General features: G+C 42.5%; 3 protein-coding genes across 3 annotated transcripts; all 3 read right to left on the reverse strand.

Moving 5' to 3' along the window:
• Positions 1-20,853: 20,853 nt before the first annotated feature.
• gad2 (glutamate decarboxylase 2) lies at positions 20,854-34,942 on the reverse strand. Its single transcript, XM_064941643.1, has 16 exons — positions 34,371-34,942; positions 33,899-33,961; positions 33,585-33,740; positions 32,911-33,144; positions 31,877-31,967; positions 30,939-31,051; positions 30,310-30,425; positions 29,507-29,586; positions 29,336-29,390; positions 28,976-29,092; positions 28,092-28,156; positions 27,926-28,004; positions 27,473-27,622; positions 26,546-26,653; positions 25,405-25,494; positions 20,854-21,975 (listed from the first exon to the last, which is right to left on the reverse strand). Exons 1-16 carry the CDS (start codon positions 34,447-34,449, stop codon positions 21,802-21,804), a joined length of 1,770 nt encoding a protein of 589 aa, XP_064797715.1. The 5' UTR covers positions 34,450-34,942; the 3' UTR covers positions 20,854-21,801.
• A 6,214-nt stretch (positions 34,943-41,156) lies between these two features.
• Positions 41,157-78,342, reverse strand: myo3a (myosin IIIA). The gene is made up of 27 exons (XM_064941021.1): positions 78,338-78,342; positions 77,604-77,669; positions 77,091-77,246; positions 72,642-72,741; positions 70,156-70,272; positions 68,901-69,005; positions 68,689-68,772; positions 68,314-68,516; positions 65,714-65,812; positions 65,471-65,585; positions 64,127-64,253; positions 62,986-63,196; positions 62,604-62,751; positions 59,697-59,846; positions 58,735-58,864; positions 57,650-57,744; positions 54,839-54,922; positions 54,297-54,502; positions 54,041-54,152; positions 53,765-53,927; positions 53,293-53,416; positions 51,302-52,508; positions 51,039-51,183; positions 48,035-48,126; positions 46,227-46,267; positions 41,802-41,981; positions 41,157-41,274 (listed from the first exon to the last, which is right to left on the reverse strand). The coding sequence occupies exons 1-27, from the start codon at positions 78,340-78,342 to the stop codon at positions 41,157-41,159; spliced, it is 4,383 nt and encodes a 1,460-aa protein (XP_064797093.1).
• Positions 78,343-81,888: 3,546 nt separating this feature from the next.
• LOC135518548 (myosin-IIIa-like) lies at positions 81,889-107,552 on the reverse strand. Its single transcript, XM_064943717.1, has 6 exons — positions 107,385-107,552; positions 102,817-102,951; positions 89,108-89,212; positions 88,922-89,021; positions 83,805-83,881; positions 81,889-82,011 (listed from the first exon to the last, which is right to left on the reverse strand). The coding sequence occupies exons 1-6, from the start codon at positions 107,550-107,552 to the stop codon at positions 81,889-81,891; spliced, it is 708 nt and encodes a 235-aa protein (XP_064799789.1).
• Between the last annotated feature and the right edge of the window lie 14,344 nt (positions 107,553-121,896).

Genomic DNA, 121,896 nt, shown 5'->3' on the forward strand with positions numbered 1-121,896 from the left:
GTTGATAACCTTTGATCACACATGAGCTAATGTTGGTGGGTAGTGTAAGTGTATTGCCAAATGTGTGAATAGTGTAATTTACAGTACTGAGCCATATTCAAAGGGCAATTTTGAAAAATGTATCTTGCATTTTTGTTTTGCTATTGGATTAACTGGTTGTTAAAACAACTAAATTGAAGATGTTGTGTTTTGGTGATTGAATCAATGTTCTCATGCTATTTCACAGTGATCTTATATTTTGGATCAATGTGTTGAAAGATGTCTCCAAATAAAATGAATGCCCAATAAAAGGCTTTGAATGTAAGACTTGCTGCGTTACACGTGGTACCAGTTTGCAGTTTTTCTACGAAGAGTTTAGATAATTCACAGCTTTTATTGCTTTGGCGAAAATGGCACCAAAGTGATAAACTGTAACTGGCATTTTCGGCTACATATTTGGTTTATGCAGAACCAGTGTTTGGACTGGAGGGTTTTCCTCTTCTTTGAATAATCACATTGAGGATTACAGTGTTAGTGCTTTATAGGCCATGAGATGTGGGCCACATGTGGAGGGTCATGGCTGACACTAAACCGATACACTGTTGATAAACGGCCCAGCCAAGGGAATCTACAACATGAGAAGACATGTGCTTTGCGAGAGGAATCTTTATGTGGAGGAGGAAGTTGAATGTGACTTATTGTATTGGGACAGGGCAACCATGTCATAACAACTGTCAGACCAGAGCCTAGAGATGTTGCCGTAAATGTAGAGCAGGAAACTGGCTTTGAAGCTCTAGAATGGGAATCAATCAACTCCTGACCTAATTTCTGCTATCAAGGCCACTGGAAAACAATGCCCAGGTCTGTGTGGGTAGCCAAACATCACCCGAACAGACTTCGGCAACTGATGAGACTTGCTGTAGTGTGGAACGAGTTAAATAAGTGGGCTACTACCACCATGTCACATTCAAGATATCACCCATCTCATTGGAGAGAACTGCAGGCCTGAGCCAGCTAATAATGTGGTCTCCAAATGTTTAGCATACATTATAAATAACACTTAGGGAACAGATCAGGACTTTTGTCATTAAGTAAACAAATATGGTAAGACCCTATCTTAATGTGGGCCAGAAGTCTGTTCGAGACACAAATGGCGCCAGTTCCCTTGCATCAATGTTCCGTCTATCTCCGCGAGCAACTCTCGTCCTGAAAAGGAGAGGATAGTGGAGGTAAACCATTTTTATTTAACCTTCATTTAACTAGGAAAGCCAATTAAGAACAAATTCTTATTTACAATGACGGCCTACCCCGGCCAAACCCTTACCAGGATGACGCTGGTTCAATTGTGTGCCGCCCAAGGGACTCCCAATGACATCCGGTTGTCATTCAACCTGGAATCGAGCCAGGGTCTGTAGTGGTAGCACTGAGATGCAATGCCTTAGACCGATTAGCCACTTGGGAACCCCCATCTGGAAACCTTTTACAGAGTTTTGGAAGTGAGGATCTGCTTACAGTAAATTTCACTTTCATCTGATGTTCAACCAACTTTAAAGGAGGCTTTCATAAAACAATCCTCAGCTAAATAACTGTAAGCATACAACACACCAAAATGACCCGAAAGATGAAAAGCATGCACGGTACCAAACAAATAAACCATGTGTGACACAGGGCTTATTTTTCATGCTACGAGTGGAAATGGAATTGATATAATGCTCTCTCCAGGTTTGGGAAACTTGTGAGGAAGCAGTGCCACCTAGAGATTAGATGGAGCCACTGACGTCGTGCTTCTGAGAACAATGTCCTCCCTCATACGCTAGTGATGTTGTTCGCACCCTAGGGAATGTAGCTTTAGGACTTGGTTCAATCCTTATCGTGGAAGCCCTGCTTTATAGTGCGATTGAAATGTAAAGGTAATGTTCCTGCGTTGGCGGAGACTGCATTCACAGTACCTTGGGTTACAGCAGGAATCAGTCACTATGGTATTGTTGCTCTGTATAACCCCATACACTAATATCTAATTCGACAATAATGCATATTTAAAGCAAATGCAGCATAAACAGAATATTACAAAACTTCCAATTCAGACACAAATGGCCCTATGAAATTAATTTGTTTCATAGTTCATCCCAAGGGCGTAACTTTGTATTGCATATTGTGGGGTGGGGTTCCGGGTCAGTGGGTTCCAGGGTCAATACCCTTCTAGGGGTCCAAATGAAATATTACTTTAAACAGGTTGGTTTAACTATCAGTTCAAAAAGTAACCACGCTATGAGAAAGTTAGTTCTGAGGTGTGGGGTGCGTTCAGTTCGATTTAACGTTTGCTACGTTGCATAATGGGTTGTAATGAAATGACACGTTTCCACAAAATGTTCAACGTTCTTAAACAAACTTTGAGGTAACCTACGTTTGCTCCATTCGGCGATGGAGGGGAGGGGGGTGTGTGGCTTGAAGCAAAGAGTGACATATTTGAAGGGCAGTGATGCATTTTGAGCCCATAACCCAACACCTCCCCGTTTTTCAACTGGTCATTCAGAACAGCGCTGTTTCTGTTTAATTGAACATTGTATCATGTTTATTTGTACTGAACGCAGCCCTGGTGACTTTTCTACTCCAAAATGAATGAAAATAAAATGATAGTGACACCATTACAATATAATTTTCCCCTCCAAAAATGTGCTTTCTAAACTTTTTCTGTTATGGCCCCCTTTCTTGTCTCTCTTTTATTCATATTTATTTTAAATGTAACCTTTATTTAACTAGGCAAGTCAGTTAAGAACAAATTCTTATTTAGAATGACGGCCTACACCGGCCAAACCGCCTCCCCATGGGACTCCCAATCACGGCCGGTTGTTATACAGCCTGGATTCGAACCTGGGTGTCTGAAGTAGGGCCTCCAGCACTGAGATGCAGTCTAGTCATAGTGGGAGGACCACACACCATATCATCGCGTGACTCTCCAAGTTTACTTCGATATGATGGTTATTATATCAATATTTGTCCATAAAGGCATTTCCACTTCCATTTCTTGCCATTTCTTGCCAATCAATTTTACTGACACAAAAAGATCCCACCCTGTCGAGCGAACAAATTATCTGTTGGCTTTCATAAAATTGTACAGAAACTTCCTGTTTCCATCATTGCTGTTGTGATTTCATTTGATATGGTATGACTTTACTCACATAAAAACTGTGGATGGAAACGTGGTTAGTGAAGACTAGCGTGGGCAAATTTCTTTTGTAGATGTTCTCAATTAAAATAAAATATAAAGGTGGTTCTGGAAGTATTCTTAGGGGGAATATTAGGTTGCATAAAGATGAGTGCTTTCCCCGCACAATGTTGGCCTTCAAATTTGCCCTCTAAACATAAATAAGGCAGTAGGTTGCTGCTGCTTGTCAGAGTCTGAGAGACAGGCTTTCTTTAGCCTAATGCCTAATTCTGTCACCTACTAGAAACCAGTTGTTTCAAAGTTAATGATACTAGCAAAGTTGTCTTTGAACTCACAAAATTGAGCTAAAATTTAGTTAAAAATGATCGCTGGTTTTGAGAAATACTGCTCACATGCTAGATGTTCATCTCATCACTTTGCAATAGAAACTTTAACCATTTGAAAAATATCCTTTTCTATATAATTCTTATTTGTTATGAATTTACCACGTTAAATAAAACTGTACTTCTTTATTTGTTTCAAGTTAGCTCACAGAATTAAGTGTTTGTCAAGGAGAAGAGAGAAAGTCGCTCTGGATAAGAGCGTCTGCTAAATGACTTAAATGTAAATGTAAGACAGGAGCTATTGCTCAATTCTCCTTACAAGTCTTGCGCAACCTTTTTCCCTTCACAAACCGACCAGGCCGAACCAAAAGCAGAATTTGTTGCGGAGGAATGCAATCATAAAACGGGGAATTGAGTAATAGTGTGTAGTGGAAAGCCACAGAAAGCCAGTAACTACGGTGGGAAAATAATTTCCAATCCATCAAATTCATCATGGTAGGCTATATTATTGAGGGGGTCAAATTGGCCTGTCTTTAACATTGGGGTGGGGGTCATGACCCCCATGTCCTCTGCAGGTTATGCGCTTGGTTTATCTTTAAATTGGGGCTGTCTGTAACTACGTTCTTCGTTTGTCGAAAGAGAGTCGGACCGAAATGCAGCGTGTTGGTTACTCATGTTGTTTAATGAAACAAATGACGAATACATGAAAATACTGAGACAAATACAAAACAACAAAACGGAACGTGAAACCTAAGTACAGCCTATCTGGTGAAACTACACAGAGACAGGAACAATCACCCACGAAATACACAGTGAAACCCAGGCTAACTAAATACGGTTCCCTATCAGAGACAACAAGAATCACCTGACTCTGATTGAGAACCGCCTCAGGCAACCAAACCTAAACTAAACACACCCCTAATCAACCACAATCCCAATGCCTACAAAAAACCCAATACGACAACATAATAACATAAACCCATGTCACGCCCTGGCCTGACCAACTAATTATCTAAAACACAAAATACTAAGACCAAGGCGTGACAAACCCCCCCCCTCCTAAGGTGCGGACTCCCGGACGCACCTCAAAATCATAGGGAGGGTCCGGGTGGGCGTCTGTCCATGGTGGCGGTTCCGGCTTGGGACGTGGACCCCACTCCATAAATGTCATAGTTCCTCCCCTTTGCGTCCTGGGATAATCCACCCTCGCCGCCGACCATGGCCTAATAGTCCTCACCCAGAACCCCACTGAACTGAGGAGTAGCTCGTGACTGAGGGGCAGCTCGGGACTGAAGCAGCTCGGGACTGAGGGGAAGCTCAGGACTGAGGGGCAGCTCGGGACTGAGGGGCAGCCAAGCACTGAGAGGAAGCCCAGCCAGGCAGTTGAATCCGTCAGATCCTGGCTGGCTGGCAGTTCTGGCAGATCCTGGCTGACTGGCGGATCTGGAAGAGTCTGGTTGACTGGCAGATCTGGAAGAGTCTGTTTGACTGGCAGATCTGGAAGAGTCTGGCTGACTGGCAGATCTGGAAGAGTCTGACTGACTGGCATATCTGGAAGAGTCTGGCTGACTGGCAGATCTGGAAGAGTCTGGTTGACTGGCAGATCTGGAAGAGTCTGGTTGACTGGCAGATCTGGAAGAGTCTGGCTGACTGGCAGATCTGGAAGAGTCTGGTTGACTGGCAGATCTGGAAGAGTCTGGCTGACTGGCAGATCTGGAAGAGTCTGGCTGACTGGCAGATCTGGAAGAGTCTGGCTGACTGGCAGATCTGGAAGAGTCTGGCTGACTGGCAGATCTGGAAGAGTCTGGCTGACTGGCAGATCTGGAAGAGTCTGGCTAACTGGCGGATCCTGGCAGACTGACGGCTCTGGCTGCTTCATGCTGACTGACTGCTCTGGCTGCTCCATGCTGACTGGCGGCTCTGGTTGCTCCATGCAGATTGACAGCTCTGGCGGCTTCTTGCAGACTGACAGCTCTGACTGTTCCATGCAGACTAACAGCTTTGGCAGCTCCTTGCCGACTGGCAGCTCCTTGCAGACTGGCAGCTCCTTGCAGACTGGCAACTCCATGCAGACTGGCAGCTCCATGCAGACTGGCAACTCCTTGCAGACTGGTAGCTCCTTGCAGACTGGCAGCTCCTTGCAGACTGGCAGCTCCTTGCAGACTGGCAGCTCCATGCAGACTGGCAGCTCCATGCAGACTGGCAGCTCTAGCTGCTCCATGCAGACTGGCAGCTCTAGCTGCTCCATGCAGACTGACAGCTCAGGCTGCTCCGAACAAGCAGGAGGCTCCGGCAGCGCTGTAGAGGAGGAAGGCTCTAGAAGCGCTGAACAGGCGGGAGACTCCGGTAGCGCAGGAGAGGAGAAAGGCTCTGATAGCGCTGAACAGACAGGAGACTCCAGCAGCGCTGTAGAGGAGGAAGGCTCTAGAAGCGCTGAACAGGCGGGAGACTCCGACAGCGCAGGAGAGAAGAAAGGCCCCGACAGCGCAGGAGAGGCGAGGCGCACTGTAGGCCTGATGCGTGGTGCTGGCACTGGTGGTATTGGGCCGAAGTCACGCACAGGAAGCCTGGTGCGGGGAGCTGCTACCGGAGGGCTGGGGTGTGGAGGTGGTACTGGATAGACCGGACCGTGCAGGCGCACTGGAGCTCTTGAGCACCGAGCCTGCCCAACCTTACCCGGTTGAATACTCTCGGTCGCCCTGCCAGTGCGGCGAGGTGGAATAGCCCGCACTGAGCTATGTAGGCGAACCGGAGACACCGAGCGCAAGGCTGGTGCCATGTAAGCCAGCCCAAGGAGACGCACTGGTGACCAGATGCGTAGAGCCGGCTTCATGGCATTTGGCTCGACGCTCAATCTAGCCCGGCCGATACGCGGAGCTGAAATATACCGCACCTGCACCCGCACTGGGGACACCGTGCGCACCACTGCATAACACGGTGCCTGCCCGGTCTCTCTAGCCCCCCGGTAAGCACAGGGAGTTTGCGCAGGTCTCCTACCTGGCGTAGCCATACTCCCTGTAAGCCCCCCCCCCCCCAATAAATATTTGGGGCTGATTCCCGGGCTTCCATCCACGTCGCCGTGCTGCCTCCTCATACCAGCGCCTCTCCGCTTTAGCCGCCTCTTGTTCCTCCTTGGGGCGGCGATATTCACCAGGCTGAGCCCAGGGTCCTTTTCCGTCCAGTTCTTCCTCCCATGTCCAATTCTCCAAGTGGTGCAGCCTCTCCCACTGAAGCTGCTTCTGTTGCCTCTTCTGTGGCTCCTGCCTGTTAACACGCTGCTCGGTCCGTGTGTGGTGGGTGATTCTGTAACGACGTTCTTCATTTGTCGAATGAGAGTCGGACCGAAATGCAGCGTGTTGGTTACTCATGTTGTTTAATGAAACAAATGACGAATACATGAAAATACTGAGACAAATACAAAACAACAAAATGGAACGTGAAACCTAAGTACAGCCTAAGTACGACAACACAATAACATAAACCCATGTCACACCCTGGCCTGACCAACTAATTATCTAAAACACAAAATACTAAGACCAAGGCGTGACACTGTCAAACTCATTCCATGGAGGGCCTAGTGTCTGTGGGCTTTTGGTTTTTCCTTTCAATTAAGACCTAGACCAGTGCTTTCCAACCCTGGTCCTCTAGTACACTCAACAGTACACCTTTTCATTGTCGCCATAGTCACACCTGATTCAACTTGTCAACTAATCATCAAGCCCTCAACGAATTTAATCAGGTGTGTTTGTCCAGGGCTACAACAGAATTGTGTACTGTTGGGGGTACTGGATGACCAAGTTTGGGCTGTTGGGTGTTCTGGAGGACCAGGGTTGGGCTGTTGGGGGTACTGGATGACCAAGTTTGGGCTGTTGGGTGTTCTGGAGGACCAGGGTTGGGCTGTTGGGTGTTCTGGGGGACCAGGGTTGGGAAACACTGACCTAGACAACCAGGTGAGGGGAGTAATTTACTAATTAGTGACCTTTAATTAATCAATCAAGTACAAGGTAAGAACAAAAACCCACACTCAGCCCTCCATGGAATTGAGTTTGACACATGCCTTAAACCATATTTCAGTATGATAGAGAAGCAGTAGTCATATCCCATTATTTCTGTGATTGGAAGCACTGTGTCAGGAAACCTTGTGAGTGCCTATAGTGCTTTGTTTGACACACCCAATGGCTCAAATGTAACTGGGTGATTCTGCAACTTCGGGCACTTTGGCCCTGCAAGCTTTCAGAAATGAAAATGTATTGAAAAAACATTTTAACAGTATTATAATTCTCTTTGATTTGTCTAGAAATAATATCTGATAATGGCTGCAATTGTACTATTCAGGAATTTATATATTTTTGTCATTTTTCTGACAGCCATAGACAAATGTAATTTACATCACGTCATTAAAGATCAATTTTAGTTGAAAATTAAATATCATACAATTAATTTATAACACATTTCTTATACATTTGTACATGAACTTGCACTGAATATTATTGTGCTTTAAGATTTTCCTAAAATTAATAATTAAACAAGGCCTGAATGCATAAACCTGCCTTTGTGACATTTACTTATCATAAAAAAAAAAATATTTCCACCCAACCTTTTTGTGAAATTATGATAACAACCATATGATTTCCCTATCTAAAACAGATAAATAAATGTCATCCTCATAGAAGACCTCGGTGAGTAAAGTGAAACCGTATCATTTGTGGTATACCCAACACACTGCTTGTGAGAATCACCAAAGTTTAACTGCTTGGATTTCACTGGTGAAATTGAAAGTTGCGCCCCTGAGTTCTCTGGAAAGTCAATATGCACGATGATCTCCTCTTTCCGCAGATTCTCTTTTAATTCTCTCAGTTTGGAGTATTGGTGTCAAATGTTGTACACGTGTTTCCCTAACTTCTCTTTCAATGCTTTGGAGAATTTCTCCAGTAGAATATGCAGTGTGCCACAAACCTTTTCTTTGACTGTCAAATGTACAGTGAACTTTCCCTCTTTGTTTTTCCTTCTCTCTCTTCAGCTTTGCTTTTCCACTCAAACCACCATGTCTGCTCACTAGCATCAAAGTCAGATGTTTAAGCTCTTTTGCTTGGCGAAGGGAGCACTCTGTGTACATGCACTCTTTCTTCAGGTTCTCACAGCACAAACACTCAATAAGGTTCTCATTGTTGCTGCAGCTGATCTCTCTGTGATGCTGTAGTTTGTCCACCATGAACTGGAAGTTGTGGGTTTTTCAGAGTCATGTGTACCTATCCTGGACTGTTGGCTTGACAACCCAAAAGGACGTATTTTGCAGAATTCATAGTAGGACATCTTAATCTCTGAATATTCCCTCTTAAAAGTCTGATAAATTTTCTGAATTGTTCCACACAAGAAGCGCTTATTCTTTTTTCCTTGTGTGACCTTTTTCCCTGTTGTTGCTCCACTGTTGGCATCACGTTCATAGAATCGAGTGATTTTCTCTTCTTTGGCTGTGCTAATTATGTTACACTGCTTTTTCCTGGAGTATTGAAGACTTGTTGGCCTGTTTTCATTTGCACTCATTGCTTTTGCTGAAAATCCAAATTCTCGGGTTTGCAGCTTTGACCAGGCCATACTTTCTCAGGATGTTGCCTTTGAGCATTTTTGACCTTGGCACTGCACATTTCTTGATACTTTTGCTTTAACTCTGCAATGATGGCATTTTGAAATAATAAAATCCTTCTCAAGTTCTTCGGAGTTCCCTTCATTTTCTGTTTTGTCTTTGGGGAATCTTGTCTCTCCATTTTCAGTTGACCATACCTTTTTTGTATTCCTCAGTTTTCCGTTAAGCTTTATCAAGTTTGACATTTGTCATGCAAAGATCTCTATGTTTATTTATTTTAAAAAATTGACCCCAATTTCATGGTATCCAAATGGTATGAAAATCATGCGTCCTCCGATACACAACCCAACCAAGCCACACTGCTTCTTACCACAGTGCGCATCCAACCCGGAAGCCAGCCGCACCAATGTGTCGGAGGAAACACCGTGCACCTGGCAGCCTTGGTTAGCACGCACTGCGCCCGGCCCGCCACAGGAGTCGTTGGTGTTCGACGAGACAAGGATATCCCTACCGGCCAACCCGGACGACGCTAGGCGTAATTGTGCGTCGCCCCACGGACCTCCCGGTCGCGGCCAGTTATGACAGTCTCTGGTGGCACAGCTGGCGCCCTTAACCACTGCGCCACCCGGGAGGCTAGATCTCTATTTTTTTGAGCGACCTCTTCCAACCTTTTTCCTTCCAGCAAGTATTCGACTTCTCATTCCTGTTGTAGATGATGAGGAAGGGGTATCAGGGCGTGCATCAGGGGCAGGTATGATGGCCTCATGTTCTGGCGGCAAGTCAACTGGTGACTAAGGTGTTGTGTTGCCTGATAGGTAGGTCTGAAATGCAACTGTTCTCTTTAAAGTCTGTCTTCTATTACGTTGGTTGCATTTCCATTGCCATCTCTTGCTTCTTTGTTCTCGCTTTGTAAGTTCAGAGATAGATTTCACTATCTTCTCTCTGTCTTTTTGCAGATGTTCTTTGTATCGTGTAGGATAATTTATTTTGTTTCTATGTCTGTGACATCTGTGCCGTTTAATGTGGCATCTTCTAAAAACAAATAAAATACTACTTAAGTTTTCCAATTCTGCACATCTTGGAGCATTTTCTAGATTAAAGGATTAAAGATTAAAACATGATTAAATAAGTCTAAAGTTTAAAAAAAAAGTCATAACAATAGATTTTTGTTATTTCCACCACGTTCTGTTATTTCCACCACAGTTAAGTTTGTGATGGAAATGATGCTTCTACTATTTCTGGAGAAAAATGACAGACTTCTTAGCATGCTTTGGCTAGTATTCCACCTGAAGGAAAAAGGAAACCGCACACTGCTCTTGATAGTATCACTGATATTTAATAAGCTTACTTATCGGCCTCACGGCCTTCGTCAGAGCTTTTGTGATTTAAAAAAATTTGCACCCTTATGTAGACCTAGTCCCACCCACATCCGTTCCACACATCGAAAGGGGTTGGAGGCAAAGGAAAAACAAATAGTATTATTAGTATATGCTAGTATTACAGCTAGCATATAGTTTACACTAAATACAGTGCCTTGCGAAAGTATTCATCCCCTTTGGAGTTATTCCGATTTTGTTGCATTACAACCTGTAATTTAAATTTATTTTTTATTTGGATTTCATGTAAGGACATACACAAAATAGACCAAATCGGTTAATTAAAATAAAAAAAATTACTTGTATCAAAAAATTATAAAAAATAAAAAAAGTTGTGCGTGCATACTATATGTATTCACCCCCTTTGCTACGAAGCCCCTAAATAAGATCTGGTGCCACCAATTACCTTCAGAAGTCACACAATTAGTTAGATTGTACACAGATGGACTTTATTTAAGTGTCACATGATCTGTCACATGGTCTCAGTATACACCATTTTCTGAAAGGCCCCAAAGTCTGCAACACCACAAAGCAAGGAGCACCACCAATCAAGCGGCACCATGAAGACCAAGGAGCTCTCCAAACAGGTCAGGGACAGCGTTTTGGAGAAGTACAGATCAGGGTTGGGTTATAAAAAATATCTCAAACTTTGAACATCCCAATTAAAAGAATATGGCACCACAACAAACCTGCCAAGTGACGGCCGCCCACCAAAACTCACGGACCAGGCAAGGAGAGCATTAATCAGAGAGTCAACAAAGAGACCAAAGATAATCTTGAAGGAGCTGCAAAGATCCACAGCGGAGATTGGAGTATCTGTCCATAGGACCACTTCAAGCCATACCCTCCACAGAGCTGGGCTTTATGGAAGAGTGGCCAGAAAAAAGCCATTGCTTAAAGAAAAAAACTGCTTTTGGTGTTCACCAAAAGGCCTCTGGGAGACTCCCCAAACATATGGAAGAAGGTACTCTGGTCAGATGAGACTAAAATTGAGCTTTTTGGCCATCAAGGAAAATGGTATGTCTGGTGCAAACACAACTCCTCTCATCATCCCGAGAATACCATCCCCACAGTGAAGCATGGTGGTGGCAGCACCATGCTGTGGAGATGTTTTTCATCAGCAGGGACTGGGAAACTGGTCAGAATTGGGTGAATAGTTATGCACGCTTAAGTTTTCCATTTTTTCATCTTATTTCTTGTTTGTTTCACAACAACAACAAAAAATGTATCTCCAAAGTGTTAGGCGTGTTGTGTAAATCAATTGATATAAACCCCCAAAAACTCCCCAAAAATCAATTTTAATTCCAGAGTGTAAGGCAACAAAATAGGAGAAATGCCAAGGGAGGTTCCGGTTGGAGCGAGCGGTCGCATCTACACTTCGGTCCGCAGGTAGTATAACTTTTCATTACATTTCGTTATAGTACAACGGTTTGATTTGTCTAATCTTAGCAATTTCTTCTTAGCTAGCTACATAGCCGTCTTTGTATCAACGACAATTGCATAATTATCGTATTTCGTCGTCCTAACGTATCTGCCCAGCAGCTAGCTAAGCAGCTAGCTAACATCCACTGTCCACTAGCACTGTAGAAACTATTACACTCAACTGAACGACTCGATTAGCGTAGTGTCAGCTAGCTACATAGTTGTCTTCGCTGTCTTCGTATCCAAGATAACTGTGCAGTTTAGAGTGTGTAGACTTAGAGTGATTATCTTAATTTACCGAGGTTAGCTAGCCAGCTATTTGTCGTCCTTAACGTAGGAAATGCTGCTAGCTAGCTAGCCAACAGCTAGCCAACCTCTACCGAATTGAACTCCAACTACCCGGTCAACATTCCGTCGCTCCACAGGTAGTATCACATTTTCATTTCACTTCATTACAGTACAACGGTTTGATTTGTTTGATCGTAGCTAGCCAGCTACATAGCCGTCTTTGTATCTAAGACAATTGTGTAGTCTAGAGCGATTTTCTAGGTTAGCTGGCCAGCTATTGTCGTTCTTTTAACGTAGCTAGCCAGCTAGCCCCCGAATAGCAGCACTGTAGTAACTATTACAGTACAACGGTTTGTTTTGTTTGATCGTAGCTAGCTAGCTACATAGCCGTCTTTGTATCTAAGACAATTGTGTAGCCTAGAGCGATTTTCTAGGTTAGCTGGCCAGCTATTGTCGTTCTTTTAACGTAGCTAGCCAGCTAGCCCCCGAATAGCAGCACTGTAGTAACTATTACAGTACAACGGTTTGTTTTGTTTGATCGTAGCTAGCTAGCTACATAGCCGTCTTTGTATCTAAGACAATTGTGTAGCCTAGACCGATTTTCTAGGTTAGCTAGCCAGCTATTGTCGTTCTTTTAAGGTAACGTAACGCAATCAACCTGCTAGCTAGCCAGCTAGCCCCGAATAGCAGCACTGTAGAAACTATTACACTCGACGGAACGACTTGATTAGTGTAGTGTCAACATCGCAGCCACTACCAGCTAGCCTACTCCAGCAGTACTGTATCATTTCAATCATTTTAGTCAATAAGATTCTTGCTACGTAAGCTTAACTTTCTGAACATTCGAGACGTGTAGTCCACTTGTCATTCCAATCTCCTTTGCATTAGCGTAGCCTCTTCTGTACCCTGTCAACTATGTGTCTATCTATCCCTGTTCTCTCCTCTCTGCACAGACCATACAAACGCTCCACACCGCGTGGCCGCGGCCACCTAATCTGGTGGTCCCAGCGCGCACGACCCACGTGGAGTTCCTGGTCTCCGGTAGCCTCTGGAACTGCCGATCTGCGGCCAACAAGGCAGAGTTCATCTCAGCCTATGCCTCCCTCCAGTCCCTCGACTTCCTGGCACTGACGGAAACATGGATCACCACAGATAACACTGCTACTCCTACTGCTCTCTCTTCGTCCGCCCACGTGTTCTCGCACACCCGAGAGCTTCTGGTCAGCGGGGTGGTGGCACCGGGATCCTCATCTCTCCCAAGTGGTCATTCTCTCTCTCTCCCCTTACCCATCTATCTATCGCCTCCTTTGAATTCCATGCTGTCACAGTTACCAGCCCTTTCAAGCTTAACATCCTTATCATTTATCGCCCTCCAGGTTCCCTCGGAGAGTTAATCAATGAGCTTGATGCCTTGATAAGCTCCTTTCCTGAGGACGGCTCACCTCTCACAGTCCTGGGCGACTTTAACCTCCCCACGTCTACCTTTGACTCATTCCTCTCTGCCTCCTTCTTTCCACTCCTCTCCTCTTTTGACCTCACCCTCTCACCTTCCCCCCTACTCACAAGGCAGGCAATACGCTCGACCTCATCTTTACTAGATGCTGTTCTTCCACTAACCTCATTGCAACTCCCCTCCAAGTCTCCGACCACTACCTTGTATCCTTTTCCCTCTCGCTCTCATCCAACACTTCCCACACTGCCCCTACTCGGATGGTATCGCGCCGTCCCAACCTTCGCTCTCTCTCCCCGCTACTCTCTCCTCTTCCATCCTATCATCTCTTCCCTCTGCTCATACCTTCTCCAACCTTTGTCCTGATTCTGCCTCCTCAACCCTCCTCTCTTCCCTTTCTGCATCCTTTGACTCTCTATGTCCCCTATCCTCCAGGCCGGCTCGGTCCTCCCCTCCCGCTCCGTGGCTCGATGACTCATTGCGAGCTCACAGAACAGAGCTCCGGGCAGCCGGCGGAAATGGAGGAAAACTCGCCTCCCTGCGGACCTGGCATCCTTTCACTCCCTCCTCTCTACATTTTCCTCCTCTGTCTCTGCTGCTAAAGCCACTTTCTACCACTCTAAATTCCAAGCATCTGCCTCTAACCCTAGGAAGCTCTTTGCCACCTTCTCCTCCCTCCTGAATCCTCCTCCCCCTCCCCCCTCCCTCTCTGCAGATGACTTCGTCAACCATTTTGAAAAGAAGGTCGACGACATCCGATCCTCGTTTGCTAAGTCAAACGACACCGCTGGTTCTGCTCACACTGCCCTACCCTGTGCTCTGACCTCTTTCTCCCCTCTCTCTCCAGATGAAATCTCGCTTCTTGTGACGGCCGGCCGCCCAACAACCTGCCCGCTTGACCCTATCCCCTCCCTCTTCTCCAGACCATTTCCGGGGACCTTCTCCCTTACCTCACCTCGCTCATCAACTCATCCCTGACCGCTGGCTACGTCCCTTCCGTCTTCAAGAGAGCGAGAGTTGCACCCCTTCTGAAAAAACCTACACTCGATCCCTCCGATGTCAACAACTACAGACCAGTATCCCTTCTTTCTTTTCTCTCCAAAACTCTTGAACGTGCCGTCCTTGGCCAGCTCTCCCGCTATCTCTCTCAGAATAACCTTCTTGATCCAAATCAGTCAGGTTTCAAGACTAGTCATTCAACTGAGACTGCTCTTCTCTGTATCACGGAGGCGCTCCGCACTGCTAAAGCTAACTCTCTCTCCTCTGCTCTCATCCTTCTAGACCTATCGGCTGCCTTCGATACTGTGAACCATCAGATCCTCCTCTCCACCCTCTCCGAGTTGGGCATCTCCGGCGCGGCCCACGCTTGGATTGCGTCCTACCTGACAGGTCGCTCCTACCAGGTGGCGTGGCGAGAATCTGTCTCCTCGCCACGCGCTCTCACCACTGGTGTCCCCCAGGGCTCTGTTCTAGGCCCTCTCCTATTCTCGCTATACACCAAGTCACTTGGCTCTGTCATAACCTCACATGGTCTCTCCTATCATTGCTATGCAGACGACACACAATTAATCTTCTCCTTTCCCCTTCTGATGACCAGGTGGCGAATCGCATCTCTGCATGTCTGGCAGACATATCAGTGTGGATGACGGATCACCACCTCAAGCTGAACCTCGGCAAGACGGAGCTGCTCTTCCTCCCGGGGAAGGACTGCCCGTTCCATGATCTCGCCATCACGGTTGACAACTCCATTGTGTCCTCCTCCCAGAGCGCTAAGAACCTTGGCGTGATCCTGGACAACACCCTGTCGTTCTCAACCAACATCATGGCGGTGGCCCGTTCCTGTAGGTTCATGCTCTACAACATCCGCAGAGTACGACCCTGCCTCACACAGGAAGCGGCGCAGGTCCTAATCCAGGCACTTGTCATCTCCCGTCTGGATTACTGCAACTCGCTGTTGGCTGGGCTCCCTGCCTGTGCCATTAAACCCCTACAACTCATCCAGAACGCCGCAGCCCGTCTGGTGTTCAACCTTCCCAAGTTCTCTCACGTCACCCCGCTCCTCCGCTCTCTCCACTGGCTTCCAGTTGAAGCTCGCATCCGCTACAAGACCATGGTGCTTGCCTACGGAGCTGTGAGGGGAACGGCACCGCAGTACCTCCAGGCTCTGATCAGGCCCTACACCCAAGCAAGGGCACTGCGTTCATCCACCTCTGGCCTGCTCGCCTCCCTACCACTGAGGAAGTACAGTTCCCGCTCAGCCCAGTCAAAACTGTTCGCTGCTCTGGCCCCCCAATGGTGGAACAAACTCCCTCACGACGCCAGGACAGCGGAGTCAATCACCACCTTCCGGAGACACCTGAAACCCCACCTCTTCAAGGAATACCTAGGATAGGATAAGTAATCCTTCTCACCCCCCCTTAATGATTTAGATGCACTATTGTAAAGTGGCTGTTCCACTGGATGTCAGAAGGTGAATTCACCAATTTGTAAGTCGCTCTGGATAAGAGCGTCTGCTAAATGACTTAAATGTAAATGTAAATGGGTGAGTACTTTCGCAAGCCTCTGTACATAAAATATATATTTAAAAAAAATCTAAATTCTACCACAAATTAAAGAAATTATAACCTGTTTGGTAATGACTGACAATAACAATATTCTATACACAAGCAATATTTACCTAGATTTTTCTTCAACTTCTGTACATCACTTCTGGAACAACTGTCTGCTGCAGCCATGTGCTTCAGTGTCACAATAAGTTTCCATGGTAACTAAGTTAACATTCTCTTGACAAAACTTGAATTTGCCCTCAGTGGTGGCAATGACACCACTACCAAAGGATAGGTATGTTTTGTGTAAATAACATAAAGGGCATACTCACAATAAATATTGATGTAGATTTGATTTAATTGACTCTTTCTCTAAAAGGTAACATTTCATAATGTGTAGTTATTAATGTTTTCTCATCGTAGTAGCTCAAATGTCTGGGTCAGGGACAAGGGCGAAAGAGTGAAATTAAGGTATAAAATGCATCTGAAAAGTAGCTAAAATACATGATAGAGAGGTGATTGTTGTGTGAACTTAACATATAAAGAATACAATCATTAAAAAAGGACATCTGAGGACATAAGTTCCCATAGTTGCAGAATCACCCAAATATGCAATATTGCTCTTTCACGTTTGGACGTTTTCTGACATTTCCAGAGGTCTGGAAATTGTGTCGAGGCAGGATAAAAGAGAAAACTGAGGATGTCTTTTACTTTTGGCAAGAAGAATATTTATTTGTATTTCCCCAAGAGAGTGACACACATTTCAAGATAACTGGATGTTTGAGAGAGGCTTGTATACATGCGACTGTACATAAGGGTTCCTATTCATTCAAAACCAGTAACCAAGTTTACAGGATAAGTTTATATAATACATTCTTTTTGTATCACATGAATGCATGTTTGTGTGTTTATTTCTGTAAACACAGTCAATTCTCAGATTGTCATTCCAAACATACTTTGTTACAGGGCAAAGATAATATATTTTAGACTCATCCCAGAAACCAGGTTGGAAATCTTGACTGTACAGGATCTATTGTTTCCAGACACCAGTTCAGGCAATTAGGGACCTCAGAAAAGGGACCGCTTGTATTCAGATTCCACTGACACGGTTAAATTAAACTACTTATGTAATGTTGTTTATCAAGTCCATCACCATGACACAAGCCAGCATAAACCAAAAACATTCTCAAACAGACTGCGAATATTGTGGGTAGCCAAGAAACTTCAGAGGAAAGCAATACATTATTCGTAGTGAGATTTGATTGCTACTAGGACAAAGCTAGAGAGCGATAGAGAGAGATAGAGAGGTTATATATATATATATGCATAGAAGAGCTTTTAGAAAGGCATGCTTGGGATCTACACATAAAGATATATTATTCTACGTTCATAGCGACAGACTTAAAGCGAAAGAGATACAGTATAGAGAAAGTTAGATTAGCACAGAGAGGACAGTTGCAAGGCAAGATTAGCATGCTTGCTGATCGAGAAGCTAACTTTTTACAGGACGTCAACGATACACAAAGCAGCTGTTAAAGGCTAGCGACAGTGCACACTATAGTATAAGCTAAGCTATTAATTTGACGCTAAAGCTATTAAGAGGGACTACATGGTTGTCACGAGTTACCACAGCCAAAAATACATAAACCCTGCCTATTTCTTAAATTTATCTTCATAAAATGTGGTTTTAAACCTTAACCCTAACTTTAACCACACTGCTAAACGTATGCCTAACTCTATCCTTAAATACATTTTTACGAAAAAGCCAATTTTGACTTGTGGCTATGGTAACTAGTGGAAACCGGACTACATATACCGTAGATTGTATTTCACAAGCTGGAAAGGCAAGGTGTTTCATGCACATGCAAAGGAAGTAAATCTAATAGCAGCAGCAAGAGAAACAAAATGGCTGACTTTCCGACTACCACAGTGAGATTCCTATTTTTGTTTCTATGATTCAATACCCAATGTTGCTTGTGTCACAGTGTGCTTGACAATTTAGATAAGGCATGGAAAGATAGAATCACTTCAGAAAATAGATTTAAGGATGCAGCATTTTTTGTATTATTTTTAAATATTTAAACTTCCATTGTTGAAGACAGTTGATGGACTTCATAATATCTAAAGATCACTCCAACTACAAAACAACGGAACAATAAAAGCAAGCATTTTCCAATCAAACCCGGTACTTCCAACAGACCCTTAAGTCGCCAAACATTCAGACTAATGACAGTTTCTAATGACAGTTGTCTTTTAACATCGAACTATGAACAACCATTGGACATTGCACATTATTAAGTCATTTTATGCGTTTAGTCTAAAGTGCACAATCTTCCCTTTGAGGAGAACTAGACAATACTGGCGATTGATACTAAGGCAACACAGTTACAAACACACAAAAGTACACATTGGCACATACTGTCAAGTACTGTATCACTTGTACACAAAAACCACAGGGCTTGAGTTTAGAAATGGCTTCGCGTACTCATTTGAAATCTACACTGTACCATAGTCGTAATCTGAAATGGTTTCCAAGATGAATTCGGAAAATTTCCTTTGAAAGCCAGTCCCTGAACACATTTATCTTTGAAGTAGCTATCATACACTAATCAAGTCAAGTATTTTGACATAAAAACACAGGAAGAAGCAATATCAACTAACAGGGATGAAAATACTGTTTTTTCAATAGAGAAAATATGAATCCTTTTACCTCATAAATAGTCTCTGATTATATGCCTTTTGTATACACAAATGCATACAAATAGATATGTACTACAGTTATGGTATCTAAAAATTCTATTTACAACCTATGATTAAAAGGGATTGTACACTGACAAACCATGTTGAGGAAATTGTGCTTTTCTAACTTGTGTTCTAATGACAATGCTACAAAACCCCTGCTTATAGTGAAGCAGGGCTTGCCCTCTGCTGACCTATGCAATTGTCCATAACCTTTAACAATGTTTTTGCAAGTTATACATTTTTTTGACACTTGCATATGATCATCTAATTTTGTAGACTATTGAGTTGACCAAAACGATGCTTGTTAACTTTGTTTATTGGCCAGATAAATATGTAATTGCTTGAGAATTAATACACTGTAGATGCCTCAACCACAATGATAAGGGAGGCACCTCTCTTCCCTATGCTTTTGTGCAAGTGATGTCAAGTATAACTGCAAGCCTGGTGAAGTGCCTATACTCAAAACAAAATTCTATCAGTTTCTACATGTAATTAATCGCTCATTGGCCCCATGAATAAGCAGTATATTGACCCAATCTCTTCACTCCACTCCAAATACAGGTTCTCTCCAATGAAGACTCTGCTCTAAAAGGTCTGATGTCTATCCCAAGAAGGTGACACTGCCACAGAATTACACTGAGTACAAGACATTACGAATACCTGATCTTTCCATGACATAGACTGACCAGGTGAACGCTATGATCCCTTGATAAATCCACTTCAATCTGTGTAGATGAAGGGGAGGAGACAGGTTAAAACTCCAAATTAAGAAGGTGTTCCTAATGTTTGGTATATTCAGTGTATATCAATTTACTGAGAGGTACAAACAACATGGCTGACTATACAACTTGGCCTGAATTACTCCCCGTCATGTGTTTCGGTCACACACACCTAAACTCAGCAAAAAAAGAAACGTACCTTTTTCAGGACGCTGTCTTTCAAAGATAATTCGTAAAAATACAAATAATTTCACAGATCTTCATTGTAAAGGGGTTAAACACTGTTTCCCATGCTTGTTCAATGAAACATAAACAATTAATGAACATGCACCTGTGGAACGGTTGTTAAGACACTAACAGCTTACAGACAGTAGGCAATTAAGGTCACAGTTATGAAAACTTAGGACACTAAAGAGGCCTTTCTACTGCCCAGGGTCCCTGCTCATCTGCGTGAACGTGCCTTAGGAATGCTGCAAGGAGGCATAAGGACTGCAGAAGTCATAGGCTGAGAGAGGCTGGACTGAGGGCTTGTAGGCCTGTTGTAAGCCAAGTCCTCACCAGACATCACCGGCAACAACATCGCCTATGGGCACAAACCCACCGTCGCTGGACCAGACAGGACTGGGAAAAAGTGCTTTTCACTGACAAGTAGTGGTTTTGTCTCACCAGGGGTGATGGTCGGATTCACGTTTATCGTCAAAAGAATGAGCGTTACACAGAGGCCTATACTCTGGAGCGGGATCAATTTGGAGGTGGAGGGTCCGTCATGGTCTGGGGTGGTGTGTCACAGCATCATCGGACTGAGCTTGTTGTCATTGCAGGCAATCTCAACGCTGTGCGTTACAGGGAAGACATCCTCCGTGTGGTACCCTTCCTACAGGCTCATCCTGACATGACCCTCCAGCATGACAATGCCACCAGCCATACTGCTCGTTCTGTGAGTGATTTCCAGCAAGGCAGGAATGTCAGTGTTCTGCCATGGCCAGCGAAGAGCCCGGATCTCAATCCCATTGAGCACATCTGGGACCTGTTGGATCGGAGGGTGAGGGCGAGGGCCATTTCTCCCAGAAATGTCCGGGAACTTGCAGGTGCCTTGGTGGAAGAGTAGGGTAACATCTCACAGCAAAAACTGGCAAATCTGGTGCAGTCCACAAGGAGGAGATGCCCTGTAGCACTTAATGCAGCTGGTGGCCACCAGATACTGACTGTTACTTTTGATTTTAACCACCCCCCCCCCCCACCCCCTTGTTCAGGGACACATTATTCCCTTTCTGTTAGTCACATGTCTGTGGAACCTGATCAGTTTATGTCTCAGTTGTTGAATCTTGTTCTGTTCATGCAAATATTTACACATGTTAAGTTTGCTAAAAATAAACGCAGTTGAAGAGAGAGGACGTTTCTTTTTTTGCTGAGTTGATATCATCTTGCACCCACTACACACCAGAGAGAATTGAAAGTGACATTAAATAAATTAGGCCATCCAATGAAAAGTGCTTTTGCTGTTGAGCATAAACATGGCTGCTTTGAAGAGCATTACTGTGGCGCTACTCTTAGAGCTGCTTGGTGTTAGTCGATTGACATTGTCTTTCTCCTTCACTGCTATGAGGCACGACTCTTTTCATCCTTCAGATTCTTTGGAAATGTGTTTAAATTCAGATACTACAGTTATGGGATGTGTTGGATTTGGAGACTTTGTCATTGTCTTCTAATACAAGTAGAAGTGAGTCAACCAACATTTGACCAAAACCACTGCTTGAAGTATGCAAATGTTAAGGCAGTGGACTGAGTTGAGATAAGTCGGAAGTGTTCTTTTAAACATGAGTGAGACTAGAATGTAGCTTACAATGGAATTTAACCACATCTGGCACTTCCAATGTACCTTGCAAATGAGAAAACAATTAGAAAATAAACTCTTCCTCATCAACCTATTGCACTAGCATTTCATATCACAAAAATACATATAAAGTTACATCAATTACACTACTCTACACTAGGAAAAACTTTTACAGAACCCCAGACCAAGGAGGTCCACGACAAAGCTGCGATACATAAATATGGATATATCTATAGATTATTTTTTTCTTCTCAAACATACCTTGTTATAATATATGACTTTGGAAGAAAGAAAAATGGATTACCAATACATTCACAACAAACATTTCATCCGTTTAGGGAAAAGGAAAGGGATATTTGGGTGACACAAGTCTTATAGATCCTGACCGAGCCGCTCGATTTCCTCGATAAGAAAGTCGATGTCCTCAAAGGTGGCCGCGGGGTTGGAGATGACCATGCGGAAGAAGTTGACCTTGTCCCCCTGTGGTTGGTAGCTGACCATGGTTGTCCCATACTCCATCATCCTGGCCTTGATCACTGGAGCCACCTAGACAACAAGACACATACAGTTGTGTTACAAAGAAAAAGTGTTAAGCGCTTTTCGACTATTACGAGGAAATACTATTGTAAAACAAGGTCACATGTATTTATTTAAAAATGTCAAGCCCCTTTTTGTGAAGCCTGGATGAATTGACAATTTCCTTTGACAAACAAATGGACACGAATCGACGTTTTATTCCCCAAAAAAAGGAAACTTCCAGTATTAAATGCCGTTCACTTTATCAAACCTTTGTGTTTTCAATGTGCGACACATCCCTGTAGTCAAGCTATAGTATCTACAGATGCACAAATTACATTCACTCAGTGGACAGGCCGAAAAGACAGCTACAGACAGCTGGGGTGACACAAATAAATCTAACACCAACAAGGTTCAGAAGAGTTCAGCAGAAACTGTGATGTTGAGAGGCTATCTTGCAATACAACTTGGTAAAAGTCATTTATTTGTTGTTCAGTCCAGTCTGTCTGGCTTTGTGGATTACATTCTCTGATGTGCAGAGGCAGATTCAATTACATGTTCTGGAGGAGATAGTGAGAGTGACACAGGCATAGACGTGGGAAGTAGGGGTGCTGAGGGTGCTGCAGCACCCCCTGAAATATATATATATACAGTTGAAGTCAGAAGTTTCCATACACCTTAGCCAACTACATTTAAACTCAGTTTTTCACTATTCCTGACATTTAATCCTAGTACAAATTCAGGATCACCACTTTATTTTAAGAATGTGAAATGTCAGAATAATAGTAGAGAGAATTATTTATTTCAGCTTTTATTTCTTCTATCAAATTCCCTGTAGGTCAGAAGTTTACATACACTCAATTAGTATTTGGTAGCATAGCCTTTAAATTGTTTGTCTTGGGTCACATGTTTTGGGTAGCCTTCCACAAGCTTCCCACAATAAGTTGGGTGAATTTTGGCCCATTCCTCCTGACAGAGCTGGTGTAACTGAGTCAGGTTTGTAGGCCTCCTTGCTCACACACGCTTTTTCAGTTCTGCCCACAAATTTTCTACAGGATTGAGGTCAGGGCTTTGCAATGGCCACTCCAATACCTTGACTTTGTTGTCCTTAAACCATTTTGCCACATTTCAGGCTTCAAACATAAATATATAAAACTGTATTTTTTGTGAAGAATCAACAACAAGTGGGACACAATCATGAAGTGGAACGACATTTATTGGATATTTCAAACTTTTTTAACAAATCAAAAACTGAAAAATTGGGCGTGCAAAATTATATCTTTATGTTTGAAGCCTGAAATGTGGCAAAAGGTCGCAAAGTTCAAGGGGGCCGAATACTTTCGCAAGGCACTGTATGCTTGGGGTCATTGTCCATTTGGAAGACCCATTTGCAACCAAGCTGAAACTGATGTCTTGAGATGTTGCTTCAATATATCCACATAATTTTCCTCCCTCATGATGCCATCTATTTTGTGAAGTGCACCAGTCCCTCCTGCAGCAAAGCACCCCCACAACATGATGCTGCCACCCCCCCACTTTTCGCGCCCAAGTACGTTCATCTCTAGGGGAAAGAACGCGTCTCCTTCACAAGCAGTATGACTGCTTGGGAAGTGCTCAAGATAAATACAAAGGATAAAAGGCTATTTTACATGGGTGTACAGTATTTTTGTAATTCACATTTGGCTTAAAGGGGAAAGGAGGTACTACCAAGAGGTAATGCTGGGTGACAGTTTGTGAAGCTCAACTTTTCAGCTTAGAGCTTTACAGATAGCAGTGCTTTACAGATTCAAATCACCTGCATGTCCACAGTAATCTTCAATTGACTTAGAATATATCTGGGGTATTAAGTTACACAAGGCGAATGGAACTTTGGAAACTTCTGCAAGTTTAGGCTTAATAAGGAAAATGGATATTCCATTTAAAGGGAAAATCCACAAAAAAAACAGTTAGTTCACTGTTGATACGGTCCCAAAATGGTTTTGCATATCAGCAGTCGAGTTTTCACCAGCCACTTCCTCATGATAATGCAAAATGCTAGTTAGCTGTTAATGTTTGATCGCTTAATTTGTTTTAAGTCTATATGTTCAATCAGCAGGTCATGTTTTGATGTATTGTGGTCATTGTTTCTCCTTACTGATGTATTGATGCTGTTTTTTGTTTTTGCTTTCTACCTTATGCGCATTGAGCATGGGAAATGCACTCTACAAATGTCATATTATTATTATTTTTATTATTATTATTACTACAGTCATTCCACACAAATCTGTTGCAGGTGTCCTGTTGTCATTGGCAACCCTGCAAATAACAATAAATAATCAACTCTGAATTGTGCCTCACTTGAATCAGTCCTTTGGCAAAGGATTTTGTGTCCAATTGTTTCAAAGCACTGTTGAAAAACACTGGTGGTTGAAAAAAAGCTAGTCAACATGGATTCAGAATTTCATGTCTTCCAGCACAGTCCCTAATTGTGCTAAATGGTCATCATTATGACAATCACCTCTGTCTGTGGAAAACGCAGAATATCAGTCCTGCTAATTATCTATACCCATAACAGATGGGGCATGTCAACACTGTTTTAAACAGGATGTTATCATGCATGTGTGAATGAGACAATGGCATAGATTCAATCAGATCAAGCGTTAACCCGGGCGATAACAGACACCCCATAGCGCATGTTTCGGCGGTGTCAGAGGTGGAACTGCATTGGAGCCTTCAAACCAGTGAGCAGCTGCTCTTGCGATCATTGTCACGAAGCCACACCCGCCCCACTCACTTTAGAAGTTCAGAGCGAGAAAGTGAAGGCTATATAAAAATAATTATGCTAAAATGTAAAAAATCCTTAAATAAAATAATGAGAATTTCTATCAGCCTAATCGAGGTGTAGATTACATCTCACATTCCAGAGTTTGAATTTGTAAACAAGGCTGGATGGGATTCCTGCAGCCAATGGCAATGTCCACTTTAGGTGTAGTGCCACTTGTGGATTTGACAGCTCTAACTCAGTTCCACCTCTGACACTGCCAAAACAACTGCTATGAGGATGTCGGCTAAAGTATATCAGATTTAATAGAGCCCCATGTGTGTTTGAGAGAGAGAGAGAGGTCTCTATATATGGCTGGCACGCACATCATCTGTTCATCCTAATTGCAGATTAGAGGACCCCTGCTGCTGAGTGGCTGCCACAGTAACAACCCACGGCCAATGATTGAACTCATGGACAGTAGCCCCTCCCCCCCATGTTCACTCCCTCCCTCCTCCCACAGTCCATGGAAACATGTCTGTCATTTAAGATTCTCTCAATCCAATTGTGCTATCGAGGTTGAGCAATTGAACTCTATTTACATGCTTAATGACTTCCCAAATGCCTTCCATTTTTAGGCACAGGGGCTTTTCTACAAATTACATCAGAGGACTGCCATTTTGTTTCGGGTGACTAGTCCTTTATGTCTTACTGCTCACCTTGTGCAGGCGCTTCTTTTTCTCCTCTTTGTCCTCCATGTACCGCATGCCAGGAGGGAGGTACCAGAAGCACACGTTGGTGTGTTGAGGCTGGGACAATGTAAGATGGGAAGACGAAATGATTCATCAGTCAATCATTATGCTTTACACATGGACGCACACACACTCTCTCTCGCGCACGCGCACACACACACACTGGTGCACACAAATTGAGCTGGAAAGACAGGCGGGAGAAAAATCCATTAGAGAAACCATGGAATATTGGAATCCACTCAGGTTGTACAAAATAGAAAGCTCTCAAAGCAATCATGGCTGTCAATTTATCAAGTCAGCGCAGTGTATACTGAGCAATTCACACCCTGACAAAAGAACTCTGCTGTGAGTTCTGCTGTGTCGGGTGGTGCTGTCGTTGGCAGTGGTCTGAATAGTAAGCAGGTAGAGTGGCTCTCATTCATAGACCCGCTAGCTATGTCTGAGTGTCTCACATGTCGATCTCCTAGTACCAGATGTGATGGGAGAAAAAATGTCTGTCTGCTCACTGGTGTAAAGCATTCATTACCAACGGTTGACTGACCATGCATACCAGACTCATTTATTTAGCAGCAGTGTTGAGTCCCTGACTGCACTGATATGGTGCTATGGTTTTCTGGGCCACCAAGCCAAGTTAACACCTGGACTAATGCCCAGGGGATTTGGACTATTCCTGCCTGTCACTCTATTGTGGTATAGTGGTTTCTGTCTTTTATATGGCTGTAATTATAAGCATAGCTAAATAAAAGTCATTTAAATGCCAGGGTATCCATACTCTACCGCAGGGGTATTCAACTCTGACCCTACGAGGGCCGCAGCCTGCTGGTTTTCTGTTCTACCTGATCATTCATTGCAACCACTTGGTGTCCCAGGTCTAAATCCGTCCGTCATTAGAGGTGAACAATTAAAAAACACACACAGTGGAAATGGCTTCAAGGTTGAGTTTTGAGGGCTTTATGGCATGGCTCAGCCCTACTCTATAGTATAAAATACATTCCAATTAGATTTGAGCCATTCACAACATCATCACATATATATATTTTTTTTTTGTGTGTGTTATCATTCATGTCGTTCAGTGTCTAACCATACAGCACATTTAATATGAACATACCTTTCCATTGAAGACCATCTCATATCCTTCCCTGTCCTTGATCTTGTTGTACAGGTACTCCGAAAGCTCCAGACACTTGTCAATCTGAGCCTCGAACCCGATGGTGCCCTATTGGTGAAGAGGAAAATGCTGTCAACAACACGGTAAAGGTAACAACAAAGGTGAAAAAAAGAGAGCTTATTTTAAAATCATACTAACGATAGCTAATATTTTTAAGTCCCAATAAGTGATAGCAGGAACAAATAATGTTGTTTTCCTGTGGTGATTGACATTTTCCAAGAATGTTTCATAAATGTCTTGTCCAAATTAAAGAAGACACTTGGTACACTAAAACCCATAGTCCAAATGCAACACGAGCAAAAACAACTCCCTCCACACATCCCTGTCTTTGCAATGCAGGTTGATGTCAGTTCCCATTGTAGCACTGTGATAAGCAATTACCCCACTAGTCCTCAACTGTCAAGCTGCAGGGGTCAAACTAACTACTTGAAGGCTTTACATCCCAGCCACATGGTGAGTGGGAATCTATTTGTCTGGGAAGTCCAGCATCACAAAGCTCACTATATTATACTTAACAGGACCATTTGTTGACTGAAGAAACAGAAGGCTACTAAAGGTTTGGAATTCATACTGCACACAATGTAGTCAAACAGACATCAACAATGCAATCAAAAAAGCAATACACTGTACATTGTACTAGGCTGTAAAAGGCTTTTGGAATATCTATTTTGAAATATACATGAGATAGTCCCTGGCAAAGAGAACTATAATATATATGTTTTTAAAAACCAAAAATATCAATATAAATGTTATTTAAAACAATCTGTTTTACAATTAATCAAGGCATGATGAAAATCTCTAGAGGGGGATCTTTATTGAACTAAATGATCGAAAGAAAACTACATTTGCAATCAGTACTCTACCAACCTTAGCTCTCCACATGAGCCAGAGCTTGAAGATGTCCACATGACGTCCACACTGCAAGGCCTTGTCCCCAGTGTCGTAGGACAGGTCGTAGTGCTTGTCCTGCTGGAACAGGTAGCAGGCGTGCATCTGGTTGCAGTTTTGCATCAGCCCCTGGAGAAGAGAAAATAATCACTTAAACAATAAGGCCTGGGGGTTTTGGTATATGGCCAATATACCACGGCTAAGGGCTGTTCTGAGTGTTAGGACACAGCTCTTAGTCGTAGTGTATTGGCCATATACCACAAACCCCCGAGGTGCCTTATTGCTATTATAAACTTGTTTCCAACATAATTAGTAGTACAAATAGATGTTTTGTCATACCCATAGTATACGGTCTGATATACCACGGCTTTCAGCCAATCAGCATTCAGGGCTTGACCCACAATATATGTAAAGGGGACTTTGACCCCTTACCTCCTCCCGGACCAGCAGGGCTGAGCACTGCAGTGGGACTGCCATCATCTTGTGAGGGTTCCATGTCACTGAATTGGCCCTGTGAATTGAAACAACAATGAGTACTTTTTATGAATATTGATTTAAAAGATGAAAATTCATAATTTTAGTACATTTCAGTACGGACCTCTCAACTCCATCTAGCTTCCACTTGTGCATCCTGGACATGATGAGACTGCCTCCCCACGCGCCCTGAGTAGAGAGAGAGATAGTGAGATGACCAAACTACAGAACACTTTGTAGCATGAGACTGAGTCTCAACATGAAGAGCCCCATTACACCACAGCATGTCTGAACTCAACTAGCCATATGTAATAACATACAGTTCATCTTCCCGGAGTGACCCCGCTGACAGTTTCCTGCAAATACTGACGACTCGTCTCTATTTCATAGTTTGTGGAAAGGGAGCTCCTAAACCTAAACCTCACCCTCAAATTTCTATGTTTGAAAATGCAAGAATTCAACGTAAAAAGGCCCTAAACAAATCTAGCATGTCTGCAGTTTGACACTGATGGATCTCCTTTCTTGGTCTTAATAGAGGTGTCTCTATGTCATGCCTCAATCACCTCCATTACACAAAGTCCTTCGGTGAGAGAGGCCATGATGGGAAAGTCAGGGGAAAGGATGATTTACAGCCCCTGCTTCAGTTTCCTTCATCTCCAGTGTTACAGAGGAAACTGGCTGAGTAGCTGTCTCCTATCTAGGTCAGCTGAAAGCAGCAGAGGGGACTCAGATATATTACATGAATCAAACTCTGACTGGTGAGCTCTGTGTGCCCCTGTCCCTGAAACACCCAAAGCTAAATGCTATGGACTTTACCATCTGATGAGGTAACAAACAAAGGTATTCACCTAAAGTAACTTGAGTGTGTAATAGCCACTTGTATAGTGTAACTTAATGTAATTTGCCACCATAACAGGAGTCTTGCTCTGTATATCGGTTGGGACGATTCTTATCGGTCAGCTGTACAAAATCAGCATGTAGAGATAAAGTACACGTGTTTCTACTTACATCCACGTGGAACCAGACTTGGTACTTCTTACAAATATCTGAGATGGCAATGAGGGGGTCAAAGGCTCCGTAGACTGTGGTGCCAGCCGTCGCACTCACAAAGAATGGCACAAATCCCTAAACATAAAACATGAAAAGAAATCATTCGCATGTACAGTGTCACATACCAACATTATAACTATTTCCCATTATACACATGACATTACCGATGATATATTCTAGATAATAGCACAACACATTCCTGATCATCGTTGTGGTAAATTTCCATATGGTTGCACAGTATGAAGGAAAAAAATGACTTAATAGCCATTGCTCTTCAACAGGGATATGGATGGATGAGTCATGTGCGTATGAAATTACCTTCTGCTTGGCTTCCAGTATTTTCCTTTCAAGGTCAGCTGGTATCATTTTACCACTGTGAAGAAAGAAAAAAAACAGGATTTCATTGCTTGAATGCTTTTGCCATCAAAATGACATGTTCTGTTTTATTCTGCACCTGAGGCCTACTGTATAGTTAAAACACTACAGTACCTCTCATCAGCTTTGATGCAGATGACACTCTCTGTACCAATGCCAAGGGCTGCTGCTCCTTTCTTGATTGAGAAATGACTCTAAAAGACACAGAAGTAGAGAAATCCCTCGCACAAGCTCTTCTCTTGACCTGATTACATTTCCTGTTTGATGTATTTCATTGAATGCTGCTATAAAGGGAATTCAAGACCAAGGAAAGAATAAAAAGAGATGAGCTGTAGTAATGTTGGAATGTTGCTGTCCAAGGCAAAGCAAAGGCTTTTGGGAGTGTTCTATTTGAGCTGTTGTTTGCCCGAATGATTTAAATGTCCTGGGCCACTGCAGGGGAGAGGAGATAACAGCAAGTGTCCCTGTGTGCTGTACTGTCATGCAGAATGTCAGCAAATCAGCCTCACATTAGCTGTGGCTGCATGTGAAGGTGATGTCAGTCCCTTTTCTACAACATGAATACATCAGTGATGGAAAATGTGACCTGGCTTTATATGGAACAGCTGGCCCAGCAGTATGCCAAAGGGATTTCACTGGGATTCTGACGCCCACTTTGCCAAACATTACCCTCTTTAAGTAGTGAACGCTGGATCCTTGTAATTTGACGTAATCTAAGAACAAAGCATACAAATTATACTCCCTCACCAAGACATTGGGATAACATCACTATGAAGCAGCTAAATGAAATGCACAATAAATAAACACACACAAAAAAAAGGAAGTCAAAGCAAGAAATGTATAAAACGATAAATTAACGAATTAACAAATTAAATAAAGTGAAAATGAAAGATAGGAGTAAGGGGAGGGAGGCCTACATGCTCGGATGTGAAGGCTGCCAGTCTGGGGACTGATGACATTCCTTTCTCCTTCACTTCAGGAAACATCTTGAAGCGAGCCAGCAGCATGGCATACATATTGGAAATGGCACCACCTAGGGGAGAGAGGTGACGCACACCACTCAATCATTTGTGTTGTGTCAGGATCATTTGGTACAGCCATCAGATGTCAAAACTCACATGAAGATAATGTTTTGGCTATTCAATAACACAGGACTAAAAGTAAATTCATTGGTTATGTATTGGTAACATACATGTCTCGGGAGAATCTGTCTTAAATGTTTTGAGGAAATAATCAAAAAATACAATGTTTCAATGATGATAACATATATTTATTTACATGTCGATGTAATTGTGAAAAAGCATCAGTTTGCCTCTGTTATTATAACCTCCTATGTATTTTTGCTTTTGTTATATGTCAACCAAGAGTCCAGAGGAAAAATGAAAGCAACCGTTATGTTGTAAGGGAGGAAGTGGTTTTATGCTAATTGACTGTGGAAAGTGTTCCATTTTTGTCATCAATATGCTAATTTACACATAGCTGGAGATGGGCCAACCAATTTTCTGTGAATCTGATGGGGTGGTTATAATTGGCGTCACCTACGCACCGGGAGAGAAGATTCCATCCCCTCGGCCATCCTCCCAGCCAATGATCTCCCTCATTTTCTTCAAAGTGACGTATTCCAGCAGCACGAACACTGGAGCCACCTCATAGGTGAACCTGGATTGCACAAGAGAGATCACATGACTGAGTTACACAAAATATGTAATGACAGACAAATGATTTAGCATCTGTCTTTTGTCCCCTCTGGAGGTTCACAACCGATTTGGCTTGAGAAACAGGTGATCATGGGCTCAGGTTTAGCATGAGGGATGGGGTTATATAGCCAATAGAAGCTGACAACGTATTTCAAAGTCAAGACAGACAAAGCAAAACGTTGGGTTTATTGGAATGCACATAGCAGGAGATGTCAATGTACAACGTTGCAATTCAACCACAAACACAGTGGAATTTACAAAGGTCATTGCAGGTTATGTCGGTTAAATGCATTACTCTATGTATGACTCTTTTCTCTAAATTACAAAACAGTTCAACATTCTCTGCATTATACAAACGGCTTGCTACACTGCAGCATGCCTGACTCCAAATTGATTACAAATGTATTCATTTTGGGGATTCAGTGCATTTAATTGTGCTAGCAGAACCCTTATTTCACTGAGCCATGACTCTCAGTATATATCATCCCCCCACTCAGCCAGAAATTAACTTCCGATTAGCCTGAATCAAGCCAAAATGCAAATTTTCTCCTCTTGAATTGCCATGGGGATAGCGAAGGAGGGAAGGCGGCGAGGGGTGGGGTTAAATTAATACGGGATTGAATTATGTGCTGCCTTTCCTTTCAACCTTTCACATGCTCTGTTTGAGTGAGACTCCACTATCAGTGTGAGAGGTCGCAGCAGAGAATGCCCATGGATGGACCGGAAATGGAAATGATTGTTATTGTGTTTTATCATTTGAATCATGATGAGGCAAAGTCATACTCACATGTTGGTGTTTGCGGTGGACGTTAGCCAATCAGCTGCAAGACCAACCATATCTAATCCTGTTGAGAGCTGATTGAAGTATCTGGGGTGGGCTAGAAGCAGAGGAAATTGTGTGAGATTACAGAATTTTGTTGTGGTCTTTTTGGAAATGTCAGGCATATTTTCCTGTATTTCTGTTTTCCATACTATGCTTTTTATGTGATTCTGGTGTCTATGCCACTTGGCACAGCTTGGCATGTAAGGCTGTATGTAGCTCCTTCATAGTTGAATTCAGTTGTGGTGTGTTCTTGGAGTGACAACTATTAAGCTTGTATGGTCATGCTAGAACATTTTAGAGAGAAGGTGATTTCAAAACGCTTCCGTATTTTTTGACATTTTACCAGCCCTGAGGGGTATTCGTTTTAGTTTTTAAATTGAACATGGTGAGGATAATAGCATGGCATATATGGAACATGTTAGTGATTTTAGCATTGATACTGTCAAATTCGTTTGGAAATTGTATTTTGGGGAAGGACATCATGTCATTTCCATTTTGCTCCATATATTATGCCTTTCTTCATCCCGAATAGTGCGGCACGGGGGGAAATGACCCATTCAACACATTATGATCTCAAAAACATTAGATTTCCACCATCTATACATACCATCTACAGTCATTTGCTAAATAAAAACATGTAACGAAAACACACATGTAGGTCTGTTTTCTTGGATATGCCACTGGATAGGCCTGGTTTATATTTTAATCTCAATCTATTAATATATATTTTTTAAACAATCTGCCTGCTGTACTTTCATTTTCGTCTGGGTAGCCCCAGGCCTAATTTATGCGCAGGAACAACTCTTCAGAAGAAAATATTTAGCAATTAATTTCGTGTATATTGACCCAAAACGAATTTACAAAAAACATATAGATAGCTATAGGCTGAGTAAAACAGCAGGCAGACAGGCAATATTGATTTTGAATTGTCCATTCCCTCCCGTAAAAAAATCTGCGACATTAGCATTTTGTTGCAATAAATATATATCTTATAATACCTGTTTTGATAGCGTATTTCAGAGTTGCACGACAGCTTATCAAAATATCATCCAGTGTTTCTGGCTCATCCTGCAATTCCCAGTTGTTTCTCTGGAGCAATTCATTGGGATAGTGGAAATCAATGACTTTCGTTTCCCTATCAAACGATTCCGTGATATATGCCAGCAAAATATCCACAACTTCTTGGAGAAAAGTCATTGTCTTCAAGTCACCATCCAACGCGGGTAGTAGATCTGCGAATCAATGTAAAAATGCAGGCAATTTGAATATGAACTCTTAAGTGTCATTTTAACCTTGAACATGAAGGACAGAGAGGCCTAGATTTAAGTAAGGAGAAAATGCGTATAAACTGTAGACTTATTAGGAAATAATAGGCTACACATTTACACCAGATACATAAGGCCATCGACTATTTTATTATTTGTTTCGAAGTGATAATGACTAACCTAAATTAATTATATGTAAATAAGAAAACATAACACATTTTTCAGTTCAAAATAACAGGTCTATACGTCAATATGCCTGCGTGGGTTTTAAACGGGCTTCTCGTTGAATTTGTTGAAGGTTACTCTGTTTTTCATATGAATGATGCATCATGCGGGTAGGTCGCTCATATCACGATTTCTTATGTGAAAAACGTATCAATATAGGCCTGTCATGTTTATAGGCCTACCTGTTGAATATAGATCTGAGAAACCGACCGTCGCCTCAGTCGCCTTTAGACAATTGCACGGTTTGTTGCATCCGCAGGTCCCAACCGTTGTCTCATCCAGTTTGGTAGATGTCGGCTCGGATGTTTTCTCGCCCTCTCCAGCAACACTGAGTAGAGCTTTAAATGTTTGTTTCAGTTCATAAAAATCAGAAAAGGAGGAAACAATTCAATGCACGATAAGCAATGAATATGTTGCGACAATGTTATATTGCTTCATATAGGCTATGCTAATATGCAAATTGTAGCTGTTTTTTTCTTTTCCAGAACCAACCTACCACACAGTTTCGATCCAATGCCTCCAGGTAGTTTTTGGGCCGCCGCCTGGCACCATGCCCTGGCTGGAGAGAGCAAGTCAAAGACGGATGAATAAGGGGCTATATTCAGGCTGTGTAACTTACAAATATTCAGAAAAAAAACGTGCTGAAACAAGGTGAACACAACCTCACATGAACATAATACGCTGTATTTGGCTACAAAATTCACAATAATAGGGCTACTAGCAATTTATATAATCAACATTTTTTAAGTCGTCTTAACCTTGACTAAGCCCATTTTGTCTAGGGGCTATATGCATGACATAAAAACAATATGTGACATCTTCTACCGGTCATTGTTAACCCACATTTATCCTGGTAGCCTGAATACATTGTTTATGCGAGTTAGGGGTTGTAAGCGTTAAACGTTGATTTATCCAAACAAATAGGTTATTTCATTTTCCCTTTAGGGGCTCAAGCCGATAATACTCACGCGTAGTGGGGCTTTGGTTGCTGGTATTATCACCAGCATTCTCTGGCGCGCCAAGACCCCAAAATCCGTGTGATGCCATCGCAAACAGTCGCCAGCAGTTAAGAGCTATATGAAAGACGGACAAATAGCGCCCATTCAACCGGGGGAAAATGTGCCGAAGGGAAACGGGAGCTGTTCAGAGACGTGGTGCTGAAGCTGTCTGTCGACTCTCTCCCAGCTGCACAAAATCAAACTGTGCATTCAACAGAGACACAAACGAAACTGCAAAAGTGCTCAAAACGTAGCGCTCTCTTCACCGAGACTCTTCTCTGTACGCAGGCGACCACAGGTATACAGATGGAATGCCAGGCATTGTCTTCTCAGAGAATTCGGTAACAGTTACCCAGAGCCCCTCGCGATTCAGTGTAAAGCGCAATCTCTCACCACTGGGTAAAATACAAGGGTATGTAGTATGGCAGAGTGTAAGAGTATGAATATATCCGTATTGTGAAAAAAGGCGATAAAAAGGCGATTTCACTAAGGCCACTTTCAGGAATAAGCACTACTATGCAGAGTATAATCCAGCGGTGAAAAGTAGAGCACAAGGTCTGCTATATTAATGGTTTAAGCAACTTAATAAAACAAACGTGTCCCACGGTAGTGTTAACCTGGTTTCACGTCACTAAATAAATTCCAATGTGATTCAGTTCATGACGAACTGGTTTGCGTCATGAGTCGTGACCACACATCTTTGTCCCCCTCCTGCTGTGTGCGTGGAACTCAACATCAGAAACAGTCTCATTTAAACTGTTTTACTCCAGCTTGGCTGCCCTGATAATTCATTGATCCAAAACTTTTTTATGCCTTGGCGCCTCATATCATTGCCCCCCTCCGGTCAAGGAAACGTAACGCGGTGTGGAGTGGGAACGCGTGGGTCCCTCTCGCTCCGCTAGAGTTCAAACCGAGTGCTCCATGGAGAGTGGCGTACAAATCCGCGGTCCGTTTATTGTGCCTGGCTCTACGTCGGTCATGTCTAGAAGGGCCCCAGCCTTTGTCAAATGAATGTCAAAAGTTGAAATGTTTTGAATTTCAGCTAACCCTAACCCTTTTCCTAAACTTAACCTAATTCCCCTAACCTGCTACGTTAATTCTGCTGCATAAGTTCTCCTAACTTGCTATGAAAAGTCAAATCTGACGTTTTAACTTGACAAAAGATGTAGCCCTTCAAACCATGACTGTCAGTGCTGTCCAAAAGCCATGCATCCAGATCCCAGATGGCTATATCGGTCTGCTAATACAGGACTAGTAAAGCCCCAGTGCACTACTTTTGTAAAAAAAAAATAATAATACCGTAACAATAATAATATATATATATTTTTGTATTAATATTTTTTTGTAATTCAGATTTTTCAGCATCCCTATTTCCTGCGGCTATGCACAGGCCTACAGAAAGAAGAAACATAGCTATGAGGTCATCTGGGGAAATAGGGATGTGTTTCGTTTTGGGGCAGATTACATTCTGTTGGATGCGATCATCAATCAGTTGTGCTGCGAGTGTGACCACTGAGAACACATCACAAGTGAATCAGTAACAAACCCCGTGGGCTTTTCTGCTTTAAATGTCACACTTAAAGGTTACGGATTCACTCAACAAAAAAAATGCTAAGTTAACATAAGGGAAATACATAGGAAAGTTGAATAACACTGCAGCTCCGTGGTTTGCTTTTACGTAAGTGGTAATATATTTGGACAATTTATTAAACAGCGTTCAAATTATTTCCACATTATTCAACCTGAGCATGGGAAGTAGAGTGTGTAAAGTCAAAACAAGTCACAGTGAATGTAGGCATACCTGAACACAACAGTAATGTTGAAAGCCATTCTCAATCTACATTAGGCAATACAATCTCCACTGTTAAAATGAAGTGCTTTGTAACACCAAAACGAGTGGCAACTGAGCTGCCACCAACACCAAGGAGATAAAACCTTAAAGTTTCTGGAGTATTGAAACACATCATCCTGAGAAGTGTTGAAGCAACACATGGTGTCAGTGGCGACCCCATTCAGGACTGCCCCACCTGTTTTGAGCCCCACCTGTTTAGCAAAAAAAAAATGTTTTGCCTGTATTGCATGTTATTTTGGCATTAATATGCATTACATATCATTTTGCAAACAATGTAAAAAAAGAATAAAAATGTAATTAATAAAGCCACATACTAACATGGTCTCTTTTTTTGCTTTCTAAGGCAGCTACAAAATGCAGGTGTAACAGCCGAGCTCAGTGCTTTCTGTGGTGGTGGTGGGGCAGCCAGCAGAACATACAAAACATAGGGGTTGGTAAATGCTCTCTAGCTGTGCCATGATTAGTTCAGTGTTCTGTCACTCATGGGGACACTTCGGCTCTGCAAAATCTACAGGGAGAGCTAGAAAGTTCAAGCCCCGTAGGTGCTGCCATAGATTTACAGTAGAAGTACCCATCCAAGAAGGCTCAAGGTCATTGGCCACAGATACAATTACATCGGTTCACGGTATATGTACCAAAGCTTTGATTGGACTGATCATGTCAACATCATACTTTCAAAATCTTAGCTAGCCAGCTAGACAAGCAGTCACCATCATGAATCAAGTTGACAATCTACTGGCAAATCCTTTTCCGTCCTTGTCATATGACGAGAAATTATAGATAAAGCGTATTGTGCTCTTCGGCCATTGGACATAAACATTACACAACAAGTTGGAAATCGCAAATTCACCAATGAGTGGCTTGGAAGGAATCAGTGGCTAACTGCAAGCGTTGCAAAGCAATCACTAGCCTGCTATTCAGTGGCGTGGGTGTGTGGTCCAAGTCTGGGTTTAAGGGTCTCTTTTCCAAACTTAAAAGTATAAACATTCACATGTAACATGGGCCAGAAAAGGTTGAATACATTGGCCATACTGTCAATCCTGCATGACTTCTGCCGCGTTCAAAACAACTGGAAACTCTGAACTGGGAAATCTCAGATTTCAGTGAGTTCAAGACAACTGGGAACTCCGAAAAAACAAGCTCAGACTGGGAAAATAATTTTTGAACGGTCATCCAACTCGGAATTCCAAACCGGGAACACATGCCACTATCTAGAGCTCTGACCTGAAGATCACTGACGCCATGATTCGACCTTGTATTTTTCACAGTTCCCAGTTGCCTTAAAAGCACTATAAATCCAGAGAATGCCAGACTTTGATTTTAAAAAATTATGACAAAATTTGCCCACAAGAAGGACCCCCACACCACCTTCCTGTTCAAGTGAGCACAGCACAACAAGATGAGTCCAAAAATGTCTTTTTATGCAGCTGCATGAAATTATGTAATCTGCCAGGGAGATATGTATACTGTAGCTAAGAAAGTAATACTAAGTGTATATTATGTAGTAAGCTGCTAGTAGCCCATGTGTCTCACCCTAATAATTGGGTCCCTTCCCCACTCATAATTTAGCTTACTGTTCTGACTTGGTGGTGCACATGTAGCCTATAGCCTGTATTTGAGAAATTTAATCATCGAATATTGTAAGAGCTTTCATTGTCTACTTATATGCCCCCCTTTATTTTTCCTACGGTTCTGACTTGGTGTACAGGGAGAATACTGTAAGATCGACCCATGTTCTGAATTTTGTCACTGTACATTTCAAAAGTGCTTAACAAATAGTTATATTGTCTACGTTCATCTTAGCTCGCTCATTAATGTCTCAATCAAATTTACGGATTGCCTCTTTTCCGCTCATCGTTCCCTTATGCCATAGTATGTACATCTCAATTGCCAGTAGAAACCACATTTGTTGAAGCAAGTCAGCCATGTCAACTTTTTTTTATAAAGGCAGTAAATAAGGCTGAATGAACTGTTTCGGTGCCAGACAAGTCTTCTCTGATAGCCAGGTGTAGCAGTGGTAAGGATTCATTCCATGGTTCTGAAAAGAAAACTGCTGATGGGACAGCTTTATGTAGGCCTTAACCATTTGTGGGCACAGTTTGTCACCATTATAGTGCAATTAATGTATTGTTTAGTATCGTGTTGTGTAGTGGCTTCCCTGTCATGCATCCCCATGGCATTTCTTTTGTTGATGTTTTCCCCACCAAGATTTACATGCTAAAATCACCACTGCATGGTGTGTTGTAACACCACTTAATAAAGTGTTGCACAACACCTTGCTAAGGACTGGGAGCCCTACCAAGAAAGGTTGAAAAAACTATATTGGTATTTCGTATTCTGTTTTGTGCAGGATTAGATAACTTCTCTTTTGGTGCCGTTTCCTCCCTCTATAGTTTCTAAACACTATTATGGTATTTCAAATCCTGTCGAGAGCAGAGTATTTTGTTGTTTAGCATTCATTAATGTGTCTGTTCATTTGCCTGTTTAACCCATTTTGGCAACAGTAACTCCAGGTTTTGCAACATGTTTTGCAATTTCCTCTTCCATCAAAAGTTAGAAATGTGGGAATGGGTTTTCTCATCTTTGAACATTAAAAATGCCGTTTTTGATATCCGTTCATCATGATCCATTACACCTTATGGTGCATCAAGCTGCTTAATACTAAACTATACTGTAAATATACTTTTCTTTCTTCAAACATTCATACACCATTGTGTAAAATAAGAATACATTCTTAACACTTTTGAATTACCCATAATCCTCTAAAAACAGAGCCATGTGGCACGATAGGATTCAAACCAATTAGTTCAATATCTCAAATTTCTCAGGCTTTGGATCTCCTCATAAAATATCTGAACTTTTAAGCCACATGTTAAGTTGGATTTATTCTTAAATTGTTGGGTAAAATTAAATGAACAAATCATTGAAATGACTTGCAATCATTTTTTGTAAGTATACTGTATGTTTTTAAGTTTACATGTAAACAAAAATTCAATTCACCCTAGAATCTGTTTGTGGCAGGGTGGTTGAGTTTGTAAAACTTCAATAAAATTGAAATGAAATGTATCATCTACTGCCCCAGAATTCGGGGGTTCAATTCTTACTTCTGCCTGTGCCACTTTCACTCCTTCTCTATCTCCTCCTGTTTCCAGTCTAAATAAAGCATTGAAAAAAGGTAGATTCCACAAAAGATATTCTCCACAGGTCCTCATCAATCAATATTTAGGCTATAAATCATTTGCATTTCTTAACTATTTTGATTGTATTATTTTTTAATGCTGCCTTTTACATGCACTAAAACCCCCAAAACTGTTTTTACAACACCAATATTCCGATTAAAAGAACCACTTTGGGTGTTTCAGAGTACTTCTAGACTGGTTTAAAACCCTTTCTGTGTATCAGAACACTGACATTGGGGTCTACATTCAACCCCCCCCCCCTAACACCAGATCCCACTACTTTTCACAACTTTCCCCCAAAAATGTCCATGTCAGGGCAAGCTGTCAACATCCCCAAGGGCTCTCTTAATTAATAAACGGTTAGAGCCACATGGAAGGTAAGACGAAGGATGTGGCTTGGCAGACGGACGGACAGTTACTCTTAAAGACAAAAAAAATGTGGACAGGAAATGCAGAAAGTGACTGATAGTTTATCAGGAAGTACAGCAGCCTATTTGCCCTTCAGAGGTTTCTGTATGTCACACCAAGGAGAGCAATGACATATGCACACACTATTTGATAAATGATAAATGATGTATTTTAAAAGACCCAAATATGTAGACAGCCACTTAATTCAAGTTATAAACAAGATAAAGTACTTAGCGTGGTTGGTAATCAACTGTAATAACACACATTGCAATTGAAAGACAGATCATTGCAACCTCAAATCGTGCAGTTATTGCGTTAAAAACTGATATGACATTACATTTGGTCTGATGGTACGACATGCACTACGGTCTACAGGTCAATTTATGTATTCAAATTAGCGTTGACCTTTTACATGTATCTGTATTGCTTTGTATATTTACACTTCACAACAGTAATAAAATGATGTTTGAGTTGATAATATTGACCATTCAAGCAGCAAAGAAGCATTCATATCAACATACTGTACATCACAAACCATACACTAATAAACAGTGGTAGTGCCAATGCAGTGAATTTCAGAAACGTAAGCTGCTTACAGCCAATGATCACCACAAACCCTTGTTTGATAACCCACTGTGCATCACCATAAATGACATAGGACCACACTTTGGTTCCAACTTTATATTCATGGACATCAAAAGTAGTAACCCTATTTTAAAATCGACCACAATACACTGAAACGGATCCTAGAGGTAGAGCCTTCATGGCTTGCACCACATACCACTCAATTTCTATTCTCTATCTCTTTTGACATTCAATTCCTTTCATATACATTTTGAAGGATAAAGAACACATTATCAGCTCAAACTAAGCAGTGAATGAAGCTTACCAGCATTGTTTAAAGTAGATACAACAAATCTGCTTCTTAGAAGAGCCTGACACAAGTATTTACAGACTGACAAAGTTAACCCGTTCGTGACGCCATCTGCTATGTATAGGCCCCAAACTCAACCTGGTGACTACAGGGAAGTGGCTTGGCGCAACACCGTCCTAACAATGCCATAAGCAACACATACCAGCTGTCATGACATTTTATGAAAACCAATGTTAGTTTATAACAGCTGACACAGCACTATCATAGAACGCAACTCATTAGACATTCAAATAGGGTTTGTCAGATGTTAACAAAAGTCAACAGTAATGAACTATCATGTCGCATTATGACAGATGTTATGGCATGCTTCTGGCGGTGTCACATACAGGGAGGTATTATGCCAATTTGCTTTAAATGGAGTATGCCGTTGAGAAGGGCACTGCTCAGTCTCTGTACTGTTTGATGAGCCTTCTTCTCTGGGAGGTCTTTCTCAGGATCTTTCTGTAGTCATAAGGGTTGTCGTCCTGGCCCTCTGCAGAGGGCAGTCTGGGAACGGAGTGCCTGTCAACACAGCAACACAGGAGATAAAGTGAGACAGGGCCAGGCAGGAAATGAACAGAGGACCAAATAGTGAAAGAGGGAAAGAGAGATGCAGTACAGTGAGAGATGAGCAGAGGGATACAGGTGGAATGATAGATGGTAATAGATGAGAAAAGATCAAGGCTAGTGGTGGAATATTTAGGATTTGTTTGTTTTCTCTCTGCAGTCTCTCTGCGTCATCATAGACTTTCATGCTATGGACATACACTATGTATCAGTGTCTTGTGTCTGTGTATTCACACGTATTCCCACACGTATTCACAATAGATATGTGAGTATATGCATTTGTCTGGAGTGAATGGATTACACACCTTTTATCTGCTGGCTCGGAGACGGCCCTCTCTCTCGATTGTCTCCTGTCTGGAGTTTGTCTTTTGGTCTGTGGACTTCTGTCTGCAGCTGCAGTCTGTCTTTGGTCAGTAGACTGCCTCCTGTCGGCGGCTGCAGACTGTCTTCTTGTCTGTGGACTTCTGTCTGCAGCTGTTGACTGCCTCCTGTCAGAAGACTGTCTCCTCTCTATAGAGCGCCTCTGTTCGATAGACTGCCTCCTCTCGAGAGATGCTCGTCTGGTGAGAGAGGTGCGTCTGTCTCCGGCTATGGCACCGGTGGACTTACTGGTGGGGAGGCCCTGGTAGTACTGGTCATCTACGTCCAGCAGCTTCCCAGGACTGGAGCACAGACAGGAGAAGGCAGTTATGGTCAGTCACTTAGTATTTGACAATAAGTCAAAGTGGACATTTCATATGCCATACTTTGTTCCAAACTTCAGTTTGGAATGATAGTTTGGCTCTCCGAATATGGCAAACCGATCAATTCAAATCAAATCAAACTTTATTTGCCACATGCACCAAATACAGGAAGTACAGACTTTACTGTGAAATGCTTACTGACAAGCGCTTAACCAACAGTGCAGTTCAAGAAGAAGAAATCATTTACCAAGTAGACTAAAATAAAAAGTCATAATAAAAAGTAACACAAGAAAAACAATAACAATAACGTGCTTCTACACCTGCATTGCTTTCTGTTTGGGGTTTTAGGCTGGGTTTCTGTACAGCACTTTGTGACATCAGCTGATATAAGAAGGGCTTTATAAATACATTTGATTGATTGATATACATGGGGCACCGGTACCGAGTCAGTGTGCAGGGGTACAGGCTAGTTGAGGTAATCTGTACTTGTAGGTGGGGGTGAAGTGACTATGCATAGGTAACAAAAACAAACAAACAGCGAGTAGCAGCAGTGTACAAGGGGGAGGGGGGGGGTTCATAGTAAATTGTCCGGTGGTGATTTTTATGAATTGTTCAGCAGACTAATGGCTGGGAGGTAGAAGCTGTTGTATTGCTGTATTGTGTAATGTCGAGGAAATATCAACGATACATTTGCTCGGCCATTGATTGGTATTGAGGAAGTTTCTCTAGCCAGCCACGCTGTTCACCCGTTGGCTACAGTAGCCTTAACAGAGTATATTATTTCATAGCAGGATGAGCATCAATATGAACTCCCTTACTCCACTTCCTCATTACACCAGCCTTGTGATGAGCTAGCTGGCGCTGTGCATAATGTTAACCCTGGACCTTTAGTTCTACAGCCGAGGCGGAAGGGCCTTCCTAGTTCCTGATTAATCACTGCCTCCCCTCCTCTTCTATTGACAGACTCAAATGGAAATTTCCCCTCTGTGGGTTTTCATATCCCCCCTCTTCTTTCCGGCTTATTGGTTGAGTTATGTAATAGAAACAGTAATCTATGTCACAGGCAGAGGCAGGCAGACGAGCAAGCCTCAATGCCTACGGACTCTCTAACTAACAGGATTCTGCCGCTATTATATCGTTCAGTTAGACCGGCCACACAATGGGTGCTTTTCAATCAAAACCGCATAACGGGTTTCCAGGTTAAAACTAAAAAAAGGTGTTCCTCCAGCACTGAAAGTTGAGTTTTAGTTGGGTTTGCATTTTCATTAATACAGGAAACACGTTTTATTGTTGAATCCGAATGCTTATTCTCACAGCGCAAGGGGAATCGTTTGTGTCCTTCTCTGGAGACTTGATTACCAGTATTAATTGAATAGGACCTGCGTCTCAGGAGCCAAATGGGGTTTATTGAACCTGAATGGGATCTACTTTGCAGTGGTATAGGGCTTATCTCTCTCACTCTTTCCATATCCCTCCATCATTACCAGCCCAATCGTTCTACACCAGGCTTGGAGTCTCAGTTACTGAGTTGAATGGCTGTGACAGGAGAAAACTACGGATGGATCAACAACGTTACAGTTACTCCACAACACAAATCTAATTGACAAGAGTGAAAAGAAGGAAGCCTGTACAGAATAAAAAAGATTCCATAAAGTAATACTGAAGAGGCAAAACCTGGTTCAGTCTGCTTTCCAACAGATAGAATGATGAATTCACCTTTCAGCAGGAAAATAATCTAACAAACACAAGGCCAAATCTACACTGGAGTTGCTTAACAAGAAACCTTTCAGCAGGACAATAACCTAAAACACAAGGCCAAATCTACACTGGAGTTGCTTACCAAGAAGACGATGAACGTTTCTGAGTAGCCATGTGGCCGTGTTACAGTTTTGACTCATTCGGAAAGTATTGAGACCCCTCAACTTTTCCCACATTTTGTTATATTACAGCCTTATTCTAATATGGATTAAATATTGGTTTCATCAGACCAGATAATCTTGTTTCTCATGGTCAGAGTCCTTTAGGTGCCTTTTGGCAAACTCCAAATGGGCTGTCATGTGCCTTTTACTGAGGAGTGGCTTCCGTCTGGCCACATAAAGGTCTGATTGGTGGAGTGTTGCAGAGACGGTTGTCCTTCTGGAAGGTTCTCCCATCTCCACAGAGGATCTCTGGAGCTCTTTCAGAGTGACCATCGGGTTCTTGCTCACCTCCCCGACCAAGGCTCTTCTCCCCTGATTGCTCAGTTTGGCCAGGCGGCCAGCTCTAGGAAGAGTCTTGGTGGTTCCAAACTTCTTCCATTTAAGAATGCTGGAGACCACTGTGTTCTTGGGGACCTTAAATGCTACAGAATGGTTTTGGCACCCTTGCCCACATCTGTGCATTGACACAATCTTGTCTCGGAGCTCTATAGATAATTCCTTCGACCTCTTGGCTTGTTTTTTTTTTCTCTGACCTGCACTGTCAACTGTGGGACCTTATTATAGACAGGTGTGTGACTTTCCAAGTCATGTTCAATCAATTGACTTTACCACAGGTGGACTCCAGTCAAGTTGTAGAAATATCGAAATGATGATCAATGGTAAACACGATGCACCTGAGTCTCATAGCAAAGGGTCTGAACGCTTATGTAAATAAGTTTATTTTTTATTTTTTTATTATACATTTGTAAACATTTCAAAAAAACGTTTTTTTTGCTTTGTCATTATGGGATATTGTGTGTAGATTGACAAGGGTTTAAAAAAACAAACATTTTAGAATAAGGCTGTGATGTAAGAAAATGTGGAAAAAGTCAAGGGGTCTGATTACTTTCAGAATGCACTGTACTTGAAAATCTATGGCAAGACCTGAAAATGGTTGAGTAGCAATGATCAAGCACCAATTTGATGGAGGTTGGATGAATTTTGAAAATAATAATGGGTAAATGTTGCACAATCCAGGTGTGGAAAGTTCTTATAAACTTACCTAGAAAGACACAACAGTAATCAATGCCAAATGGGCTTCTACAAAGTATTGACTCAGGGTGTGAATACTTATGTAAATCAGATATTTCTGTATTACATTTTCAACACATTAGCTAAAATTTCTAAAAACACATTTTCACTTTGTTATTATGGGGTATTGTGTGTAGATGGATGAGAAACATTTTTATTTATTCAATTTTGAATTCAGGCTGTAACACAACAAAATGTGGAATAAGTTAAGGGGTATGAATACTTTCTGAAGGCACTGTATCCATCTGTCTTCCTTAATTTTTTCACTGTGCTGTTTCACCACTGCTTTTCTTCACTGACACAATCCACCTCTCTCTATCACTCTCTCCCCTCCTATTTCACTCCCTCTCCCCACCCCTGTCCCTCTCCCTCTCCCCCTCTCTCTCAGCTGTCAGCGACAGTTGGAGATGCTATCTTTCCTCCTGACCTTCTCGTTCTTAATGATGCATGTAAACTGCTCCTGTCCATAGCTGGCTTTATTTATCTGCTAACAAATTATTACCCTTGATGTGTACAGTCTAGTCTCGTCGTCTCACAGCCAGTGTGTGTGTGTGTGTGTGTGTGTGTGTGTGTGTGTGTGTGTGTGTGTGTGTGTGTGTGTGTGTGCGTGTGTGTGTCCAGATTATTTTGATAAAGTACCATACCCCTTCCTTGTTCATCCAGACCTATCTGTCTGTCTGCCAGCCTAGGGGAACCTCTATCATCACCTTTCTGGGAGCTACACGCACCTCATGGCCCACACACACAGACACACTGGGACACACACAGACACACTGGGACACACACAGATTCACATCAAACAAAAAACAGACACGAAGCAAAGGAGGCTCACATGGTCTGTCTATCATGTATTGCAACATAGTAGGTTTATTGTAGATCTTAAATAATTGATCACTGCATCTTTCATAAAATACTCAACAAACACACAGTAAAACTACTGATGTTACTATGAGTGCATTATATTGGACTTTGTCCACATGGCACTTGTCATATAGTTAGATTTCATTAAGTAAAACCATTGTATGAGGATGAAGGATAAGGCCAATTAAGTCCATTGTAAATGTGTAAGGCTACAGGCCGTTAAGTTTGGACCCACACCCTGGCCTTACAGTTGGCACTGTCCCATATTCATTACTCACAAGCAGTGCCAAGTTTCAGATCTAACCTCTTAAAGGCCTGCCAGTAGCTACAAGTGGCTAGTTAAAACAGGGTGAATGATGGGCCGTTGACTTACCCTTGTTTCCGTGGCCTGCGTTTGTCATCCTGGACAGACCTCTGAATGTGAAAGACACAGGAAGTCATGTTACATGGAAATAAACTAGGATTCACATCTGTGAATATGTTAAGCTCTATAGCCTACTTACAAGATGCATTGCCTCCAATATAGCCTTCGAGATTATGTAAAAACTTAGAACCGGCAGGTGATTAGTCCAGTAATCAATCGATCTGTTGCTTGACTAACAATTAAGATCAGCTAGCTTGAGATCAGCTGAAGCTGAAGGGATGAGGTTGGAACAAACCTGCAGGGACTCTCCAGCACCTACTTTGTGCCTTTCTAGTGCATACTGAAATTATTAGACAGACATATTTCAACAATATAACACATAATGGAGTGCATCAAGGCTTAACTTCTTTGGGACAGGGGGCTGTATTGAGTAGCTTGGATAAAAAGGTGCCTAGAGTAAACGGCCTGCTACTCAGTCCTAAAAGAATATGCATATAGTTAGTAGATTTGGATAGAAAACACTCTGAAGTTTCAAAAACTGTTTGAATGATGTCTGTGAGTATAACAGAGCTCATATGATAAAAACACCCTAAATATTGATTCTATACATCGTTTGACATGTTTCTACGGACTGTAAACGGAACTTTTAGACTTTGTCTGCTCGCGCCTCATGAATTTGGATTACTGGGCTGAACGTGCAAACAAAAAGGAGGTATTTGGACATAAATGATGGACTTTATCGAACAATTCAAACATTTATAGTGGAACTGGGATTCCTGGGGGTGCATTCTGATGAAGGTCATCAAAGGTAAGTGAATATTTATAATGCTATTTCTGACTTTGTTGACTCCACAAAATGACGGATATCTGTATGGCTTGCTTTGTTGTCTTAGCACTGTACTCAGATTATTGCATGGTGTGCTTCTTCGGTAAAGATTTTTTGAAATCTGACACAGCAGTTGCATTAGGGAGAAGTGGATCTAAAATTCCATGCATAACACTTGTATCTTTTAGCAATGTTTATTATGAGTATTTCTGAAAATTGATGTGGCTCTCTGCAAAATCACTGGATGTTTTGGAACTTCTGAACGTACCGAACCAATGTAAACTGAGATTTTTGGATATAAATATGAACTTTATCGAACAAAACATACATGTATTGTGTAACATGAAGTCCTATGAGTGTCATCTGATAAAGATCAACAAAGGTTAGTGATTAATTTTCTCTATTTATGCTTTTTGTGACTCCACTCTTTGGCTGGAAAAATGGCTGTGTTTTTCTGTGACTAGGTACTGACCTAACATAATTGTTTGGTGTGCTATCGTTTTGGATTTACAGACAGTTTATCTTTAAAATTGTGTGAAATACTTGTATGTTTGAGGAATTTTAATTATGGGATTTCTGTTGTTTTGAATTTGGCGCCCTGCACTTTCACTGGCTGTTGTTGAGGTGGGACGCTACCTTCCCGAATATCCCAGAGAGGTAAATAGCACACCCAATAGGATTCAAGTTGAATCTATACCAGTTGAGAGACTTGTACGGTTTTGTAATATGCTTTCCTGCTTTCCATCGGAGCACTTGAAGTTGTCATGGACAGACCTTGGCAAAACTACATTAATGGAAAACTTTAAGGTTGGAAAACTTCTAACAACAGAGATTGTTACATTCCCTTTGATCTTGTGTCTTAATCACTCTTGGAGAAAAATGGCCACATCAATAATGTAGTGTGAATGCCAATAGATAAAAATGCAATTATTACAGTGCTGTAAAGGTGACAGAGAATGTATCACTACTGTATGGATGGAGTCAGACTCACATGGATGAGGTTGTAGTAGGTAGAGTCCTCAGGGGTGTTGAGCGTCTTTGGCTGCTGGGTTCTGCGAGGCGTCCGACACACTTTCAGATCGACTGAAACATCACAACAACAAAAAGACCCAGATCAGCAATAATACTTTGATTTCCAAGTAGCTAGAGAAAGTAGACATAGGTGTATTGTTATCCAGGTTATTAATTTTTATCTACAGTATTTATCATTATTGTGACTTGACAAATCCCTGGTTCATCATGAAAGAGTGCTATGTAATAAACAGAGACATTTTGTGTCTTTGTGGGGTTTTTTTACACAGGAACTGAGTGAAAACAGTTTTTCCATGTTATATTTCATGTTTTCAGAAAATGGCTTCCAAAAGACTAGCATGAGGAGAAGATTGACCCCCTGAGGGCAGCGAGAACACACAATGACTCCCCTGCTGGTTAACTCTACTCCACTTCACACTATTCTGCACTATTCTGCACGCTCTAATATTTTAATCACTACATTTAAACATAGCTTCCGAGAGGACAAACATTGCTACAATTGTAGCAATACCTGAAGAGAATATTACTTGGAAATAATTTTGAAATGGGAGAGCGTTTTAATAATGGTGGCTTCAGGAGATTCTATTCTACCAAAGAGTTAAAAGATTTTGTAACTTTTATTGTTGAAAATCATTATCCTAAGTATAAATATGGTAAAGTACACACATTAAAGGGTAAAAAAAAAAGTTTTACACAACTGCAAACTTCAAGGAGAAGGGCATTAAAGGAGTTAGTTTGATGGTAATTTGTGATATCATCGCCATCCTCACTATTGATGAACAATAGAGGAACAATGGAGAACAAAAGAGGAAAGGTCCACCTGCCCACTTGTTTCATGTCATGAGACACCAGGACTACCTATTGAGATGGATCTTTTGTTAAGTAAATCAGGTGATAAATGAGCTGAAAAGGAGACTGGAGTAGGACTTTAAGTTTTGAAAATTTGACAAACTTAAATGTCCCCAAAAATCAAAGCCTACATTATTCAGTTAAACTAACCTCATGGGCTTAGGGTTTGGATGCTATGTAGCCTACTTGAGGCTGATATTTGGCCTACAGAGCTGTATGGAAAATTGACTTAGGCCATTATGTTAGACCCTGTTTTTCTAAAGACTTACTTAAGAGGCTTTATGAATGGGGGTATGATCACTGGAGAGGCTATCGGGGGTGAACACATGGTTTCCAGGTGCCATTCCATACACTCTGTTCCATAAATGATTATGAGCTGTGTTCCCCTCAGCAGCCTCTACTGTGTTCCATATTATGGTGACCTATAGGTCTCAGTAATGTATTGAATAACATGTGTATGTGTGCATATGGATGCAGTAAGGTAAAGGCTGTATTTCATGCATGGGTTGGCATAGTTTTTCATATTATTGAACCTGTCTATTTAAAGGTCGTCAGTGATTCTGTATTGCTCAAAGGAGAAAAGCTCATTTGAAATCCCCATATTAATGGTTGTTGTAATTGCCACAGCGGTGCCTTATGAAACGTGATTAGCATTTAATGACCTTTTCCATGAAGTGAAATATGATTGGCATTCTAAGAAATGTCCCCAACTTTCTTTCTGCATATAAAAATTAGTATTTTAATTGAAATGTAACACGGTACGAGGACAGCTTATTATTGGATCAAATAGAAGACATTTTGGAGGATATAATGGAAATGAATTCTGCTCCTCAGGCAATGTGTTGCTGTTAAGAACACCTTGTAAAGGGCACATAGCAGGTATCTCAGGAGATTGCTGTTTGGATTTTATTATTGTGGTGAGTTGTTATTGTACTAATATAGCGTATATCTCACATTCAGAAAATGCAGATCTGATACCAGGTTACCAATTGTGTTGAGCCACCGCTTATACTTAGACACAGCACTGCAAGCAGCCACACATAGTCCCCATATTCTAGGCTTGGTTCTCACAATCCAATATGAGAAAGTCACCCATGACACCAATAAAACTAATCATGGATGACACAATAATTATATTTCTTCCCGAACCTGGTAAACGTATGATGATAATAACATTTCAGCTGCCAGACGGATTTGACACACCAAGCACTGAGATGCTGAACTTTCACTCTGCCAGCTCCCATGCTCATCCTTTCAAAGCAATTGCACATATCACCGGTGGGAATCAAATTCATTTTCTGATGACGCATCGCGTCGAGAACCGCTTTCCGGTTTTGGCACTTGACATCCCCAGGTTTTCTTTTAGATACAATCTAGCCTTAATGAGAGAGAAAACAGAGCTTTGTCCACTGATAAAATCATCAGCTAGTGCGAACCGGAGACATAACAAAAGATGTGCCTTCTTTTCCCCATCATGTTTCGCACCCGAGGCAGGGATGACTGAGCATAGGCTGAAAGTAGCACCTGAAATAGGAGAATGATTTCACAAAAAGGGGGAAATGACACAAGACATTAAAAAAACGCGATAATATCTATGCACTTCACACATTGAGAAAGCTGCTTCGAAAAATGTAAATACTTGAAATGTGTTTGACATATTGTGTGGTCTATAGGGCCAACCTGACACTCAAAGAAACACTGGTCATAAGTTCTCTTGAAGAAGGAGTTGGTTATGGAAGTAAAGGCTATTTGCGAGTGCACTCTGTCTTATTTCAACGAGTGTCAGTGAACTCTATTCAGCTCTCTGTCTGCGAGGGCTAGTCTTGGAGCTGTTTGACCAAGCAGACGAGCCAGGAGCCCACTGGAATGATGGATAGACCAGAAAATAAGGGTTTGATTGCTTTTTCAGACAGGAAATTATACGCAACACTGCCAGAGTGACTCGGGATCACCATTAGTACTTCCAGTTGGTTTTTGTATAAAACCAGTCTACAATATTTAGATTTACTTATTCTCAAATGTATTGCATTTCATCCATGTCTGTACTCAACAGTACATTTGTTGTGTCTTTGCTATGTACAATGTCTTGTGGTTTTCACACAAGTCAGACTTACCTGATTGCTGATGGATGGCAGCAAAGCCATTGACTGCCTGCCCTTTGACAAACATGCCGTTATTGGCTGGGTTTATCTGGTGGGCCAGGATGATCTCGTTCAGCTTCTGCTGGAGGCTCATGTAGTTCTGGGAAGACGTCGTGACCTGTTGTATGGACAATGGACAATTGATACATATAATCAAAAGGTTGGGGGTTCAGAACCCCAAGAAAAGCTGTTGGCAGACGTATCAAGTGGGTTATAGTGGGTTAGTACTAGATTACCTCTTTAGAAAAGACCTCCAGTTCCTCCGTATCTCTCTGGGCTGTGGCCTTGGTGGCCTTCAGGTTCTTCCTGTCCTTGTAGCCCCTGAACTGGCTCTGGATCTTCACCGCTGCCTGCTCCTCGTCATACCTATCGCCTCCCTGAGACTCTGTCTCCTCTATGCGAACCAGCTCTACATCGGTGAGGTCCACAACCCTGTCCTCAACCTTCAATCCTTCCTCCTGTTCCTCAACCATGGGTTCCTCCTTGCTCCTTTTGACCCGTTCTCTCTCCTCCTTGAATTTCTTTCTATCCCGGTGTCCTCTGAAATTGCTCTGCAGAACGGTGGCAGCTTTTTCCTCGTCTGGCTCCGACTGGCTTGCGGTGGACGGCTCTGGTTGGGGTTCTAGCGTTGGCTCCTGTGGCTGGACTAGTTCTTGTTTGGGTTGTTCTTTGGCCTCTTTGGCCTTGTTTTTCTTGGGGATTTTTCCTTCCTCCTGCAGGCGTTTGCGCTCCTTGTGGCCACGGAAGTTACTTTGGATGACTGTTGCTGCCTTGGCCTCATCTACTTCCTCCTTCTCTTCCACTCCTGCAGACACGGCTGCTGTCTCTGGAACCTTTGACATTCCTTCTGGTTTTGACATACCTTCTACCTTTGCAGTCTCGTCTTCAGTTGGGCTCATCACTCTCTGTTTCCTTGCTGGGATCTTGCCTTCTTCAACCAGCCTCTTCCTCTCTTTGTGGCCCCTGAAGTTGCTCTGGAGAACTGTTGCTGCCTTAGCTTCCTGTTCCGGGTTAACCTCCTCCCCTTCTGCTCGCTCTGCATTCTGTTGCTCGTCAATTTCTGTGTCTTCCTCGTCCACCAGCTCTTCACCCACTTCAGTGTGCTCATCGTCGTCGTCCTCTTCCGCCTTGGCCGTGTCTTCATCCTCTTCCTCCTCCTCCGCAACTTCGGTCAACCCATTCTCCTCTTCCTTTTCTACTGCAAACTCCTGCTCCTCCTCTTCATCCTCCTCGATAATAGCAGACTCCAACTCCACAGGTGAGGGTGACCTTAGTCTCAAATCGTCTCCGGACAGTGTCTTGTGGCGCTCCCTGAGTTTCTTTCTCTCCTTATAGCCTCTGTAATTACTCTGGAGGACCACGGCAGATTTGGCCATCTCTTCCTCCTCCAGTTTGGCAGCTTCGATCCTCTCTTTCTCTACCCTGTCTTTCTCAATGGCATCCCTAAAGAGAATGCAGTTGATTTTTCTCTGAACAGAATCAAACTCTATGTCAAATGTTTATGATCTGGAACAACTATAGGGGGTATACTCCACATATACGTTGATATGAAGAGTTGTTCCTGCCTTGTCAGCAGCTAATGGAGATCCTAATAAATACTGAAATACTAATTATGAACTGGGTGGTTCGAGCCCTGAATGCTGATTTGTTGAAAGCAGTGGTATATTTATTTATTTTACCTTTATTTAACTAGGCAAGTCAGTTAAGAACAAATTCTTATTTTCAATGACGGCCTAGGAACAGTGGGTTAACTGCCTGTTCAGGGGCAGAACGACAGATTCGTACCTTGTCAGCTCGGGGGTTTGAACTTGCAACCTTCCGGTTACTGTTGGTCCAACGCTCTAACCACTAGGCTACCCTGCCGCCCCGTATATCAGACCATATACCACGGATATGACAAAAAAATACCTTTTAATGTTCTAATTACGTTGGTAACCAGTTTATAATAGCATTAAGGCACATCGGGGGTTTGTGGTATATGGCCAATATACCACGGCTAGGGGATGTGTCCAGGCACTTCACGTTACGTTGCGCATAAGAACAGCCCATATCTGTGGTATATTGACCATATACCACACTACCTTGGGCCTTAGTGCTTAAATATAAAATGTATACTAAATAAAACATCAACTTCACAATGCTTAAAAAGTTCTGGATCTAATGTCCTACATTTGACTATGACTATGTTTCTTGCGTAGTGCAGATCCATCGACATGGTTGTCCTTACCTTTTCTTTTTGAAACTCTTCCTCTCCCGGTGTCCCCTGTAATGGGCCTGAATCTTGGCTGCTGCTTTATTTTTTTCCTCCACCAACTCCTTGTACTTCCTCTTGGCGAGGTGACCTCGGCAAACTGCAGAATAGGAAGGTACAAGTTGAAGCTACCACGTCTCCTCTGAACACGAGCAAACCGATCTTAGAAAACAATGAGGAAGTAGCATCATCGTCTCCTCACCAGCCTGTAACTGGGTGATGAAGGTCTCAAACTTGGCTTTGCTTAATTTATCATCAGCACATCTCCTCCGTACTTTATGTCCTCTGTACGCTGGTGGACGATATATTAGAGACAAATCATTAACATACAGATATTAACTATTGTTTATGTTAATAATGACGTTAATCGTATTTGCACACGTTTAAAAGGAACTGGGACAGTTTTGGTTCCACTATGGTCATGAGGTCAAAGTGACCACGTACTGACCTGATTGTATGGCCACAGCGCTCTGTGCTCTCTTCTCCAGTATTTTGCGGTAACGTTTGGCCCCCAGCCAGCCCCGGACGTAGGCCTGGACCAGAACGATGCGGTCTATGGTCTGCCTCACCATCAGGTTTAGGGTCTCCACATGGTAGTACTTCAGAAACACCTGAGACACCACATGGAAATACAATTGAAGGGTGAAGACTCAGTCATTCTCTCCATGAGATTTGTCTAATCATTAGCATTTGACTCCAAAATACTCCATGAATGTGACCTTACTTTCGTTTTGCCCAGGACCCAATTTTCCAGTTTGGCTTTTTCCAATATAGCTGCACAAGTCTCTGGGCTCACATCTGGCTCTTTGTGTGCTTGGAAAGCCAGTATGTAGTACCTGCAACAACCAATACTAGACTTACCAAACCATTCCTGCACACTATTAGCCTAAAACCCTCAAAATGAGTTTTCCATTATTCTAGTCATTCACAAGCAATAAGTGGGATCCTATGGAGTCTTTTCTATGATTAGGATCACCAACCTGTTGACGAAGTTGGTGTAGAGGATGCGGTGAGAGTAGCCCTGCCGGCGGATCTTAGCTGTCTCCAGGACGCCCGTGTAACGCAGCTGCACCAGCACCTTCTCCCGGTCAAACTTACTGGCTTGCCGGTCATTGTTTGGCTTGATGCAGCGCACAAAGTGGGGCTGTCCCGCCACCATCTTGGACAGCAGGTCCATTAGGGAATACTGGTGAATGAAGAGGCAGGAAGTGAGTAGTTTACCTAAAGCATCCAATCAAAACTAGTGTCCAGGTAAAGATCTGAATAAGACAAAAATGCCTATTCTTGAATTCCTGTATGAGAAGACCGTGTAAACCAGTATTTATAATCTAATTTTCCAGGGGTACTGGTACAACGCCAAGGAGATAAATAGGTACACATTACATGTCACAGTATGCAAATGTGCTGTACTACCAGTCAGTTTATCAACAGAGCTGTACTACCATTCAGAGCTATACTACCAGGGTTGGGGATAATCTATCCACTCAGTAATGTAGGAAGTGATCAAGTGAGACATTCTTACTCTGAAGTAGGAGGCTACTGTCTGTGTTCTCATGTTGGTGGACTCTCTAGGATGGTGGGTGGTCTCTCCAGTTCCAGTATCACCCTGGACACACAAAACACAGAGTTTATCAAAAAGGATTCACCACAGTTTGATGGTAGGTGTATTTGTTGAGTTATATCAGTGAATATTGAAAAACAGTATTATATGTATTATATATAGTGTAAAATACTATGGGCCAGTTTCCCGGACACTGATTAACTTCAGTCTTGGACTTAAACGCCATGTCGTTGGAGATTCTCCATTGAGATTGATGTTAAAACCAAGGCTTAATCTCAGTCTAGGGAAAACTGGCCCTAAAAGATGTAGAATATTACTTTTTTTTAAATTGTCTGAACGGTACGAGTATAAAATCATTATGGATTGGAAGTTATTCATCAATGTGTAATTAACATGAAAAGCAATGATGTGTTAGATGAGGGCTCTGAACCCCAAAATACTGTCCTGTGAATAACAAATAGGTAACAGCCTGAAATGGTTATCGACATTCAGAAGCCTTATTACGCCAATCATCTGCGTATCATATTTTTTCATGGAATTGTCTCTCATTTTTGTTGTGTGAAAATCACAAAATTTTGAAAATCACCAATCACCGTTTGAATATGTACTGTGTGATCGAGAAGCAAGAAAGGCTTGTGTTTTTTTTCTGGGGTGAGAGTTAATTTCCAAGAAGAAGGCTGCAAGAGATGCATAAAGAGGAAGGAAGCGTAAACAAACACGAGCCAAGTTAGGAATCAAGTTTGCATAATGACAACTTGTTTTAAATGTTTAATGCTGAGTATTGACTTCAGAGGTGCGAAATTAGACGTTTGTGACAAAGGACAGTGACCACTTGATCATAAGAGAATGTATGTGTTAAGTCAGTTTGTTTCAACTGGCATTGCTAGATATGGCATGGATTATAAGGATTTTACCACAGAGGAACTAGCTATTGTCCTGCTTATGATCATTGGTGAAACTGACATTTAAAAGAAATCCAGACACTTGAAAATCAGTGGGACTTTTCTTATTCCATAAAATGTCCTCTGAGAATTTCCAACAATGTTCTCAATAGCAGAGTAATAAGGAGAGAGCATACTATAAATGCAAAGATATGCTAATCTGGGACATGGCCAAATACCAACCTTGAAACATTGCACATGAGTTACATTGCTCACTAAAAAGCAACAGCACTGACAAAACATACCTTTACACCATGAGTCTAAAACATTTCTAAAATTACACTTTCACTCTCATGACTACAGGAGGAGTCTCTGATGTGCTTTCTTAGGCAGAAATGTAAAATATGCAGATGAATGGAAATACATGCATGTACTCATCAAAGACAGTTAATTGCCTGGTTTAGCCTCTGCCGATGGCCCTCAGGTATACAAATTGGTTTGACAAAAGTGGGAATTGTGACTTCAAAAAATGCAATTTTCCTCTTCCCCTAACAATCAGATTAGTATGGGGTACTGGAAAGTAAAGGGTTGTGCCCTTTTTGTGGGGAAGATAGGTTCTAGGGGTAACTTTAGGTTGTTATGCAGAAATACAACAAACAACTTTAAGTTGATAATGTTATGACTTCAATCTCTTACTAGTGTGTGAAGGGCATATCCTCAAAACTAGTCGATATCATGAGGCGTGGTGTCATAAACAGAAATAACCCCATTAAAGCAAGGTAAATGAGAAAAGATCCAAATTACCAGTCATACGCACATGAAAGCCTCTCCTTTAACATCTAATCAGACAATCAATTCACTCTGAGGTTCTAAGGAAAATCAAAAAAACTGCTTTTGCAGCCAAACTTAATAGATTCTCACTCTCATCTATTGAAAGGGAAATACGAAAGGATAGGAATTGGACGAGCCATGAAGAAAAACAAAAGTAAAACGACTAGTCTTATTATTTCCTAGGGGTGGGTAGATGGTTTGACACACAACATAGATACAACATAGACAGAGAGATTGCCATTACCTCACAGAGTGACATACTAGAACTGAATAACTTAAGCACTCCCATCTTTACAAGGATAAAAGCAGAGAGAGAGACAGGGGAGAGTCAGAGAGAGAGAGAGAGACAGGGGAGAGTCAGAGAGAGAGAGAGACAGGGGAGAGTCAGAGAGAGAGAGAGACAGGGGAGAGAGAGAGAGAGAGAGAGAGAGGGGAGAGAGAGAGAGAGAGAGAGAGAGAGAGAGAGAGACAGGGGAGAGAGAGAGATAGTGGAGACAGAGAGAGAGAGAGAGACAGGGGAGAGTCAGAGAGAGAGAGAGAGAGACAGGGGAGAGTCAGAGAGAGAGAGAGAGAGACAGGGGAGAGAGAGAGAGAGAGAGACAGGGAGAGTCAGAGAGAGAGAGACAGGGGAGAGTCAGAGAGAGAGAGACAGGGGAGAGTCAGAGAGAGAGAGAGAGAGAGACAGGGGAGAGAGAGAGAGAGAGAGACAGGGGAGAGAGAGACAGGGGGGAGAAAGAGAGACAGGGGAGACAGAGAGAGAGAGAGACAGGGGAGAGTCAGAGAGAGAGAGAGAGACAGGGGAGACAGAGAGAGAGAGAGAGAGAGAGAGAGAGGGAGAGAGAGAGACAGGGGAGACAGAGAGGACACACAAGGTTAGTTTATCTGAAAGAGAAAGCGAGACTGGAAAAAAAGACAGCATTATTTTCCCAAAGATTTTTGACATGGAATTACAATGAGGACACTTAGCGTTACTGTATTGGAAAAGGGAAGCAAGAAAGGCAATACAACAGAACTATAAACTTTGTTTGAGTGTGTACAAAGGAAAATCTTATACCCATACCTTGGCAAAGTTCATGGTGCGGTGAGGGTGTGCTGGGGTGCGAGGCATGCTCATGAGTGTGTTCATTCCTTTACCCTTTGTGTGGGCCAAATTACCTAGAGGATAGAGAGATAGCAGGAGAGAAGTTGAGAACAAATGGACATGCTACACCACACTTTCAAAAGAGGAAAGAGTTAGTGCGATATCTGGCAATCAGCGCCTTCACGGAAAAACAAAAAGGCAGTAGTTAGACATGCCAGTGGACATTTAGATGTAATATAACCAAATCAAGTTGTACTAAAATGGAAGAAGGTGGAGGGAATAAATGTGGGAGAAATAAATGAAACAAGCTTGACCCCATAGAGCAAGTTACTCTAAAGAGGGAAAATTCCAAGTTAGCAAAAGAAGGCAATCTGAAAATCAGACATGCAAATTCATCAACAAACATAGACAGAATTTCCATGTTACTTGATAATGTCAGGTGTATAGCTATAGGCCGATACTATTTCAATAGCACACAGCTATAGAGAAGTGGACTCGCTCTCTGCTAATCTCTCCAAGTAGCGTGCTAGCATGTCATCGTGTTAGCTTTCATGAGGGCAGTAGGGATGACAGTACAAAGGGGGAGGAGAGGTTGCCGTAGCTCAATAAAACAGCTTCAGGGGTATATTAAAGAGTGATTATGAGATTGCTGATTGGATTTGAGCTCAGTTGGCCTCGTCCTCTGCCTATGAAGGGTACTCACGCTGCAAAGACCAGCTTGTCACAACAAAAGCCCTGCCTCCAACAACAGGCCGCACTGAAAAAAGTGACATGGACCGGTTTTCTTTGGTTCTTTGGCATTTAGCATTTCAATTTAGACCAATAAACACATTTGTTTACATCGGCATTAATTTCTAATAAATATTGAGGTTGTTACAATATTATATTTGAATAATCACCACAAGGCAAGTCTGGAGAGAGTCAGATGGGAATAAAATCAATGCCTTGCTTGACAAGAAAACTGCCAATTTGAGAGACTTCCTCAATTATGACATACAAAGTGAAAACATAGGTTAGATGATTGTGCTAAAAGACAGAGTTGCTATTAGACCATGTGTGTTTACCTGTTTTGGTGAGCGGGTGGGTGACCAGTTTGCGAATCAGCTGGTTTTCTGACGACCTCAGCAGAAGAACAATGTCTGCCGGCAGCGTATCTCTGTTCTTAGAGAGGAAGCCTGCAGCGTTGTAGATCACCTGAACATGATCAACAGAGGGGGTAAGAAGACCTGTATGCACAAACATGGTTTTACAGCAAACTCAGCTTATTACACCTGCTACTGTTATTCACATTTCGGGTTGGGGTTTCCCCATATCCTGTCTTTTTTTCATTATTATTGCCAACTCTAAATATTTGACCTAAAACATATATTTGATGTATTAGACAGGAGGCCTTATAACCTTTCCAGCATAGTGATGAATTCCAAAGCCAAGGTCCACCCTTTTTGGTCTCCAAAAGTTTTTGGATTTCAGGTTGTCTTCAAACTTTTCTACAATGGACAAAGTTCACACAGGTTAATTAACTAGCAGTCAGAGCTGGATGGCTGAGCATGTAAACATAATTGAATGACAGAACAAACAAGAATGCATACACATAACATACTTGCAAGGCTGCTAATTATTGAAAAAGCCATGTTTAAACTACTTTTAGGTCCTCCTAAATGAACCTACTGAATAATTCATGACTTGATTGGATGAGTGGCTTAGCTAACAGGATAAAACTGGTGTACACGTCCTAATAATGATAATATGAATAATCATTTATTGGACTTATATAGCGCTTTTCTAGACACCCAAAGCGCTTCACATAGTATTGGAGGAGCTCACCTCATCCACCACCAATGTGAAGCAGCGACCTGGGTAATGCACGACAACCAGTTTGTGCCAGAACACCCATTGGGGAGCCATGATGAAAATGGGGCCAAGTTGAACACTTAACCAGGACACCGATCACTGCCCTGAGGCATTTGGGATTAGATCTTAGTAGCTACACGAGGACTGAGTGAGGACTCTGTGGGGACTTGCCTACAAGGGTTTGGTCAGTGGCTTGGGGAAAACGGCTCTCCTCGTCCAGCAGTGACAGCATGCCCATGGGCTTCTGCAGAAACAGGTCCAGGAGAGGACGGTTGTCCTCATACTCAATCACCCTGGCGTCCACATCCTCATTCAGGTACTCGTCCTATAGGAGAGGGTAAGGGACAGAAAGATTTAAATTGGAACGGTGAAGCTGGTTTTGAATGAAACCAAAACCATATCTGACAGATAACATCACCCTGGGTAGGTTTAGTTTAGTTCTTCATGTTTGGCTCACCTGATAAAGTCAAGGTGCAACTATGAGTCAGAAACATCACAGAACATACAGTGTATGTCTCTCTAGAGGTGAAGCACAAAATTGAAATACAACGTCAAAGCTTTTAGGTAGAGCTGGGACGACAAACCGAAAATTAGCGACATCGGCCATACCGATCACTTATCGCAGGTTCATTATGATAAGTAGCCTATAGCTAGAGAAAATGTGAAACTTTAACCTCTTGGAACTCGAGGGGCAGTATTTCATTTTTGGATAAAAAACGTTCCCGTTTTAAACAAGATATTTTATATGCTCGACTATGCATATAATTGACTTTGGAAAGAACACTCTGACGTTTCCAAAACTGCAAAGATATTATCTGTGAGTGCCACAGAACTGATGCTACAGGCGAAACCAAGATGAAACTTCAAACAGGAAATGAGCAAAATGTTTGAAGCGCTGTTTTCCAATGTCTCCTTATATGGCTGTGAATGATGTATTTGTAGGCATATCATTGGAAGATTGACCATAAGAGACCACATTTACCAGGTGTCCGCCCGGTGTCCTGCGTCGAAATTGGTGCGCAAACTTCAGCTGCAAGTATTTTTCCATGTGATTGAGAGGAGAAAGCAGACTTCCATGAACGATATATCAATGAAGAGATATGTGAAAAACACCTTGAGGATTGATTCTAAACAACGTTTGCCATGTTTCAGTCGATATTATGGAGTTAATTTGGAAAAAAGTTTGGCTTTTTGGTGACTGAATTTTCGTGTTTTTTTTGGTAGCAAAACCTGATGTACAAAACGGAGCGATTTCTCCTACACAAAGAATCTTTCAGGAAAAACTGAACATTTGCTATCTAACTGAGAGTCTCCTCATTGAAAACATCCAAAGTTCTTCAAAGGTCAATTATTTTATTTGAATGCTTTTCTGGTTTTTGTGAAAATGTTGCCCGCTAAATGCTACGCTAAATGCTACGTTAGCTATCAATACTCTTACACAAATGCTTGTTTTGCTATTGTTGAAAAGCATATTTTGAAAATCTGAGATGACAGTGTTGTTAAGAAAAGGCTAAGCTTGAGAGCTAGCATATTTATTCCATTTCATTTGCGATTTTTATGAATAGTTAACGTTGCGTTATGCTAATGAGCTTGAGGCTATAACTGGATACAGGTTTTTTTCGTAGCCAAACGTGAACAAAACGGAGCGATTTGTCCTACACAAATAATATTTTTTGAAAAACTGAACATTTGCTATCTAACTGAGAGTCTCCTCATTGAAAACATCAAATGTAAATGATTTTATTTGAATGCTTTTCTTGTTTTTGTGAAAATGTTGCTGGCTGAATTCTAGGCTTATAGCCATGCTAGCTATCAATACTCTTACACAAATGCTTGTTTAGCTATAGTTCAATAGCATATCTTGAAAATCTGAGGTGACAGTGTTGTTAACAAAAGTCTAAGCTTGAGACCAAATATATTTATTTCATTTCATTTGCGATTTTCATGAATAGTTAACGTCGCGTTATGCTAATGAGCTTGAGGCTATAAATAGGATCCCGCATACGGGATTGCTCGTCGCATTAAGTTAAATGAAATAAGTTTGCTAATATGGGTGATTGTTAATGGGACAACCATCAAACTACTAGTAGTAGTAAAAGACAATGGAAAAACTGTGGCGCACAAACATATCGTTCTGTTTGTCGTTCTGGCATCAATCCAGGCAATTTATCGCAATATGGATTTTTGTCGATGCTGCCCTGCTCTACTTTTATGTACCCGTGTTCACAATGGGTACAGACACACAGACAAACACGCTCACGCATGCACACTAGGCATCTAATATCTGGAACAGAACACAGCATTAGCCTCAGGTAAAGTCATTCTGAATCGGCAACCTCTTCTCAGGACAGTAGGACAACGCTGCTGGAATAACATCCTGAGGAAACCAAACAAATCCTTCCAGAGGGACATGGACAGGCATCAGAAGAGCTTGTTCCTCTGGGCTTTGCTCTTATTGATGATAAAAACAAGTAAATATCCTTACTCTCTTCAGGAAGGATGTAGTCTATCAAGAGCCTGACGTTACAATACCGGTATGATTGTTCCGAGGAGATATACGTTGTTTTACAGATGTCTTACTGTGCAGAATTTAGTCAGGACAGTCGAGACAAATATATTGTACACTTAGCACGGTAGAAAAAGCCTTGTGTTCTGTACATACAGTACATCTATATATCGGGGCCTTATGCCAGACTCTGCCCTGGTGCGTCCTACACTGACTGTCTTTAACTCCTAATTGACCCTCCTTTGCAATGATTTATGGAACCTCTCTATGGGGTTAGACTAAAGCATTTAACATGAGCAAACCATTCTCTGCCCGAGGCAAAAGCACACCCCAGAGACGACGGCTGGGGAATTGTCATCCCTTACAAGCGGAAGGATATTTCACCCTTACGCACTCTGTTAAAGAGCCAGGTGGACAAACGACGATGCGTTATCACCATTTAAATGGAAATCAAGTCGCATCCAAAGGTGAAAAGTGCTTTGAAATGCTTCCCTGGAGGCATAGGCACACTCAGATGAGTATTCATACTATTTCCGAGAGAGACGACTGTGTTAGCGACAAAGAGGAATGGGCTACCTGCTCCCAGGCGAATATGTGTTGGTTGAAGTAGAACTGGATCTGTTCGTTGGCGATGTTGATGCAGAGCTGCTCAAACGAGTTCCTCTTGAAGTTCTCAAAGCCAAAGATGTCCAGGATGCCAATGTTCAGGCCCTTGTCATCCTCTCTGTCAGGGGGAGATCAGAAATTATTAGGTATTAAGGAAGAGTATTAGAGATGATGAGGTAGGAGAGAGACAGATCAGGAAGGTTTTATAATGATGACAGTCGTTACAATTAGCACCTACTAGTGAGGTTTATGTTCATTTTCAGGGCATCCGCATGCACGCACTCACACACGCACAAGCACACGCACACACACACACACACACACACACACACACACACACGTGCTCTCTTACCCTAGGTGTGTGTCGGGTCGGAGCAGGGTGTTGATGCGGTTGACGATCCAGCTGAAGAGTCTGCCGTATAAGGCCTTGCCCATGGCATCCCTCACCTCCGTGGCCTTGTCCACCGTGTTGGGCCTGACGATAGTCTCGCCCCGGGCCACTACACAGTGGGACGTCAGGGCCTCCTGGAGCTCGTCTGGACGGATACACAGCAGCGACGCCGCTGTGGGGAGAAACCCAGGGATGGAAAGAATGTATAGCTACTGGATGCTGTCACCATAGAAACGGCCCTGCGGTATTGACGTTTGCATGTAGATTTGCAGCGACAACACAGATAAAATGCACATGAACATGGATATAGACATGCGGTATGGGTAGACATGCAGCAGGGGGGACATTGTTGGGACGATACACTGTATGTGTATGCAAACATGATGAAAATGTACACACTCAGAGAGATATCCTGTACACGTACTTTACACATAAACCAGATATAGTCAAACACAAAAAGAGGACCTATTAAAAAAGATGCAGATATCCCACATGCGCGCATCAGCAAAACAAAACCATACATGACACGCCACATCAACAAGGACACAAATCTCAACATACACACAGACATGAATACAGCCACACGGACACAGACACACACATATTCATATTTATCAAAACGAGATAACACTTCAAACTGCAGCTGGTAAAATACGATAACTGGCTCTCACACCATGATACAGATGCTAGACCACACTCTTAGAAAAAAAATGGTTCCAAAATGTAATTCGGCTGTCCCCATAGGTGAACCCTTTTTGAGTTTCATGTACAACCCTCTGTGGAAAGGGTTTTTACATGGAACCCAAAAGGGTTCTACCTGGAACCAAAACGGTTATACCTGGAACCAAAGAGGGTTATTCAAAGGGTTCTCATAAATTAAATTAAAATCATCAAACACAACCTAGTCCCCATGTCAGGCGTGTCAAGCTGAATTTAAAGGGACTGCATGTAAACAGGCTTGGGATACTGTAGTGCTTCATATCTCCAGTGTTCACGCTAGGCTGGCCTCTCTGGAGAGGTAATGGGCATTAGTGGGGAAAGAGGTGAGAGTCATGTTAGCTTTACATCACACCAGGTGCTGGACTGTGCGTCTGTGTCTCACCATTCTCCAGAACTGCTATGTTGGAGATGTTGCTTTTGTCGGTTTGGTGCTCGGAGGCCACAGAGGTAAACTCAATGTCGCCTGAGTTTAGGATAGCAGCCAGAACACTGTACACACTGCCCAGCTCCTAAGGGTTCAAAATGTGTGATTAAACTTGACCTTATTGTTCAGAATATAACACAATCATACATTCATACAAAGTCATGGAATACTCATTTGGAGATTTCATCTGAAGGCTTTTTCATAGATTCAGTGGTTCTATTGGAACTACCTAGTTAATAGCCTTGGGGCTTGGTAGCCTACAATCTGACAGAATTCCTACATCACACAAACACACAAGTCTGTTTGACGGCTTTGGCATCACTGTCACATGCCGTGTCCTAATGTCACTATACTCAGACTGACATGACACCGACAAGCTCGTAATAACTCTGCTCTCTCTTGATGGGGAGCTGCTATCCAAAAGCTAGCACGGTTTAAAACACTTCTCCCCCAATGTGAACTACTTGTTTGTGTGTATGTACTGACATGTATGTGTAACTGACACACACACACACACACACACACACGTTAATGTTTTTAAGTGTCTGTAAATTCTAAAGTATTTTGTCTGTAATGTCTTCTCCGTCTTGTGCCGGACCTCAGTAAGACTAGCTATCGCCATAGGCGTCGGCTAATGGGGATCCTAATGAAATGAAATCAGAATCCATTTCATCCAAATCAGAGATGCACTTTAGATGCACCCTGTCTTTATGTGCAAGGTAGACAGGAGAATGGGAGGTAGCCGTACTAGCAGAGTGGTTAGCGATTATAGTGATTATACTGTACATACGATAAGTACTATTGACTTGTGGAACCCAGAGGCAATCAGTTATTTACGGCACTTCCTTGGGCTTCATCAGTGTCCATGTTGCTAATTGCAAACTGTACAAGGCATCATGCCACAGTCCACACTGGCTCATATGAACACTGCAAATCATTGTCTTAACCATTCAACCAGAATGGGCCTCTTTTCCTGGAACTGTTCCATGGTCATTTGCAAATTTCACATCGGTTATTGCACATTAATATTTTTTTTCTCCTTTGAATTCCTCATTTACTATAATTTCCCCTTTTCACAGCCGAGGCAATAAAATAGGAGCCATTTGTGAAGAGAAAAAAAAAATCACATTTTTTTATAAAGCATCATAACATGGCAAAGACACTCTCCACATTGAGAGCAACCTAGTAAAACATCCTCCAGGCTTTAACTGAGAACGGTTATGTCGGTAACCTTTGGACAGGAGGTTGGTTTTCTTTGCTTTAGGAATCAGCAATGAACCCAATGTACTATAGTGTATGTACCTCCAGGGTAAAGCCGATGACTTTGAAACACTGTTCCACCGAGTCAAACTGCTCCTTGTAGAAGGTGTTGTTCACTATGTCAGGGCCCAATTTAATGTGCTCGTTGAACAGATACCTGGGACAGAAGACAGGAAAATAAACCACAATTAATAAGGTCATGATTGGTGGGGTAACGGCAGCAAAGCAGGGTATTTGGGAAAGCATAAGGTTAGGAGAGATAGGAAGGTTAATTGCGGGACCTACTTTGGGGTTTTGCTGTCTGATAGCTTGTAGTGGGCAAGTTTCTTCCGCTCAGCTAAACCAGCGTAGATGTAGTAGAATATGTGGAAGTTCTTCTCACCTCTGTAGGGACAGTCACAGGACAGGTATATGTCTTCACATATGAATATGTTTGATGATTGAAACACAAAGACTATTAATCCCATCCATGTCTGTCTGCTGTGGTTGCCTAAGATTACCAGAAGCCTATTTACAATCTCATAAAAAGCCAAAGACATAGTAAGATGTACTCTGAAAACACATAATTGGCAAGCAACCAAGCTAATCGAGACTGCTGTGTGATAGACTGTCATCAGTTTTAAGGCTATTTGTCATGCAATACTTATCACATCCGATTATAGGCTTCATGATGGTTGCATTTAAACCCCTCATTTTAATATAATTTTATCCCCCCCCCCCCTTTGGCACCAAAGACAATATAACCCCATGGGGGAAGTGACACTTTCAATCTAGGCAGTAGGTACATAGTTAACTGACAGACAACATTACTCTGAGTGCACCGATCCTTCACCCTCAGTCTGAATTTATTTACCATGAGCAAAAAGTCACCCTTTGAAGCCCCAATGAGGAGACGTCGACAGCTAGAATCTTTGATCAAACAGGAAATAAGCTATCCACTCTCACTCTACCCTCTGCATTCCCTGGTCATGGCATATTACAACAGGAGCAATAAGCTGCAGTGGAAAGGCACTTCCACAAGCTTCAGAGGGACAGAGGAAAAAATATTCCAGTTATCCCTTGCCCTTCTTGACCAGAGGCTGCTAAAAAATTATAGAAGTAATGACCTTTGAGCCAAATACAGTGGGGCAAAAAAGTATTTAGTCAGCCACCAATTGTGCAAGTTCTCCCACTTAAAAAGATGAGAGAAGCCTGTAATTTTCATCATAGGTACACTTCAACTATGACAGACAAAATGAGATTTTTGTTCTCCAGAAAATCACATTGTAGGATTTTTTATGAATTTATTTGCAAATTATGGTGGAAAATAAGTATTTGGTCACCTACAAACAAGCACGATTTCTGGCTCTCACAGACCTGTAACTTCTTCTTTAAGAGGCTCCTCTATCCTCCACTCGTTACCTGTATTAATGGCACCTGTTTGAACTTGTTATCAGTATAAAAGACACCTGTGCACAACCTCAAACAGTCACACTCCAAACTACACTATGGCCAAGACCAAAGAGCTGTCAAAGGACACCAGAAACAAAATTGTAGACCTGCACCAGGCTGGGAAGACTGAATCTGCAATAGGTAAGCAGCTTGGTTTGAAGAAATCAACTGTGGGAGCAATTATTAGGAAATGGAAGACATACAAGACCACTGATAAACTCCCTTGATCTGGGGTTCCACGCAAGATCTCACCCCGTGGGGTCAAAATGATCACAAGAACGGTGAGCAAAAATTCCAGAACCACACGGGGGGACCTAGTGAATGACCTGCAGAGAGCTGGGACCAAAGTAACAAAGCCTACCATCAGTAACACACTACGCCGCCAGGGACTCAAATCCTGCAGTGCCAGACGTGTCCCCCTGCTTAAGCCAGTACATGTCCAGGCCCATCTGAAGTTTGCTAGAGAGCATTTGGATGATCCAGAAGAAGATTGGGAGAATGTCATATGGTCAGATGAAACCAAAATATAACTTTTTGGTAAAAACTAAATTTGTCGTGTTTGGAGGACAAAGAATGCTGAGTTGCATCCAAAGAACACCATACCTACTGTGAAGCATGGGGGTGGAAACATCATGCTTTGGGGCTGTTTTTCTGCAAAGGGACCAGGACGACTGATCCGTGTAAAGGAAAGAATGAATGGGGCCATGTATTGTGAGATTTTGAGTGAAAACCTCCTTCCATCAGCAAGGGCATTGAAGATGAAACGTGGCTGGGTCTTTCAGCATGACAATGATCCCAAACACACCGCCCGGGCAACGAAGGAGTGGCTTCGTAAGAAGCATTTCAAGGTCCTGGAGTGGCCTAGCCAGTCTCCAGATCTCAACCCCATAGAACATCTTTGGAGGGAGTTGAAAGTCTGTGTTGCCCAGCAACAGCCCCAAAACATCACTGCTCTAGAGGAGATCTGCATGGAGGAATGGGCCAAAATACCAGCAACAGTGTGTGAAAACCTTGTGAAGACTTACAGAAAACGTTTGACCTCTGTCATTGCCAACAAAGGGTATATAACAAAGTATTGAGATAAACTTTTGTTATTGACCAAATACTTATTTTCCACCATAACTTGCAAATAAATTCATTAAAAATCCTACAATGTGATTTTCTGGATTGTTTTCTTATCATTTTGTCTGTCATAGTTGAATTCAACCTATGATGAAAATTACAGGCCTCTCTCATCTTTTTAAGTGGGAGAACAATTGCACAATTGGTGGCTGACTAAATACTTTTTTGCCCCACTGTAGATGGACCCACACATTAATTGGCCATTGGCCACAATCGTAATGTTGTTGTCGTGTGAAAGTCACAAGAATGCCTTATACGTATTACATGAAGGCTATGTGCCAGTCACATGAGGGCCATATGAATGCCTCAGTGAGCTGTCTGAGGGGTCTTACATGGCCTGATGGACGACGCGGGATTTCTCCAGGAGGTATTCTGAGATTTGCGCTCCGACAACGGTCCCCCCGCAGGTAAACTTCATCTCCAGGTATTTCCCGAAGCGGCTGGAGTTGTCGTTGATGGCGGTGCATGCGTTCCCAAATGCCTCCACCAAGTTATTGACCAATAGGATCTTCTCTTGGAGTGATCGATTATTGGCCTGCAAAGATGTGGACGATCAGCATAAAAACGTATCATTTTAAGCGATGAGTAACAATGAAAGCATGATCTGCAATGGTGCACTGTAACAGGCAGAGTATCATGTTTGCAGTCACAAGTGAACATGAAGTGCCGTAATTACATTCTATGTCATTCTTACGACCGTATCTCACCTTTCCAAGCACCGTGAGCTGCTCGACCAATAGATGGGCGCTCTCTGTCTTTCCTGCGCCACTCTCTCCACTGATTACAATGCACTGCACAGAAACAACCAATCCACAGTTACTATGGTATTCTGGTCTACTGACATGTTGCTATGCTTGTACAGCACATAGTGGAACGTACTGAATCATTCATACATTACAGTTGACACGGACTTGTGTACCTGGTCTGCGTTGTATGACACCATGGACTGGTAGGCTATGTCAGCGACAGCAAAGATGTGTGGCGGGTTCGCGGTGCGTTTCGCTCCTATGTACATCTTTGTGTACTGTGCCAGGAAAAGGATAAGGCACATGTAAGGGGATTTCATTTGAATTTGATACCAACAAGTAAGTTAGCTACACTATATGCAGCTAAAATGGGCTGACTCAAATACAACAACCTTCTAGCTACCTTCCAGTATAGCAAAAAGACAAAGAGATTAAAGACGTGCTCTGGAACTTTGGAGCGTAATATGTATATATATATATTTTTAAACCTCCCTCTTTGAGCTGGATGTGTCATTGTGTAGTTCATACATGCCTAATCTATGAGCATAATTACGATCTTACATCAATTAGCCACAAAATCCCTAGTTTGAAAGCGACTGTTTTCTGGAAGATATGCCATTTTCTTTCGATTTTCCCACACATGGGCCAGTCCCCTAGCAACTCGAGTTCAACCAATGAGCTTCAGCCCCTCGCCAATTGAGGGACAACTAGCAAGAGGCACATCATAAACACACAGCAGAGCGAGAGAGCCATTTACTTTATGTTCATATTCCTTTTATTCATTCTAATTGTTGTTGCATTGTTGAGAAGGAACCCGCAAGTAAGCATTTCGTTGGACGGTGTATACCCCACATATGACTAATAAAACTTGAAACTTGAGAGCGATGACGTGGTGCCACTTTTGGCTCGTGAGTGCTACTTTCAGAACTATTTTCAGAACGACTGGCTAGAAAGTACACAAAAGTACCGGAGAATCTCTTCAAGCAATTTTCAAAAATGTAATGACTAGTTATGACTAGTTTAATTATGTGCAACATGCCACAATGGACAATATAACTTCAAAATAGTATCATGGCATTTTGTCTTGAAGGGTTCAATTACAAAAACATCAGCAGTTCAGTAAGACGAGCACCATTTTTACAGAACAGCATAAACTCTAAAAAGAGAGCCAGTGAAGAAACCGTGTGATAAATGGAAAAGTGTGACCAGTGAAGAGAGAGAGAGAAAGAGAGAGAGAGAGAAACAGAGAGAGATTGAGAGAGTAAGAGGCAACGGGAGCGTGGAAGGGAAAGAGGAAATGGGGCACTGGGGCCCTAATGAGATACGGTCGGGTACATTCAGTAGTGTCTGTTTGGCCACATTAACACACACGCTCGCAGGAATACACACAGACAGACAAACACAAATCGCACACACAAATACACACACCTGTGGGCTATACAGCTCCATCTTGTGAAATGGGTTAACTGCAATGAGGATGTCTCCAACGTAGGTATAGATCTGGTCCTTGGCATAGCGCCTCTGAAGCTGCTCTGTGACTGAATTCTGGGAAGAGATCAAACATGCGCACTCAATATTGCGACATTCAAAGGTAATAATTGATGTTTGAAGAGACGTTATCACAGTGTTTCAGTATCATTTGACGAGGGCCTCGGTGCAGAGCAATGATTGCCGAGGAAACATTGCAGTAAGATTAAACACTTATTAGGATTGCTTACAGTATGCTGGCAAATTGGCAATATATCTGTCAGCGTAAATAAGCCTTATGCAACGTAATAAATGTACACTGTCGTTGATCACATGAATATGAGAATCTGGACTCAGTTCCGTTCATCATCTCCACCTTGATTCCATTAGGCATTGTGCTTAGATCATGCATTCTGTTTCCACCCCCTCTCTCGGGCCAGACTAGGATATAAACAAAACCAGCCATCTAGAAGAATGGGCAAAAATATCCTGAGGCGACTGAGCAATTTGTATGTTTCAATATGTCAATGGAGCACTCAGCTTTGATAAATCACCCTAAATGTGTTTGGTACAAATATAGCTATTTTGCTTCTATATGAATTTAATACCGGTGTAGAGACTAGAGGGAAGTAATTCTGAGAGGAAACACTGTCCTAACTTAAACTGTGGGTGGTTATCAATAACCTACACTCATAGAAAAAAATGGTGCTATCTAGAACCTAAAAGGGCTCTTTGGCTGTGCCCATAGGATAACCATTTAGAGAAAAAATATGGGTTGAAGGTAGAACTCTTTTGGGTTCCAGGTAAATCCCTTTCCACAGAAACCCAAAAGGAACACAAAAGGGTTCTATCTGGATCCAAAAAAGGTTCTCCTATGGGGACAGTCGAAGAACCCTTTTGGGAACCTTTTTTTACAAGAGTGTAGGTCAGGTATGGCAGCTTTGATGGGGATGGAGGCAACAAAAAAATCTGAACTCATCATGAGGGGCTGCAGTGGCTCATGGGTCTGTGTACCCACAACCATACCCACACATGCAGTCAGAGCTAGCCCTAGCCCACTGGTGTCCCCCAGGGCTCTGTTCTAGGCCCTCTCCTATTCTCGCTATACACCAAGTCACTTGGCTCTGTCATAACCTCACATGGTCTCTCCTATCATTGCTATGCAGACGACACACAATTAATCTTCTCCTTTCTCCTTCTGATGACCAGGTGGCGAATCGCATCTCTGCATGTCTGGCAGACATATCAGTGTGGATGACGGATCACCACCTCAAGCTGAACCTCGGCAAAAGGGAGCTGCTCTTCCTCCCGGGGAAGGACTGCCCGTTCCATGATCTCGCCATCACGGTTGACAACTCCATTGTGTCCTCCTCCCAGAGCGCTAAGAACCTTGGCGTGATCCTGGACAACACCCTGTCGTTCTCAACTAACATCATGGCGGTGGCCCGTTCCTGTAAGTTCATGCTCTACAACATCCGCAGAGTACGACCCTGCCTCACACAGGAAGCGGCGCAGGTCCTAATCCAGGCACTTGTCATCTCCCGTCTGGATTACTGCAACTTGCTGTTGGCTGGGCTCCCTGCCTGTGCCATTAAACCGCTACAACTCATCCAGAACGCCGCAGCCCGTCTGGTGTTCAACCTTCCCAAGTTCTCTCACGTCACCCCGCTCCTCCGCTCTCTCCACTGGCTTCCAGTTGAAGCTCGCATCCGCTACAAGACCATGGTGCTTGCCTACGGAGCTGTGAGGGGAACGGCACCGCAGTACCTCCAGGCTCTGATCAGGCCCTACACCCAAACAAGGGCACTGCGTTCATCCACCTCTGGCCTGCTCGCCTCCCTACCACTGAGGAAGTACAGTTCCCGCTCAGCCCAGTCAAAACTGTTCGCTGCTCTGGCCCCCCAATGGTGGAGCAAACTCCCTCACGACGCCAGGACAGCGGAGTCAATCACCACCTTCCGGAGACACCTGAAACCCCACCTCTTCAAGGAATACCTAGGATAGGATAAAGTAATCCTTCTCACCCCCCTTAAATGATTTAGATGCACTATTGTAAAGTGGCTGTTCCACTGGATGTCAGAAGGTGAATTCACCAATTTGTAAGTCGCTCTGGATAAGAGCGTCTGCTAAATGACTTAAATGTAATGTAAATGTAAGCGGTAAAAAATAAAAGTTGCTTCCGTTTTGGGACATTTATCCGTGGGCCTACAAAATGGGAAGTCAGCCACCAGTTGCCCCTCCCTGACCTAGGTTATTAATACCAAGTGAGAATAAGCATAACCACCTTGACACTGATTAACACAAAGCCGATTCGATTGTATGTGAGGATCTGAAAGGATTGGCTAAATTTGAGCAATATGGCTAAGAATTCCACCTATCGGCTAAAGGGAAGCTATTACCGTGTTGATAATACATATCCGATATCTTCAGCCAATTGAATCTCTTACCTCATCAAGTACTTCCAGGGTGACAAGGTCATCCACTTCGTCGGGGGTGGGGCTTGATGACATAATTTGACCACCTTTCTTGGTGTGGATGCGTTCATGCCTACAACACAGGAAGCAATAAAGTCTAAAGCAACTAGTTGCATCTAAACAACTAACTTATAACAGCAACATAGCTGATAAGTGATTGCAGTAGATTCATCCAGCATTTAACAATGGCTTCACATTACATTCCTCTATAAAGTTATTTTCCCCTTGACTGCTTTTTCTCTTTTTACTCTCTATCTACTTAAATTAAACAAATCTCCCACATCCACACACTCCCACATAAAAATACTCCAGTTTACTATGGAATACTACAGAACTTAGCATAGAATTATGTAGTAAACTGTAGTATACTGTAGAATACTATTCTACACACTTTAGTATTCCTCCACTTTAGTATTCCTGTAGTACTTACTGTATCATTTTGTAGTCAGTCAAGTCAGTTAAGAACAAATTCTTATTTTCAATGACGTCCTATGAACAGTGGGTTAACTGCCTTGTTCAGGGGCAGAATGACACATTTTTACCTTGTCAGCTCGGGGATTGGATCTTGCAACCTTTCAGTTACTCGTTCAACCACTAAGCTACCTGCCACCCCTTGGCTGGTGTTTTTACAAACATTTTATAATCCTCGCTTGACCAGCAACACGTGCCAGTATTGTGGAAAAACTCAATAATTACATCCATTCCTAAAGCATCTAATCCCTCTGTGCTGAATGACTTGACATCCTTAGTAATGAAGTGCCTTTGAGAAAATTGTGAAAAGTCATGTGTTCTCAGCGCCACCCAGAAACTCCTCGACCCGTTTCAGTTTGCTTATCAGCCCAGCAGAGGAGTTGATGATGCCATTCTTATACTCCTCAACATGGTCTATAGACATCTAGAGGGTGCCAAATCCCATGTCAGGGTTTTGTTTGTTGACTTTTCATCTGCCTTCAACACAATCCAGCCTTACATTCTGGCACAGAGACTCATTCGGCACTTCCCCTTAGATTTGTGGCTGGTTTTGTGGCTGTTGGACTTCCTGAGCCGACGGTCACAGCGGGTCAAAATAGGTCCCCAAGTGTCAGACATACGCACCACCAACACAGGCTCTCCTTGTACACTAATAGTTGTACAGTTCCAATCCTGACAGACACCTCGTTAAGTTCGCTGATGACACTGCCTTGATCTGCCTGTTACATGATGACGAGGAACACCATGGCCAGGTCCTAAATGACTTTGTAGAGTGGTGTGACGAATCACACTTAGTCCTCAATACCAACAAGACCAAAGAGATGTGCATAGACTTCAGGAAGCGTACAACACCTACCTCTGCAACATCTATCAGAGGTCAGAACATAGAGATTGTAGAGAAATACAAATATCTGGGTGTCCTCTTGGACAATAAACTTCAGTGGAGTAAATGTACAGACCGGATCTACTAAAAGAGTCACAGAGACTGTACTTTCTCAAAAGGCTGGGATCTTTTAATGTTGACTGTACTATACTGACTCTGTTTTACAAATCTTTCATTGAGAGTATTTCAACTGCTTGTATTGTTTGTTGGTTTGACAATGCCACTGTCAGTCAGAGAAATATGCTGGTAAGGATTATCACCACAGCAAGTAAGGTACTTGGAGTCAAGCAGACAGGCCTGGATGAGATCTTTAAGGTCAGGGCCCTCTGCAAGGCTCACAAAATCATTTTAGACCCCAGCCACCCCCTGTACCCGGACTTTGAACTAGTCCCCTCTGGGTGCAGGTATAGTGCACCCCTCGGCAGCAAAAACAGAACTAGACAATCATTTGTGCCAGGTGTGATTTCCCCTCTTAAATAGCTCGGGCTAATGTTCCTATCCACCCAGTAAGGCCAGCAGGCTAGTCTCTTTTTATTGCTATGCAACTGTTAGGAAAATTGTATTGTCAATTTGTTTTGTAATTAAACGCCACTTTTACATGACAGTGCAACAACATTTCCCTATGGGGACAATAAAGTCAGTAAAGCTGTGACAATGTCATTTTTCACGCTATTTGATGGGTCATACATTGTTTGATTTGTTAAAACATGGGTGTAGGTTGCAAAAACTACAGTCAAAGTTAGACATGGAACAGAAGATGGAGAAACGAACAACACATCTACACTCAAAAGGGTCTAGCCTGACTAAAACACATCTGGAACACAAGGATGTCCCTGTCATCCTTTGGTGTCGACAACAATCATCTAGACACAGCACAATGACTTGATTTCAGCAAAGTGCTGAGTTGTGGGTAGGCTACAAACTACAGTCTACAGTTGGGGGTTTGATTAGACAAAATAAATGGGCAGGTAACTAGCTACCCCTACAACCCCTACCAGGGCATTCAAATCCCCTACCTGTCGTTACTGTCTGTGCTTCTGTCTGTCTTTCCATGATGGCTTAAATGACAGAAATAACATTACAGTTCATAAGCAGGATATGACATGGTTGCAGTGGTTAAACTTGATATCTTGGCTTCAGGGCCCCAACATTCAGTCACTGGTGAAACTTTGAGCCTGAAGGTGACCCAATATCCAGCTGATGTGCAATTTGGATTACTGTCTACATACAAGTAAAAATGAATGCCTATCTCCTCCAATGGCAGACAGTTGTGCAACCAGTAGGAACGTAATAGAATGTAATAGAACATAAAGTACTGTGTGTAGTAGGTGAAGCTTGGGTTTGAAAGTTAAGATGAAATAAATCCACTACATGTTCACATTGGATCACGGCATGGGTCCCTTTCGTAGATAACAAGTGACATGACTGTGTAATAACATGTAAAACATGCAAGGTTATATAAGAATAGGTTTACATGACCAACAGAGAGATGATATGAAATATATTATGACATTCATATGGAAGGAGTTTCTAGAATGTTCCATATGTTGTTTTTCTTCTTCTTTTATTTCACCTTTATTTAACCAGGTAGGCCAGTTGAGAACAAGTTCTCATTTACAACTGCATACCTGGCCAAGATAAAGCCCAGCATTGTGGACAAGAACAACAACACAGAGTTACACAAAAACAAATGTACAGTCAACAACACAATACAAATCAATGTATAGTGTGTGCAAATGTAGAAGAGTAGGGAGGTAAGGCAATAAATAGGCCATAGAGACCAAAAAATTACAATTTAGCATTAACACTGGAGTGATAGATGTGCAGATGATGATGTGCAAGTAGAGATACTGGGGTGCAAAAGAGAAAGAGGATAAATAACAATATGGGGATGAGGTAGTTGGGTGTGCTATTTACAGATTGGCTGTGTACAGGTACAGTGATCGGTAAGCTGCTCTGACAGCTGATGCTTAAAGTTATAGAGGGAGATGTAAGACTCCAGCTTCAGTGATTTTTGCAATTCGTTCCAGTAATTGGCAGCAGAGAACTGAAAAGAAAAGCGGCCAAAGGAAGTGTTGGCTTTGGGGTGACCAGTGAAATATACCTGCTGGAGCGTGTGCTACGGGTGGCTGTTGCTATGGTGACCAGTGAGCTGAGATAAGTCGGGGCTTTACCTAGCAAAGACTTATAGATGACCTGGAGCCAGTGGGTTTGGCAACTAATATGTACTGAGGGCCAGCCAACTAGAGCATACAGGTCACAGTGGTGGGTAGTATATGGGGCTTTAGTGACAAAAATGGATGGCACTGTGATAGACTACATCCAATTTGTTAGGCAGAGTGTTGGAGGCTATTTTGTAAATTACATCGTCGAAGTCAAAGATCAGTAGGAGAGTCAGTTTTGTGGGGGTATGTTTGGCAGCATGAGTGAAGGAGGCTTTGTTGCAAAATAGGAAGCCGATTCTAGATTTCATTTTGGATTGGAGATGCTTAATGTGAGTCTGGAAGGAGAGTTTACAGTCTAACCAGACACCTAGGTATTTGTGGTTGTCCACATATTCTAAGTCAGAACCGTCCAGAGTAGTGATGCTAGTCGGGCGGGTGGGTGCGGGCAACAATCAGTTGAAGAGCATGCATTTAGTTTTACTAGCATTTAAAAGCAGTTGGAGGCCACAGAAGGAGAGTTGTATGGCACTAAAGCTCGTTTGGAGGCTTGTTAACACAGTGTCCAATGAAGGGCCAGATATATACAGAATGGTGTCGTCTGCGTAGAGGTGGATCAGTGAATCACCAGCAGCAAGAGCGGCATCATTGATATATACAGAGAAAATAGTCGGTCCCCGAGAATTTAACCCTGTGGCACCCCCATAGAGACTGCCAGAGGTCCGAACAAGAGGCCCTCCAATTTTACACACTGAACTCTATCCGAGAAGTAGTTGGTGAACAAGGCGAGACTGTCATTTAATGCAAAGGTCAGTTGAATCCCGAATGCATAGTGCTATGTGGGACCTTTTTAGCTTTTATCTTTCTACCATTGGCTAACAGAGGTCATCTGCATCATGATGGTACCTTGTCTTCCCAGTGGTTCCTATCTGCTGGTTGAGGTCTATGAGTTCCATCAGCTGTTTCTGCAGGATCCTCTCTCGGCCTACAATCTGTCTGATGAACACATGCTGGAGCAGGTCTAGAACGTTAGGCCTCAGCTCAAAGTCCTTGATCAGACATCTGTGGGTGAGACAGTTGGACAGGGAGAATGTTACTTATGCTCTGGGCCTTGCAATCAGCAAGTGAACATTGTGATATTCTGATTCATGCTTCTATTTTAGAGGGTGAATGGTTGATGAAGAGCAAATCTGAAGAGGATAATAAACCAAGTATTTTGGCCTGTAAATGAGAGGGAATGTTTACACGTTTGTGCTCTGTAATTAGCAACGACACACACACACACACACACACACACACACACACACACACACACACACACACACACACACACACACACACACACACACACACACACACACACACACACACACACACACACACACACACACACACACACCCAGCTCCCATTATACTCACTTGCAGATGAAGTCGTTAAAGTGGTCCGACCACAGCTCCGGCTGGTACAGGGTAGGGGGAGGGTTTCTGTATGGGGGAAGTAATCAAAAGATAAGATAAAATGTGAATTACACAGACTGGGAGGAGAACAGAGTCTACGGCTGGGAGCAGGATGATGGAATGATCATCACACTGTGCTTCATTTCAGATACCAAGAGAAATCTCAACGTTAAGCCTGACACTCACATAGGGAAACTTTAAGGCCACTTGGATCTAAGCATTTTGGTGAAAAACACCAACAAATGATTTCGAAGCTAAACAACACCAGGTTGTACTTGCAGAATGCTGACATAAACTTGTCATGGGACCATCAAAATGTTGACAGGTGTTATGCCAATCGGAAATAACACAGTTATAAGACATTACACCCATTATGCAGACTTTCTCCTCCAATCTCAAAGTATCCATAATGAATACAAAAAAGTGGTCCTTTAACAAGCAAATACAGCCAGAGACTGTAGTTAGCCCCCCAACCCCGACAAGACAAGACCACACCCACTAAGGAACAATAACCCTAATTTGTATAATTCCCTGTCCTGTTTAAAGTGGTTCTTTAGGAGAGGGTGCTTGGCACAGGCTGTAAGAGTTGATATTGACTCACTAATGCATTGGGCCCTTTTCACGTCCGCACTGACAGCGATTCATTGCTGTAATGGGAGGGCATACATCTCCTGGTTATCACACTTAGTTCACACCCCATATAGACAGAGTGTGTGTCAGACATTTAAATGGACTCTGTTCTGCCAACGCTCCCACTATTAAAATGAATTCTTATCTGGAAGACAAACAGGTCTGGAGAAGCTGTGGGGAGGGGAGAGTCAACCATCTGCTATCTAGACCTGGATACTGGAGCTGAATGTGGAATCAAGGAGCTGAGAGGAAACAAGGACGCCTACTGTAGCGATATGCTGGTGAGAGACTAAAGGGTTTTGACCATTGTAAAAGGACGCAGCCATCAGTAATATTGAGTCAAGATAATAGCAGTGGTCAAACAAGCTCATCACATCTCATCAAATTCTCATGCAACTAATTCATCTGTGTGATTAGTACAACCTACTCAATGTGTTTAAAATGTGTAATTCCGGGAAGTATTTAGACCATTCCTATTCACTCCTGTATCTTTCTACTCCTTTATCAAGAACCGTTTTGATCTGATGAACCCTTTATGGAAGACAGCGGTTCTTTGTAAGGTACAGGGTTCCACCTAGAACCTTTGTCATCCTAAGAACCGTTTTTGGAAGAAAGGGCTCTTTGATGATTCTTTACTAGGCAAGAAGGACTATTTGGAAGGCAAGAATGGTTCTACATAGAAACATATATCATATTTCCCAGCATGCTCTTTTGCAGGGTGGTTTTCAAAATTGTTTGTTTAATGTCTGTGTTTTTGCATGTACACTGATGTATAGATACATTTTACGCTACACACAGAAAAATAGCATACATTATTCTAAACTAATCCAATCTGTTAGTGGTTGGACTTATTGCACCTGCTACTGAGATGGTTGTTCTAGATGGTTGTTCCAGTTAAGATGATTGATTGAGGTATTCTCAATATTCAATCTTCCCTACAAAATTCCACTTGTTCCACTAATTCCAAAACTAATTAAACATCACTTTGCAAGCCAGCATAATGTGACTCGCAGGCCTGATGTGGCCTGTAAACCAGGAGTTTCCTAACACCACTGTGTTAATAAAAAAAATATATATTTTTACCTTTATTTAACTAGGAAAGTGTTAGGGTATAATTAGGCTCTCAAGTAAAGACCTTATGATATATGTAATGTATTGTCATAAATAATTACATTTTAAAGTATAATAAGGCTGGTGGAACCATTCATAGAGGGTACTAGGAAGAAGATAAAAGGGTTTCTCGAGTAAACAATTGATAGAGAGTTCTAGGTATAACCATTTACAGGGGGTTCTATGAGTACCCTACATAGTGGGTTCAGGTAGAACCCTATGTAAAGGCTTTTACCTAGCATCAACAAGGGTTCCCCTATGAGGACAAACTTAAATGTTTTTTTTTACCCTTCCTTCACCTAAATTCATGTATTTTGGACATGTACTGTATGCTGGGACATATTTTGTGTGTGTATGCTTTCCTGGCTGTGTAGTGTGTATTTTAGACTTGACCTGGGGTCTGTTCCCGTCCCTTATCTGTCTGGGTGACTGCTAGGCAGTGCCAGGCCAGAGGGAGTGTTGGCAGAACTGCTCTCTCTGGGATCAAACCGGGATAATCCTGGACACAGGTTCCCGAGCCATAATCCAGTGGAGGAACAGCTTCCGGACATCTTGGGTGATGTCATCGGGGCTATTAAAAGGGGACAGCACTTCAAGCAAAAACACAGCGTGTGCCTCCGCTGGTCACTAGTGTGCGAGTAAGAGAATGAAATGAATCACTGTTGAACTCGAGACCCATTTGAATGCATTAGTGAAATGCATTTACAAACCTGCTCAATGTGTTTGATTACTTGTATACTAGTATGTCTGCTGGCATGACAGGACAGTGTTGATGTAGAGTGTTGGCAAAACAAAGGATAAGGGGATTTTGGCAACCAAAAATACAAAAGTCAGTGGCAATCATCCCACTGAATCTATTGAATTTTGTTCATTTAACATGGTTTCTCAATGGAGATCCTGGCCAGCATGGTGAAAGAGGAGTGTGAGGGAAGTGTGTGGAGAGAGCCTGCAGCTCTTGTAACAGCAGTCACAAAGATTCAGAGATAGCTGTGTGATGATGACTGCTCTGGAACAAAAACCCCCAAGCAAAGAGTACACTAACAACAGAGGGGAGAGCTGAGAGAATGTCCTTTGTGTGTGTGTGTGTGTGTGTGTGTGTGTGTGTTTAGACAGAGAGGGTCATAGCAAGAACGAGAGAGAGAAAGAGAAAGAGAGAAACACACAGAGAGAGAGACACACACAGAGAGAGAGAGAGAGAGAGAGAGAGAGAGAGAGAGAAAGACAGAGAGAGACCGAGAGACAAAGAGAGAGAAAGACAGAGGGAGAGAGAGAGAGAGAGAGAGAAAGAGAGAGATAGAAAGACAAAGAGGGAGAGAAAGACAGAGAGAGACCGAGAGACAAAGAGGGAGAAAGACAGAGAGAGAGAGAGAGAGAGAGAGAGAGAGAGAGAGAGAGAGAGAGAGAGAGAGATGAAAGAAAGAAGGGGGAGAAAGCTACTCTTTTGTCATTTACCATTTGCAATTTTTCCAGTCTAGTGAGGCATGTGTGTGTGCCTCTGTGTGTCGGTGCACACAGTGGTGGGGTGGAGATGGACAAAATGTTGTGGCGTCAAGATGACAGCAGTGATGAGCGCTTGTGCACCCGCCTCACAGCCTGAAGACCAACGACAGTAATCAATAACCATTCACCTCCTCCTCCCCCAACACAGTGAGGGCAGAGGAGGAAAAAGATGATCTAGACTCCCCTCCCTATGATGATCTAGACACCCCTCCCTATTTATCCACAGAAAGAGGAGGATCACAGTAAATAGCAGAGAGAGGTGGTACGCCTAAGCTGCTGTAATGCAAAAGAAAGCTATCTATTCATTTTGCCTTCTGACAGATCCAAGCCCCGCAGACAGTTGTATGGAAGGACAATTCATCTCGCTGGCTACAGAACTGTAGAGTGCAAATGGTTTTGTAAATTGCAGTCCAAACTGCCTGCACTGCCCTACTTTGACGTTCTATTCTACCAACTGAAAAGCGCAGTAATAAAACCTAGTTGTGATGATTGTGTTGCTCTTTTGTGTATGAAGGGCCCTCACAGTGTTCTACCAGGTGTCGCAGGAAGGCCAAGAAGATCATCAGGGACCTCAGCCTCGCCACGGCCTGTTCTCCCCATTTTCATCACTCAAATGTGGCCAATAGCTTCTACCCCAGACCATCAGGCTGCTGAATAGCCACCACTAGTTAGCTACCTGCTACCCCTGCCCCCCACTGACTTTCTACCACACCTCAACAGACATCTACCCTACCCCAATGGACATGTATCATTATGAATAGTCACCACGGCTGCCATCTGTGTAGCAGATAGATTGCTAGGCTGATGTTAGTTGTTGCAATAACGTCTCGTTGTCTGATATCTAACAACAGATGTTAGACATAGCTAACGCCTAGCCTTTAGCTCAGTGATTTAAGAAAATACTTCCTTCTCTGTTGGATATCTTGCACTGAAAACCCCAGTTCAATCCCCAGATGGTTAAATGTGCAGTTATAGGAGCCTGACCTGGGGATTTTGAAGAGAGCTCTCATTGGATGGAGGTCGGAGAGGGAGGGTCTCCATCTCCCAGCTCTATGGCAGTAATGCCCAGGGACCAGACGTCACAGCGAGCGTCATACGTGGAGTCCAACTGCTGCTCACACGCTATAACCTGTAGACGGAGACACGCGCACACACCCTCATTACGATTAGCAGCAGGAAAATGCAGTCTGTCTTTCTAATAGTTTCAAAAAGTTTGTCTAAGGAGAATATTATTGAGAGTGTCTTGGGAGTTACGGGCACACCTTTATCAACAACTGCTGCAGGCGTCTACAGGGAATATTGTACAGATAGGGCACGCACGCACGCACGTACACACACACACACACACACACACACACACACACACACACACACACACACACACACCATCATCATCAAGAGTGCATGCGCACGCACACACACACACACACACACACACACACACACACACACACACACACACACACACACACACACACACACACACACACACACACACACACACACACACACACACACACACACACACCATCATCAAGAGTGCATGCACACACACACACACACACACACACACACACACAAACCGCCATCAACAATATCCTTAGGCCAAAATGGCATCCCACTAACAAAATATATCTCCCCATAGGAGACACATACGGTACGTACACAGACAGAGCATCGATACACACAGTTAAATCCACACCCAGACACCTCAATCACCTGCAGGGAAACAACAGTAATCATTCCCAAGGTACATACTTTAGTAGCGTACTCAAAAAATGCATAATATTGTCCAAACATAACAATTGCAACATCATTAAGACACCTTTATCGACAAGGGTCCCAAAATTAAATATTCTAAATGACAAAACGTCACATGAACATAATGAAGTACACATTAACGTGCAGAATGCACACCATAGCACAGTACACACGCACAAACATAGATGAAGAGTAGTGTCATGAACATGTCACAACTCACATGAATATCAAGAAACCATAAGCAATACGGAATCTTCATCTCAACAGTCATGAAGAATATTCAGCATTTACGACAACAAGAAAAGCCAAGCAGATACATTAGAATCAATCTTGCCTTACACTCAACTCAAATCCACTAAATTTGAGGTACTCTTGTCTTTTTCCAACAAAGCACAGAAGGTACCATCCAACCCTTCGTAAAAAGACTTCCAAAACTGGCAGAGTAACCTTACGATAGCCTATCGACTATCTGCCGCACTCCTCTCTCTGTTTCTGTCCGGTGTTCTGTACGTCGTTGCTTTTTAAAAAGTCTTTTTTTTACTCAAATGGTCCACCTGAAAGGACATCCACCTCCGAATCTAATGGCATTAGTTATCCTCTATGTAAACGTTATGTAAAATGCCATTTCTCCGCGTGAGTTAACACCAAATACATTTGCAAAGTGGATGTAAAAAAGTCATGTAAAAAAAAGAAGGATGGCCGTTTTAAACAGGTCACCTTCAGCATCATGTTGTAGTGTGAACCAGCCAAGCGCTAGTGTCTTGTGACAGACAAGAACATTGAGTAGCTGGTCAGAGGCCAACACTCAGGTGAGATTTGGTTCTTATTCGGGGCTCCCGAGTGGCGCAGCGGTCTAAGGCAGTTCATCTCAGTGCTCGAGGCGTCACTACAGACAACCTGGTTTCAAATCCAGGCTGTATTACAACCGGCTGTGATTTGGAGTCTCATAGGCGGAGCACAATTGACCCAGTGTCGTCCGGGTTTGGCCGGGGTAGGCCGTCATTGTAAACAAGAATATGTTCTTAACTGACTCGCCTAGTAAAACAAAAGTCAAATAAATCAATTCTACTTATCAAGGTCAACAAAAGTCAGCATTCTTTCTACAGGTCCAGTGTTGGGTGCTGTGTAAGTGTCTAGCGAGGTAAAGGGAATGAGGCCTACCTCCGGCGCCATCCAGAAAGGTGTTCCCACCGAGGTGTTCCTGCGGAGACGAGTGTTCGTCAACTGGGCCGAAACACCTGCACAAAGACACAAGGACAACATAGCTCAATTAAATGGGAACCACAGTATGAACGGCTGTATACATTGGGACATCACAGTGCAGTTACATAGGACATCTATAGATTTTTTTTCATTTCATGTCAATCAGACAGAAACCAGAGCAGCTGGTTCCGATGATGAGCTGTCATAGGGTCAAAGAGTGAAGTTCTATTCATATTCCAGCTGGGATGGATGAAGGAAACGAAATTCCTGACCCACTCTGTTCGTCATGATGGTGCCGTCACTGGTGACATTGAACGAAAACAGACGTGTGCACGCACACACGCACACACACACGCACACACACACACACACACACATAGCCTCAAACATGGCCTCAAACATAGCCTAAACACACGCCAACTTATGATCGCTCTCAAGCAAATGATGGATTGCTTTGCATTACAAATACCCCCAGGTGATTTAGCAGTGCATTTGACTAGAAATCCCATCATGAACAAACCTCAGAACGACTATATTAGCACTTGCTTTCTAATCTACACAATACTGACTAACCCATTTTAAACCATGACATGGTTTAATTGGGATTATTTGGTAAGTGTTCACGTTTTGGTCATTTTGAAAGGAGACTGTATACAATTCAAACAGCTATGTCTACGGTGGATATTTAACTAAGAATGATTCTAAAGGTCCAGTCAATCTGAATAGGACCATGAGTCGTCTCTTCACTGTGGACGTAACCATTAGCAGAAGGCTGCTTTCTCTTCCTACCTTCACAGTGATGAGGGTGGGAAGATGTTACACACATGATGTGGGTGTAACACTCATGTGCAGTGGTGTAAAGTACTTTAGTAAAAATACTTAATGTAATACTTAAGTCTTTTTTGGGGGGGGGGTATCTGTACATTACTTTACCGTTGAACTTTTACTTCACTACATTCCTAAAGAAAATAATATACTTTTTACTCAATACATTTCCATACAGTACTCGTTATATTTTGTATGCTTAGCAGGACAGATAAATGGTCAAATTCACGCACTTATCCAGAGACCATCCCTTGTCATCCCTACTGACTGATTTGGCAGACTCACTAAACACACGTTTCATTTGTAAATGATGTCTGAGTGTTGGAGTGTGCTACTGGCTATCTGTCAATTTAAAAAACAAGAAAATGATGCCGTCTGGTTTGAAAATGTTTATACTTTTACTTTTGATACTTAAGTATATTTTAGCATTTACATTTCATTTTGATACTTAAATATATTTAATACAAAATACTTTTAGACTTTTACTCAAGTAGAATTTTACTGGGTGATTTTCACTTTCACTTGAGTCATTTTCGATTAAGGTATCTTTACTTTTACTCAAGTATGAAAATTGGGTACTTTTCCCACCACTGCTCATGAGTTAATTTCAAAATGTCTGGACAATCAGCGACAGGCCGAGCCACAGTCGTGACTCCAGACTCCAGTCCAGACAAATCAGTGTGAAGCTGCAGTAGGTGGTAGAGGAGCAGCTTGAACTGAATCCACCAATGGGCACTAGGTTATCAACAGAATGCAGCGAGACTACTATGGACTGAGAAGCTGTGCATCAACAACTAGCTGTGTGGTTACTATATGTTTAAACAGACAACTGGAGAATTCCAAAGTGTTTACAATACAGTATATGACATGTGGCTAGCATAGATGAATATACAGTATACAGTACACTCCATCTGAATCAACAAATCACACATGTGTAAAACAATGTTAATGTTGGTTTTTATCTATGCTGTATGTAACTGTATAGTGAATATGAATGAACTAGAGTATAAAACAATGTTATTTGTAAGTATATAATGGATATCTCTCCGAGGACTTCCTTGTTGAATGGGTTAAACTGCATTCTGGATGGAATGAATAGGCAGGAGAAGGACTGCAGTAAGCAGCAGATTCTCAACGGTTGCTGTAGCAAACATCAAAAGGGATTAGGATTATATGCAGGAGGGGATATACACAGGGCTGACACACTGTGCTGCACGTGCACGTGCACATGCACACATGCTCATGCATGCACACACACACACGCTCATGCATGCACACACACACGCTCATGCATGCACACACACACGCTCATGCATGCATGTTATGAGGCCCTGACACGTATGCACAAAGACAGCCCTATCCAAAGCCCCCCTGGCCGTTCTTTTTCTACAACATTACCCAGAGGCAGGGCCCGGCGGGTCACCCTTCATAATCATCAGAGAGATAACACTGTCAATTAGCATATTCATTAAGAAACTGAAAAGATGGCCTCCATCCATATTCTTCTTCTCTTTTTCAGGGCTTTTTTTCTCAGGGTGGTGATGAGTCACTGCAGGGGTTTTATCTTTTCAGCTGCTTAGTGTAGCGTGGGACGTGCCAGTCCCCCACATGGAAAACTATTAGCCTCGGCGTGACGCAGGACACGCGTGGAGCACGTGTCCCTCCTATCTTCCTCTCTCTCGCTCTCTCTGTCCCCCATCTCTCCTAGCCACCTATGTCCAGCCCCCTGTATCACCACTGTCTGTCTATTTCGTCGCTCTGGGCCGTCTGTCTGTCTGTCTGTCTGTCTGTCTGTCTGTCTGTCGCTCCACGTATCAATGTGCCCATTGATATATTCCCCAACCTTTTTCTTATCAAAATCAGTTACCAGGATTCAGGAGAGAAGCGAAATACAATTTTTCCTGCACAGCATGAAAGCCTATTGGAATAAATGTGCAGTTGAGTGTCTTTTAGTTTTCACAGTGGGTGAGATAACATGGGTCGCCAACCCCAACAAGAGTAGACTACATTAATTCAGTGGAAGAGGATTTGGGTGATTCTCACCATAATGACAGCACATTTGAAGCTAAATGAAGAAACATAAACTCTTCTCTGTTCCCATGACAATCTTTGTTTTTGTCATAGCAACACATATTTATGCGGCAAGTAGCCTATCTGTTAAGAGCGTTTGGTCTGTAACCAAAAGGTCGCTGCTCGAATCCCTGAGTTGACTTGGTGACAAATCCGTCGATGTGCCCTTGAACAAGGCTCCTTCCTGTAAGTCGCTCTGGAAAAGAGCGCCTGCAAATTATAATTATTTTAGATGCATAACATTTTGGTACCCCCCCCTTTCGAATCAGTGATATTTATAATAGTTTACAGCCTCAGAAACACTGATGAAACCAACATAACACCACTCTGTTAAACACAGATCTCTGTACCTCTGTACAAACGTACGGGGCGTTATGTATTTCGGATGGGGTGCTTATCAAAATAAAGGCATGCTTGATCAAATGAATCTGACCATGGGATATTCAGACAGCCTCAAACACTCCTAGTTGTTTATAGGTCACCTCCTAACTCTGTATTCATAATGTAGAGTGTAGCACTGGTATTTGTGTGGAGGACTTCGCTAAATCAGATCATACAGAAGGGTCATTTGAAAGGGAGGGGGTACAGTGTTTCCTGGAGTGCAGGTTTGATTGAATCCTGCCCTCATTTGAATGAAGTATTCATGGGGAATGTGGTGAGTGAAATATTAAACAACAGAGTGGAAGGAGAACATTGTGTGTCCAAATGACAGCTTCTCTGTAATAACATCAAAGCTTTTCTATAGTCTACCATGACTTTACTATCCTGACCAAACAATGCTTTCCAGTTGACTGACTTTGACAGAGCCAGGGGAACTTTGAAGCATGAGTCATTACTATCTCCCTCTCGCTTTCTCTCTGTGGGGTCGTGAGTCATCACTATCTCCCCCTCGCTTTCTCTCTGTGGGGTCGTGAGTCATCACTATCTCCCTCTCGCTTTCTCTCTGTGGAGTTGTGAGTCATCACTATCTCCCTCTCTCTTTCTCTCTGTGGGGTCGTGAGTCATCACTATCTCCCTCTCTCTTTATCTCTGTGGGGTCATGAGTCATCACTATCTTCCTCTCTTTCACTCTGCGGGGTCATGAGTCATCACTGTCTCCCTCTCTGTGGGGGTATGAGTCATCCCTATTTCCCTCTCTCTTTCCCTCTGTGGGGTCTGCTCCTCCTATCTGCCCATTTCATATGTCCGGGTTCACCCTCCTCCTCCTAACCCCCTTCCTACCCAGATTGCGTGAATGCCAAGCTTCCCCGTTATCTCTCCGCTACCCAGAATTCCCCCAAAGTAATTAGCATCTTCACATGGCCTCTGCACTGGGGCTGATACGGACTGAAGCCAGGGTGGCGACCATCTATCTGAGGGATTGGGCAAGCACGGCGAGCCATGAGAGTATCACTTGAGAGTAGCTTATAGCTAAAGTGGAGCCTCCTCAGAAGTGAATACCTCGTTAATGGAAGTGTTAAACAGAGGAGCGGCAACAAAGTGTGTTATTCGTGGAATTTCTATGGAGCCGACAAAAATTCACAAGACCCATTACTCATTGGTTTAAGTGAGGGAAGAGAGGGAGGCAGCGACATGCGCAGGTTGATGCTTTTAATGAGAAGCTTCGCTTAACAGGCTGAATAAAGAGGAGATTCAGCTGTAATGGAAAGAGGCATGCTGCTTTTCAGGCCCTAAAGGAGCTTCGCTGAGTCACTGCTGGAAATGGCCTGAATCATTTCTCCTTATTCAGACTCTGGCTAGCGCACAGAGAGCTTCATTTGGTTGAGAACAACAGGAAACAAATCAGCGCTGCATTGCTAACACAACGAATAACAACAATGTCCTCTGCGGTGAGGCCAAATGCAGGAGACACTGCATCTAATGGAAATGTATTTGCGGCTACCCACCTACCACATTCCCACCACCGGGTAAACGTATTCCACCCTGGATAAGAAAATAAATGTAAGCCAATTAAGGTGGCAAACAATTTGGGGTAATGGATTTGATCCATCGGCAGTATCACAGACACGTAGGCACACATAGACCGCTGACAAATGAACACAATATACTGAGCCATATACACACACACACACACACACACACACACACACACACACACACACACACACACACACACACACACACACACACACACACACACACACACACACACACACACACACACACACCACAGAGCGTACCAAAGTCCACCAGCTTCACCCCTCCTTGTGTGGTTAGTAGGATGTTGTTGCCTTTGACATCCCGGTGGATGGTCTTGTTGATGTGCAGGTGATGGAGACCCTGTAACAGCAGAGATAGTAGAAATATGGTAAGTCATCGGAAGAGGGTCATTCAAAGTCCATCCACCGTTCAAAGAGCACGCTTACCGTGAGGGCCTCATGTATGATATAGGCAATGATCGCCTCATCCATTCTGTCCCCTCTCTTCAGCATGCCTTTGGCCAGGTCTGTCACCGAACCTCCATTGCAGAGCTACAGGCACATAAGAAAGAGAGAAGACAATGGCTTTCCTTTGCTAAACCGTAGCGTGAGTCAGCATATTCTGGCCAAAGCCGAGACAATGAGCTTAAATCTAGATATGCCACATCTAGATGTGCATACTGTAGCTTCGTATTGTGTAACACCCTTCTGATAAAAGCGCTGGGTACAAAATTAAGATTTCAGAAGGAATCTTCAAAGCTCTGAAGACCATGGTGGTGATAGTTGATTATTTTGTTCAATCTCTCTACGCTTATCTATTTGAAACAGCTTAGGGGGAGGTAGGAATCGTGTGTATAGAGAAAATGCAGATTCTCCTAAGAGGGGTATAATCGGCTTTGTGATGACTAAACTGTAATTATTAAAGATGTGCGAATCGAGGTCCTCGAATCAAGCACCTCCGCCTACTTTGGAGACTATTTCTGTCAGGAAGATTAAAACCCATGCATATGCATATGCCTTGATGAAAACCCATGAAAAGTGTTTAAAAGTATACATTTGGCAGAGAGCTTTACTGAGCGGCATGTCAAGGGAAAACAGGCTTGTTTTCATTACCAAGTAATCAGTGCCCATTTTACACTACAAAAAAAATGAAATAACCTCAGCTTGATTACACAACAAATCTCTCGTATGAAGAAACGTCACTTTCTGCATACTACATAAGGTTACAGTGCGAGCAGCAGAATCTATCTCCTTAAATTGAGACGTGGCTCTATTATCAATGTCAACGCCTGCCTGAAAATCACAGAAAATCACAGAGAATTGCCCTAGGTGTTGCCAAGGCAACAATAATACCCCATTATTTTGGGCTGTCATCACCTGACCTCCAGATAAAGAGAAAACGCCCTTGAGTGCCGACTGAGATGCGGAGGAAACAGAGTGGCGCATAATAGTACAATCTAAGTAGCTGTGTCTAAGTACTTCATAGACGGATACAATGGCACCTCATCTGCATCAGTGGGAAGCTTGAATCAAGCAATAAATATTTTGTCTCTGCACTCTCAGAAATGCTACTTGTTTTGCCTGCATTTTTCATGAGGAACTGCATGCATAAAAGCATTTTTTTTTGCATTCTAAAAGGGAAATGTCTATTTGTCTAATTATGCGTAGAACACTTATACTCCTATAATCAGAGACATCTCTGTCTCACTTGTGCATTGAAGGGATAATGAGGGAAGAAACCTCAGTGGTTACAGATAATTAGAAGCACCCTCTTGTGGAGGACAACTGAAAAATGTTTCACATTCATTCTCAGAGTGAGTCACAAAATGCAAAGTGTAATCATCAATGCAATCATGTCTCCTATGATGTAATGGTAACCAGTTATAGAGAGTTTATACCGTTTTTTGGTGATGTTTGTTTCCATGATCATTCACACGTCACGGGAAAAGCAAGAAAAAACAACGTTTTAATGCTAAATTCCCAAAATAAAGAAGGATGGGAAATGGATGGAGGAAAGATGCAGTAACACAACCAGGTTTTTATAGAGAGCTTCTCTGTTGGTGACTTGGTCAGGGGTTCCCAGAAAGACAGAGCCATTTTCTCATTAACATTCTGTCCACATGGCCCAAAGCCATTGTGCACTGTGTCTCTGCCCTCATGTTTCTCTGCCAGTTACATGCACTCATTGAGCTAACCACAGAGAGTTGTAATTTGCCTGTTCCACTTAGCCTGCAGTTTACAGTACACAGTGTGCACTTTTGAAATGGGAGAAAGGAAAGGAAATGGTTGGAATACACAGTCCTGTATAAAAAAACGAATAATACAAATACTGAGCTATGTTGTATGCTCCAAAACATTTGAAAGTTGTGTTATTTTAAACTAATAAAAGATAGGTGTCAAAATGATTGCTGCCCGTTTTCAACCACTGGTGTGTGTGGCCAAAGAACCCCAAAACAATTTGGCATCGAAAGAAGGATGCATAATCAGAAAAGAACCCCATACTTACAGTAAAATATGGCGGCCGAGCTTGAAGTTATGGGGCTATTTTGCTTCCACTGGTCGTGGGGCCCTTGATGAGGTCAACGACACAATGAACTTTACCCAGTACCAGGACATTTTAGCCAAAAAACCTGGTTGCCTCTGCCAGGAGGCTGAAACTTGGCCACAAGTGGAACTTCCAGGAAGACAATAACACCAAGAACTAATAAAAATCCACAAAGAAATGGTTATTTGACCGCAAAATCAACATTTGCCTTTGGCCATCTCCGTCTCCAGACTTGAAACCCATTGAAAACCTGTGGTTTGAATTGAAGAGGGCAGTCCGTAAAAACAGATGAAGGACATCAAGGATCTGGTAAGATGAATTGGTCAAACGGCTCAGTGTTGTCATACTTCCGTAGTAATACAAACAGTGGTGCCAATCATTTTGACACGTAAAAATCTACAAAAATAAAAAGACACCTTGTTAAATCAAATCTGAGCAGTTGTGTTAGCAGAAAATAATAGCATTTCTGAATTTTTTTGGAGCACACAATATAGCTCAGTATTTGTCTTTTTTGCTCATCTTTGTCAAGGGTGCCAGTAATTTTGGTCATGACTGTAGGTGGACGTGATGCTTTGATATGCTTAACTTCTCCTTATTGTCTTATGTTTCCTTCAACACTTAGATACGGACGTCAAGACGTGTGATGACGACGGACAAGATGAGTGGCAGCCAGGTGGTGTATTGTCAGGGACGTCAGATGATGTCAAGCACCCTTCACATGTGAGAGCTTCACACAGACCCCTAGAGGGCTGAACATGGGCGAACTGATTTGCCCTGGCAAGGACTAAACCATGGTATGTTGTCTCTGCATGTCTGTCTGTCTGTCCTGGTGATACGGAAAAACATTGTTATATAGAAGCTCAGTCAAAACCCCAGTATTCCAGAAACTGTAACAGTAATACTTCACTTCCCTTCCTGCAAACCCGGCTATTTCCTATCAGCCTTTGCAGACAGACTGCAGTCGAGCAGAGCGTATCAGAAGCCTCTGCAGACAGGAGCGTCTCAGCGAGCCGGCTGAGCCTGACGTCAGAGTCCACATCACTGCCGAGATCACCTGTCATCATTAAATTACACAGGGCAAGGCAGACCGATCCATTTTAATGAGCTAGCTAGGCTCCAGTGCCATGGTATTAGCCAAGCTAAACGTTAGCACTCGCTCTCCCGGCCGCACTGTTTGGTCTTCTAGAGTACCCCATTTAACGCCAACATGAATTATTTTGGACATGTTGAAAGAGGCAGTCGCACCAGTTGGCTGACTAAAAGACGACGTGTGAAATTTCACACTTAGCTACATTGTTTTCTATTTGGGATTACCTAGATGTAGCATAGTATCTTATTAAGTTCTTGCATTTTAGTCACTTCAAGTCATGTTGCCAACTACTGTTACAGGTACACATCCAGAAATAGCTAATTCCCTCAATACCCACATTTGGCCCTAAACCAGAGCCCATCAAATCAGAAAGAACTGGCTCTTCTGTCAACATTGGTCAAATATCCCCAGAGTTCAGACTACACGAAGAACATATACTTTAATGTCAGATATTGGCTTTGTTTTGAAACCTCATGGTTATTTCCCCGCGAGAGACGTTGGGCACATTATTGCAGTCAGCTTTGGACAAGACATCAACATAATTCCTCACATGTTGTATGGAAATGACTTAGGGGCTAATACTGTTAGCTGCCATCACCAGCTCCATCCCCCAACCTTCTGCTAGACTAGCTGTTGGATTTAAAAGTCTAAGCCTGCTATTTATACCCACAAGAAAAATGGAGGGACGGTATGAAATACTGTACACAAACGAATTACCACAACCATAAAGTCATAAACACCAGCTATTTCAATCTATTTTCTTCAAATCAGATTTTAAACCTAACCTTCACCCTAACCACACTGCTAACCTTATGCCTAACTCTAATCTTAAATTAAGACAAAAGCACAGTTTTATTACATTTTTACGATATAGCCTTTTTGACTTTGTGGTTGTGGTAGCTAGTGGAAACCCGATGACGATAGCTAACTAGTAGTAGAGATGTGAAGCTTTCTGAGCTCCATACTGGGTCATCATCATTGCTATACCGGGTCCTGTCAATCATTAGCTAAGAGCTGTCTGTGGGTACTGTGAGTCATCACATGATGATCCCGCCTATAGGATATGTGGACCTTAACCAATCACCCCAATGCAACGAGACAGCTTCAAAAGAAATGCATATTGTGAATCACCATAGTTCTTCTTTGTCAGCTCAAAGGTTTGGCCAGTAAGCCTCGAAACAGAACAGGACATGATCCAATACAGATCAGGTGCTGCTTTTGTCATGTAAATGAAGTGAATGGATCAAAGAATATGAAAAGGAAGAAGAAAAGATGATGAGGATGTCAGAAATATGTATGCCCCCCCTCCCCATACCAGCCCTTTTGATTGGGCATTCCATTTTAAGCTTGGGGATGTTTTCTCTACAGGTGCAGCTAGTTATATTGAGCAGTATAATTGTGTAGATCTATGTTTACTGCAGCACAAAGAGATGTCTCCATAAAAGGACACAAAGATTTCTTGAAAGAACAGCTACGCAAGGTTTTCTGACGTGTACATATCTCATGTTTTCCTTTGTTACTTTTCAACTTCTAACAAAAATGATGTTTTATCATTGTGTGTGTGTGTGTGTGTGTATGTGTGTGTGTTTGTGTGTGTGAGTGTGCGTGTTTGGTCCTCAGGCCAAGGTCTCTTATTTCTGAATGTGTTTAATTTAAAGCCCTAACAAACAAAGACATTATAAACCTCATTGTCAATTAATAACGGCCAGAGTTGGCGACGACCTGGAGTCGGGCAGAATAAGGGCAGTGTTTTTAAGGGAGTAAAATGGAGGCTTGAAGACAACAGAGCTGAAAGATAAATAGTGTGTTTCAAAAAATATAAAATGAAAGATGCATGTTATTAGCACCTTATATGAAATGATTTCACAACTTAAAGCGTAGAACAGAGCACTTGATTGCTGTTCAAATGCAGGTATTAGGTACACAAGGGCAGAGTGGCCAAGGGTTTGAAGCAGCGGCACACTATGATTGATATATGTGAGTAAAAAAGCAGAGTGCCGGGCTATTTAAACGTCAGACCCCGGATCCATCTTCTCAGCTCATTTCACAGACGGAACAATTATCTACCCCTATCATAGGGATCGCTGTCTCAATATTTATGTCTCCCGGTGTATAATGAACGCAATCTCCCCCTGTTAGTTTATCTGCATTAAACATGCCATCGCTGCAATGATCCTTCATTATTATGGTGGGATGGTGGTCATAGAATTAATAGTTGCAGTGTGCTCCAATACTAATCATGCCAACGTGCTTCACGGTAATTGTTTGGTTGTTTTGGATCATTTTCATTGGTTCAAAAATAAGTCTGTACCATATTTAGCCATGTATGTAGCAATATGTAAAAGCTGACGACAACAGCCATAACACTGTGATAACGGCACTACTGATGACACTAACCGTTGTTTGGGCGTATTGCCGTTCAACTAGCTTACCTACATAAGAGTTTGCATTACCGTTTAAGTCTGGTGTTATCAGCTCAGAGGTTCTCCTTTGAGCTTTGATACTGAATGACATGGCTACAAGTATTTTTACATCGGCTTACCTTCACTCATTTCGCTACACCCGCAATAACATCTGCTAAACACGCGTGTGTGACAAATAAAATGTGATTGGATTCGATGACTTCCAAAAGCACACACTGTAAGTGTAAGACAGGGTGTCATTAGGCACCGTATCTCTGTGAGGAACTGAAACCTCGACATTGTGTAGCAACTCAGTGAGGGGAAACAGTAGTAGTCAGGCATAGGTATAGCTAGCCCTGCACATAGGAAGTCACTCGTATCAGACAAACCATTACACAGTTGTTGAGTAGCTGACCAGCCTGCACGCATGATTTGATTCTGGATGCAGAGATTAAAAACAGATGTGAAGCCAGAACTACCCAAGATGCTAGCTTTATCCTGCCAACCACTTTACTCCCTGGCACTCAAGGCCTTATTTCCTTTTATACAACAGGTGGGTGTAATCCTGGATGCTGATTGGTTCAAACTTAATACCAGCCGGTGTCTATTCCACAAGTTACCACCGGCTAAGTCTATGACATTAAAATTCCTACTGTTCCATCTCACTGCGCAATCCACTGTCTTATCAGCCCAAAAAGGACATTTATAAACTTGATCTCCACCACAATTTTTTTTGAGATTTGTATAAATGTTGCTCTTCTATCTCTCCGACATTTGCAACATTGTTTCAATATCAAAATTCAATTTTCAGCTGTCCCACCTGTCCTGGCGAGAGAGCAAATGTTCTATGCCAGGCAAAATCGCATATCATTAGCTCATTGTTATGGATGTATCGAAATAAATGTCACTAGAAAACAGCTTAAACAAACACAAATGCTGCACTTTGCTGTTATTCTGGCTGCACTGTTTGACGTGACTGTGTTAGCCGAAGTTGGCTAGCTAGCAAGGGATAAGAGTGTTGCTAGTCATCACGGCAACGAAACATTTAGAACAAAGGTCCATAGGTTGAGAACAAAAAGACTTCACGACTGGGTCTCGTCTCTGGCTACCTAACCGATAGAATGAACAACCAGCCCTTTTAGGTAGCAACCCTAGATTTGTGTCAGGACTATATCTCATGGAAGGATTAAATAGTATGAATACATTAATCAAATTTACATCTTTAATGAAAATATGTCAATCATTATTTGAATATGATGGTACACAACACCTGTGCCAATTTATCCTCCAAACACCGGCTTCTCAGGCAGTATCATTTAATTAGCAATGTGTTGTGTGCTGTTAGTGAGGAGAAGACTAATGTCCACTGAATAAAATAAAAATCATAAATACAACATGGGCACAGAATAGACAGCAATATCAATTTATGACTTATACGATGCTGGAAGAGCTATTAGTACCACAAAGATAATAATACAAATTGTAACATTGGGCTGATATTATAGAGGTTGTTTGCATAATTGATAATAAGGGACTGAAATACTGCTTTGTGTGTTTTGCTATCACAGACTGGAACATGTTCCGGGATTCATCCGATGGCATTGAGGAGTACACCACATCAGTCACTGGCTTTATCATCAGTCAATGGCTTTATCAATAAGGGCATCGAGGTCGTCGTCCCCACAGTGACTGTACGTACATACCCCAACCAGAAGCCATGGATTACAGGCAACATTTGCACTGAGCAAAATGGTAGAGCTTCCGCTTTCAAGGTGCGGGACTCTAAGCCGGAAGCTTATAAGAAATCCTGCTATGCCCGCCGACGAAATGTCAAACAGGCAAAGCGTCAATACAGGGCAAAGATTGAGTCGTACTACACCGACAAAGACGCTCATTTTATGTGGCAGGGCTTGCAAACTATTACAGACGACAAAGGGAAGCACAGCCGCGAGCTGCCCAGTGACACGAGCCTACGAGACGAGCTAAATCACTTCTATGCTCGCTTCGAGGCAAGCAACACTGAGGCATACATGAGAGCATTAGCTGTTCCGGACAACTGTGTGAGCACGCTCTCTGAAGCTGACGTGAGTAAGACTTTTAAACAGGTCAACATTCACAAGGCTGCGGGGCCAGACGGATTACCAGGACGTGTGCTCCGGGCATGTGCTGACCAACTGGCAGGTGGCTTCACTGACATTTTCAATATGTCCCTGATTGAGTCTGTAATACCAACATGTTTCAAGCAGACCACCATAGTCCCTGTGCCCAAGAACATGAAGGCAACCTGCCTAAATGACTACAGACCTGTAGCACTCACGTCCATAGCCATGAAGTGCTTCGAAAGGCTGGTAATGACTCACATCAACACCATTATCCCAGAAACGTTAGACCCACTCCAATTTGCATACCGCCCAAACAGGTCCACAGCTGATGAAATCTCTATTGCACTCCACACTGTCCTTTCCCACCTGGACAAAAGGAACACCTATGTGAGAATGCTATTCATTGACGACAGCTCAGAGTTCAACACCATAGCACCCTCAAAGCTCATCACTAAGCTAAGGATCCTGGGGCTAAACATCTCCCTCTGCAACTGGATCTTGCACTTCCTGATGGGCCGCCCCCAGGTGGTGAGGGTTGGTAGCAACACATCTGCCACGCTGATCCTCAACACTGGAACCCCTCAGGGGTGCGTGCTCAGTGCCCTCCTGTAATCCCTGTTCACCCACAGCTGCATGGCCAGGCACAACTCCAACACCATCATTAAGTTTGCAGACAACGCAACATTGGTAGAGCTGAGCACCGACAACTACGAGACAGCCTATAGGGAGGAGATCAGTGACCTGGCCGGGTGGTGCCAGAATAACAACCTATCCCTCAACGTAACCAAGACTAAGGAGATGATTGTGGACTACAGGAAAGGAGCACACCCCCCCCTTCTCATCAATGGGGCTGTAGTGGAGCAGGTTGAGAGCTTCAAGTACCTTGGTGTCCACTTCACCAACAAACTAGAATGGTACTAACACACCAAGACAGTCGTGCACGAGGGCACGACAAAGCCTATTCCCCCTCAGGAAACTAAAAAGATTTGGTATGGGTCATCAGTTCCTCAAAAGGTTCTACAGCTGGAACATCGAGAGCATCACTGCCTGGTACGGCAATTGCTTAGCCTCGGACCGCAAGACACTACAGAGGGTAGTGCGTATGACCCAGTACATCACTGGGGCTAAGCTGCCTGCCATCCAGGACTTCTACACCAGGCGGTGTCAGAGGAAGGTGCTACAAATTGTCAAAGACGCCAGCCACCCTAGTCATAGACTATTCTCTCTGCTACTGCATGGCAAGCGGTACCAGAGTGCCAAGTCTAGGACCAAAAGGCTTCTCAACAGCTTTTACCCCCAAGCCATAAGACTCCTGAACAGGAGTCTGCTGCTACTCTCTGTTTATCATATATGCATCGTCACTTTAACTATACATTCATATACATACTACCTCAATCAGGCCGACTAACCGGTGCCTATATATAGCCTCACTACTGTTATAGCCTCGCTACTGTATATAGCCTCACTACTGTATATAGCCTCACTACTGTTATAGCCTCACTACTGTATATAGCCTCACTACTGTTATAGCCTCACTACTGTATATAGCCTCACTACTGTTATAGCCTCGCTACTGTATATAGCCTCACAACTGTATATAGCCTCACTACTGTTATAGCCTCGCTACTGTATATAGCCACTCTACTGTTATTTTTTAACTGTCTTTTTACTGTTGTTTTTATTTCTTTACTTACCTATTGTTCACCTAATACTTTTTTTTAAATTGCACTTTTGGTTAGAGCCTGTAAGTAAGCATTTCACTATAAGGTGAACCTGTTGTATTCGGCGCACGTGACAAATAAAATTTGATATGATTTGATTTGATTTCAAAGATAGGAGGACATTAAAGTTGAATTAAAGTTACTCCTAACTAAACTCCTAATTATGTTAGTTTGTGGCTTTTTCATCATAAAGTACCAAGTAATTTTAAAAAGCCATGTGAAATAAGATCTTGAGAATTACATTTTTTATTTATTTAACCAGGCAAGAACAAATTCTTAATTACAATGACGGCCTAGGAACAGTGGGTTAACTGCCTTGTTAGTGGCAGAACGACAAATTTTAACCTTGAGGATTCGATCGAGCAATCTTTCGGTTACTGGCCCAACGCTCTAACCACTAGGCTACTTGCCGCCCCATAAATAGCACAGCTCCTTGGGATTACCATTCAACCATGAGAACCAAAAATATCAAGGTATACAATTTAGGTCAACAATATTCCCAATTAGAGAATCAAATTGGTCCCTTTATTGGTATCTTTGAAGTTTTGATAGGGTTGAGGTCTCAAACCTTCAATGGACCCAGATTGGGAGCAAAAGATGAAAGCTCCCTCATCTCCCCACATCCGCTATCTATCATAAAGGAGTCCACTAGAGAGACTGAGTTATAAGCGCAAGAGCAGAGCCCAATGAGGCCCAATGAGGAAGCAACAAAGTGAAGGATGCAATTTGTGCAGATCGTCGTCATAATGAGCAGCGTGACATGAGGAGAGGGGATCCTCTGATCCACAATGAACCACGGAAAATTACAGTTCAGAAGGAAGGACTGTAACCATGGTGATTGCATCCTCTATCACCCATCTTCGCCCCTTTGTATTTTCCCCTCTCCTTTTGTATAAATATACACACATGCACACACTCACAGATGCAAGCGCGTGCATGCACGCGCACGCACACGCACACACACACACACACACACACACACACACACACACACACACACACACACACACACACACACACAGCGTCCAATAACGCGACTGGCAGTGATTTCAGCCCCGTGGATTAGTCCCTCAGATTTGGGCTGTTGGCTTCAGGTTTTTGCATGAGGAAAGAGTTTGCATACAGATATGCAAAACACAGTGGGGATAGAGAGTAAACAAAGTTGCAAAGCTGACTGAACTCGCCCAAACACTGGCTTTGCTTTTCTAACCCGCGGTAATTGTGCTCCACTGAAATACCTCAGGGAGCCCTAGCGAGGACTTAAAACAAAGGCACAATTGGTACATATCAACACCTGCCTTGTGACAGAATAGGATTTACTCTAACTAAGACTGCGGCCCTTGATTGGTATGGTTTGGAAGTCTGAATGGTGTGGTAACATTGTATTCAGAGTATGCTTATGCTGATTATGCTAACAGAAAACCCCTGTCCTCCTGCTGGTCACATTATGGGTTTGAAGTCCGACTTTCATTCAGAGAGGAGCCTGACATCTAGAGTCAGACAGGTGATTAAACGATCCTTCCACCGAGAAGGAAACTGAGGACAGCCAGGCAGAAACATAATTTGGCGATGTGAAAACGATCTACTGGGCTAGCATTACACCGAGAGGGGATAGATGATAATGTTCAAGCCACTCTGAACTTGGATAATAGAAATGTGGGAGCTTTGTTCAAGCTTGGCTACTTTACCTTAGATTACAGACTTGTAAAAGAGGCTAGGGTAATGGAAACAGGCTGAAGCATCACACAGAACACAGCGGCACGGAGGACAACATCAGTTAAGAAGCAGGCCAACAAATAACCTTCCCTGAGGCACAGCAGAGAGGCTGCTTGTCCTACATGCTTCGATAGGGGCTCACAAACAAATGCTGGGGATACACGTGCACACACAATCGCGTGCACACGCACGCACGTATGCACGCAGGTGCACATTTACAGTCACAATCACACTCACACAACTCAAAAACGCACACACGTACACTGGCAAACACTGTTCGGTAACATACAGACAATATCCTACATCTAGCCCTACATACAAAGATATTATGTGTTTTGACACAAACGAACACACAACTGGAAGATGAACATCCAACACAGACAGCATGTGTGACTTTTGGCGCTATGAGCTTTGTCACCAGAGCCTCTTGGGCCAGCTAACCATTATTACCAGCCATTCATATTATATTTGAAATAGTCTCTCTCGATCTTCACACCAGGAACTCAAATTTGAGGGTCAAATTTCAGACAGCACAAAGCTCAGCTAGTGGCGCATCAGATCTCGCTAACACTTTCATCAGATGCAGGTTGACCTCGGTAACACGTTTGTCTGGAGCTTGGCATTCTGGGGGAAATACAACATAAAGGATGCAGAGCTACGAGCCACATTGCCTCTCACAACCATAAAACATCAACCAGGTCCCCTTGAATTTCTCTCTCAAATACCACCGTTTTCATAGTTGAGTCATGAAATTCACACTCAATACGTTCAGGAGGATGAGGTTGTTTTTCATTGTGTGAATAAAAAAGCAGCCTGGCAAAAGTCTCAGCCTTCACTGCGGTTATTCTTCCTCTTGAGGCGGTCAAATAGTGCGCTTGACTTGACCTGTTGAAATGAGGAAATCCTTTCTAATCGAGGCATTACACTGTACTTACGGTAGAATAGTTAGTAACACTGACAAGCTTACTGGACTGCTGACATTGTGCCTTTGTATTGCCCTAAAAACTCACTACTATAAACTGTAACAACACATGCTACAGTTTGAACAATACATGTTGCTCTTTAAACGTTCATGTTTATGTGCGTTGTATAAAAGGGTCACCTGGGGATACCTGCTATAATCCTGAGGCGCATTGCTCAGCTAAATCCTTTACCTGAGGTTGAGTCTTACCCACACCAATACTGAACACAAGCTTCCCATGATAGGGCCTCCAGGGAAGGTATCCCCAACTCAGGTCCTTCAGAGCAGTTATGTTTCCTGGTTTTCCATCCATACCTTTCAATCAACGTGTGGGCAGAAAATGTGTGGGCAGAACTGAAAAAGGGTGTGCGAGCAAGGAGGCCTACAAACCTGACTTAGTTACACCAGCTCTGTCAGGAGGAATGGGCCAGGAATTGTGTGGAATTGTGAAAAACTGAGTTTAAATGTATTTGGCTTAGGTGTATTTAAACGTCCGACTTCAACTGTAGATACTTTGTACCTGTTCCCTCCAGCATCTTCACAAGGTCCTTTGCTGTTGTTCTGGGATTGATTTGCACTTTTCACACCAAAGTACGCGTCTCCTTCATGAGCAGTATGACGGCTGTGTGGTTCCATGGTGTTAATACTTGCGTACTATTGTTTGTACAGATGAATGTGGTACCTTCAGACGTTTGGAAATTGCTCCCAAGGATGAATCAGACTTGTGGAGGTCTACAATAATTTTAGGCTGATTTCTTTTGATTTTCCCATGATGTCAAGCAAAGAGGCACTGAGTTTGAAGGTAGGCCTTGAAATACATCCACAGGTAAACCTCCAATTGACTCAAATGATGTCACTATCAGAAGCTTCTAAAGCCATGACATAGTTTTCTGGAATTTTCCAAGCTGTTTAAAGGCACAGTCAACTTAGTGTATGTAAACTTCTGACCCACTGGAATTGTGATACAGTGAATTAAAAGTGAAATAATCTGTCTGTAAACAATTGTTGGAAAAATTACTTGTGTCATGCACAAAGTAGATGTCCTAACCGGCTTGCCAAAACTTGCCCAAAAAAATTGTGGAGTTATTGAAACATTTGTTTTAATGACTCTAACCTAAGTGTATGTAAACTTCCGACTTCAACTGTATGTTGGCGATTGCAGGGTAGTATAAAAAGTGTAATGAAGTTATATTTGCAGTCGTGAAACAGCCCCTGGACACCCAGAATATGCTGCACTCAGCCAGACAAGAGCAAAATCAACTGTCCACACTGATTCGTGGAGACGGCCCAGGAAATGCAAATCCCCCCTCTGCTTCTCTCAGCACGACACAGGTTGAACCAATGACACGAGAGCCCATATGGCCTTCTATGGGAAAGCTGTATGTCCAGACCTCCTGCTGGATCTTATACGGTTACATAATACCTTCCCCCGCCTTGGCCCTTCACCACTGTGCTGTCTACCTTGTATAGAGCCCACTAGTTGAACAAATCTATCATTGACCAAGGCACTTAACCCTAATTGCTTCTGTAAGTCACTCTGGATAAGAGTGTCTTATAATTGACTAAAATGTAAATAGTTAGTCACATTGATGTACAGCAAAAAACATTGTGGGCTTTACCTCAAGAACTAGCCACAACTGGTCCCCGTTTTTGACATCCTTCTGGTAGTACATCCCAAAGAATTTAACCACATTGGAGTGGTCAGAGAGAGCCTTGAGGATATTGTATTCTGCTTCAATCTCCTCATCGATATCCTGGAAAACAATAACCAACATGGGTCAACCACGTAAAATGACAGAAGACTTACCATGAATCCTCAATGACCGATCTGTAGCAATTTGGTGTTCTGCAGCCAAGTCTTATCATACATTGTTTTTGGTCATGTTATGTATTCAATCATATGTCAAATCACAATACATGCTCGCATTACAAAGAGGAATTAAACAGTCATAATGGAACCAACAGCTGTGGTTACTAAAATGTCATCTCAATGCTTAGGAATCTGATCATCTTTAATGAGTGATATTGTGCTTGTGTTCTCTGCTGGAAACTATCAACCGATTGATTAAAAGGATGCTCCTCTCAGAGAATGGTCTATAGATAATTATTCTTCATTAATGAAAAACAGTAACAAACTCTCTACAGACTAATGAGACAGTTATTAAGATGATGCTAGAGTTTAATGGATAAAAACAACTGTTCATTACACTTTCACTTGATATTGCCATTCATTGTACCTGGAAAAGCAAATGAACACAACAAGAGTTGCATAATCTACTTAAATCTTGTCCACGTATAGTGTTGAGTATCTGCTTTTGAAAGAAACCATTGTTAGGAATTGTAAACACTTCTACTGCTTACTGAACTACATGGCCAATAATAAAAACATTTTACAGTCAAGTAGCTACTGTAGTTGATCATTTTCAAATTGTCTTTCAACATAGCAATATGCCATTTGTGTCATATTTTTCCAGCATCTCACCAGATTTAACTTCTCAAAACTGAGTGAGAGGAAGAAAATGTTAGCTGGATTTTATAGCCATAGCAACCACGTACATTTCAAACGTGTATTGTCTCTAGATCAGTAATAAAATATATGTTTCATGAATGAACAATGAAACATTTCCCTCTTTCGTGTAATTGTAGGGCCTTGAAAGCACAACCCAGGTAAATCTACAGTCGATGCTTTGTGTTGTTAACAAAAGAAGGGGAGGCTTGATATTAAGCTATACAGAGAGAGAGAGATAGAGATAGATTAAAATGTATAAATTGATTAAGAGAAAGAAAGAGAAGGAAGAATTCTAATGAGGAGGTTGGGGAAGTCTGTTGTGGAGACTGAAGACGGACTGAGAGAGAGAGAGACATAGAGAAGATGAAATAAAGAAAGAGAGAAAAGATTTGATTAAGTGACAAAGTGAGACCAAACAGAAGACAGAGCCTCAGAAGAGAACAGAAGCCAGTAAGATAGACTTTAAATTTGCAGTTTAACATGTGAAAATCGGATTTTCACATTTGAAATTGCTGTTTTCACGACACCATATGTTCACATGCATTAAATGTACAGTTCACGTGTTAACACCACCTTTTCTCATGTGACGAAAATAACATGTTTTCACCTCACGTGAATTGCAGTTTATACATCCACATCATTTTCCTTCCTCATGATGCTATCTATTTTGTGAAGAACACCAGTCCCTCCTGCAGCAAAGCACCACCAGAACATGATGCTGCCACCCCTGTGCTTCATGGTTGGGATGGTGTTCTTTGGCTTGCAAGCCTCCCCCTTTTTCCTCCAAACATAATGATGGTCATTATGGCGAAACAGTTCTGTTTTTGTTTCATCACAACAGAGGACATTTCTCCAAAAAGTACGATCTTTGTCCCCATGTGCAGTTGCAAACCGTAGTCTGGCTATTTTATGGCGGTTTTGGAGCAGTGGCTTCTTCCTTGCTGAGCGGCCATTCAGGTTATGTCGATATGGGACTCGTTTTACTTCAATCCCATAGAAAATATGTGGGCAGAAGTGAAAAAGCGTGTGCGAGCAAGGAGGCCTACAAACCTGACTCAGTTACACCAGCTCTGTCAGGAGGAATGGGCCAAAATTCACCCAACTTATTGTGGGAAGCTCGTGGAAGGCTCCCCAAAATGTTTGACCGACGTTAAACAATTTAAAGGCAATGCCACCAAATAGTAATTGAGTGTATGTAAACTTCTGACCCACTGGGAATGTGATGAAAGAAATAAAAGCTGAAATAAATCATTCGCTCTACTATTATTCTGACATTTCACATTCCTAAAATAACGTGGTGATCCTAACTGACCTAAAACAGGGAATTTTTGCTAGGATTATATATCAGGAATTGTGAAAAACTGAGTTTAAATGTATTTGGCTTAGGTGTATGTAAACGTCCGACTTCAACTGTAGATACTTTTGTACCTGTTTCCTCCAGCATCTTCACAAGGTCCTTTGCTGTTGTTCTGGGATTGATTTGCACTTTTCGCACCACAGTACGTTCATCTCTAGGAAACAGAACGCGTCTCCTTCCTGAGTATGACGGCTTCGTGGTCCCATGGTGTTTATACTTGCGTACTATTGTTTATACAGATGATCGTGGTACCTTCAGGCGTTTGGAAATTGCTCCCAAGGATGAACCAGACTTGTGGAGGTCTACAATCATTTTAGGCTGATTTTCTTTTGATTTTCCTATGATGTCAAGCAAAGAGGCACTGAGTTTGAAGGGTTAGGGTCAATAAGCCTTTCAGAAGCTTCTAAAGCCATGACAAAGTTTTCTGGAATTTTCCAAGCTGTTTAAAGGCAATTGCATGTTTACATGTGAAGAACAATCATGTGAAAATCACATTTGCAGTTTCACATGAAGAAAACTCTTAATGTGAAAATATCACTTTCACATGGGGAATTGCAAGTTCACATGTGGGGGTGAAATAATGTTATTCTCCTCACATGTGAAAAGGTGGTGTTAACATGTTTCCTACCTGTGTATAATAATTAAAGTGCGTAAAAAAATAATGATTTATTTTTCCTGAGTCATCCACACCATTTTTATTGCAGTGCTCCATGGGGTTCCACTGATATACATGTATACTATGTGATACCACAAGGCAGAGGCATTTGGAGTGTTCCTTCTTCCAATGTTGAAGTCCAGTGAAAAGAACAGCGAAGCTATCTCTCCATATCTTCTTATTTTTTATCCTGTTTTCCAGTTTGTACACATGGTTACATTTTCTAAATCTAGAGATGACATATTTAACCAAATGTGATTAGTTTTCTGGTCTTTTTGTTGTATCCTCTTATTGTTTTGACCGAGTGAAAAACAAGCTAGCTAGTTAAATTTAGTATGCAAGTCAACGAGAACAAGTTGGCGTTTCTGAGGATTTTTTATTTCCATTATAAATGTTTTGGCTCTTAAATATACAGTCAAAAGTTTGGACACACCTACTCGTTCAAGGGTTTTTCTTTATTTTCACTTTTCTCTACATTGTACAATAATAATGAAGACATCAAAACTAGGAAATAACATATGAATTCATGAAGTAACCAACAAAGTGTTAAACAAATATATTTTATATTTGAGATTCATCATAGTAGCCACACTTTGCCTTGATGATAGCTTTGCTAAATCTTAAATTTACCTGATTTTGCAAACTGTTACCTTGGACAATATCAAGACGTTAATATTCTTTATGTAAAAAAGCTTAAATGACAGCTCAATTCGAGAAAATTCAGAATTTGCTATTAATCGTGATTAATCACAGCAAATCATACGATTAACTCATTTAAAAAAAATGTATAATTTTGACAGCCCTATTTTTTTATTGAAGAGTCAATATTCTGAGATTGAGAGAAATGTATAATAAATATACTGTAACGCCTTTTCCCTGTCTGTACTTTAGCCGGATTTCCTGTTATCAACCAATTGCCTGAAATCCTGGATGACATTACTAGCCTTTTCCCTGCCTGTACTGTTGCCTTTTTATACCCCCTGTGTATGACCTTCTGCCTGCCCCTGGACCCAGCTACCTGCCCCCTCCTGTGGTCCGTTACAAATAAACACCTTTAAAACAGCTCTCTGTCTCCCATTGTGTTCATTACATATACATTGGAAGAGAAACCCAATATTGGCCCTCTTGATCGAACAGTCAAGACATTGGCTTCTCCTGTGGGAGACATGGACTCCAATCCCACCGGTTCCAAAAGCACACATGTGAAACATAGAATAGCACATGTGAAATGTTGGAAAGTGAAATTGTGTGCAATGTGCAATTTATTTTCCTCACGTGACATTTTTCTAATATGTGAAAAATAAACGGGAAAATCCATGTGAAACTTGTCCGAAAACCACGTGCCTGACCAATGTGTAGTTTCTATTCATCATGGATGGCAGCCCAGGACCTGAAAATCCCCACATGACAGGTCTGGGGCTACAGGTAATGTGATGTGTCCTCACTATGGCTCCCCAGGACCATAAACATACCGAAGGCTACTGCCGGCCAGTCACACTAATGCATAGTAACGACAACACCTGCATGGCATGAAAGGACATTCCTATTATTGGCCTACTTAAAAACCAAACCCCAACATGCTCATTTCAAAAACAAGCTCATTTCAAAAGCATGCACCTCGACATGCAGACACACATACTTCAGAAAGTAAGGAAACATTACTCACATGGATGGGGTCCAGTATCTTGACAGCCGCTTTGCTGCCATCAATCTTGTTGAGTACTTTATAGACTTTGCCATAAGTCCCTTTCCCGATGGTCTCGATGATCTCCCAGGTATCTGTCGGATCAGGAAATGTGTCGAAGATAATCGATTTCCCTGATTGTGGAAACATCTTCATGAGAGATCTCCTGGGAAAGAGAGGGGTAAAGGAATATCATGGCCATTGTGAATGAACATTTCTTGTTAAAGACCCAACTTTTCATTCCATGAATGAAATAAACAAAAGGGCTAACAATCTTGGCACATCAAATCAAATGATTCACATCTTTGCGTATAAGCAATATGTCTCCAGTCTTGGCAGTTCGTTCTACATATTTCCTTCCAATTGTGGTTACCATGGTTGCATGCTTCCATTCGTGTGTCTTGTATCTTCCTTAACCCCTCCCCGCATGCCAGTTCAAATGACGAAGAAGGTACTGGATGGATGGATGGATGGATGGATGAATGAATTGATAGATGGATGGATGGGAAAACTTGTTCGCCAGGCTTGTTATTTGTGTCTTTATAAGTCCATGGTCTATTTTTGGTAGTCAAAACAATAGTGTAGTCCTGGGCCTTCTCAAATATTGGGTTCATGTAAAGAAAAGTGATTGTAAAGGATCTGTAGCTTTATCTCTCATTAGATTTGTTACCGCTGTGTTTATCCTTGTTGGAATTCCACTGAGATGATTGTAATTGTAAGGGTTGTTCACAATGTCCTGAGAACATTACTCAAGGATACTTGATTACCTCAGATGCACAGCGTGCATAGGCCTTGCACTTTGAACACTGGAGTGGATCTAATTGGGTTGAAACAGAGCCAATGTTTTAGGTTTTATTTATTTGCACCAAAGAAAAGACGTGAAAGACAGAATAGATTTGAAAACTGGTAAAAACATTATGCAAGTGAGGTGTTTTTTCAATCAGTTAATCAAAGCATATTAATTATAATTGTACATGATATACTCAGTATACAAGAAACAATGTGTGTGTGTGTATGTGTGTGTATGTGTGTGTGTGTGTGTGTGTGTGTGTGTGTGTGTGTGTGTGTGTGTGTGTGTGTGTGTGTGAGAGAGAGAGAGAGAGAGAGAGTTAGGCTATATGGAGGGGATTATTATGTAGTTTCAGGCTGACCCCCAGTCTTTGCTTGAAGTTATTGAGGGATGATGAGGTTTTGTCAATGTGAAGATAAGAATTCCAGAGTATTGTACCTCTGTATCTGATAGAGAATTGACTATATGAGGTGCAGCAGTGGGGAGGATGAAGGTTTTGGCAATGTGAAGATAAGAATTCCAGAGTATGGTACCTCTGTATCTGATAGAGAATTGTACCTGGGTGGGGAGGATGAAGGTTTTGGCAATGTGAAGATAAGAATTCTGATAGATAGAAATTGACTATGTGAGGTGCAGCAGTGGGGAGGATGAAGGTTTTGGCAATGTGAAGATAAGAATTCCAGAGTACGGTACCTCTGTATCTGATAGAGAATTGACTATGTGAGGGTGTGAAGATAAGAATTCAGTACGGGGAGGATGGCAATGTGAAGATAAGAATTCCAGAGTACGGTACTCTGTAGTGGGGAGGATGAAGGTTTTCACAGTGTCTTGTGTTATATAGATTGATTTCAGAATGACCATGGAAGAATCCATTGAAGGGTTAGGTAAACTATCTGGGAGCTATGAGTATTTGTAGATGAAAGTGCATAACTGGCGTACATTAATGTTGTAAATAGACAAGATATTGAGTTTCTTAAACAAAGGTGCAGAGGGAGCCAGGTAATTAAATGTATGTTGTATGATGAGTAATTTGTGTAGGTAGGAGGCATATGTACTGGCCCAGACAATATTACAGTTAATGAAGCCATAGTATAGAGTTAGGAAGCAAGCCTGATGAACCAAACCACTAATCTTTCTGATGATATCAACAGATTTCATCACTTTGTTACAAACAAATTGAATATGATCATTCCAGGATAACTTTCATCAATTTGAACTCTGAGGAATCTAGTGACTTGTTCCATTTCATTCCTACCAATTGAGATTCTGGCTCTTTTTTATTTTCATTTTTTAACTATATTTCTTATGCAGCAGGGTGGCAGGGTAGCCTAGTGGTTAGAGCGTTGGACTAGTAACCAAAAGGTTGCAAGTTCAAACCCCCGAGCTGACAAGGTACAAATCTGTCGTTCTGCCCCTGAACAGGCAGTTAACCCACTGTTCCTAGGCCGTCATTGAAAATAAGAATTTGTTCTTAACTAACTTGCCTAGTAAAATAAGATAAAATGCTTACTAGTGAATACAATAAAGTTGTATTTTGTTATATATTTTTTTACATTTAGAGATAATTTGTTTATCTGGAACCATTCAGAAAATGTGGCCATACCTGAGTTGACTTCATTAATATGTGAATCAAAATTATTGTGTGTATCATCAGCAAAGAGAATAGGAAGTACGGTAGAAGACACACCAGCAAAGTCAAATCAAATCAAATCAAATTTATTTGTCACATACACATGGTTAGCAGATGTTAATGTGAGTGTAGTGAAATGCTTGTGCTTCTAGTTCCGACAATGCAGTAATAACCAACAAGTAATCTAACTAACAATTCCTAAACTACTGTCTTATACACAGTGTAAGGGGATAAAGAATATGTACATAAGGATATATGAATGAGTGATGGTGCAGAGCAGCATAGGCAAGATACAGTAGATGGTATCGAGTACAGTATATACATATGAGATGAGTATGTAAACAAAGTGGCATAGTTAAAGTGGCTAATAGTGTGGCTGTTCCACTGGATGTCAGAAGGTAATTCATAATTTGTATTATAAGAGCATAAGGATGCAGTCGATGATATAGAGTACAGTATATACGTATGCATATGAGATGAATAATGTAGGGTAAGTAACATTATATAAGGTAGCATTGTTTAAAGTGGCTAGTGATATATTTACATCATTTCCCATCAATTCCCATTATTAAAGTGGCTGGAGTTGAGTCAGTGTCAGTGTGTTGGCAGCAGCCACTCAATGTTAGTGGTGGCTGTTTAACAGTCTGATGGCCTTGAGATAGAAGCTGTTTTTCAGTCTCTCGGTCCCAGCTTTGATGCACATGTACTGACCTCGCCTTCTGGATGATAGCGGGGTGAACAGGCAGTGGCTCGGGTGGTTGATGTCCTTGATGATCTTTATGGCCTTCCTGTAACATCGGGTGGTGTAGGTGTCCTGGAGGGCAGGTAGTTTGCCCCCGGTGATGCGTTGTGCAGACCTCACTACCCTCTGGAGAGCCTTACGGTTGAGGGCGGAGCAGTTGCCGTACCAGGCGGTGATACAGCCCACCAGGATGCTCTCGATTGTGCATCTGTAGAAGTTTGTGAGTGCTTTTGGTGACAAGCCGAATTTCTTCAACCTCCTGAGGTTGAAGAGGCGCTGCTGCGCCTTCTTCACGATGCTGTCTGTGTGAGTGGACCAATTCAGTTTGTCTGTGATGTGTATGCCGAGGAACTTAAAACTTGCTGCTCTCTCCACTACTGTTCCATCGATGTGGATAGGGGGTGTTCCCTCTGCTGTTTCCTGAAGTCCACAATCATCTCCTTAGTTTTGTTGACGTTGAGTGTGAGGTTATTTTCCTGACACCACACTCCGAGGGCCCTCACCTCCTCCCTGTAGGCCGTCTTGTCGTTGTTGGTAATCAAGCCTACCACTGTTGTGTCGTCCGCAAACTTGATGATTGAGTTGGAGGCGTGCGTGGCCACGCAGTCGTGGGTGAACAGGGAGTAGAGGAGAGGGCTCAGAACAGGGGGCCCCAGTGTTGAGGATCAGCGGGGAGGAGATGTTGTTACCTACCCTCACCACCTGGGGCGGCCCGTCAGGAAGTCCAGTACCCAGTTGCACAGGGCGGGGTCGAGACCCAGGGTCTCGAGCTTGATGACGAGCTTGGAGGGTACTATGGTGTTGAATGCCGAACTGTAGTCGATGAACAGCATTCTCACATAGGTATTCCTCTTGTCCAGATGGGTTAGGGCAGTGTGCAGTGTGGTTGAGATTGCATCGTCTGTGGACCTATTTGAGCGGTAAGCAAATTGGAGTGGGTCTAGGGTGTCAGGTAGGGTGGAGGTGATATGGTTCTTGACTAGTCTCTCAAAGCACTTCATGATGACGGAAGTGAGTGCTACGGGGCGGTAGTCGTTTAGCTCAGTTACCTTAGCTTTCTTGGGAACAGGAACAATGGTGGCCCTCTTGAAGCATGTGGGAACAGCAGACTGGTATAGGGATTGATTGAATATGTCCGTAAACACACCAGCCAGCTGGTCTGCGCATGCTCTGAGGGCGCGGCTGGGGATGCCGTCTGGGCCTGCAGCCTTGCGAGGGTTAACACGTTTAAATGTTTTACTCACCTCGGCTGCAGTGAAGGAGAGACCGCATGTTTCCGTTGCAGGCCGTGTCAGTGGCACTGTATTGTCCTCAAAGCGGGCAAAAAAGTTATTTAGTCTGCCTGGGAGCAAGACATCCTGGTCCGTGACTGGGCTGGATTTCTTCCTGTAGTCCGTGATTGACTGTAGACCCTGCCACATGCCTCTTGTGTCTGAGCCGTTGAATTGAGATTCTACTTTGTCTCTGTACTGACACTTAGCTTGTTTGATAGCCTTACGGAGGGAATAGCTGCACTGTTTGTATTCAGTCATGTTACCAGACACCTTGCCCTGATTGAAAGCAGTGGTTTGCGCTTTCAGTTTCACGCGAATGCTGCCATCAATCCACGGTTTCTGGTTAGGAAATGTTTTAATCGTTGCTGTGGGAACGACATCTTCAACGCACGTTCTAATGAACTCGCACACCGAATCAGCGTATTCGTCAATGTTGTTATCTGATGCAATACGAAACATGTCCCAGTCCACGTGATGGAAGCAGTCTTGGAGTGTGGAGTCAGCTTGGTCGGACCAGCGTTGGACAGACCTCAGCGTGGGAGCTTCTTTTTTTAGCTTTTGTCTGTAGGCAGGTATCAGCAAAATGGAGTCGTGGTCAGCTTTTCCGAAAGGGGGGCGGGGCAGGGCCTTATATGCGTCGCGGAAGTTAGAGTAACAGTGATCCAAGGTTTTTCCGCCCCTGGTTGCGCAATAGATATGCTGATACATTTTAGGGAGTCTTGTTTTCAGATTAGCCTTGTTAAAATCCCCAGCAACAATGAATGCAGCCTCCGGATAAATGGTTTCCAGTTTGCAAAGAGTTAAATAAAGTTCGTTCAGAGCCATCGATGTGTCTGCTTGGGGGGGGATATATATGGCTGTGATTATAATCGAAGAGAATTCTCTTGGTAGATAATGCGGTCTACATTTGATTGTGAGGAATTCTAAATCAGGTGAACAGAAGGATTTGAGTTCCTGTATGTTTCTTTCATCGCACCATGCCTTGTTAGCCATAAGGCATACACCCCCACCCCTCTTCTTACCAGAAAGGTGTTTGTTTCTGTCGGCGCGATGCGTGGAGAAACCCGTTGGCTGCACCGCTTCGGATAGCGTCTCTCCAGTGAGCCATGTTTCCGTGAAGCACAGTACGTTACAGTCTCTGGTGACCCTCTGGAATGCTACCCTTGCTCGGATTTCATCAACCTTGTTGTCAAGAGACTGGACATTGGCAAGAAGAATGCTAGGAAGTGGGGCACGATGTGCCCGTCTCCGTAGTCTGACCAGAAGACCGCCTCGTTTCCCTCTTTTTCGGAGTCGTTTTTTTGGGTCGCTGCATGCGATCCATTCCGTTGTCCTGTTTGTAAGGCAGAACACAGGATCCGCCTCGCGAAAAACATAGATTAGGAATAAAGAAGGTCCAATTATTGAACCCTGTGGCAAACCACAGGATATCTTGGTCCTGGTAGATGCACAGCCGTTTGCATAAACAAATTGTTCTCTATCATACATATTGCTACACTATATCACCCGCTATCTGAGCAGCTAACCGATCGCTGCAGCTGTACATAGTCCATCTGTAAATAGCCCTCACCCCCATATTGTTTTTATTTACTTTTCTGCTCTTTTGCACACCAGTATCTCTACTTGCACATCATCATCTCCAGTGTTAATCTGCTAAATTGTAATTACTTCGCTACTATGGGCTATTTATTTATCTTCTCACGCCATTTTCACACACTGTATATAGACTTAATTTTCTATTGTGTTATTGACTGTACGCTTGTTTATTCCATGTGTAACTCTGTGTTGTTGTTTGTGTCGCACTGCTTTGCTTTATCTTGGCCAGGTCGCAGTTGTAAATGAGAACTTGTTCTCAACTAGCTTACCTGGTTAAATAAAGGTGAAATATATATATATATTTTTTTAAATGTATAATCATGAAAACTGTAATAATACAATTTAGAAAATAACATTTCATGATCAACTGTGTGAAAAGCTTTGGATAAATCTAAAAAGATGCCAAGAGCATATTCATTGTTGTTAAAGGCTGTAAAGATTTTATCCACGAAAACCATATTGGTGCGAGTACAATGTTGATTTACATGTTTCAATATTGTCTTATACACCAATTTGTGTAGGATTTTAGAAAAACATGGCAGTACAGATATTGGTCGATCATTTGTAAAATATATTGGATCCCCAGATTAATAGAGGGGGATAACTTTGTCAATTTTCAAATCTTTAGGAACAAGACCAGTTTGCATAGTTTTGATGAAGATATACAGTACCAGTCAAAAGTTTGGAAACACATTACTTACGTATGGGTTTTTCTTTATTTGTACTATTTTCTACATTGCAGAATAATACTGAATACATCAAAACTATGAAATAACACATACGGAAACAAAAAAGTGTTAAACAAATCCAAATATATTTTATATTTCATACACCTGAAGGTGTGTTTTGGGTCATTGTCCAGTTGAAAAACAAATGATGGTCCCACTAAGCGCAAACGGGATGGGATGGCGTATCGCTGCAGAATACTGTGGTAGCCACGCTGGTTAAGTGTGCCTTGAATTCTAAATGAATCGCATACAGCAAAGAACCCCCACACCATCACACCTCCTCCTCCATGCTTCACGGTGGGAACCACACATGCTGAGATCTTCCGTTCACCTACTCTGCGTCTCACAAAGACAAGGCGGTTGGAACCAAAAATCTCAAATTTGGACTCATCAGACCACAGGACAGATTTCCACCAGTCTAATGTCCATTGCTCGTGTTTCTTGCCCCAAGCAAGTCTCTTCTTATTATTGGTGTCTTTTTGTAGTGGTTTCTTTGCAGCAATTGGACCATGAAGGCCTGATTCACACAGTATCCTCTGAACAGTTGATGTTGAGATGAGTCTGTTATTTGAACTCTGTGAAGCATTTATTTGGGCTGCAATCTGAGGTGCAGGTAATTGCCGATTTCTGAGGATGGTAACTAAAATGAACTTATCCTCTGCAGCAGAGGTAACTCTGGGTCTTCCTTTACTGGGGTGATCCTCATGAGAGCCAGTTTCATCATAGCGCTTGATGGTTTTTGTGACGGCACTTGAAAAAACATTCAAAGTTCTTGAAATGTTCTTCATATCTTAAAGTAATGATGGACTGTGGTTTCTCTTTGCTTATTTGAACGGTTCTTGCCATAATATGGACTTGTTCTTTTTACATCTAGGCTTTATCACAACTGGCCGTGATTGGGAGTCCCATAGGGGGGTAGCACAATTGGTCCAGTGTCTTCTGGGTTAGGCTGCCATTCTAAGTAAGATATGTTCTTAACTGACTTACCTAGTTAAATAAACATTAAATAAATGTTTTAAAAATAACAAAATTAATTTACCAAATAGGGCTATCTTCTGTATACCAACCCTACCTTGTCACAACACAACTGATTGGCTCAAATGCATTAAGAAGGAAAGAAATTCCACAAATTAATTTTAAACAAGGCACACCTGTTAATTGAAATACATTCCAGGTGACTACCTCATGAAGGTGGTTGAGAGAGATCAAACTGAACTACAGATGGGAAATGTCCCTTAATGTAATCTAAGGGATTTCCATCAGTTTTCTACATTTTCTTTGACAGAGAGGAACCCATATTCACAAAAAAAGTGTATTGAATTCACATTAAATAATATCAGGATCACTATATGTCTTATTTCCAACAATAAATTGCGATTGAATACTTGTTGATGCCTTTTCCTTATTCAATAGCTGATGATTTTCCATGTTGACTTTATATTATTTAAGGATTCTTGGAATTTGTTTGTAAAATATATTTTCTTGGCATATCCAAAGTAGATGAGTAAATGTGTTCTTATACTTTTTGTATTTTGCAGAATTCAGGGGAGAGGTGTCACAGCTTCTGTTTTATTTGATTGTTGTTTCCTTAGGTTACTGCTGGAGGGCACCCTTACCTTGTTTTCTAGTTTCCAGGTTACCCTGATTATTACTTATTGGATTCACCTGTGTTTAATTACCTTCTCTGTTCACCTGGTTGCCTTGTTTATTTAGGTTCCTCAGTTGGTCTGGATATTTGCTTAGGTCTCATGTTTTATTAGTGTGCTCTTGTGCGGTTGACTTGTTTATGTTAAGACTCTAAGCAAAAGATCTGGATTTACCCTTACCTCTGCTTGCTGTGTTTCTCTGCACCTGGTTTCGAGTTCGTACAAGCATTATTGTGACAGTAGACCTAAGTCAACATTGGACCCAGCAGAGATTTCTCAGTCTTGCGAGGAACATTCCAAACTCCACCATTTACGGTCGGCTCTCACCCACCATGAAGCTGCCATTGGCTGTTCCTAATCCTCCACTCCCTACCAGCTCAGCGTCTTTCTCCATTTGGTAGCCTCATCTCCCGGCACCAGAGCACTATGAGGTGCATCCTGGGAGGTGTCGTGGGTTCCTACTCCAATGCTCGCTGGCCTTCGAGCTGCAGGCATCAACGTTTCCCACCGAGCGTTCCAGAGTGGCATACGTCATCTCCTTGCTCTCAGGACGGGCTCTGGCCTGGGCCATGGCCATATGGGAGCAGCAATCGGAAGTTTGTTTTAATTGGTATAGCTTCACCCAGGAGATTATTTGGGTTTTTGATCACCGCATCAGTGGCATGAATGCTGCTCAAAGATTCATTGTGCTTTGGCAGGGCAGCCAGGTATACAGAGGCACTTCACCCAGCCTTTCGGAACAGACTCAGCGAGGTTCTCAACTGGTTTCCCGGGACAACCCTGACACTCTGTATGAGTTTATCATTCTGGCCACACGGATTGACCGGCTTCGGGAACATTGTTGTAAGAGGACGGAGGGGTTCTGAGTGGCTTCAAGTGGATTCAAGTGTTTCGGGTTCCGCTGAGGGAGTAAATTCTTCATTTGTTCCACTGCCTTATGTTGCGTCTGCTTGTCCTATACCCCGTCAGAGTTCTCAATTTGGTTCTCCTTCAGAGGTGCCAATACAATTGGGAAGCACAAGACTTTCCGGTCTGGAGAGAAGACGCAGGATTAATGAGCAACGTTGCCTTTACTGTGGACAGTCTGGACATTTCCGTGCCTCCTGTCCCGAGCTGACGGGAAACGGGAGGACTCGTCAGGAGATGAGAGAATACTGGCGAGTCAGATGCTTCCAGCCAACCTGCGGTGGGACAATGGGCAGTTGGACATTCCTGCTTTCATAGAATCTGGGGCTGCCGGCTGTTTTCTGGATTGCACATTAGCTCGCCAACAGGGGCTGCCCCTCACTAAGCTGGACATTCCGTTGTCGGTCACTGCTCTGGATGGGGTGCCCCTAGGGTCTGGGAAGGTGAAGCAACTCAGCATGCCTATTCAGCTACGAGTTCTGGATTATCATGTGGATTTTATCCAGTGAAATTTGGTGGACTCTCCTGAGCTACCCCTGGTTCTTGGACATCCATGCCTTTCTATCCATAATCTTCAAATTGACTGGCCCTCGGAAAGAGTTCTGGGATGGAATCCTTCATGCCAGTCCACCTGCCAGCAATGCTTTCCACATCTTTCTGGCCCTGCTCGTCTGGAGGCTTTCGATTCTCCTGTTCCCCCAGCTGGGGATGACAAGCCTGATCTTTACCGCATACCTTCGGGATTACGGGGATCTGAATCAGGTCTTCAGCAAACGAAGGGCCAGCCGACTGCCTCCTCACAGGTCCTACGATTGTGCCATTGACCTCCTGCTCAGCACCACTCCTCCGAGAGGAGGGCTGTATTCTCTCTCAGGTCCAGAGACTCAGCCATGAAAAGTTATATTAAGGAGGCGCTGGGGGCGGGTTTCATTTGGCCGTCCAATTCACTTGCAGGAGCAGGTTTTTTCTTTGTTGGAAAGAGGGATGGGGGATTACGTCCCTGTATCGATTGGACTATTTTCCTGTCAAAATGTAACAAGTAATTTTGGGTGTCAGGGAAAATGTATGGAGTAAAAAGTACATTATTTTATTAAGGAATGTAGTAAGATAAAAGTGAAATAGTAAAGTACAGATACCCCAAAAAACAACTTAAGTAGTACTTTAAAGTATTTTTACTTAAGTACTTTACGTCACTGTTCGTGTGTGAGTGGGAATGAGTCCTAACACTTCAGACATTGGGAACACCAGACATACCAGTACTGAACGAATGACTGCCCTGTTAGCGTGGGCCAAGAACTCAGGGGGAAGTTTCTCTGGGTCCATTACACGATCAAAGGCTTCCAAAACAAAACTTAATGGATGATCCCTTAAACATCAGAGACAACAATGTGATTGAACAGGAAGGTGTAAATAAGCCTACTGTCTTGGTGTAAGGTCAAAGACCAAAAGGTGAGTGTATCATTCCACCTGGAAAAACTCTCACATTCTTTGACGGTGCACTTTGATGATAGCTGCTAGCCAGCAACGTTCAACAAATTGTATAATACTGTATTAGTGAATGGATGGGTGTACTATAGTTTGGGTATCTGAAAAGGCAACTAGACATACTAGGAAAGCTCTAAAAGACTAACAACAACAAACATTTTACGAATTCAGACCGATTGACTTCTTCCACATTTTGTTACATTACAGCCTTATGCCAAAATTGATTAAATCGTTTTTTCCCAACACCAATCTACTCACAATACCCCATATTGACAAAGCAAAGCCAGGTTTTTAGAATTTTTTACAAATGTATAAAAAAATATCACATTTACAAAAGCATTCACACCCAATTGTATAATAAGGCTATAACGTAACAAAATGAGGAAAAAGGGAAGGAGTCTGAATACCTTCCGAATGCACTGTGTCTCAGCCTAATGAGGCTATAAAGATACAGCTCAACTTTGGCCTGTAGGTGTACGTGAATGCTGTCAACTCCTCCAGTCACTACCTATGTGGAGATTGCATCCCACTGTGAGTTTCCTTAACAAGGTTTGTATTCTGACACACATTCTATAAATTCACACAGCAGGGGTGTATGTTCCCATTTCCAACGGCATCCAGAACAAGAGTCAAAGCAGTGATATCAGTCCCAATCTCTAGAGCAGAGGACTCATCATTTTACCTGCAGGTCTTCCATCTCCTGAATGGGGCTTTACACTGCATGACCTACAATCAGAGGAAGATAATGGGAGCAAGATAACCCTCCACCATCCCAGAAAACAAATGATAGTAACCAAAGAAAAAGATCCAACCAACATTCAAAGAGCCATATCTACATGTAAGTGCATATAAAATGTGGTTTAGAAAAAAATATAAATGTTATATGCACTTATATGCAGACATGGCTCTTTGAGTGTTGATTGGATATTTTTATTTGGTTACTATCATTTGTTTTCTGGGATGGGGGAAGGCCATCTTGCCCTATTATCTTCCAGTAAGTTACAGCTCCACTAACACCTGACAACCACACACAGTACACCTCCATGAGGCCAAATTTCAGTCAGGCCAAGGTTATCCCCTGGTCACTCTCACACAACTGTGTCTATCTAATCCACAACAACACCAAAACCAACAACAGAAAAAAAACTTACATTGTTTTGTCATTGTGCCTGGGGACAAATTTTGGAGGAGGATTAATCCATTTTCGGTGAATTCGGTTAGCTTCGAGGGAGTGAGAGAGGGAAAGCAACTATGAGTGTAAACAGTAGAGGAGGAGCTAACCAGCGCTAATCTCGCTAGCAATCCCCTCGCTCCTTCCATTGGAAACAATCTCTAAGTAGTAGGAGATATGTCAGGATTAAGAGGAATTAGCCAGTTGCAACATGAGCCTTTCCCCATATAGATGCTCATTCATACACAAAGCAAAGCTGATTAGTGCAACCTTACAATGTGTTGCTTGCTAAAGACACAGTGCCATCCCTTTCTCTTCTTGGCGGTCTTGTACATAATTTAGTACTAAGCATTGTATTAACTATATTGTATTTAATCCCTGTTATCCATGTACAGTGTTTTGTTAGGATAACATATACAGTACCAGTCAAATGTTTGTACACACCTACTCATTCCAGGGTTTTAACTGACCTATTTCTACACATTTCTACATTATAGAATAATAGTGAAGACTAAGAAGTAACACATATGGAATCATGTAGTAACCTTTTTTTTAACAAATCAAAATATATTTTATATATGAAATACTTTAAAGTAGCCACACTTTGCCTTTCCTTCTTAATGCATTTGAGCCAATCAGTTGTGTTGTGACTCGGTAGGGGGGGATATACAGAAGACAGCCCTATTTGGTAAAAGACCAAGTCCATAATATGGCAAGAACAGCTCAAATGAGCAAAGAGAAATGACAGTCCATCATTACTTTAAGACTTGAAGGTCAGTCAATGCGGAAAATTTCAAGAACTTTGAAAGTTTCTTCAAGCGCAGTCGCAAAAACCATCAAACGCTATGATGAAACTGGCTCTCATGAGGATCACCCCAGTAAAGGAAGACCCAGAGTTACCTCTGCTGCAGAGGATACGTTCATTAGAGTTAATTAACTGCACATTAGATTGCAGCCCAAATAAATGCTTCACAGTGTTCAAATAACAGACACATCTCAACATTAACTGTTCAGAGGAGACTGTGTGAATCAGGCATTCGTGGTCCAATTGCTGCAAAGAAACCACAACTAAATGACATCAATAAAAAGAAGAGACTTGATTGGGACAAGAAACACGAGCAATGGACATTAGACTGGTCGAAATCTGTCCTTTGGTCTGATGAGTCCAAATTTGAGATTTTTGGTTCCAATCGCCTTGTCTTTGTGAGACGCAGAGTAGATGAACGGATGATCTTTGCATGTGTGGTTCCCACAGTGAAGCATGGAGGAGGAGTTGTGATGGTGTGGGGGTGCTTTGATGGTGACACTGTCGGCGATTCATTTAGAATTCAAGGCAGACTTAACCAGGGTGGCTACCACAGCATTATGCAGCGATACGCCATCCCATCTCGTTTGCGTTTAATGGGATTATCATTTATTTTTCAACAGGACAATAACCCAACACACCTCCAGGCTGTGTAAAGGCTATTTGACCAAGAAGGAGAGTGATGGAGTGCTGCATCAGATGACCTGGCCTCCACAATCACCTGACCTCAACCCAATTGAGGGTATTTGGGATGAGTTTGATCGCAGAGTGAAGGAAAAGCAGCTAACAAGTACTGTAATCAGTATATGTGAGAACTCCTTCAAAACTGTTGCAAAAGCAATCCAGGTGAAGCTGGTTGAGAGAATACCAAGAGTGTGCAAAGCTGTTGTCAAGTCAAAGCGTGGCTACTTTGAAGAATCTCAAACATAAAATATATTTGGATGTGGTTGACACTTTTTGGTTACTACATATGTGTTATTTCATAGTTTTGGTGTCTTCACTACTATTATATAATGTAAAAAATAGTAAAAATAAAGAAAAACCCTGGAATGAGTAGGTGAATATGTAAGCTCAGCAAAAATAGATACATCCTCTCACTGTCAACTGCGTTCATTTTCAGCAAACTTAACATGTGTAAATATTTTTATGAACAAGATTCAACAACTGAGACATAAACTGAACAAGTTCCACAGGCATGTGACTAACAGAAATGGAATAATGTGTCCCTGAACAAATGGGGGTCAAAATCAAAAGTAACAGTCAGTATCTGGTGTGCCCACCAGCTGCATTAACTACTGCAGTGCATCTCCTCCTCATGGACTGCACCAGATTTGCCAGATCTTGCTGTGAGATGTCACCCCACTCTTCCACCAAGGCACCTGACAGTTCCCGGACATTTCTGGGGGAATGGCCCTAGCCCTCACCCTCCGATCGAACAGGTTCCAGACGTGCTCAATGGGCTCTTCACTGACCATGGCAGAACACTGACATTCCTGTCTTGCTGGAAATCACACACAGAACGAGCAGTATGGCAGGTGGCATTGTCATGCTGGAGGGTCATGTCAGGATGAGCCTGCAGGAAGGGTACCACATGAGGGAGGAGGATGTCTTCCCTGTAACGCGCAGCATTGAGATTGCCTGCAATGACAACAAGCTCAGTCCGATGATGCTGTGACACACCACCCCAGACCATGACGGACCCTCCACCTCCAAATTGATCC

This window comes from Oncorhynchus masou, chromosome 28 (genome assembly GCF_036934945.1).
Source record: "Oncorhynchus masou masou isolate Uvic2021 chromosome 28, UVic_Omas_1.1, whole genome shotgun sequence".
NCBI classification, from domain to species: domain Eukaryota; kingdom Metazoa; phylum Chordata; class Actinopteri; order Salmoniformes; family Salmonidae; genus Oncorhynchus; species Oncorhynchus masou.

What these genes read in the sequence shown, in the direction of transcription:
- LOC135518548 (XM_064943717.1), bottom strand. Translation starts at nt 107,552, where the DNA reads ATGTTTCCACAATCAGGGAAATCGATTATCTTCGACACATTTCCTGAT. An exon ending in TCATACATGAGGCCCTCACG is followed by an intron (nt 89,022 to 89,107) that starts GTAAGCGTGCTC and finishes CTGCTGTTACAG; the next exon opens with GGTCTCCATCACCTGCACAT. An exon ending in CTTTCTGGATGGCGCCGGAG is followed by an intron (nt 82,012 to 83,804) that starts GTAGGCCTCATT and finishes CTCCGTCTACAG; the next exon opens with GTTATAGCGTGTGAGCAGCA.
- gad2 (XM_064941643.1), bottom strand. Translation starts at nt 34,449, where the DNA reads ATGGCATCACACGGATTTTGGGGTCTTGGCGCGCCAGAGAATGCTGGT. An exon ending in CTCAGATCTATATTCAACAG is followed by an intron (nt 33,145 to 33,584) that starts GTAGGCCTATAA and finishes ATTGATTCGCAG; the next exon opens with ATCTACTACCCGCGTTGGAT. An exon ending in GGCTCATGTGGAGAGCTAAG is followed by an intron (nt 26,654 to 27,472) that starts GTTGGTAGAGTA and finishes CTTCACCAATAG; the next exon opens with GGCACCATCGGGTTCGAGGC.
- myo3a (XM_064941021.1), bottom strand. An exon ending in CGCGTCGTCCATCAGGCCAT is followed by an intron (nt 65,813 to 68,313) that starts GTAAGACCCCTC and finishes CTGTCCCTACAG; the next exon opens with AGGTGAGAAGAACTTCCACA. An exon ending in TCATCGGCTTTACCCTGGAG is followed by an intron (nt 64,254 to 65,470) that starts GTACATACACTA and finishes TTGAACCCTTAG; the next exon opens with GAGCTGGGCAGTGTGTACAG.